Source organism: Acomys minous (assembly GCF_964271855.1).
Source record: "Acomys minous genome assembly, chromosome: 19".
Classification (NCBI taxonomy): Eukaryota; Metazoa; Chordata; class Mammalia; order Rodentia; family Muridae; genus Acomys; species Acomys minous.
In genome coordinates, this window is record NC_140499.1 from 59,435,269 (window position 1) to 59,566,617 (window position 131,349).

The following is a 131,349-nucleotide window of genomic DNA, read 5'->3' on the forward strand; positions in this document are numbered from 1 at the left end:
ATCTACAGAAAATCCCATCAAAACACTACAGAACACATTTTTCCCCCAACAGCCCATGGAACTTAATCTAAGACAGATCATATACTATGACACAAAGTTAGCTCCAAAAAACATACAGGGAAATTGAAATATTTCTATTATCCTATTATAATATAATCGACTAGAGCTAGAAATAAACAAGGGAGTCTATAGATATTCACAAATTAGTGGAAGATTAAACAATATGCTATTGGATGGACAATGAGAGATATTAAAAAAGAAATCTTTGAAACTCCTATGATTGAATTAAAATGAAGCTACAGCATGCCAGAATGTGTGTAATACAATCAAAGCAGTCTTTTCTTTTCTACAATCAACTTGTAATCATTTTTTATTTGGCTTATGTAAGGGGTTTTACATATCTAGTGCTAGCCATTAGCAGTCAATAATAGAAGAAAAAATGTTTTTTTTTAGGCTAAGGATTATTTCATACTTTAAAAGGTGCACTGAAAATTACATGCTAAGAGAAAAGACCACACTAAATAAGTATTTTGCATAAATCAAATAGGATTTTGTCGACACACGAACATGGACTGATGCTGCTTGTAAGTTGGATTTCAGTAGTTGGTAATCAAAGCAGTCTTGAGAGGAAAGTTAAAAAATAAGAATGGCCCAAAAAATGATAACTCAGTGCTATACCTTACAGCCTTGAACAAGCAAGAGAAGCAAAAAGCAGAAGTCATTAACTAACTAACATCAGAGCAGAACTTAATAAAATAGAAAAAAAAAAAAAAAGAAAGAAAAAGAAAAATCAATGAACACAGAGTGTGGTCTTAGCTGAGAAAACACTGCACACACGGGTCGGAAGAGCAGGGACCGAGCTGGAAGCATGCTCTCCGCTGGCAAGCTGGGGTCAGTCCTCAGAAGGACACAGAAGAAGATAACTTCGCCTTTTTGCCTGCTTTCCCACACCCTCACTGGCAGGGTCAGCTATCCTACTCCCGAGACATTCTTTCAGCAGCATTAGAACCAAATTCTTTGGGATGACAACACAGACGGAAGATGAGTAGCTCTCCAGGAATCCTCCAGGACGCCAGTGCCTAACTAGGCCTGCTGAGACAGCAGCCTTGTGGACTGAGCTACGACTGCGTTCTGGGTCTTTCCAGTGTGAGACAGACATTGTTGAGCTACCCAGATTGCATTTTTAAAGCTAGTTTACTAATATATCATATCATATCTATCTATCTATCTATCTATCTATCTATCTATCTATATTCTATCAGTCCTGCTCCTTTATAGGACCCCCTACTAATACGGCTAAGAAAAGCTTAGATCCTAGGGGCTAACTTACTACTGTTGTTTCACTAAACTGAAATGGCACAAAGCTGCCTTCCATACATTATGTGTATAACCACAGACAAACGTTGCCTTCAGTTCTAGTCTGAGAAACTTCTCTTTGAAATCAATGGCAGTGAATGCAGAGTCGTACAGTGCCTCAAAGGGCTGAGAATAAATAACAACCCTAACAGGACATTTCGACAACTGTGGTAAGCCTCAGAAACGTTCCAGAGAAAGGGGCGGAAAGAATGTAAGAGCTGAGAGATACGGAGAAGGACATGCTATGCCTCACCGAGACCATGACCTCACGGCATCTGTGGCAATCTGCACAAGACTGGACCATCAGTAATCAACCGTCTATTGGGGAGTGTCTCCAGGGGTCCTCTTTTGTGAATTATTAGCTGCTGATAGATTCAGGGGAACACATCAGTCACTGTAGTCAGTGGTGCAAACACACATACACACACACACACACACACACACACACACACACACACACACACACACAACCAGAGGAGTCTGTTTAGTGTTGCTTGATGTATATATTTGTTTTCAGGGTTGACCACTTGGTATGTGGTAATTCTTCCCCTCCCTGTGGTTGTTAACTCCTGGTAGCTCTTCTAGGGATGGGGGTCCCATAAGATTTCCCCTTCCCACACCATCACCTCTATATTTCCATTGGTGTTTTATCACTCAAAGCCCACTTCCTTAACTTCTAGCTCTTACAAGGTAACTCCAGTTCCAGGGGATCTGACGCCCTCTGCTGGTGGGCACAAGGCATATACATGGCACACATAAATACATACAGACGAAACACTGATGTCTACATAGAAAATATAAATAAATAAACCTTTAAAAATAAAAATTAAAAGACCAACAACTGGTAAGTGAGACCAAATGAAATGAAAGGTTTCTGTGCAGCAAAAGAAACCATAATTTGTGGAAGCTTATAGAAAACAACCACCTAAAGATGAGACATTGAACTAAACAGACAGTTCTCAAAAGAGCACTAAAGAGAAGAACACAAATGGCTTATCAATATGTTCTCATGTCTTAAAGGTCCTTAGCCATCACTGAAATGCTATTGAAAATGACCATGGCTCCATCTTAACCCAGTCAGAATAGCTGGGGTCATCAAGCAAACAAACAATAACAAACACTGGTGAGGAGGTGAAGAAAAAAGAACTCTTTGTTTCTGGAAACAGGGCTGTCCTGATCTGTAGACCAGGCTGGCCTTGAACTCAGAGATCCGCCTGCCTCTGCCTCCTGGTGCTAGGGTTAAAGGTGATGTCACCACAGGCAGCAAGAAAGGAGAACGCTCATCCTCTGTTGGCGGGGATGTAAGCAGTAGAGACATGATGGAAATCAGTATGGAGCTTTCTCAGAATCCAAGAGCCGAACTGACATATCACCCGGTTCTATCACTCCTGGCATTCACGTGAAAGATTTCTTATCCTATCCCAGAGCTACTTACACATTCATATCAAATGTTGCCTTATTCACAATATCAAGAAAATAAAATTAGCTTAAAAGTCCATGAACTGTTGGATAATGGAAATGTGGCAAGAAATATACAATGGAATTTTACTCAGCCATAAAAAAAAAAACATGAAAATTTCAGAAAAGGGGTTAGAAGTATATAATATATTAGGTAAGGTAACTCAGACTTAAAATAGCAAATATTGGGCTGGGGAGATGGCTCAGAGATAAAAAGCACTGTCTGTTCTTCCAGAGGTCCTGAGTTCAATTCTTAGCAACTACATGGTGGCTTATAGCCATCTATAATGAGATATGGTGCCCTCTTCTGGTGTGCAGGCACACATGCAGGCAGAACACTATGTAACAAATAAATGATGCAATATAAATAAATAATGTAATATTACATTATAATAATAAATATATAATTATATATGAGATATATAATAATAAATAATGTAATCTATAATAAATAAATCTGTTAAAAAACCCAAATATTCTCTCATATGCAAATTTTAGCTTCCAGATTATGTGTGTGTGTGTGTGTGTGTGTAACAGAATAAGCATACATCTCAGGAAAGTGGAAAGGGGCCCATGAGAAGGGGGAAAGTGTCCTTATCTGGAGAATATAGAAGAGCGCATGTGATATTAAAGACAACATTTCATATTTGGGCGGAAGATTTTAAGTATGTAGTGGGGTGGGGAGATTTGAAGGGGCTGCAACCAAAACTAATATTATATGAAAAAGTCATAAAGAAATATAACACGGAATAAGTCATCAGGAAATTGAAGTTCAAACAGAGGTACTCCATGTGAGTGAATAAGGCTGTTCTCAGAAGCCAAAGAATATTTAACAAAGGCTCCAGTCAGAGCCGGAGGTGGGCTATTCCTAAGCCTCCCCCCTAAACTGTACAGAGAACTTGGCATTACTGTGTTCTTGCCCACAGGCACAGGATAGGGAGAGCCTATCGCTGATGACACCTCATGCCTGCAGTAGTGGCACGTCCGTTATGGGGATAATCAATGTTTTATGTAAATCTAGTGGCTGGAGAGGTCACAGGACTTAGAGGAAGCCACTGTCATTGTTTTGCTAAGTGGACACGATGTGCTAGCTAACCACCTTCTAAATAACCATATTTGTGTTCACAGATTCCCACCAATGTTAACTTTGACCAAAGCATCTTCACGTCGCAGTGGCAGTTTCAGAGACTCATAAATAACTGGTGAAGTACTGAGAACAGGGCATTGTCCCAGGCTCAGAAATAATGAGACATCTGTGCCAGCTAACCCTCCCTCCCCAACAAGACTCAGGACTATCACCAAAGAAAGATCAGAAAGAATTTAAGGCCATAAGAAGAGGGGAAATGCTTTAAAAGTCGAGAATTAATAAACGCCTTTGAGTGACTCCTAAACATAAATTTTCTTTTCTTTCTTTTTTTCTTTTTTTTGGGGAGGGGGGTTGGTTTTTTCACGATAGGGTTTCCCTGTGTAGCCTTGGCTGTCCTAGACTCGCTTTGTAGACCAGGCTGGTCTTGAACTCACAGCAATCCACTTGCCTCTGCCTCCCGAGTGCTGGGATTATTAAAGGTGTGTGCGACCACCGCCCAGCCAAACATAAATTTTCTTAATCATCAGTTCCCCAGTCAAAAGACATAGGCTGGAGGGAGAGGGAGGGTGTGGAGCAGGAGATCCTGGGACTCAGCTAAGGGCTTAAGGGTTTTGTTTTTGTCTAGGGTGTGTGTGTGTATGTGTGTGATTTTATAGGTGGTTCAGGAGCGGCCAGGAAAAGCCAGTGATGTCTGAAGGAGCTAGAGATCCGGCCAGGAGCCATTAGCCTTGCTACCCTGAGCACCTCCCTAACACACACACACACACACACACACACACACACACACACACACACACACACACACACTCCTCACTGTCAGCACAGCTGCTGCCTCCTACACCAGCAACACAAGACAAACAGGGTTTCTTAGATGCAGTAAAGGGTTGTCAACTGATAAAGCCGCATCCCCCTAAACAGACAGAGCTGTGGTTTGTTGACACACATATGTTGGGTTCATATACGCACAAATTGGGCGCACAGAAGCTGACTCAGTCTCGTTCCCCTGGGTTCTTAGCTGACTGCTTTGCCCTTTGATTCAGAATTGCAGTTTGACCTTTGTGGAAAAGCACAAAGTCCCAGATCATGAACCACTGCTTGCAAGCCCGCCCCCTGGTGGCAGTGTCAGATTACAGCAACAACAGGGTGGAGGTGCACATTCTGAAGGATCGACCAAGATCCTTTGCATTCAGTGCCATATTGTATGATCCCTACTTGCAGGACAGGATTGAGTGGTCCCTGGGTGTGTGGGTGTGTGGTAGGTCTACACCTCACAGGACTTGCTGTATCACAGAGAATGCATCTTGCTTTGCACTGCAATTTGAAGGAGCATTGCCCACCAACGACTTCACTGTTAAGCAAGTAAGACATGAAGTATTCCTGTGAACAAGGTGGCCTGGCGTATGAGAAAGCCTTAGCTCAGGCCCTCAAAGAAGGAAGAATAGCGGGGCAGCTCTCAAGGCGCTTCACTCAGGGTCAACTGAAGGATGCACCAAACCTCATCTGCATGCCGAGCCTGGCCTGGTACAGCGAACAAGCCTCTCTAGGGACAGAGGTGGGAGTAGAGGGTAGGGTGTGTGCAGCTACCATTGAGGTCCATGGAGTAATAATAGGTCACATCCTCAAAAGCTCACCAAACTGCATTAACAAAGAACTCTTGGTTACTTCAGCTCCTCGGCCAGGCACAGACCAGCAAACAGTTCATTCCAAGCTAACCCCGGGCCACATACACCTGCCTTGCTGCCACCAGGAATTCAGTGACTCACAACCTCCTCCCGGGAACACACCCTCTTCCCAAGCTCCCTCTCCCAACCAGCCCTCAAAACACAACTGCGAACACCCCAAGGAGCAATGGCAGAGAATGCTGGAAGGCGATCACTCATATAAATGTGGAATCGAGAGACAGTGGAACAATGGATGTGCTTAAAACCCCCACACAGAGAAGTGGCCCTCACATCTGAGTAGAAAGTCTTGAATGAGAAGGGTTCAAGCAGAATTATGTTGCCTTTCTCCTTATGTCACAGAAAACATCCTTTATGCTAACTTGTCAGACTCTGTGAACACACTCACTTTTTTTTTTCTTTTTTGGCATTGATAAATCCTTTTCTTCATTTGATATTTTATCCGAGAGCATTCAGATACATTATTGATGTGGCTGCTTTTAGTAAATCCTATTAGGTTTGTAGCAGCTAGTCACATGTCCTGTTTGTAGTCTTTGTGAACCATTGCCTTTGTTTAAAAGGATGGGCTATTTTGAGTCTCTGTAAATGTACATTTTTGGTTTTGTGATAAAACACCAACACCAACACCAACACAGCAACAAAACTCTTCGAGTCTGTCCCTTGTGGCTTACCTTCTCCAATAAGTTGATGCTTCCTAAAGCTTCCATAACCTCCCCCAAGAGGGGCACAAAATACAGACCATGGCTTAAGCATGCAAGCCTATAGTGAACATTTCTCACACAAGCCACCACATTCCACTTCCTGGTCCCCATAGACTCATGACCACCAAATAATTCAAAATCTACTTAGTCCAACTTTTAAATTTCCCATCATCTTTCAGAGTTTCAACACTGATTTTAAGTCCAAAGTCTCTTTTGAAACTCAAAGCAATCTCTTCGCTCTGACCTTCTGTAAAACCAAAAATGCAAATCAAGTTATAGAAAGCAATCAAGGGCAATAGAAATACCTTTATTATTTTGGGGAGTCTCTTGGACCTTAGAGAACTTGAGTGTAAGTCCCTGTTCTTGAAGACGTCACATATCTAAGACACAGGAATTGGAGGAATTGGGTTGAAATTGGCCCTACAAGCCTTCTTCTCCCTGAAGACCAGCTCTGGAGTATTGGAAGGGGCATACAAGTTGCCAAGAGGAAAAAAAAAAAAAAAGCAACCAACAGTTCTAACTAGTAAAACAAAACCTATGAACCACAGCAATGCCAGCCTGGTAAGGTGTCTGCCATGACGCCATATTGGTGCTTGGGTAACTAACAGCTCTCTAGTTGGACTTAAGGCCTGATCAGTAGGCGGGAATTCATGCCGGGTACCACAAACCTAGTCAACCGCCTGTAGCTGGAGAGGTCACAGATCCCAGTGGAAAACTGACCATTGACATCTTCCAAAACCAATTAGTTGCTAACTGTAGTCCTATCCACAGAGAAGTGTAACTCTCACCCCTCATCAGAGAAGCTTCCCCTCCCCCCAGCTTATTACGGAGATCAGCAACTGGGAAAAGCGCAGGGACTAAGTGAACATGGGGTGCCCAGACCCAATTGATAAATCTACAATCCAACTCTTCCATCTAAGGCTCAGGGAACATTGAGGAAGAGGGGGTGTGGGTCACTTGCATTGGGCACCCATCTTTTCAGACCCCATATTTCTGCCTCCCCCCCACCCCCCGAGAATTTTGCTTCTCTTTCTTCTTCCTAGTCCATTCAGCCCTGGCTACTCAGCAGCTCCCTTCAGACTGCTCATGGAATTCCCCACCACAGAGAGCATCCTTTCTTTTCTTTTTCTAAACTTTTTATTGATTCTCCTCATCCCTCCATATCTGTGCTCCACCTAAACCTCCCCCCTAAAAAAGAAAAATATATATATAAATAAACAAACAAGCCATTTCACTGTGGGAGCTGCGGTGTGTCATGCTGTGTCACACAGTATACCCTTCTGCCCAAACAGCCTTACTCAGTGCAATGAGTCATTGGTCTGCCTCAAGGCCTCTGGCTTCTGCTACTCTGTCAATACTGGATCCTCTCAGACATCTTGTTGTTGCCCTGTGTCACAGGGGTCCTGGTGCTTTGGTTCTGTACAACTGGCCCCTTCACGTGCTTCAGCAATTCATACATGGGGTAGATCTTGGGGTGGCCCAACTCAAAGTCCTAAATCTGGGCCTGGGTGGCAGCTGAGTTAGTTAACCTGCCCACTCTTCTGCACCTGCACCCCTATGGCAGGTGAGGGGTAGGTCCAGCTTTCCCACACTCACGTCATTAGGGCCAGCTCTCCCACACCCATGCCACCAGGGCCAGCTCTCCAGCTATGGCGAGGGAAAGCCTGCCCTCCCAAGTATTGCTGCTAGTGAAGGGCAGGGACAGCTCTCCTGCTCTCATTTCCTCAGAGCTGGCTCACCCATGCCCATGTCTCTAGGGTCAGCTCAGACATCAACATAGCCCCAGGAGGCATCCCAGGAACCTCTGCATGGCCTTCGGTGGTAACACGGGCCACGGACATTGACACAGACCCTTGCTGCTTCAGGGCCATGGACCTAGATATGGTCCTTGGAGGCAGCATAGGCCAAATCCTCACCATAGCCTCAAGTGGCGGCCCAGGCTGTTCCTCACTACCCTCGTGTCTCCTGTTCTGTCTCTCTTCATTGTGCAAACATCCTTCTGCTTCTCTGTCATCTCTCCACCTCTTACTTGGTCATCTTAGTGGCATCCAGGCCATTGGGATGTACTCTGCCCTGCCTGTGCTGTGTGGCCATGGGCAGGGTCAACAGACAGCATTCTTGAACACATGAGATAATCTCAGTTTTCTGGGAAATTCTCCTAACACAGAGTCATAGTTAACATTTTACAGAACATCCAATTCCTTACTTTACTCACAAGAGAACTGACAGAGTGAACAAAAGTTCCAGGAAAAACTTGCATCTTTAGCTGAACTTTCTACCAGGTAATTAGGCGGTCAGAGCTTCAATGACGGTTGAGACGTTAAAAAGTTACAGGTGCAGAGCCTAATTACAACTTATCCTTGGCTATCTTTAGCTCTCTAAACAGCCCATTTTTGCCTACCTCTATACTGGACCTAGCATCCAGTGACTAACAAATTTTTAAAAATCTTTTTTGGAATGTATTAACTTAATACACCCTGGCTTTTGTCAATCAGAAGGCCAGGAATATCATCAGATGTACAAAGTCTATACTAGAGGATTTTCCACTTTGCTATAACCCAGCTACTTAATGTTTCCACCAGCGTATTTTTAAGTGCCCTGATTTATAACTTTCCTTATTCTGTTATTATTAAAAAAAAAAAAAGCTTCATTAAACCGTTGCCATGTTGGAACATGAGACTTTGGGTAATTTAAATCTGTGTCCTGTTAACTCTAAAACCACAGCTCTAATCTTAAAGGGGATAAGAGGTAGCTTATTCTAGAGCTATTTTGAGTGGCCATGGCCCGGTAACACAGCCTTGGGTTACCCACACTCCCTGTTCTAAGACGCAAGTGGTTTCATGCAGCTTTATAGTTTGCAGAACAAAGAAAGTCATAAAGGCAAGTTTAGAATTCATTGGTGGATTTTTTTATATGCCTCAGATGCTCTCTGGTGGCACTCCTAGCGTGTGGATTGGTAGAGGCTGGTGGTCTGCTAACGTAATAGACATCAAAGTATCTTTTTAAAAAAAATCTATTAGTCACAGGATGGTAATTTTGCACAGAGTTGGGCAAGGTATGGCTATTCCAGGAGCTAAAGCTAGCCCAAGATGAGGGACCTAGCCTCTGGACCTGCAACATTCCAACTCTCCACGTCACTGCAGTTAGTCAATCCCTGCAGCCCCAGGTTCTCCTGGAGAATTCTCCCTCACAGTTCTAAAGCCATGGCCACTCACCTGTGGCTCCAGAATGAACAATCTCGTATCTTCTTCAAAGTGAGAGTTGTGATGTTTGGCTTTTCGTTTGCTTTGACAACAATGAATGCTTAGATCACTAACCAGAGTGCACAACACAGGGATGTGCGTGTAACCGTACTGGGCAAGAATGAAGATGCTCTAAAGAGAAATCTGTGCCCTCCCTTTGTCTGGCAGACCAATAAAACAATGAGCACCACGAAGCTGGAGTTTCCAGTAGAGTCTCACGGTGGAAGGGAAAGGCTGGGGCTGGATCAGACAGTGTGTGTGCATGTGTGTGCATGTATGTGTATGTGTGTGTGCATGCGTCTGTATGTGTGTGTATGTGTGTACACGTGTATGTGTGTGTGTGTGTGTGTGTGTGTGTGTTACACTTGTTTGTCAGGAAGAGAGCTCATATGTTCTAACAACCTGTCAGATCACCTTGCAGGAGAGACTGGAGCCAAGACAAAGATGACGGCTGGGTGTACGCCTTGACCAGGACAGTGTAGCTATGTTTACCTCCTGCTGTTTACTTAAACCTAAACCTCATGTCAGGACCCAGGAAATGGACTTTAGGGCATCACTGGCTTTCTTTGTTCCTCTTTCTAATGTGATCACTTGATAATTTTTGTTTGTTTGTTTGTTTGTTTGTTTTTGAGACAGGGTTTCTCTGTGTCGCCTTGGCTGTCTTTGACTTGCTTTGTAGACCAAGCTGGCCTCGAACTCACAGAGATCTGCCTGCCTCTGCCTCCCTGAGTGCTGGGATTACAGGCGTGCATGACCACGCCTAGCATATAAGTCATTCACTACTTTTCACCATCACTTACCTGTTTGGCCTATTGAGGGCAGGTGGCTGCGCTTCCAGGGTGCAGGTCATGGCAGTGACAATCCCAGTAACGTGTAAACAGGAGGCCAGCGTTGCCTGCTGTACAGACCATGCGTGGATATGGATACACACGTCTCTCCATGGCCTGGGGGAGGGTTGGGGGAGGTGAGAGCGAGGAATGACTCTGCATGGGGCCAGTGGATATGATGGCCTCAGCCTCCCCTTTGACCCCCAATTTCTCCCAGAGCTACTCAGGGCACTTTGCAGTAGTGGAAGTAGGCAATTCTGTCATCTGTTATATGGATGTGGCCGCCACAGGAGGTACTAGCCCAGCACGCAAATCTGAATTCACTTGCCCTCCCATAAGTCCTTTGGGCTTTCGGGGAGAATACACTTCTGGCAAAGTGGCAGAGGGCAAGCACCCTCTGGAGAAGATTGCTTGTGTTTGGGATCTGTCACAGAGAAGCTTTGGAATGAGTGCCAGAGGTTTCTCTTATGAGCCCGGTAACAGCAGTCAGGGGCAGGTAGGAACCGATGAGGAGCCAGCGGGGAAAGACAGGGATGATCCGCTCTGGGCTGGCGTCAGGCAAGTGTCCCAGAATTCTGCTTCGTTTTAGTCATCCTTGCGTGTCTCCAGACTCCTCCCTGAACTCCAGCTCCCCAGCACAGAAAAGTGTGATGGGAAAGGAATTAGGTATGGATAAGTGAGAAGAAAAGACAAAGATTCAATGACCCGGAAACAAAAAGTGGGGGGCAATGAAAAAAAAGCACTTAAGAAGCAAAGTTAGGGAGAAGAACTTACGAGATGGTAGGACAGAGCTGTGGAGAAGACAGAGAGGCAGGGGCAAGGCAGCAGGAGATAGAGGCTGAGGAGTTCAAACATAGAAGTGGGGCAGAGCAAGAGGCAGGCAGCACCCCTCCGGGTCTGACACTAGCTAGCTGGGCTCCAGTGCACCACGCTGCACTCCAGCAGAAGTCTTTAAGGAAGGTAAAGCACCTGACTGTCTCCAAGATGGGTTCTCCAGACAGAAGGCAAATTGCTTGCTTCTTGCATAATGCACCAGGCATGCACGGCTATCTGTGCCCCCTCTGCGCGAGCCCTGCAGAGCACCACACCCAGGGGACCAGGGGAGCACTTTAAATTTAGTTTCTGGTGGCTCTCGACATCCCCCATCCCTTCATCCGATCCACACTAAATGTGTGAGCTGATTTCTCTCCCAGGAAAACACACCGGGCATGTGTTTCACTGGCTGCCTCTGTGTGGACTCTTTGGCCCTGCCTTTTTGCCATGTGAAAAAGCTGCCTTCCACTTCATTTCCCAGGTCCCTGTCCAGAAGGAGGCAACCTCCTCCCTTTGAATCTCCTACTCCGACTCTTTTGTTTTATTTTGTTTTGTTTTGTTTGAAACAGGGTTTCTCTCTGTAGACCAGGCTGGCCTCGAACTTGCTCTGTAGACCAGGCTGGCCTCGAACTCAGAGATCCACCTGCCTCTGCCTCCAGAGTGCTAGGATTAAAGGTGTGCGCCACCGCCATTCAGCTACTCCTACCCTGAATCTTAGTAGATGCAGTGGCTCTTGCTTCCAGCTAAGCCGGCGCTCCATTCCGACACCAGTTACTCAGTGCTTGCATCTATGTGGTGATCGCATGCAAGAGTGGGCACTGCTCTAGTGTTTGAGCCACGCATCCCCAAAGGAGAGAAGCCATAGTTTCCTGCTATACATACCCCCTCCCCAAAGCCAGCACAGTGTTACCAATATTTCCCCTGCATCCCTTCCAAGTCCTGTTCTTTCCTAAGATGTTGTTTAAGGGCAAGAAGAAGAAATTAAGCATCTTTGTGCAAAAAGAGGACTCAGAAGAGGAAAAAAGAGATGTGTGTGGAGCCCCAGCCTCTGCCTGCGGAGATGCCCAGCCTGATGGAGAAAACCACGCAAGTAAGCCATGATCCAGAGAGCGTGCTTGATGAACTAAAGATTTGGGGGTAGGGGAAGCCTCTCCAGAGCCGGAGAGATGGCTCAGTGGTTAAGGACACTAGTTGCTCTGGCAGAGGCCCTGGGTTCGATTCCCAGCACCCACACAGTAGTTCATAACCAGCCCTCACCCCAGCTCCAGGGTGATCTGATGCCCTTTTCTAACCTCTTTGGGCACCAAGCATACATGTGGTGCTTGGACAAGCATGCAGACAAAACACTCACACAATTAAGAGAAAATGAATAAATCTAATTTTTAAAAAAATGTTTAAACAATTCTCCGAGGATGACTGACTGGTTAGAATGTCTGTGACTATGGAGAATTGGAATGCTATAGGGCAAGAATCGAATTATCTTGCGCTGGTTTTAGCCCCCTTAATAGTTACCATCTGGTGACTCTTAGGCAAATCCTTTCTGAACTGAACAGACCCACTGGCTTTCACCCACGAGAAGACTAAGAAAGCCATCAGACCCTGAGCCCTGCAGCTTTGCTCTAACTCAAGTAGCCCAGGCTGCCTCAAATTTACTATGCAGCCAAGGGTGACCTTGAACTTTGATCTTTCTTCTTCTGTCTCTACACAGTTATGACACCCATGTCCAGAGAAACATTTGGGCAATGTGACCACACTGGAAGTGTGACAGGCCTGGCAGAAATGGAGAGGTTCTAAGGAAACACGTGTCCCTCAGTCTTACTGTCAGACTGTTGAAATAATGGACCTCAAAGAAATGGGAATTTTCCCAAGAACCTCATGACGAGAGAAGGAAAAAAAGCACCTTCAAGGGGGTGAACTAGGCAAAGATTGTACACAGTTCTAACAACTTAGAGGAGACAGAAGCCCAGGCAATGATGGGTCGAGTGCAGGCGAGACTCTTTAGACGTGTATATCCTTGTCTGTCTGTTTAAACTTTGATCTCACTTCAGGACCTTGAAAATGGATTTGGGGGGTTCCCTGGATTTCTTTATCCTACTCCCTTGTGGGGCTACATTAAACACATCTCTCTTCTCCTGCTTTCTACGTTTTAAAAGTTGGATTTTTTTTTTAAGTTAGCTTATTGAAGATGGGTGGCTGGCCCTGATTTGGACACAGGTTGGATCCCAACCCCCAAGTTCACTAATGGAAAAAGAACAAGGGATCTGTGGGGCCATGTGACTAGGGGTGCTGGTCTGGAGCGAGAGTGGGGCCAAGTGTCCAAACCCCCAAAATCTTATGTTGAGAGTGACAGGAATAGCACTAACTCCTTCTTGCTCTGGGCCTGCATGTCCAAGCTCACACGTCCCTGCACCCCCACCTCTGCCACCCTTGAGGAAGTCACTAGCCAGGTGGCCAGGTTTCAGGTTAAATTTCATCTGTCCTTGTCCTGTGAGGCCCTGGAATTCCTCTTCATGCAAATTAAGCCCTCCTAGCTCCTCAGCCCCAGCAAACAATGTGTACTCAGCCCAAAAACCCCTACGCATTCCCCAAGGTTTATATAGCCCTTGTTTGCCCTAAACAAAGAGAACTGTGTCACTGAAAACCATCTCCAGAGAAGGCTGTTTCTCCCATACTCAACCCCAACCACGGTCCTGCCTAACCCATCTGCCCTCCAGCTGAGCTTCATTCCTTCCAGTCCAGCCCAGTGCACGACGGTGTCTGGCTACTCGAAGGGGGGTGGGGGAGACAGACTTAGGGTGGCAAGATACAGTGACAACCCCCTATAGTCCATTAGGGGACTGACATGATGCATAGGTTTAAATAGAAAGTAAGAGGTACCCACGGCTGAGCTATCCTGCTAAGGTGTGGCTCTGCCCACCGTCTTGGCACCAGATCCTACTACAAAATGGCCTGATAAGTTGTCCGAATCGTGTCAAACTGCTCTGGCCTTTCCCATCTTTTAGCATAAGACCATGCCAGAAGTTTCTTTCTTTCTTTCCTTCTTTCTTTCTTTCTTTCCTTTTTTTTCTGTGTCCATTGTTTTATTAATCTGATAGTTGAACAGAAAGGTACAAGTCTTTTCTCCTGCCAGGAAGTTAAAGAATCAAAGCCCGGTAGAGGTATTTTATAGTGTCTGTGAGATAGATAGGAAAGATGAAGGTGAACGGAGAAATGTTTTTCAAGGAGGCAACACCCATTCATTCCAAATAGCTCAGGAAAAGTGAAAATTAGCATGCCTCGTGTGACAGGAATATCCAAGTGGTTCTAAAACCTAGGAAGAGGCTCCATCAGTGATGAGGTTGCAGAAAAGGAATTGAGTTCATGGAGGAACTCAATCAGCTAATTACTGTGCTTGATTTCATCCCAACCCTGACAGGGAACACAGCGAGTTCAGAAATGAGTGTCGTATCAGACTTGACTTTGGCGGATTCTTCCTGTCGTCACGGTCAGGTACGGAGTGGGCAGTGTCAAGGTGGAGGCAGAAAAATTAGATGAGATGTTTTGTGGTTAACATGGGAGAAGAAAGAAAGCTGGGTCAGGCAGACAGGAGGCAAAGAGAGAAACAGCCAGGGTGAAATTCAGCAAGGAGGCATGTGGTACACACAAGGACAGAGGAAGGGAAGAGAAAGGTCTGCCTTCCGAGGGTTTGCATTAAAGGCCACAGTTAAAGAGATTTTGGGGTAGAGACCCATGTTTCTGAGGTTCTGTGCAAAACGAAGTGAAAAAGTGGGTGTGTGGCTCAGAAAGAAACCACGCTAGGGGTAGAGGTTTTGGAATCATCCTTGCACACAAGGATAGACAAGACAACCCTCAAAAGAGTGGGGACAGAGAGAGAGCCCAGCATCAAACTGGCAGAACACCTATACTGAGGGCGGATAAGGGCAAAAGAGCCTATTCCTGGTGAGAACTGGCCGGAGAGGTGGAGGATGCTCCAAGGGGGTCAACAGAGGAAAAGAAGAGTGGTCTGAAGTGTCGGAAGCTGCAGGCAGAGCAAGAAGACTGGTCAGACAAGACCTGTAAAAGAACATCACCGCAACAGTGAGTGTCCGCTCGTCTTCCGAGTTGTCTGACACTGGCACACAACTCTGTAAATCGTAAAATGAAACGAAACGAAACCTGAAATGTGATGGTTCTTGCTCACTAGCGTGTGAATGGATCATATCTAACAGAATGCAATGGGTTAAGTGTCATGCAGATAAACTCATTCTTGTATTTGTAAATTTACCCACTTTGGAACTCCTATAGAAATGTGGTACTTTAGATTTTCCTTTGCATCAGTTGAAATATCTTACTGTAAAATTGTCCTTGGTTTCAGGTGATTAAATATAACTTGACGTGACTTCATTGTATGTTTATATAAAAGCTCTTATTTACGTTTTTTAAGGAAGGATCCTATAACAGAAGAAATAACGGAAAGGTCTCTATTATGTTTTGAAACTATGACAAAATCTGTTTGGTTGGCTCACGGGAACAGAAGGTAGAGCAGGGTATTGGGTGAATGAGCAAATCAGAACAATGGCTTTTAAGAAACATAGATGCGAAGGGTAAAGACAAAGTAGTTTCTAGATGGCATCATCTTGTGGGCAGAAGCAGAGGTTTGTGCTTCCTTTTAAGGGTGTGATCTTATTTAGCATGTTTTAGTAGCCCAAACTGTTAATGCTTTGATGAACTACACAGGCCATAAAACAAGGATATCTAGAAAGGGTCTGTGTCTGCAAAGATGGACTGACTGACTGACAGAACTGCAGTGATGTGGGAAGGTTGGAATGGTGCAGATCCAGAGCCTAATTATCTTGTCTTGGACCAGTTTCAGCCCTCTGTAGATCCATGGCTTGCTCACCTCTGAGTAGAACCTAACACCCCGTGACTAATGGGTAAAAACCTTTTGGGAATCTATTGATTTGGCAGACTGTTAGTTTCCACCAACCCCAAAACTAAGATTGTTGTCACATCACACCTCAGGCCATAGGAGAGATTTCCCCTTCATGAGGTAACTGCATCACTTACCTTGACTTATGTCTTCCTTTGTTCTCTTACTATAAAACTTTATGAACTGCTTCCATGTGGCAACACAGAACCTGGTGTTTTCCCATGGTGTGATTGCTCAAATTTGGCTCTAGAATAAATTACTTCTTATTCTCTTTAAGGTGATGGCTGTGGGTTTTCACTGAAAACATGATAGTGGCACTTGTGGAGGCAGGGGAGCAGCTGCTGAGGTGGTAGAGGAGGGGCATTTACCTTGGGCTAGTGGCCTTCTATGGACAAATAAGTCCTAATTTGAGTCTCCCCTGCCTCATCCCCTTCTTTTGAGACAGGATCTTACTATTTATCTCTGCCTGGCATGGGGCTCATTGTATAGACCAGGCTGGCCTTGAACACACACAGTTCCAGCCTCCTTCTAGTTCCTGCCCCTGCCTCCCAAGTGATGGGACTAGTCTTTAAATAAGAGCCACCTGCCTGCATTTCTCTTTTCTATGATGATCTTGAAGACTGAGAGGCAGAGTGTGTACTTAGTGGGTGTCACATGTCACAGCAGAAGGGCAGCATGGATGGAGGACCTCACAGTCAGAAGTCTACATGTTCGCTCTCGCTCTGGATACTGCAGATACAGAAGTCGTGTGATCGGGGCTGGAGTGCAGCTCACTCCAGAGTATGTGCTTAGCACATCTGAGGCTCCGAGCTCAGTCCTGCAGCTCCATCACCCCAAAAGTCATGTGTTCTAAGTAAAAATAAATGGCCCATAACATCTGAAATTGTAGGCCCATGAAAATCTAGTTCGTCACCATTCCAACACCAATAAAAGACGGCAGAATGGTTGGCTGCAGGTACAATGGTGTTTCCTTGGCCTGAGAATACTTCCGCTTTAGTGATGTCTGGGTCATAGTCAGCCGATAGCCCTATGCTTGAGTGTTTTCTCCTAGCTGTCCCATGGGGTGCAAGCAATGGAGGGCAGGAGAAGCTACTTAAAGGTCTGACCTCAGAAGCTCGGGATTCACAAAGTTACCTTGAATCACATACATGAAAGGGACTGAGCAACCGACCACACAAATCCTAGATTTATCCTTCCTAAGTGTCCTCAACCCTCAGGTCATCTCAGTGAATATCACAGAAAGCAAACACAAAACAAAACAACCACCCCACACAAACACACTGCCCCTCAAGTTTCAGGAGCTGTTCAAGGTCACTTGGCTGGTGAAGGGCGTTGATGCTAGAACCCAGAGAGAGCACAGATGTAGATTCTGGTAGCAGGAGGGTCAGTCATTGAGAGGCTGGAAGGCTATTTTTTAAAAATGGCAGGTTGGCTGGCACAGTCCATGCCACATCTGGGTACACTACAAAGAGCCCAAGTCACAATGGTCACATGGCCACAGCCAAGCACTAAACATGGGGGGGGGGCGGTGGTTGGGGAGGGTCCTCATGTTCATTTTCTAAAGAGTTTTGTCTGAGGTCCTGTGGTCATCGGTTACGTCCATGGAAAAGATGGCAACCAGGGTCACGGTGGTAAAAAGACCATCTGTGTCTGCTGAGAAGAGCCAGAAGACGGTCTATGAGTCCAGTGATGACAAAGGCAGAGAATCTGCCTGGCTTAGAAGTCAAAACCACAGCCACTGGGTAAAAATTGGGAGGAAGCAGATTCATGCTCGGATAGAAAGAAGAAACATCTTCCGGTTAATCTTGCCAAAATAATGGGAAACCCAATTTTTTTTTTAAAGGTGGCAATAGCTAGGTGACCTTGAACAACAACAACAACAACAACAACAACAACAACAACAAAATAGTGTTTCACACTTACACGTAGTAGGTGAAACCACATAAAACTACTGCTGTTGAACAATCTCTTTTGACCTATAAAAACAGTCTTGTTGGTTTTTGTTTTTTTTTTTTTTTTTTTTTTTTTTTTTTTTTTTTGAGACAGGGTTTCTCTGTGTAATAGCCCTGGTTGTCCTGGACTCACTTTGTACACCAGTCTGGCCTCAAACTCACAGAGATCCACCTGCCTCTGCCTCTCCCCAGTACTGGGATTACAGGCGTGAGTCACTAAAAACAGGCATTTTGAGTCAGGCGCACATAGAGAACAGTTTAGCAGCCTAGGACTCCTCTTTTTAAAGACCATCAAACTTAGATTCTATCGAGTCATAGTCTAGTTAATATCTGGGTACAGAACCGGAGCAGTTGATCTGACCTGCACTGGCTTTGAGTGCCTGTGACTATGGGGTATGCAAATGATTAACATCAGCTGCATTCTGGGAAGGGCACGCTCAGTAAGCAAAGGCTCATGGTATAATCCAAGCCTGTCAGTCAAACTAGAGCCCTACTCAAACCACGCCCATAGCAACCAAAGTCCTTCTTTTGAACTTCATAAAAGGAAAGCCCAAACAACAGTCAAGGCCCTCGACTGCCTCCGCTCACAAGTCTCACCGTCAGTCTTAAAGCTCGTTCTTTTCTAATCCTCTAATCACGTCTTCACTTTGAATGGAGCTTCCCTATTATTTTGGGACCTGTCTACCTTCATTTCACTTTTAATAAGATACCGAGAGTTTGGAAATGTCCAACCCGGACTCCAACCACTAAAACTGTTAGATCTTTCTATCGAGAAGAATTTTCAAAATCCCCACACTATCTTTTCTGCCTCACTGTTCTACCAGGAAATCTTACCACTTTTCTCACCGCTCCTCTGAGTTTCTATACTCATTCCTGCCTCGGGCTCTTGGCAACTGCTAGTGCCTTAGTCTGGGCTCATCTTCCCTCTAGATAAATGCGCAGCTTACCTTGCTTGTAAAAGACCTTATAGGCCTTTTCTGACCAAGCAGTGTATAACAGCCCACTCTCCTGTCTACCCTCTGTGCTTACAGCCTTTCATCTCCGTGTCCTTAGCACTTTCTTCCCTGGTGGCCATTTATTTATTGTCTATGCCAAGGGTCTGCAGCTTGTTCTTGGTGTTTCCCAAGGGTCTGAAATTGGGGCCAGTATATGGTAAACAGTTAATAAGTATTTGTAGCATGAGTGAAAGAAAGAATGGTTTATATCAATGAGGAAAACAAGACTGGGAAAGGCTAAAGGATTTCCCCAATGGCACAGGAACTGGAGAAACTGAGAGGAGCCCAAACATTCAGATTCTACACTCCATGCAAAGCCACACCTTGTCTCCTGATGATGGGCTTGATGCTGAGCCCACGAGTCTTCTCTCTGAGGTGCTTTTGCTTAATTGGATCAGATAGCCTCAGAGGTGCCCCGTGGGGCACCCCCCCCCCAGTTTAGGTGGTGCTGTGCAACATTGCTAAGTGTCTATTTTGGTGAGGGGATTCTAGGGATTTTGAGGAGAGCCAGGCTTGGGGCATCCTTTAGGCTCTAAGCATATAGTTCTGAGAAGGCAGCCTCTGCTAGGGATGTTGACAGGATGCTGTTTGAAAAGGTGCCTTCATCAGGGTGCCTTTTGGGGAAAGGGGGACATTAATCTGAGTCTCAATATAAGATCTGTGCCCAGGATGAGCCTGTACACACACACACACACACACACACACACACAGAGAGAGAGAGAGAGAGAGAGAGAGAGAGAGAGAGAGAGAGAGAGAGAGCACCAGGAGAGAGCAGGGTTTTGTGTCACAGGAGGGAGACAAGACAAAGCTCCCAGCCCACTTCCCACTGCTGCAGGTTCCGCTCTCCCCAGGAGGTCGCCTCTGCACAGCTAATTACAACGAATAAAGGAAATGGGAAAGTGAGTGCTAATGAACTGATTTTTTTTTTCTTTCTCTCTCTCTCTTTCCCCCAGGTGCTGTCTTTGCAGAGAACTGATCCTTTGGATTTAGAGCCCTGGGGCCTGGCAAGATAGGACCCATTAAGCCCAGCTGAACAAGCACATTCGACTATCAGGTCGTGGCTAGAAGAGCGTTTGCACTAGGCAGTGGGGTGTGTGGTATGGGATGATGCTACCTGTGAGGAATGCTACGGCATTACCAGTCCCAGACAGCCCACATTTGGACAGCATCCTGCAAGTTACAAAAGGCTTCTGTATGCCTCATCCCATCGAATGCTCACAGCGTTTCACGGATAAGGAAGGACAAGGTGGCCCTGAAAAGCGTGCGGCCCATCTGTCACATATCACCCAGTTACACACAGCACTGCTTAGCTTTTAACCTAGACCTCGTCCTGGAATTCATATCTCTTTTGTGAGCCCCTGGGCAATGACTGGCATTCCCTCCCCCAAAATCTCTCAGATAGCAGCAAAAATAGGCAGGAGCCTATTACACCTCGCTGTAGCCTGAAAAGACTTAGCACAAACCGAGGCTTCCGATCCTAAAACAAAGCAGTTTCAGTAGGGTAGAAACTATAAGCATCTATTTCACAGAGGAGAAGAGAAAGATGCAGAGATATAATTTTCCTGAGAAACAAATGGTGAGAAGCAGGATTTTAACACTCAGTTAATAAAGGTAGGATATGCTGGCTTATAGTAACGAATAACCACAGAACATCAGTATCCTGGAATCTAGGGCTTTGAGGGGTAGAGCTCTGTTCAGCACACACCAGGCCTTTGCTTTGACTTCCAGACAACTCCCAATTCAATATCTTAGCAAAAATGAAGATTAATTTCTCCCTCAATACCCACGTTTTATCATGAATTGACAAAGGGACTCTGCTTTACACAATGACTCAGGGGCCCAGGCAGAAACCACTGCAAAACTTACCACCCGGCACTGAAAGTGGCCACTTAGGAGCTCTTTGCCTTGGGAAAAAAAAAATCAAGTCCTAATTTAGCTCCACAAGATCTGTAGACCCAGGGCAAGGGCCGGCATCTCTGCCTCTACTTGTGTCTGCTGCGTCCCTTTACTTTTGTTCACCTGTTCACCTCCACACACAGGCATGCCAATCATCAAACGGTACCTGTCAAACCCATCTTGTCCCCTTCACCATCGAAAGACCAGAGACAAGCTATCTTAACCTTCCGGTTGCCTTGAATTCACAGCGGAAACCTGCACAGTGGAGCTCCCCCAAGCCCCATCAGAGGAGAGCAGCTATGGACAAATGACAATAAGGGTCTACACTGGAGCAGGAGTGGTCATTTTCTGCGAATCTGATTGATCCTTTCAAGTGGTGACATTGATCAGGACTTCCTTGGACCACCTTATAGAACTAGAGAGAAAATGACCATATTTTGATCAGGATTGCTTAATTAGCCATAATTCTTGCCTATCTACCTAGTTCCTCCCCTATTTAATTAACCTAAATCTCATATTACTACTTTGTAAATTTGTTCTTTTTTAAAAATTATTTATTTATTTATACAGTGCACATTAGATCACATTATATATGGCTGTGAGGCACCATGTGGTTGCTGGGAATTGAACTCAGGACCTCTGGAAGTGCAGTCAGTGCTTCTTAACTGCTGAGCCACCTCTCCAGCCCCAAATTTTGCTCTTCTTAACCAGGACACATTGATTAGGTCTCCTCTCCTTTATCAATACCCATATCTCCTAATGCTGCACTCACAGGAGTCGCTGAGCCTTACCCTGTTCAGACTGATGAAGCCTAGGTTTTCACCCTAGAAATTCTCACAACACAACTAAAGGGCTTCTGTCACAAGGGCAGGAGAAAAAAAAAACTGGAACAACGAAATATTTTGGTTTGGAAGTGACGCATCACTTCCATTTACAGCACACTGACCAAAAGTAATCAAGCCCGCGCTGTCCGTCAGTCGGGGACTGAGCAAGAGGACGCGTCCGTAAGCACTAGCCGTGGCTTTTCAGCGTGGCCTTGCCACCGTCAAGGCTCTTCATTGCCAACCTGTCCTTCACTCAGCTTGAGCCCTGCTTAGATTCCCCTAGGGACCGTGTTTCACAGTTTTGACCCTTCATTCTTCTCCTATCCCCAAATTTCTCCAGCATACACCAATCAACTCCACTGTTCTGGGTCATAGAATACTAATTATGTGGCACTCAGCACAATGCCGGTGCTCAGCACATGCCGGCGCTCAAGAGGCAGAGCCAGGAGGATTGGCCACAACTTCCAGGACATCTTGCTCTACGTTAGTGAGTTCCAGGCCATCTTGTACTGCAGAGTGTGACCATTTCAAAATAAATAGACAATGAAGATAATACAATAAAGGAGTGCATTGCCTCTGCCTCCAACCGCTCTCCATGTACTGAGTGCTGAGGCTTATCGAACATGGTAACATATGCCTTTAATGGCAGTGCTTGGGAGGAGGAGGAGGCCAGCTAGGACTACACAGTGAGACCCTGTCTCTTCTTGTTTGTCTGTTTTTTTGTTTTTGTTTTTTGAGACAGGGTCTCTCTGTGTAGCCCTGGCTGTCCTGGAACTAGCTTTGTAGACCAGGTTGGCCTTGAACCCAGAGACCCGCCTGCCTCTGCCTCTCATGTGCTGCGCCACACCTGGTGAGACCCAGTCTTAAAAACGAAACAAACAAATCAACGAAAACTCCCAAACGACAGCAACAACAAAAGGAAAGTGCTGTGTGTCAGACACAAAACCCTTATGATTAAATCAGAAAGTATAAATAAATGAGTGTAGATCAGGTTGAGGCTTCTCGAGGTTGAAAAAAAAAGTGATCGGTGAGTTAGGCAAGACTCTCTTTAGGGAGAGGCTTCTGTGATGGGCTCCCCAAATAAGTAAACGTTGGAAATGAGACGGGAGGGGGGCTAGGGGGGCCGTGGGGGGGGCAACAGTGGAGGTAGGGAAATGCGGAGCAAGCAAAGCATATTTTTGTTTGTTTTTGGACTGGGTTGAAGGGTGGTGTGAGGCGAACAAACGTGTGTGCGGTCTGATTCCTTGGGAGGATAATTTAAGGTGGTATCCTGGAGGACTTCGATGAGAAGATGCAGAAAGGCACTGTCTAAAGCTGGGTCGGGAGCGAGGTGTCCTGAGCAGGAAGACCTCACAGGGAGAGAGTGGCTTTTAAAGCTTCACAAGCCTCGATGGTAAAGGCCAGGCTTTTCCTATTTGCCCTCAAGCCTCAGGTAACTTCCATGAGGGGCGGGAGCCAGGATGGGGCATAATACACGGAAATAAGTACTGCGGGTATGGCCTTCTCGGGGTTCAGTAAGGGTTAGCCCTCTGGAGTGTCGGGTGGGATGCTGCCCTGCGCAGGGTTCAGATGAGCACACCGTAGGAAGCACCCTACCCAACACCACTTGGCTTAATCACTTGCGCCTCCACCTCTGTTGGCCTAGCTTTTCTTTTGGTCTTCCTTCCCTACCCACTTCTTTTGGCTTCTGGATCCAATCAAAGCCAGTGCTGCTTCTTTAAAAAACAAACAAATAAACAACAACAACAACAACAACAAAATAATAATAATAAAGAACCCCCCACCCCGCCCCAAACTGTGTCGGTTCAGCTTACCTGACTGTAGCCTCTAGATTCACCTGGCACCTGGGCCTCATTTCTTGGTGTCAAACTCCAGCCCCCGCCCCCGTGGCAGCTGCACTCTCTCCCTGGATAAATCTGCTGAGCTGTAATCTAGAACCTTTTGGAAATGGCTCGCACCTGCGTGCCCCCCTCCCTCTCAGCACCTGGTACCCAATGCCCGTAGGAGTCCACCACCTGAGCTGCAGCCCCAGCCCTTGCGTTCTCTCCTTTTTTTTCACTTCCCACATTCTGCTTCTAGCTGTGTTCTGTGTCCCTTGTATAGAAAAAGGCTCCCAGAACAGTCTTGACTTTTCTTGCTCATTAGCCAGACGAGGACAAGAAACCGTCGCATTTCTTTCATGGCTTTTACCGCTTCAAAATCACAATCTAAAAGCAATTCTGGAGGTCTTTAAACACTCCTGTGAGGTGAACAAAATGAACCCCAGCCCATCAGGTAGAGCGCGCGCGCTACTGCGCCCTGGGATCCTGCACTCTCCCTCACTACAAGCTCAAAAGGTCAGAGACCCTAAGACTGCTTTTCACCCAGCCCAGAAGCGTGCTGACGACTCCCAATCCCTTCCCTGCGAGATCTGTCCTGCAGATGCAGAGACTCCTGTTTCTTCATCTTCGCAATCAGACCTGGCTCTGAGCATTCGGATGCCACAAAAGCACAGAGCCCCTTTGTCCTAGAGCTGCCAGAACTGGCTTCAAGCTTCTCCAGTATTCACAGACTGGTGAATAAAATGCTTATCACATGGCCTGGAAGGGCAAATATATAGCTTTGGCAATCTCAAATCTTCAACCCCGCTGCCCACCAACCGGAACTGTTTCACACTAAACTCAACAGGCTTTTAAGGTAACTAAATTGCTCATGTATAAAATAACACAAACCATGATACTTTTTAAAACATTTATATTTATATATATATAAAATTAAATATATAATATATAGTGTGTTTGAGGCTAAAAATATAGTACACAATATTTTTTTTTAAAAAAAAGGAAAACAAATGTCAGAATAGGAGAAGGTGTGAAAGACACACAGATACACACTGCTAAAAATCTATGATGGTTTGTCCTAACAAAAATACTTTTTTTCTCTCTCTTAGTTGTCACCATGGATCCACTTATGAGGAGGATTTTGGTAGAGAAAATTCAACTGGCGTCAGAAATGCAGATAGCAATCCCAGGCATGACTGGGGTAGACAGTTTGACCGGGTGCCCTGTTAGAAGTGTAGGCTGCATGGCTTACTCGTTAAGGAGCCTACCTACTTGATTGTATAAACAAATTGAATCCTCCCCAGAGTCTTGGTGTTCCCAGGGGCGATGGACAGCTCCTGAACTCAATAGAAGATCCCAGCCACCAGTTCCCAAAGGCCAGTGGTCGGGGGCAGCAAACAGCTGAGCTGAGGTACAAAGACCAGGAAGAGGAGTTCTGTGCACACAAGAAGGATTACTACCGTTAAGAGCAGGTTTGCACCAGGACTTCCTAGCATGGCCTCTCTGTCTTCTGTGCAAGTTCCTTCCCTCTGGGGAAGGGCTTTGGCGTGCCCTCACAGTGACGCAGGAAAACTGAATGCAGGACCTTCCTCTCAAATCCATACCCTGCCAAGCCACATGCCTCAGACCGCTCCACTGGACCGCAGGTGGTGTCAGTGGGCAAGCTGTGGAAGGTTAGCCAGCACTGGTCAGAACACACTGTCCTTAGGGAAGGAGGGGGGAAAATCCCTGGGAGAAGGGGATGCTATGTTCCGGTGACAGTTCTATCGTCCTTTCACAAGAGGTCAATGCGTCGCCAACAGGAGCCTTGAGGTCTTTGCACCTCAGGGTTCTGTCACGAGCAATTCACCAGGCTCTGTAGGTGTAGAGCATGCCTGGGCTGATTCCACAAACACGAACCAGTAGGGAAACCAGGTGTTTCCAGCCTGCGGTGGCTTTGGGAGGTCATGTACGTCACCCATAGGGACAAAACTACTCACACAGGAGGAGGAGGAGGAGGCAGTGACTGTGCCAATGGACATCATGTGTCCTAACAAGGTCTTTGGCTTTAATGTGAGTTTCTGTAAATCCCAACTGCCTACTAAGATGTAGTGGGCCAAGGGTACAGGGGCCACCCAAGTCCACCTTAAGGAGCCCAGGACAGAGCACACGGGGCAAGGCACAGGTCAGCATGCTTTGTACTGCCCGGAATCATGTTCGGTGAGCTCATCTTCCATTCTAATCCAGACGCTTGTGAGCACTGAGCCCCGCTCCTATTCCTGGTTACTTTCCTTTCTCTCATAACAGGTTTGCATCATGCATGCTCTGTGGTTAGGCTTTGCGGGGACCCAGGACTCAGCAAGCAGGCTGGGCTCTCTATAAAGGGTTAAGAGCCACAAAAACCTTCTTGCTTGTGTAGTTTATGTAAAAACCACTAACCCCTTCTTCCCTCTACCAGCTTCCCCTTCAAGCGACAGGAAGGGGTCAGCTGCTGTCACTCCTGGGTTCTGATTCAAGACTGCTGGGCCCACACAGGCTTCACCTTGCTTGGTCAACAGGGAGAGCTGTCTTTGAGCCACATGGCTTTTCCTGAAGACCAACAAGCGGAAGGCAGCTTTCCCGTCTCCCCCCAGTCTGCAGCCACAGGAAAGGAAATGGAATTCTACCATGGTCACAGCAACCTCTTGAACCTAAGAGGAGAGCAACACCAAGAGCTCCACTGCACTCAGGTTTAAGGTGATGGACAAGACCAAGAAGTTGGTGGTAAAAGTTCCTTCTAGCAGGTGGTGCCTCCTCTCGAATGCTCACTGTTCCCGAGTCCTTACGAGAGACGGGCAATGCCAAAGTCTGCCTCCCCAGATGAACACAGACAACACAGACTAGCTCTAAACAAAGACCAGAAGATTGGAGTCATGAAAGCAAAGCGGTCAGGCCACGGTTACTCAGCAAATGGTAGAGGCAGGACGGGGTCCTGAATCTCCATCCTGGTTCCTTATTCCTTCAACTAAAGCGACAGTGCTTGGGGTGCTTAGAATCAACATGCTGGAAGACTCTAGCTTCAGAGGGGGAGAAACCCCCGTGTTTAAGGGACCTTCAGCGCCCCCGACAAGCAACTCCAATGCTCATTCAGTAGGGCCCAACTCTGATTCTGGTGGCAGAGTCTGAGCGGCAGGAGTCTGTCTCGGTTGCTGCTTCCTGTGCCTTGCATGGTGCTTGATACCCACAATTTTCCTGCAGGGCTTGACCTTAGTGATGCTCTTGTTTCCATAGGAGGGACCTACTACTCCAATCAGAGAGAAATGAGAGAATCAAGCCCAACCCCAAACGAGATGCTTATTTTAGGGGCCATTGCTGTTTAAAAGATGTCACCCTAATTAGACTTCAATAGCGTGTGGGCTACACCCATGGCTTCAGGTGTCAATGAAAATGAAAGCCTTCGTTAATTCACATTCGTAAGAACCTACATCGTAAACCTACACCCGCCTCACTGAACTCTCCTGAAAGGGCTCTGCAAGTGTGAGTCCTCTGAACTGGGATGCAGCTACAAGCAAGCCTGTCAGCGCTGTGAGGATGCACTGAGCAGAAGAGGAAGCAAGGGCTGTCTACCAGGCTGGAAATGGAGATAGCTGGGAATGTCACCCCGCAGGCCCATCTAGAAGGTTAGTGATGGACCGTGGCTGGCGAGCACATTAACTTGTTAAAGGAAACAGGACTAATGAATGGTGACCAATGAGAAGAGGCGAGGAGTATTCTGGGATTACCCCCCGCCCCTTTATGCCGGCCTCAGTGGGGAGGTGGACAGCAGACTCCTGATGGGCAGTCGGTTTCTTGGGAAGGTGAGGCTGAAACATGAGTTACAGATTCTCTTTGGTCAGAAGGTGGTAGGATGGGAAGCGGGACGGAATGTGTGTGTGCGTGTGTGTGTGTGTGTGTGTGTGCGTGTGTGGTCATGCGCGCACGCTGTGAGGGATGCGACATCACGGCCTATGGGATGCAATGCCTGCAGTGTTCTTCTGCACTAGGGTCTCCATCTAAGATTAGCAGGAATTTTCCTTTCGGGCCATTTCCAGGCCCCCTTTCCTTCACATCTCCCCCCTTATTTATCTCTCCTTGGATGCTAACACAGGACTCTCTGAAGCTCACAAGTTTGCCTGCTCCCCACACAGGGACAGCATCACAAACCTGACACTCAAGGCACTGAAAATGGAAGAAGGAATCTGATTGATGGGGGGTGGGGTGGGGTGGGGGATGGGGGGGTGGGGGTGGGGGATGGGGTGGGTGGGTGAGGCAGGGACAAAACCAAAACTCATCTGGATCAGGCTTCTACCATGCCAACTGCAAGGCAGTCTCTAGCCAGGGTGAGCGGTTCGGAGGCTTGGGACACGGCTTAACTCTTTCAGAATCCACAAGGGAGCAGGCCTCACCACCTGGACGTGTATATAAGAGATTCAAAGTGCGTAGAGACTCAGGGTGGTAATGCAAGGTGTTAGGAGCCTGGTGGAGGGCAGGGACCCCTTTCCTGTGCACAGGGACTTGTATATAGTGGGGGAAACCCCGACAGCTTCTCTCCCCAGGTGAGGTTTTTATTGCCTTTGAAAAATAGCCCCATGGAAAGTAAGTAGCCTCTACCCTACCCAACTCTCCAAGGTGCAAGAGTTAACACCAAGAAGTGGGGCAGGTAACTTGAAAGAAGGAAGCTTGTGTGGTTCCCACTAGCGTTGGATCTGAGAACTGCTGTGCTGTATACACTGGGCCCTGGCCAGTCAGCCAGGACATGGTCCTGACCAGTCTTTGTCCACATCCAGGACACACCTGGCTGATCCAGCACAAACCTGACCAGAAAGGGAACAGCGATACTGGTGATATTTGGAGCCCTCCTCACTCAGACGGATGACCACAGTAGCAGCCAGGGTGACTGGCTTTTTCTTTTTTCTTTTTTTTTGGACCCCCAACTACAATTTGAACTCATTGCCCCATCTGTAATCCCCTGAGGTGTGGGCTGGCTCCGCATCCCAGCTGCCTGGACTACAGCCACCTAGGCCAAAGACTGCCCGCCTCAGCGTATCTCCGCGACCACTTATGGGAGATGAAAGGAACAGGACAGAAAGGAAATGATAAAATACGCTCCTCTCCCCTCCTCTCTTCCCCTCACCCCAACCTCCACTTCCCTGTCCCCATGTTTGGGTCAGACAAGAACAAAGGTGAGAAAAGACATCCTCCTGAAGAGGAGGAAAGGGCAGGCCCGGGGGAGACTGGGGCATGCACAGAGCGCCATCCTTGGGATGGGGTGTTAACTGGGAGACCTGCTCCTGATTTGTGATGGCAGGAGGAGGAAGGCTGGGTCTAAGAAAGGAGCAATGAGCAATGTCCCTGAATGTCAGGGAAACCGCTGGGAAGCCTTCTCCTCTGCCCCGCAGAGACACCCCAGCCAGACTCCGGCCTCTCTACACGTGAGTCTGCATGCGCTGCTGGAATCGCTGGCCGTAGTCTGAGTGCTGGGAGGTGTAGGAGAATCGGGTGGCTGTGGCATACTTGCCGATAGGGTCATATGCTTCGTAGGGGGTCCTCTCCAGGCCGGAGGGCGGGGCCTGGGGGTAGCCTAGGCGGTAGGTTGGATACCCAGCTGCCCCTGGGAAGGGGTGGGAGTTGAACTTCTCATAGTTCTCGTAGGAAAGCTGGCTGGTTGTATCGGTGCCACCTGGAGCGGAAGGGCCAGAGGGGGTGGGCTCTGTGCCATAGTCAGAGGCAGGGGCCCGGCTGTAAGTATTGAGCTGGGCGTAGCCGCTGGAGTGGGAGAGGCGGGATGATGGGCGGCCATCAAAACGTGTTGGGCCAGCGGCACGGTAGTCAGCGTATAGCACCGCCCTGGAGGATGGGCGATCTTCGTGGGCACGTACGTTGTAATAACCATTGGTGGGATCCTGAGGGGGGCGGGCAACGAGAGAAGAGGATAAAAACGGGGGTTTCCTCCAGTGTAATAAGATCTGAAATGGTCTTCTGCCCGTGCCTGCCTGTGCCCACGCTCTCCTCCTGGTCCCGCCCCGCTTTGGTCTATCTGCGGTTCCTTCTGCAGACGTGTTGACCACTTCCTCCCTGGCTGGCCTCACCTCCCCGCGCAGACCCGCCCACCTGTCCCATCTCCCCGTGGCCTGTTTCAATCCCTTTTCTCACCTTCATCTCATACTCTTCCCGGGTATCGATGGTGTCACAGCGCAGGTCTTGCTTCAGATCCACGTCATCCTTAAACGACTAAAGGACAGGAGCGGGTATCAGGAGACAGACGCCGCTTTTACCCCGGTAACCGATTCCACGTTCAGAGGCCACCTGCTAAGGGAGGCTCTGGGGTTGGAGCGGACTTGTGTCTCACTGTGTTAGTTGAGGTAGGACACCAGAGACCTGGCTTTTAGCCATTAATTTTGTTGCTAGTGTGTAATATGACACCTTGAGTGTGTCACTGCTACTATTGGGCAGTGCTGCCTCATCTCAGCAATGAGGAGTCCGAACCAAAAATATCTACAGATTTTCCTTTATGTGAGGGAAGGGGGAGGGGTAAGGGAGTTGGGGGGGAGGGAGCTTTGCATATGTATGTGAGAGTGTATGTCAGTAAGTGTGCAAGGACAAGTGTGAGTGTGTTTCTTTGTGATCAGGTTGGTACATAGGAGTTGGGGAAACAGGAACAGGTCAAACTCACCGAGGAGGAAGAAGAGGTGACAGAAGATATTAAGAGCTGGTGGGACTGGCCTTAGGAATACGAAGAGCCTAGGCCAAGGAGACACGGTCCTTACCGAGTAGATGGCCTTCATGACCCGAGTTGCCGTGGAGATGCTGGCGGTGTCATCCTCCCGGTCAGAATGCATCGTGAGTGGCTCCCGATTCACCGTCTCCACCTTGATGTCCAGCTTCCTCAATGTCACATCCTTTCGACCTAGGACAGGGAGATGTGGCTGGGCCAGGAGCTTCTGAGTAGTCTCAGCCATGTTGGCTTCTAGCCCCACCCCCACCCCCCTAAGGTGACCTTGAAGGGTACGGTTGGGGGATGAAGGGTTTGCTGTGGCTGTGTAGCTAGCGCCTGTACTCACTGCCTTTGCGACGACGGTAGAGGAAGAACACTAAGGCGACAAAGAAGAAGATGACCAGGATGCCTGCACCAATGGTGGCCCCAGCAATGATGCCCACAGGTACCACCTCTATAGACGGGGGAGAGGAAAAGAGTAGGCGTGAGGATGGAGCTGTACAGGGACAGGAGGCTTGGCCACAAGATACTGTGGCAACTCTGGATTGTACACATAGCAAAGTTTTGCCTGAACTGGACCATGTTGGCCTCTAAGTCCAGGACACACTGGAGAAGATCTGGGCTGAGTTTGGATTGAAATCTGTGCTTTAGTTTAACCAGAGTTGATGTCAGGGCAGGTATCCAGCCCTGCCACCAGTCTCAGGGTCTTCTCTTCCTGTTTGGCCCACCTGTCCATGAGGCTTGGTCCGTCCCTCCTGAGCTTGGCTTTTGTCTGAAGTCAACTGTCTCCAAACTCCAAGCTGTGAGCTCTGCTCCTGCCTCCCCTACCACTGTCGTTGCCTGCAAAGCTATGTCTGCTCTATCTGCACTGGCCACCTGTGGCTCCATCGGTCCTTGGTGTCCCCGCTTTCTTTAGCTGAGAAGGTACCCAAGAATTCTCCCTTTGGCCTTTTCTCTCTTTCTGGAATCACTGGTTGGATCTGGATTCTGGTTACACATCTTCCCGTCTGAGAGCCTTCCTCTCCGAGCTCTCACTTCGCTCTTCTCTGTTGCCCACACCCACCCCGGGTGTCTTTAAACCCGAACTATAGCTTTCTCAGTGATTCTCCAAGGTTCTCCGTATCTCCCTTTTCAATGACTACTTCTCAAAAACAAACAAATGCTGTTTTTCCTTCATCAAACCTATCTGTCAAAGGCTAGATAACCTCCTCCATCTTGTGAAAGGTACCCAGGTACCCAGGTACCAAGGAGGCTGGAAGGGGTAGGGAACCTTTGAACTTTACAAATTTATCCCATTCGATCCTCTCAGTAACTCAGCGATGTAGGTAGTGTTAATCTGTTCCATATATATCATTTAATTTTTCCTCTGCCTGGATTCATTTGTTTCTTCTATATAAGCTCCTTCACTAAGATGAATGTTTCTTGTGGGCAGGGACGAGCTTCCATTCACACCTGCAACCCTTCCTTCAGACTCTGACGTAGAAGGGCGTTTCAAGGAACATTTACATAGTAAATTGATTAGCCGACCACTCAGGTCAGCTTCTGGCAGAGAGGCCAGAGGTGTGGGGGGGGGGTCATGGGGGGTCTTGCTTTGAAGCTTGCTATAGAAAGAGAAGATGGAACTCCAGGCTAGCCTGGGCAGTCAACATGGCTGACCTCGCTCTTCCAGCTGGATGATGGCCGTGCCTGGCCCAAAGCTATTCCAGGCAGTGCAGTTGTAGTGGGTCTGGAAGTCTGCCTCCATGACGTTATTGATGGTGAGCGTGGACAGCACGCCACTGCCTGAGTTAGTCCTTTCCACGGTGTAGCGCTCCAGGGTCCCCACCTCCAGGAAGTTCTCTTTCCATGCCCATGCCTGAGGTGGGGAAGGCAGGATGGAGGTGAGAGAAGGGCACGTGGAAGAAGCCAGTAACCCCTCCCGCCCCCCCCCCAAAGATATCCAATCCACTCTTAGGTAGCCTCACACCGGCAGATGTGTTGTCCCCAGGCCCCACACATCCACACCCTGAAACAACCCAAGTCACACCAGCTACCACAAATCCTTGGCACTGAACTCCTCCAGAATTTGTGGCTCCCACACAATGGGTATCAGATTTATCTAGAGACCCTAAAAGCTACAACCTTGAGGTTGGTTTATGTACCAGCTATGAATGAAATGGTGAGTTAGCATCACCAGTGGTCCCATGCTGTAAGTATGACATTGGGTGGCATTTTGTGATGTGGCGGCAGCTGAGCTAACAAGCCAATATTTGGATCCTGGACTGGGACTTGAGATCCCTGGGTTCTATTTCCTATACCTCTCACCCCAGAGCATCTCTGCGGCCATGCCTTCCCTCTCCGGGCCTCATTTTTTTCATCTCTGATGAAATGGCAGGTTCTGGCCACCCTGGGGCAATGCTCAGCCTTGTGATTCTAACTGCATACAAGTTTATCTTACCAGCTGTACCATTAATCAACCCACAGAAACCTGCCTGGCTCTCTGGAGATGCATCTCCCCGCTCTTAATTATGAGCAAGGAGTCAAGAGGAGTGCCCCCCCGCCCCCCCGAGGCGCTCCATCCCTGACCTCCCAGCTGAGGCAGTCCCAACTGTGTGCTCTCATGGCATAGGGGAGGCTAAGGAAGAGAGGCAGCTGAATGCTGGCTCTCTTCCAGGGCTCAGGCCTCCCAGGAGCCAGACGGTCTTCTGCCCAGGCAGCTGTGGTAATGAAGTACCCCTGGGCAGCCCTGGAGTTAGCCAAATGGTCATTAAATGTGATGAGGGCTTTGATGGTTAGTGGCCACAGGAGGAATTAATTGTTTATGGTATAGGGGAGAAGAGAAAAGAATGAAGACTGGCCAGGAGCTGGTGGGAGGAAGGCAGGGAAGAAGGGAGAACTGATGAGGAGGGAGGGAGGGAGGGAGAGAGGGAGGGGCAGGCTGATGGAAGAAGAGGAAAAGGAGGCATAAAGAAAAGACTGGGGCCTGGCTTGGTGGCGCATGCCTTTAATCCCAGCACTTGGAAGGCAGAGGCAGGCGGATGGCTGTGAGTTCGAGACCAGCCTGGTCTACAGAGTGAGTCTAGGACAGCCAAGGCTACACAGAGAAACCCTGTCTCAGAAAAAAAGAGAAAAGACTGAGAGGGTGGAAGATGATGGGAGAGCGAGGAAGGAGTGAGAGGGAGCCTGCATCACCTGATCCAAGGACTACTACTAGGTTCTTTTGTTTGTTTGCTTGCATTTCTTTTTCCTGTAGCCTTAGCTGTCCTAGACTCGATTTGCAGACCAGGCTGGCCTTAAACTCACAAAGATCGGCCTGCCTCTGCCCTCCGAGTGCTGGGATTAAAGACCTGCACCTGGTGTTTGTTTTTCTTTTTCTTTTTGTTTTGTTTTGTTTTGAGACAAAGTTTCTCTATGTAGCCCTGGCTGTCCTGGACTCGATTTGCAGACCAGGCTGGCCTTGAACTCACAGAGATCTGCCTGCCTCTGCCTTCCGAGTGCTGGGATTAAAGGCCTATGCCTCCATACTCGATGTTTATTTTTCAAGATGGGGTTTGTCTGTGTAGTTCTGGCTGTCCCAGAACTTGCTTTGTAGACCAGGCTGGCCTTGAACTCACAGAGATCCATTTGCTGGGATCAAAGACATGTGTCATCACTTGCCTGGCCCTCACAACCACTGCTCTCATGACTTTAAATAGGGATATGGCCTCCTCTTCACGGATGAGGACCTGGGGTTCAAACTACTAATCTGTTCAGCATCACACAAGTAAGGAACAGGTAAAATGATACAGAAACTAATAAAAGTCAGGAAAGGGGTGGGGAGGCCGAAGATGCAAGCCAGAAGAGGCACGGAGAAGATGGGCTGCCTGTCAGAGCCAACCCAGCACTCACAATTCGGTCTGGAGGCGGGGTACTCCCGATGAAGCACTCCACCTTGCCACCGTCCCCTCTCACGGCAAACTGCACCGCTTCGCTGGAGATAATAGGGGGCCCTGTAAGAAGGAAGACACCATCAGGCCGATCGGAAGCTTCTGGAAGTGCTTGTCCGCCGGGACTCATCCACTCAGGGCACTCACCATTTACATAAAGTGGTACCTCTCGCTCAGCCACTCCGATTCGAGGCACGATGGCCCGACAGGTATAGGTGCCAGCATCAGCCTGGGTCACTGACTTCAGCAGCAGCTGATTGCTGTTACTCAGGACCTGGGCAGAGAGATTAGCCTCGCGTGGGGAGCCAGGAAGCCTGGGCCCCTGGGTCGGTGAGGGCCCCGCATTGGAGGCGTGGGAAAGAAAGCATGAAGGGCCACACGTGAATTCCCAGAAGGTAAACAGGTTCCTGAGTCTGGTTGATCCACACCCCCGCCCCTCTCCCCAGACTCTTAAGCAAGCTAGCAATAAGGGCACCACTGTACAAGACTACACAGATTATGGCTACAGTCCTTTCTGATGATCTGTTCCTGTGCTTTCATTACTAAGCCATGTAAGACTATTTATCCTGAAATTCCCCTTTTCAATTCTGGCTCAGCCTGTCTAATGCTGGTCTTCAGAGCTGTGCAGTTCAACTTCCTTCGCCAGATTCCCTACCTCCCCCGTGCACCATTAACGCACTAAGTCTTTCACTACGGCAGCAGCAACAGCAACACCTGTTCCCCTCATCCTCCTCACCCCAAGTTCTGTGCAAAAGTCGAGTAAGAAGGGGCACGGCTGATTGCAAGTGTTCTCTCCCCCCTCCCAGATCCCGAGAGACCCTGGAAATGTTGCAGGTTTGATTTGGGAAAAAGAACCCTGACCCGTCCCACTGCCTTCGCTGCACCCCGAGGTTCCTGTCCCTTCCTCCCAGCACTCAGAACAGGCAGCGAGAGCTTTACCATGTTAGAGTCCTTCTTGGTCCAGGTGAGGGTGAGGGGGGGATTGCCAACCCAGACACAGGTGAGGGTCACATCAGATCCAATGTCTGTGGTTGTAGGCTTTGGGTCAACTACAATCCGGGGGGCAACTGAAGGAGGGAGAAGTGGCCGGTCAGAGCCTCAAAGCTCCCGAGGGTCATCCACTCCGATCCGCCCTCTTTCTCCTCGCCCCCTAGCTCCCATGCTTGCTTCCATCTACCAGGTTAGCGGAGCTTTGCCTTCCCGGCACCCAAGGACCTTGGAAGGCCCCTGCTCTCTGTCCCCTGCCTCTGCCCTTCCAGCTTACTCACAGTGAACATTCACCAATGTGCTGACATTCGTGCTCCCCACTTTGTTGTGAACCTCGCAGGACACGGGCTCCGTGAAGAAGGAATAATCGACGTTTGTCTCATATCGGCTCTCGTGGGCATCTTCAATCAAGAAGCCCCCCTTGGCCCACCTGGAAGGGCAAAGCAGCATAGGTGTGAGATCAGAACTTCAGACTCTCTCAACTGTATTCAGGGACACTGGCCTCTCCAGCATCCCTCCCACGCCCCGCCGCCACCGCCACCACAGTCTCAGGGGGCCTCTCCATTTGTCACTTGTATAGCACTCCCAGACCCCGACCCTTTCACCTGTAGCCCAGGATCTCAGGGTTGGCTGTGGCCTGGCATGTAAAGATGACCCGTTCTCCCTCCTGTACTGTCTGAGGTTCAATGGACAGAGTCACGGTAGGAGGGTCTGCAAAGTAGGGGATAGGAAGTCAGGGTCTTTTCTTTCTCCCCCCCACCCCCCGCCCCGAGTTTCTCTCTTTCCCTTCGTAACACATATACCACTTTGAAGTGAGAGTCCAAGTTTTCAAAATATTAGCCTCCCCTTTTCTTTACAGCCTTTTTTTCTGGAGGAGGCTCAGGCCAAGAATGATAGCAAAGGAATACATTTATCCAAATGGGTGTAATGACCAAATATGGCCACTAGGTGCCAGTGTGGGTTAGTTTGGCTTATTGATTGATAAAGGGAGTAGGGTAAGGGCATCCCTGACTAGGAGAGATGCATGGAGCATCTTCCCAGGAAAGCATACTCTACATGCTAGATGCTCTCATGCCATAACTACTTTAATGCTCACAACTCAAATAAGCAGATATAATGCTACACTCAATGCTCCATCTACCAATCATTCCTGACCATGAGTCAAGTTTGAGTCAAATCAGGAAATGAGGGGAGCGTCGGTCCTGGGCCTCTAGGATCCTTGTTCTGTGCTCCCACAGCCGCCTATGATCATGTACCCTACCCAATACTACACTCACGGTGTACATCGAGCTCAATGGACGTCTCCTTGCCGTTGGGGATGGCCTCATTCGTGCTCCGACAGGTGAATACACGGCCGATGTCCAGGTCTGTGGGGTGAATGAGCAGTTGGCTGATTGTAGTCTCCCTTTTCCCATCCTTCAGCAGTTCCTGGGGGATGGGAGAAGACAGAGTCAAGGCTGAAAGCCAACTCCTCTGCTCTCAGAGGAACCCACAGAAGGATGGACCTATATATATATATATATATATATATATATATATATATATATATATATATATCACAGCTCCGTCCCTGTAACAACCTGCTCTATTTTTAAGTGGTTGGCTATTTTAAAAAGCTTTCTATGGTTTACAGAAACATCAAGCAGAAAGGTAGTTACCTCTTTACCACAACTCCTCTCATTGTTACATCTGAAGAAAGTGTGGAAATCTTTTTTTTTTAAATAATTTATTTTAATTTTATGTGCACTGGTGTTTTGCCTGCCTGTATGTTGGTGTGAAGATGTCAGATTTTGGACTTACAGACCATTGTGAGCTGCCATGTGGGTGCTGGGAATTGAACCCGGGTCCTCTGGAAGAGTAGTCAGTGCTCTAACCAGACCCAAGTGTAGAAATCTTATTATTACATACTCTTATCTTAGGGTGAACTGAAATCTATGGTGCACACGAGCTTTCGCTCCTTGTAGTACAATTTTCTGTTCTGTGCAACTGAACCTTATTCCTGGAGTTCTCTAAGCCCATAGTAGGATCTTCGTCTTCTAGAAGGACTTCCTAGGCCTGCCCAGGCCTCTGGCCTCTCTCCTGCCTGACAGGTAGATACCACTTACAGTTAGACCAGCTTACATTTGGCCCTAGGCATCGCGTGTGTCCCAGTGGTGGCTCTAAGCTCCTCAAGTGCAGAGACAGATTCAACAGCTCAAACACTTATTGGCTCGGTGACGCCCCAAGCCATCTTCTGTATGGCCACCTACCGGAAGACCCCACACTACGAACAAGAGTAAGGCCTCTCATCCAGGCAGCCAGGCATGCATGTTAGGGGACGACAACAGCATCCAACTGAGGCAAAACACAGCCTTCAGCGAATGAGCAAAGGAGAGGAGCAAAGGAGGTTGGTACCAACAAACCAACCTGTTTGGCTACCGAGATATTTCTAAAGCACGTAGCCGCCGTGTGCATGCCCCACCCCCCACCCCGGCCCCAACACGAGGAGAAAAATGATAGTTTTTTATGGTAAAGAAGTTAGGCCCCATTGGGGTCAAATAACCATTAATCAGATGATGGCACGGAGGCCAAGAGGAAGAGATTTGCCCAAGGCCACGGAGGTCACTAAGAGCTGAAGCCAGAATCCAAGCTCTTCATCCTCACACGGTGGGCACCCAGGTGGGCACTTTCTCGCCCCACTGGGAAGTGTCTCTCGAGGTGCCCAGCCCAGGGCTGGGTGCACAAACATGCTGCCCACCGCTGGCAGAACGCGCCTCACGTGTAAGACCCGGATCCCGCTGCCATCAGCTGTGCCGGGTGATTCTGGGTACGTGACTTAAAGGTCTTTCGCTATCATGCCTTCCCCATGCGAGAACGTGCACAGAACCCCGGCTTCTGCAGCCAGTCAGCCGTGCTGAAGGGAGAGGGTAAAAGGCATCAACGGTGCAGTCGGACTCGGGTGCAGAAAGCCTACTCTGCTGCCTGCTCCCTTGGGGCCCAGCAGACACTCTACTTCTCCGGCCATTCATTTCCTCCTTTGTATGTTGTTGGAAGCAACGCCTACCTTATGGGACTCTTCCGAGGTTTAAGAGAAACTGCCCATAAAGTGTTGACCATACCTAGTACCTAGCATACAGGAAGAACTTAGGGAAATTTCCCAGTGATCCTGGAAGTCCATGTGTCTTCTCTGGGCCTCAGTCTTCACAAGTGTATGAGGTCAGACACACCCCCTTTGGGAAAGAAAGGGGAGATAACACGGAGCTGGGCCTAAGAGGGAGGGCCAGAGGAGCAGGCAGCTTCTCACCGTGCTAGCCACAGCTCCCTCCTGCTGGGTCCCATCCCGGAACCAAATGATGGTAGCAGCAGGCTTGGCATTAAATGCTCGGCATGTGAGGTTGTGGGGGGTGCCTGCCTGTAGCAGAATCACAGGGCCCCCATCAATCCTTGTGTCCTCTGGAGGAACTGGAAGGAAGAAGAAAACAAAATCAGCTGAGGATGTAGCTAACTGTGCTCCCCCCACCCCCTGCCCCATGACAGGGAGGTGTCCTTCCGTCGGCATCTGCTCCTCTCCGCAGGGCAATGCTACCCATTACAGTCCCTGTGCACAGTGCTCACACGGAGGCTTCACCCAAGGGCCTCAGCCCACAGGCTGTCTCAGCTTGCCCGGTCACTCTCTCGCAGCGCCTATTATGGTCTGGGACCGTACTCATCACTGCTGCTCAAGGATGCTTACTTCAGACAGAGGGCTATCACAAGGACATGAGCACAGATCACACCCTCGGGAAGGAACGGTGTCTCCGCCTCAGGATTCCTTACGGCTATCCCCTTCCACCTGCTCCTCTGCCTGGAACAGCCCGATGCACAACTCTATCCACTACACCTTCGGCAGGTTATTTTCTCCATAGCAGCTAAGACTGTGCCGGCCTCCTGCTCAAACGCCTCCAGAGGCTACAGCTGCCTATAGCATCAATTCCAGGCCCTCAGCTTCCTGTTTCAGGGTCCTCAAGCCATGCCCTGCAGACCCTTACCTCCTCACTTTGCTGCTGCCTCCTGGGGGAAGTGGGGTGCAGGGGGCATGCCCTCTCTCAGAACTGCTGTTACCACCCTGGTCAAACCCGGGGTGATGCAGAAAGCTTCAAGTTTCCACTGCAGCAGTCTCAGCTTGGACTCCTGTCTGCCCTGTGGGTACTGCTGGTAATTGTCTCCTGCCTTAACCCCTTTGGAAAAGCAAGTTCAGGTCTCACTGGCATTCAAAAACAGTCTCCACTGCCCAATGCATGGCAAAATCAGGCCATTGCTATGTCCTTAAGGAACTGAGTTGGCTGTACATGTGGTTTTAAGAAATATGAATACGACTTCTTTTCTTATACCACAGCCATAGGCTTCTAAATGATAAGTAAGGTGAGCCAGATCTTCTATTCTCCAAGGCCTAAGTTCCCTGAGGACAGGGTTTTGTTTTGTTGTTGGTTTTTTAAAAAGTATTTGTTTGTTTATTCCCTTACTTATTTTGAGACAAAGACTCACTATGTGGCCTAGGCTGACACTGAATCCACGATGCTCCTGCCTTCACTCTCCAAGGGCTGGAATTACAGGTTTGTGACATTGTATCTGTTTCTTCCTATTAACTCTCACACTAGCCGTGGTTAGCTAACTTTAGATTTTGATCCTAACTTAGGTCTACTTGATGCTCAATAGCCAGAAGTGAGCAAGGATTTTTTGTTTTCTTCTTTCTGAGAAAGTCAAGCCAAGGGAGATGGAGAGGAAACTTCTAGAGGAGAGCCTTGAGGGAGACCTTGGGAGGTCCACGCAGCTGGAGGCAGACAGGGCTGTCCTGGTGTGGGTGAAACGCAGGGCTCTGCGCTGGAGGTGCAGTTGCTGACACAGCTTTCTGTTCAATTTGTACACGTGGAGTGGCCGAGTGGAGAAGGCATGGGATTTAGATCAATGCCCTTCAAATCCTGGTACCTTCCCTTTACCGTCACGTGGTCTTAGTGGAGGCCCTAAAGGCACCGAGTCTGTTTCTCCCTCGGAGACCTAGCATTGTCCCCTCACTCAGGGAGGCACTGCACACTGAGTGTAGCGTGCAGGGACCTGTGATGTGTAAACCGTGCTACCCTTACTCTGATGAGATGGCTCTGGGGCTTCTGCGCAGCTAATTATTCTCTCCAGCTCCTTCTTCCTCCTCATCCTTGCTCCCTCGTACACACAACTCCAGTGATGGACGCAGGGTTGTGGGTAGAAGTGTGCGGGGGGGGGGCTCCCCCAGTCTGCCTGGCTCTCCACAATTGTACCTCCCTACCACATTCATAAACTGAGCCCCTATATGCCCAGAGACATTGGGTCCCTGCCGTAAAAAGAGCAAAGCATTTCCTCCCTCTGGTCCTTCTGCCCTTGCCATGTTTTCTCTCCCCTTCTCTCAGGCAAAGACCATCTGTCACCTCCTTCACCAACCCACATCTCTCTAGAATTTCTCAAGGTCTTTGACGCCAACTATCAGTTGTAAACCGTAAGCCAATTAGCCATAATTTCTACCATTTACCCAGTGTTTGCTAAGGCTCTCTGTGCATATGACTTCATTTAACCCTTATCCCAAAATATTAAATCAGAAAAAAAGAAAGAAAGAAAGAAAGAAAGGCAAGCAGGTAGGAAGGAAGGAAGGGAAGGAAGAAGAAGCAGGCCAGGCAGATAGCATTATGGCACATTACCATGCCAGAGAGAAAACCCCTGCCCAGGGGTCGGGACCTTTTCAGGGTCACAGTATGAAAAAAGGCCAAGGCATAACCTGAACCCAGGACTTGTGATTCCCAGCTGCCTAGAACTCTTTCTGTTGCTACGAGTTCCCCACACTCCCCCTCCCCCAAAAAGAATGGAATCTGGTACAAAAACTCACTTAGCTCAGCTCCTCTCTCCTTTCTCTCCACTTCAATAACTTCATGTCGGAGGGAGGGCAAAGATGAGAAGAGGAGGTCAGAGGAAAGAGAGAGGGACGGAGTCAATTAAAGCAGGAAGGAAGGCTCCCAGGCAGAAGGGGCGGAGCCGGAGTGAGGAGGCACAAGACAGACAGAGGCGGGAGACCACTAAGCTGTGGGGATGTAAACCCTGAAGACTGGCCACAGCTGGCTTCCCTTTTGTTCTGTGTGGAGGGTAGTCCTCCCGTTACTCAGATGGCCCAAGGCTTGCCATGGTGACATCTACTCTGTCCCCTTGTGGGCGCTGCTGCTGGGAGCTTAACTTCCAAAAGACAAGCCTTCAGACTACCATAGTTGCAAACAGACTCCCTGGGTCCAGCCCTGCCCCACCCCCACCCCCACCCCGACCCCTCCTCGGCTTATTTCTTCTGTCTCTGTCCCCTGTTCCATGATGTTCTGAGGAGAGGAGCATGCTGAGGGAAGGAGCAGCCAGGCCGGCTGGGCTAAAAGGGTAAAGTCAGGGAGTGCAGAAAGATGGAGGGGAACAGGGAAAGCTCCCCAAACAAACCTGACTGCAACATAAACCAGGAAAAGTGTAGAGAGCCCCGCTCGACATCTTTTAGTTTTGGTTTTTTTGTTTGTTTGTTTTTTGTTTTTTTTCAAGACAAGGTCTCTCTGTGTAGCCTTGGCTGTCCTGGGCTCACTTTGAAGACCAGGCTGGACTCAAACTCACAGCGATATACCTGCCTCTGCCTCCCGAGTGCTGGGATTAAAGACGTGCGCCACCACGCCCGGCTTGACAGTTATATTTCACAAGGAAGGTCTGGGTCCTTAGTGTGATCTGGGCAGAGGTTGGAGTCAAGGATAATACCCAGTAAAGGTGAGCATAGCACAGCCTCCTTGTGCTTTTAGGGGTTTTTATTATGTTTATTTTATGTGCTTTTGACTCCATGTATGTCTGTATGAGGGTATCCAGTCCCCTGAAACTGGAGTTACAAACTGTCATGAGCCAACATATGGGTGCTGGGAATTGAACCTGGGTCTTTTGGAGGAGCGGTCAGTGCTCTTAACCACTAAGCCATCCCTTCAGCTTGCTTTCAGGGTTTGTTATTTGTTTGTTTGTTTGAGACAGGATTTCTCTGTGTATCCCTGACTGTCCTGGAACTTGCTTTTAGTTATTTTAAAAGCATAATTTGTAGTGTGTGTGTGTGTGTGTGTGTGTGTGTGTGTGTGTATGTGTGTATGTACATATTTGCTTATACGTGTACCACATTACGTGCATGTGCCCACAAAAGCCAGAAGGAGGCACTGGAATCCCCTGGAACTAGAGTGACCAGTGGGTTGTAAACCAATGTGAGTGCCAGGTACTGACCCCAGATCTTCTGCAAACATAGCAAGCATAGCATCATCTAACCACTGAGCCATCTTAGTCTCATGTAAGGAGTTGTTGAGAGAAAAAAGCAGGGAGAGTGGAGACAGTAGGGGGAGAGGTGGGGCTAGGAACAGAGGAAAAGGTTGTGAAGAGGGAAGGGGAGAGGGGAGAAACAGAGCTTGGGGGTCATTACTGAGCACGGTGAGTTTGGCTCGCCGAGAGCGCAGGGCAGCCTCCGTGGCCTGGCACTCATAGGAAGCGTCATCAGAGAGCTCCGCATCTGTGATCTCCAAGTTGTATTGCCCAGCATCCGCAGAACCCACGACCCGGTACCGTGGCCAGGCTGCAGGGACAGAGAGGGGAAGACTAGAGTAAGGCCCAGTCTTGAGGCCTGGACCACCCTGTCCTCCACCCAGATCTCCCCGAAGTAGAACCCACATCCATTCCAGGCCGTTTCCTCCTTTTGCTCCTGGGCACCATGGGCAGGTGAGACTGTGAAGTACCAGACACAGACTCCGTAGTGTCGGGACCATAAGCAAGAGGGGATAACGAGGAATAAAGAGAGAGAGAGAGAGAGAGAGAGAGGGAGAGAGGGAGAGAGACAGACACACAGACACACAGACATAGATAGACAGAGGAGCAGATGAAATCTCCAAAGCAGTTTCTTGGCAAATGACTCTAATAATACTAGCAAAAGAAGAGGGAAGAAAAGAAAAAGAAAAGACAGCCAGTGAGGAGAGTGGAGAGAAAGGAGTATGTGCACACTGATAAGTATAGGGCACCTCTGCACTTACTTACTGGGGCACCTCCATGTGGCTACTTAGTGGGGCACCTCCATGTGGCTACTTACTGGGGCACCTCCATGTGGCTACTTACTGGGGCACCTCCATGTGGCTCACCAGGCCTCATGCCCACTCACCATGAAAGGAGAGTGAGCAAGGTTTGCTGGCTTCTCAAAGGAGAACCCAAACAAATTTACTTCTTTTCAAAGACTTAGGGCGCCTCTCTGTATCCATTGTGCCTTGTTTCCAGGCTCCCGCTAACTAACTCCCACCCGAATCCCGACCACCCCCCCTCCCAGTGGCTACGGATGCCTCTGACTGCATACCAATCGACCTCAATCTTTTTCATTTTCTCTCTCATCAACAACATATCCATCAAATCCATCTCTTTCCTTTATGGATCGTGCTGTGCAGATCTCCTCAACCAAGACCCCCAGCAAATAATCTCAGCACCCTCAAAAATAATAAGGCCAGAAATACTCACTCCCCAGCCCACTCACAGCATTAGAGTGCGTCCCGGCTCACAACATTATCCTCGAAAGCACATGCTGACCCTGGGTGCAAAAGCCAAGGGTGCACTTTTAAGGCAGACAGGCGGTGGCTGTTAAACCTGCTTCACGAATGGGCTAACTAAGGCAAAGAGAGCAAAGCAAAAGTGGCTCTCCTCAACCCAGTGAGTGGGCGAGTGGCCGGGGTGTGACGGGAGGTAGGTATCTCGACTCTTTACCCTCTCTGTCAAGAAGTGTTCCCAAGGGTCTCTGCGTTTGCTTTGGAATTCAGAAGGTTAGTGTTTTTGTCGCTGACTGAATCTTTAGGCTTTCTTCAGCACTGACTACATAGCCTGTACTTTAGAAATGGTCATTTGTTGTTGTTGTTGTTGTTGTTATTGTTATTATTATTAATTAAGAAAGTGCTTAGGCTGATGGCCTCTAAGCAGGCATGGACTGACTAAATGGGGGGGTGGGGTGGAGAAGGCATGAAACACTCAAGAGGCAGGAGAGAAAGGGAGAAATGCTGTAATTATAATTTTAAACATTAAAAAGAGAGAGAAGAAAGAAAGAAAGAAAGAAAGAAAGAAAGAAAGAAAGAAAGAAAGAAAGGTCAGACAGTACCTGAGGCACCATCTATGTAGGATGGGGGCAGGCTCTGCTAGCCCTTGCTAGCCCAGCTCCTCCTTCTGGACCTGTCTGCAGCACCCCGTGGGGTCTCCCTGACTCTGTCTAAAGCTCTCAAGGCAAAGGCCTGTTTCTCTAGCTCTCCCAGGCTGCTCACTGCCTTCCTTGAGCCAATCTGCAATCTGGAGTTGCAAGGTAATAAATAAACAAACAAACAAACAAACAAACAAATAAATAAATAAATGACAGAGCTCAGAAGTCAAGAACAGGACAGGGGAAGCATGGGTAGCGAACCCAGGCATCTAGGCTGAGAGTAGTGGACTGGATTTCCGCTCGCTGGAGGGTGGAGCAGCCACACACACACACCTCGTTTGTCCCTGCTTTGCTGGGGGGATCAAACTCAAGGCCTTGCCCACGACAGCACACACTCTGACAGATGTACAGTCCCAGCCCATCACTCACCTTTGAGGCCCTGGCCCATACCCAGAGCCAGTCCATCCTTGGTCCATTGTACAATCCCAGAGTAGTTGAGGAGCACACACGGGAGGACGGCCCGCTGTCCAGCCACCACGGTCTGATCAGACGGCTCCTGGCTGAAGCGAGTCTGAGTCCCGGGCAAAGCCAAAGCTAGCGGTGGGTGGGTAAGAACACAAGTGAGGGGGGGCTCCACCCAGGGCCCTATCCTGTGCCGTGCCTTCCCCCTAAGATGCCACACACTCCCTTCGTCCCTTTCAGGACCCCAGGTATAGGTCGAGGGTTCTGGAGGGCTTAGCAATCACAGAAATGGTTTGGCAATACCTAAAGGTCTTCGGATTTGGACCCAGTTTTGAACGTCGAAGTCCAGGAAGCTGTACTCACTCAAGGACCACCCACCGAGTTAACAGCAGAGCTGGGGGTCAGAGTTCAAGCCCTAGGTGATTATCTACAACCTCTTGTGCACCTGCCGCCTCCTCCTAGACACTCAGGGTCACAGGTGACAGGATCATAACACCGGTGACTGTTTTAGGCTACAGTCCCCTTCTCCCCATGCAGTGTGGGCCGACGGATGTCCAGCCTCACCAGGTACAGCGTGTCTACTTGTGCGCGCAGACGGTTCCAAGGTGAGACCATGCACAAAGCTAAATAGCCTGGTACACGCTTCTCCGAACACTGGCCCTGTTCCACGTGTTTACCCTTGACCCAAGGGCTGGGGCCCAGGGATGTAGACGCCGCTACATCTGCGTGCACGCAGCCTCCCGCATCATGGGAGCTGAGACAGTGTGGGACTCTGTTCTGTTCTCCCTCTGGCTCCAGGAGCTACACATGGCTGCCTGGCTGGCAGCTTGGCCGGGAGCATTTGATTAGAGAACTGCAGAGTAATTGCCTTTAATTGTGGAGCCTAAATGGGGTAGGGAATTGGATTGCGGATTTCTTCTCTCTTGCTTCCACCAACAGGCTTGCTACATCTCTGCCTGGCCCCGGTGGGGGGGGGGGAGGGCGGCGCAGGCCTGCATGCACACTGTGCAGCATGATGTGGGCATTAGCTTCCTACTCTGGGCTCCAGGGAAGGAGAGAGAGTGATGAGAGGCCAGCGAAGGGTTAAGTTGGAGGCTTCCTTGCCACACACCGCTCCACTAGGTCACACCAGGCTAGGTCACACCAGGCGATCAAAATAAGCTCTCTTCAAAGCTTAGATTCCTTGTTCACCTTTCCCAGCAGCTCCCTGAGTCTATAGAGGCCACAACCCCCTAATCCAACTCCTTCTAAACCCAGCTTCCCCATTCACCCCTTCCCCATTGTGGGGACCCTTCTTTCACCCGTTGTAGAACCCCTGCCCCACTTCTCAGTCCAAGATCAAACCCAGGCCACTCCACAGAGCAACGCCCCATCCCCCGAGATCCTAGTCAACTCCTTTCTTTTCTCCTCTTCTTTCCAAATGTGCTCCCACATTCTCCTCTCAGGAAAACCCCCTCTAGGCCCGATTTCATAGCCCCCTCGGCAAGCACAGCTTGTCCCGCCGGCTGCCACCGAGCCTTGCTGTGGCAGCTCTAGTCACAGGATTTCCTGTCCGGAGCTGTCAGCTTCTGCCCATGTTTTTGTCACCAGGAGGTGGAAGGCAGCTTGCGGGTGGAAGTGTTTGCCCTGTCTGTCCCTAGGATGCAAGCCCTCTCTTCTTTCTGGGTCTCTCCTGGAGTCTGGTGGTCAGAATATGGCGCAGGAAGTAGGCTTTGCCCTGGGTTAAATGTGACAATGCAGGGCCAGGAAGTTAGAAAAAGGGTTCCTTTTTTTTTCTTTGTTAAGTGGCTCCTCGACTCTGCAGACCTGATTCCGCATGCATCTCTTTCTAAAGAAAAAGATAAGGCTCACCCACAGTTCCAGAGAAAAGGACAACAGGTGTTGAGATCCAGGAGGAAGGATTGGTCAGGTGAACGGATAGTGTTATTAATTCAAGCATTTAAGCTCATTATTATTCAAATTTATTCAAATCCTTGCAGGGTTCTCTAGTACTGCTAGGTGTTACAAACTCTGTGCTCCTGTTTCTCTTTCTCAAGGCTCCTCAGGCGTTAAGTCAAGGGCTGTGAGGAGGGGTGGGTGGGTGGGGGATTGAGGGGGGGGTTGGGGGGTTCTGGAAGGGAGGGGGTGGAGAGGTGGGCTGTGAACTTGGATCAGAGTCTGGATTGCTATCCACAGCTTTTCTACATGAAGCCCAAGTGATGGTCTCCAGAGAGCAGTGGGCAGCTGGCTGCAATGAGAGGGCAATGACCCTGCAGTGGGTGGTGATGGGATTTACCTGGAGTCAGGGCACACGGATCGCACTTCCTTATCTGGTCCTGCACTGGCTCACGGTAAGATAACAAGTCTGGACTAGCTTGCCAAAGACCCTTTCTGCTCAAACACTAGGAGGAGCAGCTAGGAGAAGACTAAGGTTTCCACGGTCCTGTCCCTCTGCAACTCTTTCTAACTGCGTGGCCCTGGGCAAGTTATCCCCCAAACTGCATTTTTTTTTTCTAGACAGGGTTCTCCATGTAGCCTTGGCTGTCCTGGACTCACTTTGTAGACCAGGCTGGCCTCGAACTCACAAAGAGTGAGGCCTCTGCCTCCCAAGTGCTGGGATTACAGTGTGTGCCATGGTGCCCGGCTCAAATTGCACTTTCTTACATGGGAGTGATACGTCTGCCTCCTGAGCTTCTGTGACACCAAATGTGGTGGGGTTGGGTGCCGGCCTATCAACGTCTTTTGCACATACCTGCTAAAGAGCTGTGGCCGTTATGTGGCCCCGTGCAGTCAGACAACAAGGGGTGCACATTGGGGACACTTTCAGGAACCCAAGAAAGAGTGACAGAAGGGTGGTGTCTGCTTTTCTGGGAATTTTGAAGTAAAATCATTTTTGATTTAGCCCTAGTGGAAGCAATTAAACCTAAAAACAGAATGGAGGCAATGACCAGCAGAGTCTAATGACGAAGGAAATGTGGGGGGTGAGGGTTTGGGGATTGTGCGGTGGGGGGGGGGGCAGAGTCTCAGAATTTGAATCTTTGGAAAGACCACTTTCTGCACCAAAGTCACAAGCAGTATTTGTGTCCCCAAACAGCTCTGCAGCCAAGACAGCATATGAGAGAGGCCAGATGTGGGGCGGGGTCCTTAAGTCAACTCATGAGTATGAAAAATGTTGAGTCTGGTCTAAGCTCTATTCTCTAGACTCTTTATGAGCCAGGCATGGGCTACCCTCATGTCCTCACACAGGTCTCTCATTCTTTGGGATTCAAGTAGTCACCTCTCATGACTTACTGGCACTACATAGACTTTTTTTTTTTCTGCCATTGAAAGGACCATGCCATCCTGGCCACTTATGTCAGCACAGCCCAGGGTCAACTTTTTGAGTCTGGGCTGTGCTATTCACAGCTCTAAGCCACACCACTTGGCACAGGGCCACACTGCCAGGCGCACAAGGGTGATCTAAGTAAGTCTGTTAGTGGATGGAATCTAAGGAGCAAAACCAAGTCTAAACTTATGAAAATTCTTCCGGAAAAGGCAGGACACTGTTCCCCTCCCTCCCCTGGCCATGTGCTGCCACCAACCCCCGACCCCCAATCCAAGTAGGATGAAACAGGTGAGGTGTGGCTGGAACAGTGTGCTCTCTCCTGTGGGAGGAAGGACTCTGAAAAATGGGATGCGAAGCAGAGCCGGGAAAGAAAAGGAGACAGTCTACAAGGTTGTGATGCAGATGATGGGAGAAGTGGGCCGTGGAGGAGAAAGCCTTGGGAAGTTTGTCAGCAGGAAGGGTAGAGGTGCCCTAAAAGTGGTGGCAAGTCTCTTAGTGTCAATAACCTAGAACATGTGGCCTAGCTAGTGGCACACCTCCGAGGTCCTTGGACCTGAGCTACCAGCTACACTTAGTGGCACCTGCTCAGAACTGAGAGGGAAATCACATTCCCATCCATATGTCTAGGCTCGTGCACATGCTGTCATCCATGTCCAGGAACAGAACCCAGTACAGCAATGCAGAGAACGAACCAGAAACCGCCTGGCCACAGACAGGTGAGCTAGTAGCAATCAACAGCCTCATGCTTCCAATGGTGTTTTAATGTAAATCCCACTTTGTTCCTGCTCCCTCCCAATCTTCAGACTCCATTACAGATGAGGCAAAGCAGCCACAATGAAGACAGATCAACACACATACATACACACACACACACACACACACACACACACACACACACACACACACAAATATGCACAAGTACACACACATGCATACTCACACTTATGCACGCAGACACATTGGCACACATTCACACACAGACACACGCACATACACTCACAGACACACACTCACACAGACATACTCAGACAATACACATAGTCATGTACGCACACATACATGCACACATATACATGCACGCAGACACACACTCACAGCACACACATACACACACATTTGCACAGACACATGCGCACACACTTAGACACACAGGCAACACATACTTATGCATGCATACAGACACTCACACACACTCACAGCACACACACATACATACACACTCACACACAGACACATACATTCACATCCACAGACACAGCACCCACTCATATACACACACACTCACACTCATGTGTACACACAGGCACACACTTGAGGGGACATTAATAGAAGTACCAAGACAAGCACTGAGAAACAGCCAAAAACAGGCTTTATACAAAGGCAGAGGAGCCAAGGAGTGAGGAAGGACCCTTAAGACAAAGATGTCTGTCGAGTCATAAAGAGGCCAGGGTAGAAAGGAAGAGAGGACAGCTACACAGGTCAGGTCGGTGCAGCAGCCTTTCTTCAGAATGAGTTACCTAGTAAGCACCCACTGTCTGAGCAACCTTTTCCCTCCTGCCTCCACAGGGATTACAGAGGCTCAGCTCAGTTTCTCCCTCAGGGCAACAGTGAACAGGGCAAATAAAGTAATAGAGGCAGGGGAGCCAAGGGACCCTAAGCAGAACTTGGGAGTGTGGCAAACGCTGCCCACTCTCCTAAAGAGGGTGGGAGCTAGAGACCCCCATCCCAGCCCCTGCCACTGTCCCTCTGCCTCAGTCCCAGGCCGCCATTAACCCTTAGGGCCCCTCCCTCTGGACACAAAGCTTGTGTAGCCTCCTTCCCTTGTTCCCTCCCACCCACAGCGTTGTCTGGGCTTCTGGGTAGAGCACATACCCCAACCTGCCGTGGATTAAAAATTACTCATGTGTGTTTTGTCTCCCTCCTCTCCTGGGAGCCTCTGAGAACAGAGGCTTTGATTTACCATTTTTGTTCATTCAGCTTCAGCAATGCTCCATAATAATAAATACCTCCAATTATAAAGTGCTGATTGCGTGCCACACTGATGTCTTACAGACATTGTTCCCAGCATTATAATCTGCTACACAGTGGTAGTTATTACCTGCATTTTAAAGAAAGGCGAATTAAGAGTCTGGCAGAAATGAGATACAGGCAGGCTTCTCGGGCCCCGTTGTCGCCACTCTTGGCATTCTGTCACATTCTAGGAATATCCAATCTTGTAAACGAATTGGATTTAGGGCCTCGGCCTGAGAAAGAGCTACTGGACGCCCTAAGTCCAGTTCATCTGCCATTTCTGACCTCTACTTTACAGCTTAGACCTTTTATGTCCACCCTGTTTACCTCATGGATGGGCAGCGGTACTCAGACCCGGGATGTAGCCCCCTCAACCTGCATGGTACTCTCAACACAGGAGAAGCTTGACGTGAGTGCGGGAAGGAAACAGTGAGTGGTACCCAAGGGCAGACTATCTCCTGAGCCCAGCGCTTTGTTTCACTGACAAACAAAATACCAGTCTTTAAGCCACCAACGGCCACTAGCAGGGTTGGGGGTGGGGGTGTCTGTACATGACTTGCTACAGTCCTCAGACCCACGGGTACTGTTTTGCCAAGCTTGAGGACGCCAAAGCCCAAGAACACTGAGGTAGTTACAGCTCATAGTAAGAACCCACAGCTCAGTGATGCCAAGAAGCTTCCCTCAGCCACACAAATGCTAAAGCTGGGACGCAGCAAAGCCCAGCGAGAAACCAAGTTCTCCCTGCAATGCCATCCCGGTAACTTGGCTGCTGTCTTCTCCTGGGGACCTCCTCTGCCAGACACGGATCCCCAGGCCTCTACACCCCCTCTTGAGGCTACTCCCTTATCTAATGCATTCTTTCTCCTTCCTCGTGACCCATGTCTGTCTGTCCTTCCAGCCCCTTTCTCCATTATCATTAGAGCACTGGGGGCCAGGGCCAGGCCGGTCTTTGTGTATGAACAAATTTCCAATCCCCTTTTCTGCTGAGCCTAGCAAGGACAAAGAGGTCAAATCTCTTTTTGTTGTTGCTTTTTCCACCCCCTGGCATTGAACCCAAGTACTCATGCATGCTCGGAAAAGCTCTACCACTGAACTATACCCCTAGCCCTCAAACCCTATTTTTTTTTTTTGAAGGACAAGTCGGAATTGGCCCCTAAATCTATGATTTGATGGACGTGTTTATAACGTCTCAGTGATAAACTCCTTATGGTCACACATAGACAGAAACAAGCAAGCACGTGTGCTCGCTTTCCTGTCCACGTGAACTCCCCGTCTGCACCCCTTGCATGTGAGTACACATCTGTCTGTGCCCATGGGCACCAGTCTGCTCTGAGTTCTGGAGCACGTGCCCTGGTGGTCATGTTCCCAAAGCCTAGCCTGGCAGGACCAGAACCAGAGAGGGGGGCGGGGCGGAGTGGCAAGCACATGGGAGCCACAGAGCTAAGCAGCAGGAGAGAGAGATGGAGGCTGAGCCCTGTCTCCCTGGATTTATCAAAGAGCAATAATGAACCCCCTGGGCCGAAGCAGTGCCCGGGCTCAGCACTCCAGACCACGCTGCCGTTCAGAGGAAAGCCTTTGATTCACACTGACAGCTTTCAGATGGAACTAAATCTCTCCACTCTACTATCCCTCCCTCTCCTCATCCTGACGGGACTTCCTTCCCCACCCAAGCCATTCACTCAGGCCAAGCTCCGCAGAGCCTCTCACAGTGCATTCTCTCAAGAAAAGAGGATTTCAAGTCTCTGGGATGGGCCAGCGAAGAAGGAAGGCGAGAAGAAAGAGATGTGTACTTGTGATGGAGAAGGAGGAAGGCACACTGACGAAGCTGAGGCAGGTCAGAGCGAGGTCAGAGTGAGGACAGATAAGGGAAAAGAGCAGAAAGCCTAGCCGGGCACCCTGAGGCAGACCCACAGCCTGGAAGTTCTAGGAAAGAGGCTCTGTGTCCACTAGGCTGGCTGAGAGGGCAGGAAGATTCTGGGTGTGTTTTTTTCTGCTCTGTGTTGAGCCCCGCCCAGTGTCCTAAAATGTTAAGATGGATGTGAGTGTCTGGAAGAGCTATGGCCTCCTCTTCTGACAGACGAGGGCTTCATGTTGGGAGTCAGAGAACTTACAGCCAGGTGCTGTGTGTAGACAGTGCCTAGCCCAAATTACAGGCCACACCCCCAGGCTCACGTCCAAATACTCAGGACTATTGAAACCTCTACCATTCTGCCCGCAGCGTCCCCCAGTGCCACCTCCCACTCCGAGAAGCCTTAAATGCCCTCTTTACCACCTTCCTCCTTTCAAGCCCCCTCTCTTTCACCACAACCGAAACTCCGAATCCACAACCGAATCAAAGGCTTTCCTCTGAAAGGCAGCATGGTCTGGAGTGCTGAGTTTCGGTTGGCCACCGAACTCCAATGTCCATCTCCAAAACTGGGGATGGAGAGAACAGCCAAAGGGAACTTTTTCCAGGCACCAGATGGGATTTTTGCAAATGGCCACAGCCTGGCCTGTTTCCATGCATTGGAGCGGACTACAGAGGCTGGCTGGTATTTGCTGTCATGGGAAAGGAGGCTCATGGGTCTGGCTGGGCCATTGGGATCAGTCTCCCTAAGAGACAGGAAGAGAGCCCTGAAAGACAAGGGGCAGGGATGGGGATGGGGAGGATGGGCTCCACACACAGGGAGAGGCAGAAAACCCACGGACCAGAACTCGAAGACTAGTGTGGGTGGATCTGGTCTTGGCTTCGTCACCAAACTGGTGTAACTGTGGGGAAGACACCCACTGTTCTAGGCAACAGCTTCTTTAGGTGTAACAGGAAGGGCTGAGTAATTTGCCTGTGGGAGCCTCCTGACTCTGAGGTCTAAGAGTCTACCATCCCCCCCGGCCCCTCCCCCTTTTGTTTGCCTATAGCTTAGCTAAACCTTGAGGATAAGCCCAGGCACCTTTTGACTACAGGAAGCCTGTGTGCCTGGGCCTATCCTAGTGTTAACCAGCACAGCAGACTGTAGGGGACAGCTGTGGGTTTGTGACAAACAGGATGGTGACAGAGAAGACCCAAGTGGGGTACCCTGCCTAGGAAGCAGAGGCATTCCTTGCTTTCCTCTGTGAGGAAGTCCCATTGAGTTCTCACGTCCCTTCCAACAGGGAATCAATAGAAAGAGAGAAAAGGCAAGCATGGGGCTGTGAGGCCATTTGCCAATCTGGGCCAACTCACAGGGACACTGCTCTTCAAAATAAAAGAGGCTGTCAGTCCCACCTGTCCCATTTTGGCTTCCAGCCCCTAGATACCTGGGCCAGACCTCATCTGACAGCTCTATGCAAATCTGGCCTGGCATGGGGCCATGACAATGCTTTATAGAAAGTAGGAGGATGCTACGGAGAGCCAAGTAGGGTTGGTGTAGCAAGTACGACAGGCAGAAGCAGAAAGAGGATGGCAGGGTTCAGCATGTGGTTCTGTCAAAAACAAAAACAGTCCTGAATTTCCATTTGGCTCCAGTGGGCAAGGGAAGGGAGGGATGGGGAAAAGGCGGGTGGTGAGCAACAACGACCCAGCTCAGACAGGAGTCGGGCAAAGAAGAGAGCAGAAGGGAGAAGAGGGGGAAACTAGAACAAAGATGGAGAAAGCAAGAACTGAGGGAAGGTAGGCAGGGAAGGCAGGCGGGGCTGGAATGGCCAACTAGGGCTGTAGATCGGTAGAGTCTTGCATAGAATACATGAACGCCCAGGGCTAGATTCCCAGCACCACAGAAAACCTGGCATGGTGGGACATGTCCTTACTCCTAGAATTTGAGAGGAAGAGCGACCAGGGTCTCAAGGCCAGCATCAGCTATGTAACAAGTCTGAGCTACATGAGGAAAAACAACAATAACAACAACGAAACCCAAAACCCCCAAAAAACAAGAAAAAAAAAAAAAAGGAAAAAACATCAGGTAAGGAAAGAGGAATGGAGCTACAGTGACACCATGTTACAAAAGAGGGGAGGAAAAAGAACATAAAGGACAGAAAAGGGCAAGAGAGAAAAATAAACCGGAAATAGAACCCTGAACACGCACAGCCCCAGGGGTGGATCCAAAAATAAAAAGCCCAGGTCCCTGAGGCCATCTACTAGAAAAATAAAATGAAAAAGAAAGAAAAAATAAAAAATAAAAAGGAAGAACAGTGGCCTGAAGGTTAGGACTGGAAAGGGCATCGGTACAATCCAACCCAAACCACTTTATTTTGAAGAAAAAAACTGAGGAGGTGGGAACCACCAGACACGGTGTGGGGGGGGGGGGGGAAGGGAAATCTCCAAACCCCCTGTGGTTTAAGGAGCTAGCCTCCCAGTTATAGAGTCCCCTTCCTAGAGCTGGGAAGGTCACAGTTTGTGCTTGTCCCCACACTACTAGGACCGCAAGATGAGGATGGAGAACATCGTTGGAAGCACTCAGTCACAGAAAATAAGGACAGCTGACAGACTGAGGAATACGAAGAAAGCTTCAGGAACAGAGTACGGAAGACTACTGGACAGAAGCCGAGAGGAGAATAAAGAGAGGCAGAGAGGCCCCGCAAGGCTGAAGCTGGATGGAGACTGCGCCAGGGCATGTGGCATGGGGAGATGGGAGCCAAAGACGAAGACAGACAGAGGCAGGAAGGCAGACCTCTGCGGGGGAGGGGCAGTGAGTCCAGGCTCACCACCCCTTGTCCTCATCTGAGGGTTTTGATGTTTTAGGTCAAAGAAAAGGAGTGACTTTTTTTTTTTCTTTTTTGAGAATTGGAGGGACTTTTGAGAGGAGTATACCAGGGGAGGAGGATGAGAGAGAGAGAGAGAGAGAGAGAGAGAGAGAGAAGAAGAAGAAGAAGAAGAAGAAGGAGGAGGAGGAGGAGGAGGAGGAGGAGGAGGAGGAGGAGGAGGAGGAGGAAAGGAGAGAGGGAGGGATGGAGGGGGAGGGGGGAGGGGGAGAGGGAGAGGTGGGCCATATTTGAGGCGGTCCAGTGCGTCTATCAGAGTCTAACCCTGGCTCCCTCCCACAAAGGTGCACAGGAGGCTCTAAGCCTCACTCTCTAGTCATTTATACCTCATTTCCCGCGCTCCCGCCCCTGCCTTGGTACACACATAACTTCCCAGGTTCGAACCCCATGGTCCCTCTTCCATGGAAGCTGTTTCCTCCGGCACATGGGCTCACCAAAGAAAGGCTGGCTCTGCCCTGAAAGCCATCCTCTTAGTTACTGCTGCTCTACAAACTTTTCGCCTAAGCAGAGTCAGAAGGGCTGGAAAAAATGTAGGCTAGGTAGGTCTCTCCATGGAAATTTTCCAGAACTCTTACTAATATTCTCCAGAAAAAAAAAAAAAACAGTCAGTTTAGAGACCCAGAAAGGTCTAGACATCAATAAGAAGTTTTTTTTTTTCCTTTTCTTAGGCACTGAGAAAGCCAGAAGGAAGGCCAGGTCTTGGGACACCAGGCTAGCATTACTGAGAATACGTCTCTGCCTCTGAGTCGAATGAAATTTATTACATTCCCACTCTTTGACCCCCTACCTCCCAGCAGATCCAGGGTAAATATTAATCTCCTGGAATCTGCAATCCATCACTACAGATGCCCTTTGCAAGTGTCTCTGGACCTTTTTAGAGCAGCGGTTCTCAACCTGTTGGCCACAACTATCGACAAACACATATTTCTCATGGTCTTCTTAGGGATCCCCAGCCATAAATTTTATTTTTTGTTGCTACTTCACAACTGTAATTTTTCTCCTGGGCAGCGTCTCAGTTTCCAAGATCTGTGAAAATATGTGTTTCCCGATGGCTGCAACCCACAGGTTGAGGACCGCTATTTTAGAGGGACTATCTGAGTCTATGAGCAGGCTCAACCAATAGAGAGAGCAGATACAATCTTATTCCTTTTCTGAAAATACTAGCCTTGCATATATCATAGGTTCTCCATAAACGCTTATTCAGTTATCATCACTAATGCTTATATCAATCGAATATACATTTACTCATGTTAGCACGTATTTATTGAGTGCCTACTATGTACCAGGCACTGACCTGGACTCTGGATGGAAAGCCAAACTTGGTGGATTTTCCCTCACACGCCAGATATCCCTGAGAATCCAGGCACCATATCGTAAAGGAGCAGAACGGAGAAAAGCATCCTGGGATACAGGAAGAGCTGCTGGACATGTACACTGGACTCTGAGGGAGGTGCAGGAGTAGCAGTGAACAAGCCAGGAGCAAAGTGTCCTCAGAAGACGGAAGTCATGGAGAGCGGCGAGCGATCGGGAAAGCATATCAGTTCAGGATGCGAGAAGTAGTTTAGCCTGGCTGCTGTGTCCTAGAGGACACATGTCCTTAGAATGGGCATGATAGAGAATGGGGAAGTTGTCCTTACTGTCACATGCTGCCCAGGTAGCTGGAGGAGGTGATAGGCAGCAGAGGGCTGGAAACTTCCACCAGCGCTAAACCAATGGGGAAGAGATGGGAGCATGGGCGTGGCTACTTTACAAGCCTGTAAGCATGGCTGTGAGGCTCCTAGAGCTTTAACAGTGCTCCCCGCGTGAGTACCCTAGAGGATATTTACTGACTGGATACATCAATCTAATTCTTTACGTGTCTGACACGGTCCTCCTTTGGGGCGAGGCCCATACTTGCTAGGCCTACTAGGTGAAGCTGTAGACCCCTTCTGTAGCTGTAGAGTTTGAACTGAGATGGCTCTGTCTGGCACTCAGTAGAAGTTCAGAAGTGCTCATATACTGATAAGAACGGCGTCACACTTTGAAGAAGAGGACCTCAGCAGCCCAAGGACGGGGGAGTCGGGTGGGCGTTTCAGACAAAGGGGACAGCATGAGCCAAGACAGGGAGCTAGGAGCGCAGTAGACAGTTGGGGACGCTCAGGATTTGGGCATGTAAAATAACTGAAATCAAGACCAGGCGTCTTTAAATATTAAATACTTTCTCCTTCTCAGTATTTATTCTCTAAACACTTCTGTGCTATTAAAGAAAATGGAGGAAGGAAGGAAGGAAGGAAGAAAGGAAGGAACGAAGGAACGAAGGAAGAAAGGAAGGAAGGAAGGGGTCCAGATTCAGAGCTATGTGCCAACACAGTAAGGTTTGGACCAGGCTTGAGAAGACTCAGAAGAGACAAGGCTGTGTGTGTGTGTGTTGTTAGTGGGGTGTCCTGGTCTAGGTAAGCACATATTACTGCACGTGCATGCACGTGCGCGCGCGCACGCACACGCACACACACACACACACACACACACACACACACACACACACACACACACCACTGAAATATCTTCACCAAAAGGGAAAACATGGAACCTTCTCCCTAAAACCAAGGCATCGTAGGCTTTTCCAATTAATCTCCATTAAAAAGATTTCCCACAAAGGCACTTCCAGAAGCCCCAAGCTGAGGCTATCTGGATCAATCTTGTGTAAAGTGAAAGCAGGGCCAACCGGCTGTGGAATTGATTCATCTAACTGTTCATTCTACACATATAAGAGGCATGGAATGTTAATTTGCTGCAGGGAGCTGAGGGAGCCCGGAGTGGGGGCTTTAAAACCCACCGTTGTAGAACAGGGCCCCAGTAGGACAACATTCGAGAGGCGGCAGCCCACACAGCGGGGAGAAGGCTCAGAGGCAGGCTGATGCCCCCAAGCAGGGAGCCACATGGGGAGCCTTTTGTATTTCTTCCTTTGCTTGTTTCAGTTTGCTTGTTAAATGGGACACACATGTCCCAAGGGCAAAGGTGAACCAAACCGGCTAAAGTAACTCCTCTTGCTACATGACAAGGACATGCCAAGAACCAGTTATGGATACATGGCAAGAGTCCACGGAGGCACCAATCTGAGACTGCATGGATCCTAAACCCGGAATTTCAACAAGCTTCTACTTCATAGAAGGTCTCGGGTACAAACGAGCCTGGTGGGGCCCATGGCTGAGAAGTAGACCCAGGCAGAGGAGCATCCTCCAGGAAGCAGCCTACTTCTTCCTGCACATCTGTGCTCTGCATCACTGATACTGATTCTTTCCGTGTGTGTGTGTGTGTGTGTGTGTGTGTGTGTGTGTGTGATTACTTGATAACTCTCTGTTGTCCCAGGGAAGGGGAGATCTCTTCTTCCTTCCTTCACACCCTCAGAGTCTGTGGCCCCTGAAATAACCTAGTGATTTTTTATTTAGCTGCCCCATCCTCCATGTTGAGAGGTTTCTTCAATTGCCTGTGACAGCCATCTCACAACAAATTTAGCACCATGTTTCCTGGGTAAGCCAATATTCCCTTTGAACTATGGGTAGGTGGGGGGAGGGGGGCGGGAAGCGTGGGTGCAGGGTGCTGTGCATTCCAGCAAACAGCCTGTGTTTTCCTTGACAGCAGAGTCAATCAGGCTTCCAGTCCTTGAAGGATGAGTAGACGGATTAAATACATGGGAGGTGACATTCTCACAGGATCACAGGATGGTTCTGAGAACAAAGGAAAGGCTAAGGAGAAGGCTGAGGGAGAGAGAAGCCTCTGACCCAGGCTCCCAGTGGGTGGATCGCAGAGTTCTGTGAAATGGAAGGTAGAAACAGTTTGTGCTTTACTCAGAGAGTTCTGGAACAAACCTCCTTTCTCCTGAAATATTGGTATTTCACCCACCCACTTTCCCACAATGAACTAGAGTCATACAGGCTTGCCACTATTGAGAATAAAAGAACTACTTCTCTGCCTTGAGGCCCCGCGCTAGCATCTCTTCTCACCTGCATCCCTTAGAAGGGATGGGTCCGTGCAGAGCTACCTGCTCCTGGCTGGATGCACAACTCCTCGAGGACTCTGCCTTAAATAACTGATGAAGGAGATGGTAGGACATTTCCCCAGGACAGAGGCAGTGACTATGGGTGAGGTGGGAGTATACAGAGCAGAGGCAGAGTGAAACAGCAGAGACAGGGACTTGTTCTTAGGTCTTGAGAAACAGAAGAAGGGGGAAACTAGGGGAGACCAGCCCCCCCCCCCAACCGGTATGGTGAAAAATAAAAACTAAATAAAGACAGAAGGAGCCTGTCTGTGCATAAGGAAGTAGGATTGCAAGAGTTGGGACTCCAAGGGGCAGTGGTGTAAAGGAAGCAAGGAGGGAATATGCGGCAAATGGGTCATCCTAGAGACTCTAAGAAGATTAAAAATAAGAGGTAAGGGTCAGAGGGACTCCACCACAACCGGAGGAGGCGGGTATGCAGACACCCTGCTGGGGGGGGGGGCGAGCAGAGGAGGAGAGGAGAAGAGGAAAGGGCTGGTAGCTAGGAGGGATAACAGATGGTCACTGTCATTAAAAGGATTTCAGTAAGTCCTGCAAGCCTTAGGCAGCACGGACAAGCTTGAGTAAGCTCTGGGAGAAAGGAATTAAGCAGAGCTCTGGAAGAAGGGACTTACGCAGAAGACACCTTGACGCCACCGTTGTGGCTACACACGCCTGCTTCAGTCTCTTCCCCCTCAGCCAACCTCAACCCAGCACTAAGGCATCTTGAACCAACCGCAGCCATCGGCCTACCACCAAATCTTAAACAGAATATGTTTGTCTTGAAGGCAACACATCTCAAGTCACGCCCCACTCCCCCGCCCCTGCGCCAAGAACAGCTTGAGTGGTCCAGAGATGCTTACTGAATCAGTGAATTCCCAAGGCACACATCCCCATTCCAACAAGTAACCCCGCCATGAAGACGAGCCCCCTCTTTCCTGTCTCAGTGCCCTCCCTGAACAGCAGCCAACCCCAGATTCCAGATATATCTTACTGTTCTCTCTAATGTTACTTCAACTAATCCCACCCCATATTTTTTCCTCCCCGCCCCCGCCACATCCCCTGGATGGGTACTCTAAAGTCACAGAGGTCATTAAATGCGAAGACAAACAGGAGGTGTCAGCTGAACCTGGAGGCCACATCACCTTGGAGATGCAGGCCTCTAGAATCTCAGGCTAATGCAGGCAGTCCACTCTTCCAGTGACTTGGTTCTCAAAACTGGGAGTGAAGAGAGCTCTGGGGAATCTGTTACAAGGTTGCCAGGCTCAGGACAAAGGAATCTGATGTTGAGCCCACAGCAATGAGAGTGCAGTAGACAAAGGGAAGCAAGTTGGAACAGTTGACTTGGCAGAACCTGACGTCTTCAGCCTCTAACTCCTCTCCAGCCCTGCGCCTTCCAGGGTTGCCAACAGGAAGGCTGTGGTGAGGAGAACGCCCTACAGGGAGCCTCTTCCCACATGATCAAGCCTGATTCTGGAGCAGGCTCCTTCCTCTGGTCGCCAGCAAAGCTCACCACAGCTCAGGAGCTGCAGCCACGGTGCCTGGGAAAGGAGGTAAATATTACGCCATGCTCTTGCCACAGCCAAAACTGAGTCCTGGGATTCATGATAGATGAAGGTTTGGGTCCTTAGCTCATGGGATGGGATGATGGAGCTAACTGTAGTTCTTTCTCTAGGGGATGAGGCACCCGTTCCCAGATGTCAGCTGGAGCGTTTAGGAGAGATGTCTTCCTAACCAAGATTTCTGGGAAACTGAAAAAAAAAAATCACTTCTGGCTTCCAAGGGTGGTTTTGCTAACATGCACCATGTGCATACAGTGCCCAAGGAGGCCAGAAGAGCATATCCGATTCCCTGAGACTATGTTAAGTACAATTGTTAGGCAACATGTGGGTGCTGGGACTAGAACCTTGGTCCTCTGGAAGAGCAACCAGTAGTCTTAACCACTGAGCCATCTCTCCAGCTCCCAATTGTTTCTTGATCTAAATTGCTTTGAGCCCAGAGCATCTGCACTCAGTTCTGAGTCTGGAAGCCAGCAGGATCAAAAACCAAGTCAGGAGCTCCAGCCCTTGGGTGGGACCTATAGTCCCTGGCCAGCTATCAATGCCCGTGAAGAACGCTTGGAAGGGGGGCTGGTGGGGGGGCGTTAACAGGTGCTTCTGCTCTTAGCTAGTGGCTTCTAGGCATTTCTCAGTGACAGAAGTGGGCCTTGGAAGCCTAGGGTGGGACAGGAAGGGAAGAGAGTGGGGAAAGAGAAAGTTCGGGGGCGGGGGGAGAAATGAAGGGTTTTTAATAACTGGTCAGCTATGGTGTCACCTGAAAAGTATGAGAATGAAAGCAACCTACTGGGAAACCTTGCTAAAGGGTCCTCCTGGGAGGTGAAAGGAGTCCATAGGGTTGAGGGCAGGAAAAAGTATCCGTACCTCAGGCACTACAAAGCCTGGAGTCAGCAAGCAAACATGTACAGAGCCTTAGGTCTGACTTGCTACCACAAGTCTGTGCCAGACACAGATGCCACAACCGTAGCTAAAGACATGCAGCACTCCATGAGGAAGTCCATGAGAACAGCCAAAACATTCCTCCTGGAAAAACACCTCCCCAACCTGCCCTGTGAACCAATCAGCTGGAAAGCAATCACACACTTATCAAAGACTTCTCTTTATCCGGTAACTCACAGAGGAGCTGTCTGAAATAGCCGGGTCACCACAAAACGTCGGCGTAATCCCCCAGTGACTAGCCGCCTTGAGGGCACCGATGTCCTGAGATGCTGAACTGCTATTCCAAAGGCAGGGCTCCTAGAAACCCAGGCTGCCTACCGATTAATATGATTGTACTTACAAACAAACATGGGCCTGGGGGTGGGGACACTATTTCAAAGAGGGCAGTATGGGAGACGGGCACTGTCACAGGTGGAGCAGCTGTCATTTAGAAGAAGCAAGGGGGGAAATTGGAGTAAGCATGCTTTACTTTCCTAGGCCTTCTTGATTTTCCAGTTCACCGTGGGGTTTCTCTGGCCTTTGGACAGATGATGAGAAAGGACCCAGGAAGGGTGGTGGCCGAGAGAGGTTCTAGATGTCAGGTCACACAGGCTACAGGCTTAGGGGCCCTGAGCAGCACCACATGAACGTGGAAGTATCTTTTCTGTGTTCGTAGATATTAGCTGATTCCACTGGGAGTCCACAACCCACTGGGAGCATCTCCTGACTCTCCCCCCCCTCCCCACAAACAAAGGGGAGTGGGAGCAGCATCGTCAGCTGCCACAGTGCCGGAGGCAGGAGCCTCATACCCTTGTTTCATCAACTTTGAGATTGCAAAGGCTGTAGGCTCTTCCATACCTAGACCCTGGCTACCATGGCCACTTAACGGGGGTTCGATGAGTAGATGAGGAATTGTTGGCATCTTCCAGGAGAAGATAAATTAAGGAGAGTACAGGTTTGAAAGAAGGCGGGGGGCGGGGGAAGAGAGGCCATATTTCATATTCTAGCAGAAGGCCAAAATTTAATGATCTCCTCACTGTTTTATAAGGAGAAACCGAGGCACCAAATCTAGGCCTGTGTCTGAGGTGAAGAGTCAGTGCCCAGCCCCCCAGCCCCTAGCCTAGCTGGGCAGCTCAGCCAGCTGCTCAGGGAGGTATAAAGTACCATCTAAGCATGGTGCATTATACACACTTTAGAAATCGTATTTCACAGCTGCCCGCCTGGAGCTGGAAGATGAATTCCTCCTCCTGCTCTCTGGCGGGAGAATTATCCTTGGAGCCAAACACGGCAGCAATGATATGTGAGTGGGGGCCAAGACGGAGTAGGGCCAGGGTGGAGGAAGCATCTTCAAGGATCGGTCCTGGGTGCCTGAGCAAGGCAGCCAACTTGATCTATCTTGCTCTGCCATCTGGTACGGTGATCAGCTCCCAGAAATGCAGCCTCCCCACTCTACTGAACACCTCCCCGAGTGCAGACCCCATCCGTGCCGGCAAGGAAAAGATAGAGAAGATAAGAGATCGTACAGCCTGGCAAGAGGCACAAGTACCCAAGATCTGCCATTCCTATTGCAATGGCTTGTTAGAGAAAGATGTGTAGGAGAAGGGTTGAGCCAGGTAGGGAAGGGGTACCCTGGAAGGAAACGGGTGGCCTCCAGACAAGCCCAGAAAGGCACAGGGGGGAGGTGATGACAGACATACAGTGGCTGGGCCCATCCGCCTGGAAGGAGAGAAATAGAAAGGACTGGGGGGTGGGGGTGGGGAGGGGGGAGTGTAACCCTGGAGAGTAAAAGAGAGGAAGCAGGCATGAGCTATCTCCTGTCCTCGGCGGAAGAAGCCAGAGCGACGGGCGTTGGGATAAGGTGTCAAGGAAAGCTTGGTGCTTGTTCTCGCATAGGCAACCAGAAGGCTTCAGTAGTAGATACGGAACTCAGAAGTAGACACACCACATTTAAGACCCCCCCCCCCCGAGCCCAGGTCTTCTCTGAGAGCGCTGAGCTCCTATTCCTGAGCTCCGCGGGCATTTGCAGGCAGCTTGTAATTAGGCATAGGGAACAGATGAACCAATTTTTCAATTAAAACCTTATCTACAGGGTGCACAGATAATAAAGGTGGGTATGTTTGATTCCTTTCTTAGCCAACCTTCAATATTTGCAGTGCCTGGAAGGAGACGCAGGGAGGGTGCCTAGGCAGCCCTGGAAACATAAATTCTGCTCATAATTACATGACTTTCGATACCACAAGAGGCCAATAAAGTGGTTTTGAGGCACACAAATTACTGGCATGCTGGCCTTCCCCAGATGGTGCCTAGACAGTGGTCTAGGGAGGGTATGCTGCCCAAAACTCTGAGGTGAGGAACAGCTTTACCAAGGACAGAGCTCTCTCCTGCTCTTTGCTGGCATCGCTCTGTTAGGCAACCCCACATCTCTGGCAGAGCTGCAAAAGCAATCAGATATATCTCTTCTATAATGAAGCAGAAGGGACCTCAGGGGACCAAGGAGCTTCAAATAGCTGTAAGGACAGCAAATGTCGGGGGTTGTGGGAACTTAGGAGCGCCCCCCACCCTTCTCTGGTTTGGTGCTCTTCCTAGCTCCTACCTTCTCTAAGTGGGCCTGTCCAGGTTAGGCATCCAAGAAGCGGTTTCCGCTTTCCTGCTTTTTGAGGGTGGCCAAGAGTTGTAAGCAAATGCTCAGACTCTCTGGGTTTCAGTGTCATCCAGGGATGATGGGTAAACCCAAAAATGGGCGGCGGAAAAGCCCCCACAAAGGACCCTGAAAAAGCCAGTGCCCAGGAAAAGAACCCTGCTGTGATATGCACCTGTAACCACCCCCGCCACACACACACACACACACACACACACACACACACACACACACACACACACGGGAGTAGCCTTGCCAAAAGGAGTAAGGCCATCTCTGTTGACACCTGTAACCGCCCCCGCCACACACACACACACACACACACACACACACACACACACACACACACACGGGAGTAGCCTTGCCAAAAGGAGAAAAGGAGTAAGGCCATCTCTGTTGAGCTCACTGCTCTTTTTAACGTCCCAGCACAGTCTCCCTGCAGGAGCAGATAGCTGATAAAATAGCCATTTGCCGAATAAAGAGAACTGATGAAGGCAGAGGAATTCCAAGGAAAAGCCAGTGGGGCAGACTTTAGTAAAGAGTGTGTGTGGGCGGGGGAAGTGTCTGCTGGGGATTAAGGGCTCATCCCAGTGGTTGAGTACTTGCCTAGCATGCACAAAACCCTGAGTTCATCCCCAGTGCGTACCTCAAAAACAACAACAAAAATTTCACCAGAACCAGAAGACCTCTATTGGGCACCTTGCCAGGAAGTAGGCGTGTGGGCCAGCAATGCTCCCAACTCTACTTCCTTGTCTGTAAAGCGCATGGCCTGGACAGATCTTGAAAACACTCAGATGTTGGGATACCTTGGAAGCCAGAGAGAAGCACTGAAAACCACTCTAAATATTATGACCAGTCCTTAAGCACGTGAGTGGCAAGGTGGGGGGCAGTGGGAATACTGCCCTGACCTCTGTCTGAGGTGGGGAGCGGCTGTAACCAATACAGTTTTAGCGTGTTCCCCCACGGCTTGGCATGTGCTTAAGACAATCAAAACGTGAATAATAATGTGCTAATAATGGCGATGCTTATGTAAATATCCACAGGAAACTCCTTCGTGAGAAATCTTGTTCATAAGTTCTGTGAGCTGTTGTCAAATGTAATCAACTCTTCAACTTGGCCCTACCCTCGCCTTCATTTTAACCTAGCTGACCACTCTCTCCAGCCCTTCTGGCTGTGAAATCTAAGCAGGCGTTCTAATGCACGCTGTTCTTCCTCTGGGGCCACTGCATGCAGTTTATGGCCAGCGCTGTGGAGATACAGGGTGAGTAAGGCATAGCCTCCAGGTATTAATAACAATACAGCTCAGGCTGAGAATCAGCTCCCGCTTGCAGGACAGAAAGTAGTTTTGTTTTGGCTGCCATTGTTTCTGAGATGGAGCTTCACTATGTAGCCCAGTCCCAGCCTTACACTCCCAGTGATCCTCCTGCCTCAGCCTTCTGATGGCTGGGATGACAGACATGGACCACCACACATGCGAAGATATTATTAATTTTAATGGTGACAAAATAGAAAAGAATAAAGAGTTGGGCACAATGGCACACACACGTAATACCGCCACTCAGAAAGCAGAGGCAGAAGGTAAGGCCAGCCTTAGCTACACAGAGTTGAAGACCAGGGCTGGACAGACAGCTCAGTGGGTAAGAGCACTCTTGGTAAAGGATGCTGGTTCCCAGTACCTACAGGGTGGCTCACAACTGTCTATAACTGCAGCTTCAGAGGATCTAATGCCCTCCTCTGACTTCTATGGCCCCATGCACACATGTAGTGCACATACATACACATAAAACAAAATAGATTTTAAAATTAAAAAAAAAGTTTGAGGCCACTTTGTATTACATAAGACTCAGTCTCAAAATAATAATGATGTTATTAAAAATGATGTTTAAAAAAGAGGTAAGGGTGAACCTGAGATTTTGCGAAGGACAGGATTTTGATCCTTGAACTGGCAGACACAATACAGTATGTATCTTCTGACATGGAGGAAGGTGGGGGCAGCAAGTGTGTTGCTTTCTGAAGAACAGTGAAGTGCAGGTGGAGCATACCTTTAATCCCAGCACTAGGAAAACAGAGACAGGCAGATCTCTAGGAGGTCAAAGCCAGACTGCTCTACAGAGCAAGCTCCAAGACAGCCAGGGCTACACAGAGAAACACTGTCTGGAACAAACAAACAAACACCGAAAACAACAACAAAGTAAAAATGAATTACTACTGTGAGACAGGGTGTGTGTGGATGTACATGGTGAATGAGTGTGTGTGTGTGTGTGTGTGTGTGTGTGTGTGTGTGTGTACATGCGCACATGCGCACATGTCCAGCACTGTTACAACGTGGAGACAAGCAGTGGACCACCACATCTCCCCCTCTCAGGGATGCAGACTTTCACATATAAATACAGAATGGGTTCTGGTGAAAGTATGAAAGGCTGGCAGAGAGGGGGAACATCCCCAGTCAAAGATTGGAAATGTGAGAGGTGCTCACAAAGCACACAAATGATTGGGGCGGGGACAGTCACCCCCACTCCAAGCAAAAGCTCCATGTAAGCAAATGGAAGGATATACCGTGGACTGAGGCACCTGCAAGTGGTTCTGCTGCACTTAGGAGGCAGGGGCAAGGTGTGGGGCAGAGGAGCTAGTGTGATCAGATCACAGGGACGCTCATGCTGGGTGTGAGTTTGGACTTTTATCACAGGGGTTAAAAGAGATAAACCGGTATAGTGGGGAAAAGGGCAGGCACAGCACAGAATAGCCATACTGCATTGGCTGCATACACTGGAGGAAAACTGTAAGACAGTGGACACATAAACGTGGAAGGCACATGGAACACAGCAGTCCTCAGGGTCTAGGGGCTGGAGGAGTGTGGAATCTGAGAGGACAGGGTCAGGCCTCTATAGTTTGCATGAGCAGACACAGACTTTTACAAGAATCCTGGTGTGGTGGGGGGCAGGCAGGGGTCTGTGGTGTGTGGGTGGCCTGGTGGCCACCTAAGGACTTCATCCTGCCCTTGATGGGGGAGGGGAAGAGGTTCTATTAAGTTGCTTGTTCATATCCTTTCCCAGGAAAAGAGTGAACAAGAAGAGAGGATGGATTAAGGAAAGAGAGAGAGAGAACAGAGGAAGCAAGCAGATGTCAGAACAGGCATGGCTCCTCCAGTCCTGCTGCTGTGGTCGGGTCTTAGCTATTGGCAGGGCTGAGTTATAGGAGTTTAAAGGGATGATGTATAGTAATGAAGAAGCTACTGTTTCTCTTTCATTAATATCCGCTTTACAATCTATAGATATTTGTGATGTGACCTTGGGCCATGATAAACAACGGCCAACAGTCTGTTTATTGATGGCGAGAGCTGCAAGAGGGAGATCCAAGGCGGGAGCAAGGATCAGACAAGAGAAAGGGGAGGAAGCTCTTCCAGAGGCAGAGGCAGGCCTGAAGACCCGAGGATGGCCTCCTGTGAGGGCGAGGGCGGCCTGCTGTGAGGGCGGCCTCTCTGCCTCAGGGACCTTCATCTCCTACCTACCACATCAGCGGACTGGATAGGTCAAGAAGTGATCTGGAGCCACAGGGAACAACAGGTGTTCCTTCGCCCCTGATAAAGTCTGTGCTAGAGCCACATATGGCGCTACTGACCTGTGAAGAATTACCTGGAGAGTAGAAGCAAGAGAATCATGAATTCAAAGTCACTTTCTGACAGGCTTTGAGTTCAAGGCCAGCCTGGGCTTCATGAGATTTAATATCTGACCACAATAGTGCAGAACTGTGAAACTTCGCATTTGACAAAACCTGCTAATCTAATCTGAGCTGTTTACTGTACAAAAAATAAATAAATAAATAAATAATAAATAAATAAATACATCAGGGGCTGAAAGAGAAGACAAGAATCTCCTGAAGTCTCAAGTCACAGAATCACTTAATGGCAAAACCAGAATGAGGTGTAAGTACTAGAATGCCGCTCAAGTGTCATCCCCATGCCAACCACGCCACTCAGTCCTGTTGTGTAAAAGATCCTCATGAAGCACGCGATGCGGGAGCTCTCCAGGACTCAGCTTCCACCCGCCTCTCCTGGTGCGGAATTTGGCTTTAAACCCGAAGAGCTGCCAACCCCTTGATCCTCCGGAGACGCTCGCCATCGCTCGGACTCAGTCAGTAAAGGTGGTGGCACTGTCTGTAACGGCCCTCCCCCACTCCCTTACCAAGGGGCCATGACTTTTGTGATGTGAGATGACCCTCAGCCCCATTTCCTTAATATCTCTGTCCAAAGACCCTACTACCTCTTCACCCTCCCTCATTTACACCTGAGACTTATCCATGACTACCTCTGGATGGGTATCGCTGATACCCTTCCAAAACAGGCTCCAATTTTTTAAAAAACTATTTATTTATTTATTTATTTATTTATTTATTTATTATGTATACAAAGTTCTGCCTGTATGTGTGCCTGCTGATGGCATTATAGATGGTTGTGAGCCACCATGTGGTTGCTGGGAATTGAACTCAGGACCTTCGGAAGAGCAGGCGGGGTGCTCTTAACCTCTGAGCCATCTCCCCAGCCCATAGGCTCCAATTCTAAACCACCATCTCCACCCTCAATGCGGTGGGGGAAACCCTTCCCACCGCTCCCCAGGACCGTTGCAATGCATTATCAGTGGCTCCCCACCTCCAGCTTGCACCTCTTAAATCCATTCCCCACGCAGCAGTGGCCAGAGTGATCTAAAGTGCAAGCCCGGTGACATCACTGCCCTCTATGAAGTCCTTCCTACAGTGGTTCTCCACAGACTCCAGAAGAATCTGTAGGTCTTACCCAAGGCTATTGCTGTTTACCGCTTCAGCATCCTCGTCTACACTTTCCAGGGTCCACTTCTTCATATCTTTGGGGTATCTCAACTTGTCAGGGTCCTGGCCACGCTGGGAGCATCCTACTCCAGAACCCACCCCTTGGGATGCTCCCTGCCCTACCCTCCTTGTTCATTTCTGTTTATCTTGCAAGATGCAGTTCTGGCTTGGTGCCTGGGAGCCTTCCTAACACTCAGCCTGGGCCAAGGCCACGACGGAGTTCCTAGGGGGTCGTGTGTGTGTCATTACTCCGCAAAACCTTGGCGTGCTCTTGGAGGACAAGGGTGTTAACTCACCTTTCTATATAGTCATGCTATCCATGGACTGGACTCTCTCTCAAGTAGCATTTGCAGAATTAAGCTGAACATCAAAGTTAGCTTCCTGCTCCCTTTCCAGCATCCAAATGTCTTATCCATTTTGACTTCTTGCCTGCTAGTCCAAGGTTTTCCTTCCTAAACACAGCCCAAAAGCCTCCTCTGCAGGAAGCCTTCCCTGAGAAGCCCCACCAGACTGCTCCTTTTGGAATCCCCCAGCTCAACTGTGTTATGTCCCCTTAATATGCCTACCTTGCCTCTCTCTATTCTCTGAGAAGGGAGACTGACCCCAAAAGACTGTGCTGCCTAGGATCCCTCCAACACACTGAAATGCTTCCTCCTCTTGGTCCCTAGCATAGTCACTTCCAACCCTTGCGCCTGGAGAGCAAGGACAGGCCTTCACTCTTACAGCAGCACTCAGAATAGAGAGTCACTGCGAAAGGATTAACGTGTGGTTGTTCAGGAGCCTGCCTCGAGTTGCCAAATTGAACATTTTGTTAATTCTTGTGCGGGCACCAAGGTACACCGTTTTCATCTCCTCTGGGGTTGTTCTGTCTCATTTCCCTGTGCCCCTCTTTGATGTCCTGTGATTCCAGAGAGAGAGCTGTGAATTCACTGATGGTAGGACATAGGTCTCCTTCTCCCCTCATACGTTCAGCAGGGTTGAGGCGCAGAGCAGTCAGGCTGAACACCGGCTGTCCTGTCTGAGCTCGTTTCCTTTTCCACCCCGAGAGAGGCAGCAGAGTGAGGCGCTCCGGCTCCATGCAGCAGCCCGCTGGGCATCAACCTGGGGCGACGCGCTTGCTTTGTAGATCGAAGACAAGGCCAGTGTCAAGTGATGAGCAACTCGCACTGTCCCTCCTGCTTTCTGCTTCTTTCCTCCATCCTCCTACACGTCTCACAACACACCTGAGAAACCCAAGTCCAGAATCCCTGGAGCGCTGGATTCAGGAACCTGCGTTCCAGAGAATCTTCTCACAATAAGAAAAACGAGGCATGTTCAGGAGGTAGGACAGGGTTTGGGTAGGGGAGCAGCACGCAAAAAGGTCCCCGGCAGAGGACAGAAAATGGCTTGCTTAGAGAAGGTTTAAGGGAACAAAGCTGGAGGACAGAGGCACAAGGCAAGAGGTGTTGCCCATGGTACCCAAACCATGACCCAGTCGAAAGGCAGAAGACAACAGACTGGCTTTGACAGAGCCGCAAGCGCACTGCAAGTGATGGTACACCACCACCAATCGTCTGTCAGACACCATGTTTATGAAGGTTGTACCTACATAGCCTAGCCTCCCAGAAAACTAGATGGGACTTGCCTGAGGTGGGCCTCCTTTATCAGACAGTGGAATACCCTTAGCCAGGAGCTTTGCCAGTGATCATATGAGCCACAGGACACCTTACCCCTCCAAATCCTTGCTCCCCATCCCAGCCAGGCTTTCCACCCCACATCACACCTCTTGTCTGAGCTCCTCCCCACTATCTGAAAAGGTACTGTGCATTCTGTCAGCAGACCTCTGTCTGCATTGGTGCCTCGGCCAGTGCTGGTTCCACCGTGGGCACTGAGTGCGGATTAACCAAACGAGAAAACGGGAATTCGGCGCGTGCTGTAGTCCTTCTTTCTGCAGCTTCTAAACATCAATCCTAGTTTTTCCTCTGGGGTCACATAAAGTGAATCTAATTCCCTTCCACACGATAGTCCTTTAAGCATGTGAGGAAAGTTATGACATCCCCCCCGAGTCTCCTTTACTTCTGACCAAATATCCTTCATTTCCAACACGCCGCTGCTCCCGCAGGCATCTTCCTGTAAACGACGCTGCATCGTCTCCACTCTCGACCCCAGCCTGCCACCGCAGAATCCCTAACCTCTGTTCTCCTCCATAGCAAAAGCACTGTGGCAGAACTGGGCACACAATCCCAGCATCCTCAAAAAAAACTAATCATGCCTGAACGTTTCTCTCTGAGGTCAGTAGGGGTAGAGTTCCTCTTCGCAAAACTAGCCTCACGTTAGGCCTCCTCTTATTGGGTGGAGGCATACTTATTTACCTATTTTTCCATGCTAAGAATTGTTAGAATTGGACTCAGAGATTTGCACAGGCCAGGAACATGTGCTTGCGTGCATGCGTGTGTGTGTGTGTGTGTGTGTGTGTGTGTGTGTGTGTGTGTGCGCGCGCGTGCGCTTGTATAACATATATATTCCTAAGTACGACCTGTTTAGTCTTGTATAGTGTTACTTGTATGTTTTTAGGGCTGACCATTTGGTATCGGACAAATACCCCGGGGAAGGCTATCCCTCCCCACCTTGGCATCCATTAGTTGCCTACAATTCTGTGTATAGAGTTGAGGCCTGTTCACATTAGCATGCCAATCATCATTGTCCTCGGTCAGCTCATGTTTAGGGGGGTCATGTTGGTGAGACTTTATGGGTGTAGCTTCTGGTATTCCCGGGAGACGCAATCTCACGGCAAACTCTCTGGTCCTCCGGCTCTTACAGTCTCACCAACCCCTCCTCCATAACTATGCCTGAGCCTTCGATTTCTGCAGTGGTGATGTGGGGGTGTCCATTGGGCCTGGGCCCCACAACTCTTCATTTTGATTGGTGGTGAGTTTCTGTGACCGTCTCTGTTACAACGCGTTTCCTTGATAAGGAGCGAGGGCTCCACTGCACTGTGTGTGTTCCCAGGGTTTTGCTTTGGGCCTGTCTCCTCCTGTTGTTACTCATCTAATCACATGGCCTACATGTGCATTTGCACATATCTGTGTACCTACATGTGCATTTGCACATATCTGTGTACATCCATGCGCAGTTGCGGGCGGAGGCCCGAGGTCAACATCGGGTATCTTTCTCTGTTGCTCTTCTGCCTTATTTTTTTTTTTTACATGGGGGGCTCTCTCACCGAATCTGCAACTTACATATTCACAGGATTAGCTGGCTGGCAAAACCCAAGGACCCTCCTGTCTTTCCCTCCCCAGCGCTAGGTAGGATTGCAAGTGTGCACTGCCACACTTGCCCTTTTACATGGGAACCAAGGACCTGAAACTCTGACGTCATGTTAGCGTGGCGAGCCATTTCACAGACTGAGCCATCTCCCCAGCTTTTAGTCCCACGGTTTGAAACATCATTTCTTCTGAAGTCCTATCTCAGCTTAGACCTCCCCTTCAAGATCCAGTTAACTGCCTGTTAAACATCTCCACGTGAGTGTCTAGTTGGCATCTCACACTTTTGTCCAAAACTAAGGTCCTGGGCTGGAGATTTAGTTCAGTAGCAGCGCTGCGTGCTCAGCATGTGAAGAGCCCTGGATCTCACACCCAGCCCCCAAAAGCGACCATGAGCCCCTGACCTTGTACTGTCAGGACATACCGACTTCACCCCCTCTAGGACTTAAGGCAAACCTTAGCACCCGACCCCTCTTTCTTACCTTGAATCCAAACTACCAGTCAAGATAGCGAGTTCTAAGTTCAAAGTAACCCTAGAGATGGGTGCTGCAGTGCTGGCCACCATTTTGTGCCTCAATAATTAGAGTAGTGTTATGAATCCTTGCCCCTTCCTTCCTAGGTCTGCTCGTAACACAGCAGCCAGAGTAATGCTGTTCAAACAGAAATTCTAACACAGCACGTCTCGCTCCACCTGTCCCCTCCCCTGACCCACAGATGGCTCAGAGGAGAGCCCAGGTGCTTGCCTGGCCTTTATCCTAGTTCCTGGGACAGAATTTCTCAGCTCTCAGGGCTTCAAATGACGGGAGCAGTTTTGTTACTCATGCTAGAGCGACAGCGGGTTGTTGTTTTGGTTTTTGCTTGTTTGAGACAGGGTCTCACGTGGTCCAAAATGGTGTGAACCGCTATATAGCTAAGGAGACCACTGAACTCCTAACCCTTCTCCATTTGCTCCTTGGGTGTTGGGATTACAGGAATATGCCACTGTGGCCAGCTCCACACTGGGCTTGTGGTGTGGGGAGTGGGTCGATGACTAAGCTGGGAAGATGTCCGCCTGATCAGGCAGGTAGGAAGGTTTGAGGATGTGAAATCCAAGTCAACACCCCCGGACACTCGGGGTCCTGGCAGCTTCCAGGTTAGTGAACACGACGTGACTTATGAAGAATGTTAATCTTGGTTCCTCAAGCAGAGGACACAGAAGCGCCATTCGGACCCTTCTCAGAACTCCACCCGCAGGTCTCTGTGTTGTGAATTCTGCACCGGCTCGGGGTGGTAGTGTCGGAAATGAGCCATGGCTCTGAAGACTTCGTGGCGTGCACATTGCACTCCCCCCTCCCCCCATTACATCAGTCACTAGTTCTTTCCCTCAGCTGACAACATCCACTTTAGCTTTTCCTCAACTACACCGGGCACGGTCCTGCCGCAGGACCCATGCACTTGCTGTTCTCAGTGTGCCTGTTTCCTTTGGATCTCTTCGGAGGTATTATCCTCTAAATAAGTCCTCCAGCCTGTGGGAATCTTATACGTCTTATATGTCTTGCTACATCCTAGGGGCCCCTTCTAATTGCTTTATTTTTCTCCATAACCCTTACCATTCCCCCAACGTACTCATCTTGTAATTATTAATTTATCTTCTAGGTCTTTCCTTTACAGATCCAAGAGGCAAACATTTTCTTTTGCCATCTTAGTTATCATGGTCAACACAGCACATAGAAAATATACCTAGAAATGTGAAAACACTAAGTGGCTAGATCAGACTGTTAAAGCTCACCTTCTGTCCTCCGGTAAGAAGTTGTATTGGGCGGTGGGGGCTGGAGAGATAGCTCAGTGGTTAAGAGCACCACCTGCTCTTCCAAAGGTCCTGAGTTCAATTCCCAGCAACCACATGGTGGCTCACAACCATCTATAATGTAACCTGATGCCCTCTTCTGGTCTGCAGGTATCCAAGCAGATAACATTGTATACATAATAATAAATAAATCTTAAAAAAAAAAAAGATGTTGTATTGGTCTACTTCTCAGTCAAGTGAGTGTCTAAAAAGGGTGGAAGCTCTCTCTAGATGTGGACGTCACACAATGCCTGAAACCTCCGCCCTCCCCAGGGAGGACTTCACAAGAGGCTCAGCCTTGGTCTGGAGGTGGGCAGACGTGGGTTTCCCTTCTGCCCTGAGACTCTTGAGTAGCTGCCTTTACACTATGCCTCCAAAGCATGGAACTTAAGAATCACAGACGTGGCTCATGCGCACACAGGGAAGGACCATGTCCTCCACGCTGCTCACTGCCTAAAGTCTAGATACAGCACCGCCCCCGCCATCCAGTTCAAATCTTCTGAATGAATGTTTTAGGTGGCTGTCCCAGTGAATCCTAATATCCACTATGAAGGTATGCATCATCAATGCCATGGTACTGATGGAAATGCGGAGGTGAAGAGAAATTAAACAATTTATGTTTCACAACACTATTGGGATGGAAAGACAGGATTAAATACAGGGTCTTCCTGCCTCAGAGAGCATGAGCATGCTGAAGTGTTGCCTCAAAGCTTCACTACATACAAATAAAGTTAACTTCCGTGAGCCTCAGTTCTCCTTTCCGTCTATAAAATATGGCTGTAAAGACTGGATGAGCCACAGTATACGAAGTACTTAGCCATATATGTTTTATGCAAATGAAGCTATTAGTAATAATCATGATTATAAAATTGACAGGAACTTCCACTAGCTCTTTTATCATCAACACCATGGCTCTCAGAGCACATGAAGAGAGCACACAGTAAGCTCTCCCCTGGAGGAAAGGAGCACATGGTGTGCCCACAGGAAAAGCCACAGCCCAACCTGCCACGAGTCCTCCCAGACACCCATGCCTTGAGGGAGCAGGAGGCTCAGCCTGCGCTGCTGGTCTTCAGTCCTGTGTTGGCACTCACCCCACCGTGCTCCCCAGGCCTCTCCACGGGCCAGCCGCGTTTTCTGCTCTGCTTCCCCATCTCCTCTGAGCAGTGACCCAGGAAAGCAGAGACTTTCTCCACCTCCGTGGAGCTCAGTAGTCAGTCTCAGGGAAGGTGATCCAGAGAAAAGGTCCCCAAGCTGCCCCAGGCTTCCCTAAGCTACAGCATTCCCAGACACAGAGCCCTTTATCCCTGAAAGGGAGCAGCCAGGCAGAAAGACAAAGGCCATATCTGATTCCAACAGGGTGAAGACCACAAGCTGGGGTAGGGAAGCTTGCAGAAGGGGCCAAGAAAAGGGCTGTGTGGGGGGGGACTGGAGGAGGAGAAGAGGCGGGGAGGGCATCAGCATTCTTATTCTTCTCCCTTCATGGAGGGGGGGGGGCGGAGGGTGCGGGTTAGGGGGGGATAAGAGAAGTCTCACAATCATGTCACAATTCACATTTCTTTTTGTTGTTGTTGTTTTGTTTTGTTTTTCAAGGCAGGGTTTCTCTGTGTAGCCTTGGCTGTCCTGGACTCACTTGGATTCATTTGGTAGACCAGGCTGGCCTCGAACTCACAGTGATCCACCTGCCTCTGCTGTGATTAAAGGCATGCGCCACCACGCCCCACTCACAATTCACATTTCCAAGACTCTTTTCCTGTAGTCCCTTTCCCCAGATAATCCCCATGTGGCTCTGACAGCCCAGTTGGGTACACTTCCTAGAGGCGGATGCTGGGTTGATATAGTCCCTTAAGATGACACCCAGGCCTTTACAGACCGAAGACAGAGAGTCACGAAGAGGGGCAAGGAGCAAAGCAGGCTGCCTGCACAGGAGTCACTCGGCTGCTATCCATACACATCCTTACCTACAGGGCAGGAAAACTGTACCAGCTTCCAGCAGCAAAGACTTTAGTGTATGCAGTGAACAGATAGCCTGGCCCTTAGTAGGGATTCAGTGAACAGTGCAGAAGATAATGGGGATTGTCAAGGGGAATCCCATCCCATAATCTCACCAATCCCATAATCCTACCTGTCCTGCTTCACACGAGGAAACTGAAGCCACACCTAATGGAGTGAAGGCATGGGACTGCTCGTGGGCCCAGGTGCAAGATTCTAAATCGTGTCCTACCTGCCTTCCCCAGGGGAAGGGTCACAGGTCACTGTCACAAACTCCTGGTGGCCTGGACTGCCCTGGTTCTGAGGGTCATGGAGAGGTGGTCTTCGCTTTCTCTGCCATCACCCGGCGCTTCCTTTAACATCACATCCTGGCAGTGCCGGGACCCGACCGTTGCAGTAGACCTCGGCTCATCTATGCCTTCGAATGAGTACAAGCTGCAGCCATGACCTGCCAGCCTCTAAGGCCCTGGTCTGCTTTTCCTGCTCTCCATCTCCTCGCTTTTTGCCTCTGCCAGGCTTGCTTGCCGTCCTTCGTTGCTCTGTCAGGCCATTTTACATCTGTCCCCACTGTCAGGCACAGTGAGAGCCCGGTTCTTCCTCTATCTATTCCTGAAGGCTGAACTCAGAAACTGGCTTACAGAAAGGCCTCGGTACATTTGGTTAAAGCAAGCAAACAAGTGAGTGAGTGAGTGGGTGGGTGAGTGAATGAACTGGAGTGTGACATCACTCCCCGAGACCTGGGCAAGACTAGCAGGGGAAGAGTCCCGAGGGAAGGCGTACCAGAGAGACCCAGTCCTCCCACACTCCCCACAGGAGAACCTCCTGTGCATCAACTGTCGCCTTTCTTGGAGCTCTGCACATGAACAGTCGTGAGGAGATGGCACGGTTGCCAAAAAAACAGAAACCAAACACATCAAAACAAACCAAAAACAAACCATAACAACACTACCCACAAGTGACAAATACAGTCCTCTCTCAAGAGCGAGACAGACTCCATGCTTTACCTCTGGGACCTCCCTCGGAGCTCAGTACACTAACATATGTAGCAACCTCCAGGCCATCTGGAAAGAATGCCCTGAAAGAGGCGATTCATATCTCACAGGGCCAGACAGTTTTTATATCCTAGGCATATTTACACACGGAGTGAGGAGCAGAGGGAAACAAATGTGCTAAGCCATAGGGTCCCCTCTAGACAGTGGCTTCAGGGACCACGGGGCAACCAAGGGAGCAGCCCAGTTTAAAGACTGGATATGAAAGCGCAGTAGGAATCTGAGCACATTGCAGCCCAGAGACCCACTTGTGATGGGTCCCCAGACCCCTGCCTCAGCTTGCCGGGCTCCCGCGTGCCACCTCATCTCACCTGTCCCTTGCCACTCTCGTGTCTTCTGACCCCAGTCACAAGTCAATGAGACTGTTTCCTCCGCTGGCCAAGTGGTGGGAACGAAGGGCAGTAAAGAGAGCAAATAGCACATGCTGTGCATCCAGCAGTTTTACCGCTGGCAATTTGATATAGAAAATGATCTGAGAACAAATGCTGGAGGGTCATAAAAGTAAAAGGATTTCCATTTTACTCTCTCAAAGACAGTTCCAAAGAAACCTAGATGCAGGCATTGTCAGCAGAGCCCAAGCATTTATGATGCAAGACCAGGCAGCCCGAGCCTGGGCAAGGAGACGAAGCCTCAGCGTTAGAAGGGATGGCAGAGGCCACCTTGTCTACTCTGCCTTCACAATCAGAAGTCCCCACCCCAGCATGTCCAACATGTGGCCTCTCTTCCAGAACCTGGTGGTAGGGCTTGCTCCCTCATGAAGCATCACTTCCTTTTTTTTTTTTTTTGCCAGCTCTGATATTAAAAAGCAGGTTTTTTTTTTATGGTCAATGGGATGCTGCTACTCCATCTCAGGCTAGGCATTGGAGCTAGAGAATATTCGTTAAGGACCTACTATGTTTTGTGGTTCTAGAGCCGGTACAAACAGCTAAGGGCCCATATCCTTAATGTTCCTCCCACATGACCTAGGATTTTCTTCTGCCCAGACCCATTGGAATACTGCTTATGGTGTCTTCAGCATGTGAGAGAACTGAGGGGCCAGATCAGTTTGTTCTCTAATGACATACCAAGAAGCACCCTTAAAAGAAGAAGACAAAGTATAAAGGAATCTGGAGACGACAGCCCTTCATGTTACCATCTTGAATGCACACCCCAACATTTATCCCCACTTACAGGTTTGTGTTCCCTTCCTGTCTGTCCTCTGCCCACACCCACTGCCTGTATCTGACCCCTCCAGATGCTGGAGGACCGGAACCTTTCTGCCTCCATTCAGCTGAGCGTCAGGGACAACAAGGACATGGGGGACCGTAGTGAAAGATGCCACATAAACACAACTGGAACAGAACGCCAAGTGGATGGACACGCAGGATGCAGGTCACACACGAAAGAACGGACAAGGTCTCTAGCAGGCCTGCCTCCGTCGGCCAGGAAGAAATGGCTACTCTCCTCCTTCGGCAGCTAGGCAGATAGATGGCAAGTCTAAGGAGAGGGATGGTAGGCACAGAGCCAAACCCTAATTCAGCTAGAGCTGCCACCAGCCGCTGGCATGACAGTCCTGCTCTGGCTCTGGCTGACTGTAGAATTGATTCCTGGTCGGGGAGAGGGTTCAAGTGGCAAGGGTCTACTGTAAAGCACGAGGGTGTTCCTCTGGTCCCTCGGGCGAGATCTGGGGAAAGAGATCAGATGCCCGGAACACTGGAGATGAGCCAGCAGCTACCCGAGAACTCCAAAGGGAAGCCATCTGATGGGGAGCGTGGTGTGGTCCAGCAGAGGGTACTGGTCCCTGGAAGAAGGCTACATCCAGAGCTTAGAAAGAGAGTTGAGACACGGTGGCTGACAACAGTGAAAACCATGCTCATTTGTCATATAAATGTATAGCAGGCATTTTGCTAACTACTTCATGAACATAAATCTATATCGTGTTTACAGAGGCGAGGTGGTTAGCCCCTTTCACATATAGAGGATCATGGTGGCTCATGCCTATAGTCCCAGGATGCAAAAAGAACTGCTCTAAGTTTAAGCCAGCCTGGGCAATATAGAGTGAGACCCTGTGTCAAATCACACACACACACACACACACACACACACACACACACACACACACACACACACAGAATTCAAGGGGTTAATTAGAGAGATGAGGCAGCGTGGTCAAGACTCAATACCAGCAGCCACTCTCCGAGTCACCAAATGGGATAGGCAGGCCCCATAGCCAAGAGATGCATGGGGTCCCCAAGAACACAGCTAAAGCATAACCTTAGCACAGAACCCATTGTAGTTTAAGGTAGACCTACCAAGGTGCCTCAGCCATAAAAGTCACAAAGCCCTTGAGCTGGATACCCTCACTCCCATCTCATGCCCTTTTTGGTCTCTCCTAAGGCATCTTTCTTCTTTAGACAGCCTGATCTCCACCCCAAATCATCTTCTCTTTGCCCTTCAAAGCCAGGGAATAGGAAAGCTCTCAGCTGTCGAGATACCTTGCTTATCAACCAGCCCACCTTCTTGTTTTAAAACAGAAGACCTTAGCCCTCCATAGGTTGACCAAGGTTGTGCCAGTCTCTCTGGCCAGCAGAACTGACGCGTCCACCAAATCCCTCTTGCTAGGGACTGTGCCTCATCCTAGACAACGCATACCACCCATGAACCCACAGGTTCCCTTCCATGGAGCCTGTTCGTTCCTTCTTGTAGACCCTGTCCAATCTGGAGAGCTCCAGGAACCCACCCTGACTCCTCTCACTCACCTTCCCCTTCACCATTCATAAATGCGGGACGCCCAGCACACTGCTTTCCGTTACCTGAGCATCAAGCATGCCTCTTGTGCCAGCCTGTAAATGAGCTTTGTGTTCTTCCTCCTAGAGCAGCTCCGTAAACCTACACTGTCTGCTCTGTAGTAGCCATCTAAAGAAGCTGCACTAGAAAATATGTCCAAAGCAATGAATGAGTGAACGAATGGATGAACAGTTTGTAATTCTTCACTCAGATTCTATGCTCCATGAGGTCCCTTTTGCATTCTAGTGTGTGTAGAATTCTTGTTCTTTGACTTGTAAAGTCAAGACTCAAGGTTCCTCTTACAGTGAAAAAAGACAAACAAGCTATTAGGCTTCTGGATTGTCCCTAGACTCCCTTGGTCTGACCATTGCTTTAAGGAATTTTGGCTGGCTGTATCCGTGAGGATTTTAGGTTAACTGGAAACTTAGCCAGTGAATAAATCTACCCCTTGGCTCTGTGTCGTCCTGCAGGATGCCTTGGCTTCCTAAATGTCTCTTTAAGGGGCAAGAACATAACCTTCTAAATTCCTGGGATATGAACAAGATCTACATGGCGTGTGATCCCAGCATTTTAGAGGCTGAGACAGGAAGATAACCTCAAGTTCAAGGCCAGCCTGGGGTTCACAGTGAGCTCCAGGATAGCTCAGTCTACACGGTGAAACCCAGCCTAAAAAAATAAAACAAACCACTGGAGAGATGGCTCAGAGGTTAAGGGCACTGACTGCTCCTCCAGAGGTCCTGAGTTCAATTCCCAGCAACCACATGGTGGCTCACAAACATCTATAATGTGATCTGGTGCCCTCTCCTGGCCTGCAGGAGTATGTGCAGCCAGAGCACTGTATACATAATAAATAAAGTAAAACAAATGAATAAAACAAGCCACCTAAGTATCCACCTAGTAGGATTAGGGGCATGGTCTCCATCTAGCAGTGACATGCTCTAGCTCCTCCATCATGAAGACTATGTGACAACCTAAGACATTGTGGTAAAGGGAGCCAGACTAGAGACAGGGGCCCAAGTTTGGGTTTCAGATATACCCTCATTTCTGTAGACCTTAGTACTCACCCAGAAAATAGGGTCATTAATTCCTATTTAACAGACCTCTGTGTCAATTAAAGTAAATTGGTCAACAGTAAATAGAATGTTCCACAGGGCCTGCTGCTGAGAACAGAGAAGGAACTCATAACTTCATTCTCTGCTCCTTGACTTCGCTCCTTTCTCCCTATTGATCCATGCCCCCACTCCCCCCCAATACCCTTCCCCCTCCCCCACCCCCGCTGCTTTGGTTTCCATTGTAGGGCAGGCTCTTACTTCAGTTCAGACCCCTTCCCTCCACTGGTGGAAGAAAATGCCAGAGACAATGGCAGGATTGTCTGGACTGTCTGAAACTTGGCTGTGAAGCCATGTGTGCAGGTGTGACCATAGCAGTGTGTACAGGTGCGTGTGTGCACGCGCGCGCGCGCATACCCACACACATACACACACACACACACACTGTTCTTCCTTCCTGAAGCACACTGCCTCAGGCTCAGTCCTGAGGGGGCTACTCTCAACAGGTTCCTTCTCAGAGAGAACAGAAACTGCCAAATGGTAAGTAATTGACCCATTAGGAGGATGCTAAGAGCTGCCCAGACAGGAGACAATGGCAGGCAGCTGCTAAAAGTTCCTGCTTCAAGTCTAAGGGTCTGCAGGATGCCTTGGCTTCCTAAATGTCTCTTTAAGGGGCAAGAACATGACCCTCTAAATTCCTGGGATATGAACAAGATCTACATGCCGTGTGATCCCAGCATTTTAGAGGCTGAGACAGGAAGATGACCTCAAGTTCAAGGCCAGCCTGGGGTTCACAGTGAGCTCCAGGATAGCTCACAGACACAAAACCAAGAAAGTAAAGTGAAAAAGAGGGAAAAGTAAAAGTAATTTTTTAAAAAGCAGAAATAAGTAGAAGTACACACACATAAACACCATACATACAAAGACATATACAAACTACATACATACATATATATATATATATACATACATACATACATATATACAACACACATATATACTCACATATCACACACACACACACACACACACACACACACACACACACACACACACACACACACGGCTCCTGGGGATTTGAACCTGGGTCCTGTGGAAGAGTAGCCAGTGCTCTTAACCATTCTCTAGTCTGCTTTGACCTTCTTTTTTTTAATGAAAGAAAACAAATCCCTTTATATGTGGCAGATGGAAAACAAATGTATGATTTTCTAGCATCTCTGGGTAGGCCCAAGCCTATAAAAAGCACGCCTGCTTTACCTGTCTATAACATAGATCATCCACAAAGACCTCCTCTTCTTCCACACCAAGCATACAGAAACAGCAAGAAATCACAACGGCTTACGTCGATGAACAGCTAAGCGCTCACAAATCACTTTCGCATCCATTTTAACTTTTGAGCCATAAAAACCTCAGTCCTAGGAAGCCGAATCTCAGAGATGCTCAGTGAATTCCCAGGGTTCTCACTAGCACTCAGAGACCCTAAGTCAGAACCCACACGGGGTTGCCCCCAATAGTTTGCATCTGAAATGTCCCCAGGGGCCCGTGTGTTTGGAAATGTTCTCCCTGGTTTGCATGACTATTGAGAAGGTGGTGTGACCTTTAGGAGATGGGACCTACTGGAAGAAAGCTGGGCTACTGGGTGGGGATGCTGGGCGGAGATGCTGGGTGGGGATGCTGGGCAGAGATGCTGGGCAGAGATGCTGGGCTGGGATGCTGGGCGGAGATGCTGGGTGGGGATGCTGGGCGGAGATGCTGGGCAGGGATGCTGGGCCGGGATGCTGGGATTCTAGGCTCCCCTCTCTGCTTTATCTGCTTCCTGCTCTATGATGTGCAAGCCTCTCTGCTATATGCTCCTGCTACCAGAGACTGCCTCGCCATGAGCCCATATATATATATAATCATAAATATTTTGTTACAGCAATGAAAAACTGACACTATTGATACATTCTTTTCCTGTCAGATCACACTGGAAGGTAAAAGAACTCAGTAAACGATGAAGACACTGGAGAACAACTTTTCAATCTGAAGCACTGCTTATGGTCCAATTATAAACTTCTGGAATATGCAGAGGCAGGCGGATCGCTGTGAGTTCGAGGCCAGCCTGGTCTACAAAGTGAGTCCAGGACAGCCAAGGCTACACAGAGAAACCCTGTCTTGAAAAACCAAAAAAACAAAACAAAACAAAACAAAACAAAAAAAACAAAACAAACAAAACAAAAACAAAAACAAAAAAAAACCTTCTGGAATATGAAGGATGCCAAGTGCTTGGATGGGTGTAAGAGTAAAGTGGGAATTGTGACGTGGCGGGGACTTCAGCCCAGCAGTACAACACTTGGTGAGTCTGCATGCAGCCCTAGCTTCAGTGCCCAGTGCTGAAGACCAAATCAAACCAGCGCCAAAGGAACGAAGAGCGCGTCCACCTCGGAGCAAGGACTCAGTGGTGTGTAGTGGCGAGTGCAGAGGCAGAACTCAAGAGAAGGAGCGAACAGCTTCCTGATGGGATGAGCTTCAGGGAAAGGACCAGTGGGCAAAGCAGATAGCAACACCCCAAAGCTCCTGCAGGGGGCCCAGAACTGCAAGCTGCCCCCCTCAGAGTGAAGGAGGTGGAGCTGGAGACATGCTCAGCTGTTAGGAGTGCTTACTACTCTTGCAGAGGACTGCAGTTCGCTTCCTAGTGCCCGTGTCGGAGAGTGGCCTCAGCTCCATGGGATCCAAGGCCCTCTCCTGGCATCCTGCATGCACATGCTCAAACAGACACACAGAAATAAAAACAAAATAAATCTTTACCCAAAAAAGTAAAGAAAAAAGTGTATCTCCATGCATGTATTCAAACTCTACTGTATGACAGATAGGGGCATATATACCCTCTACCTGGCACAACCCCCATGGTCTAACTCATCACTGGTCCCCTACATCTCATGGCCCTACTAGCCTCTTTATCAGAGAAACAAGAATCCTTGCTCCAGCCTTGCGTGGTGGCGCACGCCTTTAATCCCAGCACTCGGGAGGCAGAAGCAGGTGGATCACTGAGTTCAAGGCCAGCCTGGTCTACAAAGTGAGTCCAGGACAGCCAACTATATGCCTAACACTTAATTTTTGTTGTCCTGTCTCCTGTTCATGCATTTTGTATGTGCGTGTATATGGTATATATTGTATGTGGTGTGCATTGAGTTCATGTGTAGTAAGTATGTGGTATATGTGTGATGTGGGTATGGTGTGTTCAAAGGGTTCACATGGTGTTTGCTGTGTATGTGTGTGTGTTGGGGGCGGGGGTGTCTTGTTTTTGTGGACCAGGCTGGCCTTGAACTCATGCAATCTTTCAGCCTCAGCCAACAGCCTTAGAATTACAGGTATATGCCAACACACCTGGCTCATTTGCACGTTTATCAGGACTTTTCAGTTTAGTTTTAATATTATTTATTTCTGTGTGTGTGTGTGCAGACACCTGCCACAGAGCACATGTAGACAGAAGACACCTTTTTCAGGAGTTGGTTCTCTCCCTCTGTTATGTGGGTGAGTTCTAGGGAGGAAACTCCAGTAATGAGACTTGCTAATAAGTGCCGTTTACCTACCGAGCTGTCTCACTGTCAGCACAGTCTTTCCCTCAGTGTTTTTTTTTTTTGTTTTTTGTTTTTTTTGCCTTCAATGGACAAGGGATGATCAGTATTACAAGTTTACAAAGATTCCAGAACTCACCCACCATTCAGACTCACTGTTCAGGTGCCCCTCCCTCTTGCTACACACCTGCGAGACATGCACCCACTTCTGATGAGAAAACTAGTGGTTCTGGGAGACTCGACAGCTCATCCACAAGGAAAGGTGACCATAGCGCATGCGCATGTGATTGAATTTGGTGTCTCCTGATTGGCATATAGACCCTGTGCCCTATAAGGTACCCAGGAAGTACCACTGGTAAACCCACGCCACCGTCAGTTACAAATAAAAGAACAGGAATCCTAACACTCAAAACCTCAAGGACGTTTGTGTGTATATGTGTCTATATGGTGGACAGGAGGAATAAAGGGATAAAGGGAAGGGACCAGGGAGGTAAAGGAAGCGGAAGCACAGAGGTATCTGCCTGGAAAAAAACGGGGCTGGAAACAAAGGGGCGCTTCCTCCTTCTCACTCAACATTAGGGAAGACATCCCGCCACCTGTTTCCCATTACAGCCTTCAATTCCCTCTTCATTCAGGGGACCTGAAGCACAGAGCCGGCCTGCTGATTGATTTAAGTTTAATTCATTTGTGTAATATCCCTGTTCAGAGCAATGTCTAATTAACACTTTTGTGGGGGGGGGGGGAGGGAATAAAACCTCCCGTATTCATTAATGAATGGGGGAAGGGAGGAGAAGCTCTCTCCCAGGCAGTGAGCTCGAGTCTACAGGCCTGTGTGCTGGCTCGATCTTAGAGATGTCTTAATGAGACATGTCTTCATAATAGGATTATTGCTCCCTTTGGACTGGAAGCAGCAAACGGGGCTGAGCTCGGCTAGGGGGATGGATCGCCAGGACTACATGAGTCAGCAGCACTCACACCCACGGCTGGGGGCGGGGCGGGGGGGGGGGAACCTCGATTCCAGAGGCCTCATCCTGGGAAGGGAACCATAGCTAGCAAGGCTCTCACTCTCAAGAAAAGCCCAAGTATGGATCCACTTCTGTCTGGGTTCCTCAGCCTCCCCAGGCCTTGCAGAGAGAAATAATCTCATAGATATGTTTATGACTTCACAAATTGTTAACATGATGCCTTATAAAACATTAGTTTTCGAGTTTCGGTGGGGGTGGGGGGCGAACAAACGAACGAAGGAACGAACAACAACACTGTTTAGCAGGCAAAGACTCAGAGAAACCGAGAAACTCACCCAAAGTCACAAAGATAAGGTAAGCAAGGACTGACTGCGGAGCCCACATCGTCTGACTCAGAAGCCTGGGCTTCTGGGGGAGCAGGCTTGATTGGCAGGTCATTAGATATGTGCTGTGGTTCTCCTGAGACATTCCTAAAGCCCTGCTGGGGATGAATGCAAAACAGGCATTAGGGTGTGAACTTCAGCTCCGAGAGAGAGAGGAAACATCTAAAATTATATGTTAGCGTCTAGGGCTGGAGAGGTGGCCCAGCGGTTAAGAGTACATACCGCTCTGACCGAGGACCTGAGGTCGGATCCCAGCACCCATGTCAGGCAGCTCACAACTGCCTACGGCTGCAGCTGCAGGGAATCTGATGCCTTCCTTTGGCCTTTGCAGGCGCCTGCATTCACACACACATACCTACGCACAGACACACACAAGCATGCATAGCTTCTAAAAAAAATACATTTTAAAATATTATAAAAATATAGCTACAAATTGTATTATCAAATCATAGTAAGAGTTTGAGGCGAGGGTGGAGAGTGGCGCACAGCACTCAAAGGACTGTCGAAGGAATCTCTGCCCTGCTATAGGATTCTGCAATCTGGGATCCATCATCCACCATGCCTTCTAGGGTGAAATGTGGAATTCATACAGGAAGTGGGGGGTAATGACAGGAGGAGTTGGGAACACTCAGTGTTCATCTGAGTGACCTTAGGGGACCTACTTATCCTGCCCAGGTTTCCGTTTAAAGAAGAAAAATTATGAACCACGCATCGCCCGACACACAAGGATTTCTTGAGGTCGAATATGCATGAAGGATCAGGAACATCGGCCTAACGACAGTGAAAAGGAGCCATTTTCACAGCTCATCATTCTACGTTCTAAAACGTTCCCACCGTGTGCATTAGCTCCCAAAAATATAAATTGAAATTTCACAAGACTACTTTAAGCCCTCAGGGTATACATTTTACACATATAATCTCACTGACTTCTCCGGGCAGTCCTGTGTGGTAGAGATAATTTTCTCAATTGCACATAAGGCAACTGAGGCCCGGCAAACCCAGATAAGTCAGCTGGTGGCAGATATGTGACTAAACATTCGGTCGTCTAGGATTAAAACTCTTATCTTTCTGATTTCAGAGCTGCAATCTCATACTTCCTCTTTTCCCTACATTAATTATAGATGCTTATTCTATATTAAAAGCTCAGTGTTGAGAGATGAAATTGGAGTATATTGAAGAATAAATTTCACTATATTGCTATGAGTGGTGGGGGGGAGGCTGAAACTTTCACATCATTATCTAAATGTAGGATTTCCATAACTACTTGCCTTACAACCAATTCAGTTGTCTATTGGCTGCACGGAGAAAATTATTTAAAAATTCTATATATATAAAATAAAAATTTATATATATACACACATACATATATATTCTTAAATGTGCATTTTTTGTATGTATACCCATGAGGAGGATGGTGGCAGATTTTTTTTTATATATAGAAAAAGGAAGAGGAAATTAGAATGGCTATTGAATGCTATCCCGTGGTCTGGCAACATGGAGACCCACGTAGGCAACTTGCCTTACACGGCCTTGAAAATATGTCAGATTCTTCCTTGAATTCTGTTGCCTACTGTCCTATATGGCCAATCTGTGTCAATGCCTCTGGCTTGGACTATAGTTCAAGGCAGGCAAGGGTGGACCATGTCCACACTATGCCAAACACAGCTCCGTGTCTGGTAGAGGCTGGTATAGATAACCACACAACAGCAAAGATCATTTTAATTTAAAGGAAAACAAAACCTAAAGTTTCAGCAGACAGTGTCCCGCGGTAACACACACACCAATGCCTGGAGGTCAGGGTCTGCAGCCTGGCCTCTCTGTCATGAGTGTACCTGCTGGGAGACGGAGGTGACATCTACTTGTGGAATTGTAGTGAAAACCACACATAGAACGGTGAACTTCTTACTAAAGAGAAAATTGTTATGTACCAACAAAAAGGACAATGGGTGCTAAGGTACAGGTTACTGTTATAGCGCTTGCCTAGTGTGCAGAAGCCCTTGGATTTGATGTCCAGACAAAAATAAAATGGAGAAAAATAAACTTATAAAATCATGAGCGAACAAACCCCTCAAATACTGTAATCCCGAAGCTTCCAACAGGAAAATGCTTTCTAGACTCTGCATCCCCAGCATCAGAAAGTGCTTTGTTCCCATGGTCCCCACAAAGCCTGGCACATCAGAAAATATGAGAGAGAGAGAGAGAGAGAGAGAGAGAGAGAGAGAGAGAGAGAGAGAGACCTAAAGTTTGCTGCACTCAGCTTTGGGAGCAACTGAAAAAGAAAGGAAAAGCCCTAAATTCCATCCAATTTGCATCAACTCCTCTCTGGTCATTCTGGAAGGGACACTTGACATAGCTCCGCTTAAATAGCAGACGAGTTAGCAAATTATCATGCACTTCACTCTGAGGACCCAGTTGGCCAGGAGACCTTGAACAGGCAGACAAAGCCAATCAGGTCCCTGCTCACCTGGGGTTCTATGGCCTATGGGTTCTATAGAAAGTGAAGGTCAAGGGTCAGTGACAGAGAAACATGGAGCAGACAGAACAGTTTATCTGGCATGTTACAAGCCCAGTGGCAGAAGGGAGCAGGCCCCATCCTGGGGACCAGGGAGTACATATTTGAGATGGGAGTAAGAGAAATAATATTAGCCCTCCTGAGAATGTAACGGGGAGAGAGCAGTGCTGGTCTGGTTCTTCCCTGAAGTTTCTAGACTACTCCCTGAGGCTTGCCCACCCTGTCCCAAAGACTGAAATCCTATTTATTAACCTACCTTAAAGGTGAGGCGCCCTCCAGACATTCTAATATGACCTGGTTTCTGCTGCTCAGAGCCTCCTGGTCATGCTACCCACACAGCAATTCAGCATCCCCTGCCTTGCTCTGAGACCTACTATGCACCAGTCTTCTAGCCTGCTCTGCTCCTCCACAGCTGTATACTTTTTGAAAGCAAACAAACAAACAACCAGCACAGGCTCTAGCCTCTGATTCTAAACCCACTGTCCTGTCACATCCTATCTGTGACTTTGGATAAGTGGCTTAACCTCTTGTGTAAAATAATGGGGCCAATTAAAAACAAACAAACAAACCTCCCCAAATCACTTGATATCAGTTGGGAAGGTACCAATGCATGGTTTGCACACGAGGAACTAACAGACAATTATAACCAACTTTATCTGACTTGAAAGTCCGTGTTCTGTCCAAATTTGGTCTCGCCTCTTCACATATCTCAAAAGCATGCTGGCTTCCATCTCTCACAGACTTGCACACGCCTCACAGAACAGTGTCTCCAAACCACCGTTCCGTACTTCATAGGCCCCACAGAGCATCAGCCAGAGACCCCGAGCAGGAAGGAGAACGCTTTAGTGGTCAGGAGGTCGGCATCTCCACCGCCTATTGGCTGTGCGAGAAGCAGCAGTACAGAGGGGACTGCAAAAGAAAACTTTGACTGCAGCGATTTCTCACATGGCCTCTGGCCTCCTTACGGCTAGGACTCACCCGAGAGTCAGGGCTACAAGCAAATCAGTGCGCCATTGTGTCACAGCAGCTAGGCTAAGTCCAAGTCCTAAGAGTCACAGCCTTCACAGTTAGCAACAGACCCTGCCCTGCCCTACCCCGTCCTCGTGCCAAGCCACTTCCTGCTGCCCTTCTGCCTGGTCCAGCACTGCTTTGAGTCTCAAGCCCTCCTCTTGCTCAGGAGGGTGGAGGCATGGCAGAGAGCAGAGCAGGCCTGAATGTTTCTCTTGCCTTCCATTTTCCTTGCTCCTTTCCTCTCCCGTCCCAAACTTTCCAGGCCTTCTTTTCCCTCCCTCAGGGCTCTCTGGTTTCCTGGTTCCTCTGCCCTCCTAGCTGTATTCCTCTAACCCTGCCGCCCCCCCTCCCCTCCCCCATCACTTCCACCTCTTTTCTCCAGAGCTTCCTGTTCGGAGCCCTCTCCATCCCCTCCTCCAGTTTGCTGCTCTTCTTCTTAGCTGAAACCCTAGCTAGCTCTACTGCCAGCTTCCTTTCCTTGCTTCGGCAGTCTTGTTTGGCCCCCCCCCTTTTTCAGCTCCGCCCAGTCAGCTCTCCTTCACCCCGTGCTGTTCTTTCTTCCACTTTCTCTTCCTTCCTGCATCCTCCCTCCCTGCTTTTAGCCACCCTCATGGTTAACCACCCCACCTTCTCATCCGCCACCTCGCTAAAGAGAGGTTATTCACGCACAGTTCTATCTTGGTGAGCGAGCTTGGGAAGCCTCCAAGAGGACATGGTTAGCCTTAGTGCCGCCTAAGTGCCACTTGCTGGCACTGAACAGGAAGCCCAGTGACAATTTAAAGTTTGTGGAGTTAGAACCAAGGCAAAGCCCCATCCAGAACGCTGTCACCACACAGAGGCAGCACCCAGGGCTTTGTATAGAGTCACCAGAGGTCAGCTCGGTGACCTAGGCTGCCACATCTGCTGTTAAGGAAGTCTAAAAGGAGGACCCTGTTGGCGTGGCTTCTTCATTTTTGGGCAAGAAATTCCAACTTTTGAGACTCTTAGCCTCATTTTGCTACCTCTGGTTTTAATCCTGAGGCCAGAGGAGCTGAAGAGGGAGGACATCTGACCTCTTTCTCCCAGCCTTCTTTGGTTCTCCTCTGGAAACTTCCACTCTCCTGTATGGTTTTCTATAGCTGGAGCTGGAGACCCTGCCACAGTCACCCTCGGGAGCTCCAGCATGACTTACTCGCCGTGGGGGTCCCCTTGTCTCTACTCTCCCCCCCTTTTACTTCCAAGTTCCATTTTTCTAAGATGGTGCTAAAGGAAGGGGTATCATTCCTAGCAATGTAACTTGAGCATCTCCCTTCCATTTTCTACAACTTTAACTCCTTTCAGGCAGGGCATGGTGGGGCACGCCTTTAATCCCAGTACTCAGGAGGCAGAGGCAGGCAGATCTCCGTGAGTTCAAGGCCAGCCTGGTCTACCAAGAGAGTCCAGGACAGCCAAGGCTACACAGAGAAACCCTGTCTCGAAAAACCAAAAAAAGGAAAAGAAAAAAGGACAAAGAAAAAAAGAAACTCCTTTCAATTGATCTAACCATAAATCTGGAAGAGCTCTAAGGAATAATTTAACTCCATCTTTATTTATATACTTTGCTCAATCTCACTGAAAGAGAATGCCGCCCCCCCCCCCCCATAGGCTAGCAAGTCTGAATAATTGGTTCCCAATTGGTGGGACTGTTTGCGAAGGATTAGGAGGTGTGGCCTTGTTAAAGGAGGTGTGCGTTGCGGGGGTAGTAGCCTTTCAAAAAACTCTTGCCAGTCCCAATGTTCCCTTCTCTGCCTCCCTCCTTTGTGGATCAAGATGTGAGCTCTCAGCTGCTGCTCCAGACGCCTGTCTCTTTGCCTTCACGCCACCACCACAGTCACTAGAAGCCCAGTCAAACTCCTTTTTTTTTCATATAAGCAGCCTTGGTCAGGGTATTTTGTCACAGCAATATAAAAGTAACTAATACAGTCCACAGAGAGTAAGTATCTAAGGCCAATGAGAAAAGACATCCAAGTCTCCAAGTCTCCTGATTCTCTCTCCCTCTCTCTCTCTCTCCATATATATAAATATATGTGTGTGTTTATGTGTGTGTGTATACACATACATGTGTGTATATAGATAGATATAGATATATATCCCTCTATATATATACATATATATATATCCATATACATATATATGTATATATGTGTGTATAGATAGATAGATATAGATATAGATATCCCTCCCTCCTTCTCTCTCTCTCTCTCTCTCTCTCTCTCTCTCTCTCTCTCTCTCTCTCCCGCTAAGCTGCCTACTAGTCAAAAAAGAGACAACTGATGGCCCTGTATAGTAGACAAGGGATTCTCCTTATTATGCCTCCGTCCCTCCTCTGTTTTAAAGTGCCTTTCAATGTATTCAGTCTCTTTGCTGCATTTGATATGAATGTTGTTGATCTTAAACAAAAACTTATTTAGCTGTGAGCTCCTGGGAAGCTAATAAGCACATTGTATTCATCTCTGTTTCCTCAGCACCTGACTATACCTGGCACCCTGCAAGTGCCTGCCAGATTGACAGTAAAATGGAAACATATTGTTGATATCCAAAACAACAGATTTGCATCAACAGGAGAGTAAAGGAGGTTCTTTCTGGAAACAAAATGGCAAAATATAGCACAGTCCATGGAGAGCCAGCATTCCCTCACATTCCCCAGCATCTCAAAGGACAGTTAGTCTACAGAAGGAATGGCTGAGAAACCTAACTTGTGCTGCTGCCCTTTCTAAGGGTCAAAGGAAAATGGCCTTCCAAGCCAGGGTTTCTGCATCTGGGTGGAGCACTTCATGGCTGCGGGCCAAGCCAAAGAGAACTTCAGAAGACACCTGAGAACCCTGGAACCCTATCATTGTGGGGGCCCCACTGGAACCCTATCATTGTGGGGGCCCCACTCCCACTCTCTGCCACTCCCATCCGGCTTCAAGATCTGCCCTTGCATGAGCGCCACACTAAGCATACACAGATCAGGGATCCTGGGAAGGAGCAGGCCGGAAGTGAGGTAGGCCCACATCACTGCAGCAGCAGCCCTGTAGACACCCTCACACAAGGCAAAGGAGAGTGATGGGATGCAGAGGATGGGTAGGAGAGCAGAGGCCCAGCAGAACCTGCCTGAGCACTTGGCCCTCAGCCTCCCTTCCATCCAGTTACTGTACTGTCTCAGTCCATCCAAGATGGTATGGCAGTTTACTTTTTTTTTTTCCTGGACATTCGATATGGGTGATAAGGAAGGATCTAAGGCAAGTCCTGACTTTTAGGAGGTGGCGCATCTGCAGCAGGGATGCGAGGGTGTGCTAAGGGGCCAAAGATAGCAGGGAGGGCTAGGAATGTAGCTCAGTGGGTAGAGTGCTTGTCTGGTGTGTAAGAAGCCCTGGGTTCTGTCCTCAGTACCTCAGAGCTGGGTGTGGTGGTGCAGGTCTGCAACACCAGCTCTCAGAAGGCAGAAGCAGGACAGAAATTCAGGTTATTCTTGACTACATAAGTGAGTTTGAGGCCAAGGATACACAAGATCCTAAGAGAAACACACACACACACACACACACACACACACACACACATACACACACACACATACACACACACACACACACACACATACACACACACACACACACACACACACACACACACACACACATACCAAAACAAAACAGTGGTGGCACTTAGCTCTAGCAGAAAGAACCTTGGCTGGACTGGCAGTCGGGAGTCAGGTCTTCCAGGCCAGCTGGGTCAGAGTAAGCTGTGTGCTTTGAACGAGTGGCATTCCTTTTCTGGTCTTTGGTTTCCTAACTCAGGGACCAGGTCACCTCTAAGGTCCTTCCAGAAGTGACATCCTGGAACAGGGCAGGTTTCTGCTATGACATTCCTTTCCTCTGGGTAGCTATAAAGATTTCCCTCCATCCTTGTAGCTTCATCTAAGGGGAGGGAAATGGCCCTTCTATAATCTCCTCTGTTGTTGCCTTCCTCCCTCCAGGTGTCTATTGATTGGAATGTAGCCTCCAGAGCTGCAGTTAAGTTGATTCCCTGTCCAAGACCATAAGAGAAGCTGCCCACTAAGAATCCAGGTGCGTGAGTCTTTCCCAAGCCTCACCCCTCGGCTCCAGCCACTCACACACCTGGAGTGCATTTCTTTCCTCTCCTGGGACCCAAAACTGTTGGCTCCTCTGAGCCTTGCTGGGAATTTATTTAACCTTGTACAGGAAACCTACACAAACCAGCACCATCCCCACCATAGCCGATCCTATTTCCTGTCTTTCGGGTGTTTAGCACCTAGAGTCACATTATATGCGCGCGCGCGCGCGCGCGCGCGTGTGTGTGTGTGTGTGTGTGTGTGTGTGTGTGTGTGCGAGCGCGTTCGAACGCAGGCATAGCAATTTATATGTAAGCATATCTATCTTTATCTATAAGATATAACAATGGGCATTCTTCTGAAAGCTGCAGGTCAACAGCGAGTTAAGGAAAGCCCCACAGAGTCCCTTCCACACCTGCCATGCTATGGAATCCCTAGGGCCCGGGTGGCCGTCTCCAGGAAGGGGGGGGCTAGAGGACAGTGAAAACATACGAACGTAGCTTCTTGTGGCAAGCAAATGGTACTCAGTCAAAAGTCAGGTGTATGAATGTCTCTTTCCACTCACAGGCTTACACGCCCAAGTTTAAAAGAACTTCAGCTGTTAATGATCACCACGCCAGCTCACACCTTTAATTCCAGCCCTGGGGGGGGGGGGGGGAGCAGAGGCACTCAGGTCTCTGTGAGTTTAAGGCCAGCCTGGTCGACATAGCAAGGTCCAAGCTAGACCTTGTCTTAAAAAAAGAAAGAAAGAAAGAAAGAAAGAAAGAAAGAAAGAAAAAGAAAAGAAAAAAAGGGGAAAGAAAAAGTCTTTGCCTAGCCCAACTTTGTCATGTTAGGAGTTCTGGAAGCCCAAGGAGATTAAATTTTCACAAAGTCACACAGTTTATTAAGAGGAGACTCAGAAAGAAAATGAAGGTGCACAGATGCATGAAACACCGCACCCACACTCTGCCTGCTCAAACCAGGCGAATGAAGCGGCCATGTAGATAGAGTTAATGTGGAACAGGAGGGTGGCTTCTGCCCTCTCAGTGCACCCGGGGTCTTGGTCACCCTGAGATGGGGACACGGCAGTCAGTCTGAAGACCAAAAAGATCTCATATTCTCATTCCTAAACTGAACCCTGGGACGCGGCATTTTTGACTCATGATTGAGGCTTTGGTTAAGAAGCTTCCGCGGTGCCAGCCCACACTGGTCATTTTTAGGCCAATGCGGAGGCTGAGTCCTCAATTCTATACGCTCAGCCCAGGTTCTAGAATGTACAGTAACAGGAAGAATCAGGGTGGATACAGGCCGTCCTTGGCTGCTTCCTCCTCAGACGCCACAGCCCTGTCATCAGCCGGAATGAAACCCACATCTCAGTCATCTACCGTCCACCACGCCATATGGGCAGGGGTGTGCGCGGCTCTGAGGTCAGTTCTGATTGGCGCTGGAACCCATGGTGATAAATTTTTAGCAGTAACTATTATGTTCAGGGAAAGAAAATCACACACACACACACACACACACACACACACACACACACACACTTTCATCTTCTCAGAGTACATGTTACATGAAAGTGTGAAGGGCTGAGCTGAAAAAGAGACCAGACTGTGTGCGCGCACATTGAACGTCCATTATAGAGATCTGTCAAATGGGTAATCCAACCCCCAAAGACTGGGACATTCGCTCAACAGGGTTCCTATTCTTTCCAAAATTGTGTGTGCGTGTGTGTGTGCGTGCGTGTGCGTGTGCGTGTGTGTGTGTACTTATTGTGTTGCGGTCACTCTATGAGGTTAATGACATAACCAACCAAGTCACATTCTGTCTCCTAAAGAACGAGGGGGTGGGGTAGTGGGGGGGGGTAGCGGCGCGGGGGGGGGGGGGGGAATAGCTTATTCTAGTTCAGCAGGGGCAGAATCTACCCAAGTACAAGCAGTTGCTCTGGAAGCCCAAGGGGATGCCACAGTTATTTTTTTGGGAGCGGAGAAAGCTCCCTGGAGGGCTCACAAGATGCATCTGGATGGCAGACGACGGCTCCAGGAGGTCTGGAGTGCCCTGGCCAGGACACCCAGGGGTGACAAGCAAGCAGCCCCCAATACTCTGGTGATTTAGGAGGAGTCCCACGCAAGTGAGGCAAAGCAAAGCAGGGGGGGCGGGGCGGGGAGAGCGCCCCTCGAGCCTGCTCTGCGTAGCCCCATCCTTATCTCTGTCTTTCAAGGGGCTCTGAGTGAGACTCTTCTCAAGCCAGTTTCTTTCCACTCACTGAGAGCTAGAGAAAGAGAAAAAAAATCACCCTGGGAACAAATTCCTGTCCACAACAGTCTATTTTCAACTTCAAAATTACTCAATTCAGCACTAATTTTTCCGGGATCCCCACATCTGGGACTTTTTCTTCGGGAGGATTGTTGCAGTTGGGGCTTTTGTTCTAGGCGGCAGCCCCTCTAACCCCCTTTTAATCGCGCCTGTTCTAAAACAAAGAGGAAAAAAAGCAGGACGGGAGGCAGTTCCCTCGGCCTCTTACCCTAGCTCTGCGGTTAACACTCAGCAATGATCCTACAAGCCTGGAATCTGAGGAATTTCCTGCCCGGTGCTCCCTGGAAGAGCTGAGAGAGACCCAGCAATTAGGCCTCCAGTTTCCATTCCTGCCTCCACCGCAGTCAGCGGACTGAGTGAAAAGCGGGTGGAGGTGCCGAGAGGAGAGGACAGCAGGGACGTCTGGGCCCATGGTCATTAGCCCCCCCAACCCCCCCGCCCCCCCCCCCATACACACATCTTATCCTTTGCCGGCCTGAGAGAGTGGGAACGGTACAGGACATAAAAAGTTGTAAGCCTTCCCGAAGCCCACTCGTTTTTCCTGCAGCTGTACCTGTGTTTTTCTCCCCCCAACACCTCCATCCTGCTCACCCCACCCTCTCCAGGCTATTGTCATCCGCCCTGAGCCCACGTTCTCATCGTGTGTTGATTCCTCTGATCCATGCCTGGACAGTGCCGGTTCCAGCGAGTGGGTCACAGGACTGCCCCAGGCAGGGGATTTCTCAGAGGCCGGGTAGAGGCTAAGGACCTCTATATTTTGCTCCAAGCCAGAGACAAGAGAGGCAGGAACAGGAGAGCCGTTCCTTCCCAAGGTGTCTGAGTGAACCCTAGCTACCGCGGGGGCTGCAGCAGCAGCTGCGGAGCCAAGTTCTCCTCTCAATAGGTTTTGTTCTGGCTAAAATCAGTTCATATGCTCTCGTGACGTATCATTTTGGTGGCTGGATTCCAGGTACTGGGGCAAAAGCAGCCTGGGATTTAAAAACTTGCCACAAATAGTTCCCAAACTGGCCAAGCCATGCCCTTAGCGGGGCCTGCAGGGAGCACAGCATCTGTGTGGCCTCCTGCTGCACAGACACACACACACACACACACACACACACACACACACACACACACACACACACACACACCACAACTTTCCCCTCTGGACTCTAGAGATCCCTGCAGTCCAGGGGCCTGCTGGGAGCACTTCCTCATTCTGGCTGTCTCATTTTTTTTCTCTCACCAACGGGTCACTATGTCTCTCTAGCTTACCTGGAACTCACTGGATCCTCCTGCCTCAGCCGCTCAAGGGTTGGGTGTGAACCAGGCCTGGCTGATTGTCTCATTCTTGATAACCTTCCACGATCTTCCACGTAACCCCTCTACTGTCTCTCTTGGCCAGTCACAGGACTTCTCTGTGTTTCCGTCTGCCCAAAGTCTTAGAAGTGCTACCAGTAGGAAGCCGCCTCAAGCCCTTCCCTCCCTGCCTTCAGAACAATTCCCGTCTTAGTTCACAGCACCAATGGGTGGCTTCTCTTCCCCTCGCCGCAAGGCTGGGAAGACAGTCAGTGCGCAAGGCCTCCATCCCCTGGAATTTATGGAGACTCTTGACTATGCTCATGCAGTAAGGGGATTAAAATGGCAGCTTCCTGCTTCCTTTCCCTTCGCTTCCCTTCCCACCCAGTCTCTGCTCTCAACACACTCTACCAGCCTCAGAGGAACTAGACTCCGAAATCTTCCACTACTTCGATGGGACTAGAGTCACTCATCTACAAATTTCCTCCAAGTCAAGACATTTGCCTTTTACGGGCCAATTGCCAGTTCCCCCACCCCTACCCTGCCCTCACATTCCCTTCAAACAAAGCTTTCCTGTCAGGTTTGACCCTGGTGGAGATTCTTAAATGGAATCTTTTTTTTTTCCCCTTTCCCCTTCCTCTCTTAATTCTGAAGGGTCTTTTGTCTTGTAAGTCAAACAGCTCAGACTGAGAGGGCTGGTCCTCTCTCTCTCTCTCTCTCTCTCTCTCTCTCTCTCTCTCTCCCTCCCTCCCTCCCTCTCTCTCTCTCAAGCAACTGGGAAAGAATTTGGGGAGGGGCACTAGAGGAGGTGGGCACAGGCCTGGCAAATTCAAGGCCAGCCTGGCAATATATGAAATCCTCCCTCTAAAAATAAAAACAAATTTTAAAAAAGTATGGGGTTGGGGGCAGTGAAGGGGCCAATTATGAATATATTTTCTTCCTCAAAAAAAAAAAACTATGTAAGTAAAAAAAAGAGGAAGACCTTGAAAAATGTGAAAGGAAAAGAAGATCCTGAAAGATCAGGGGAGCAAAAGGAGGAATGGAAAACAAGGGGGGAGGGGTGGTCTGCAGACTCCTGAGCAAAGGAGAGACAAGATGCCCTAGTGACAAGTGTCCTTTGAGCAGCTTCTCCAGAAAAGAGCTAGATCCCCACCCAGGAAAGCTGGCAGGCCTAGCTCCACCCGAGGACCTCACATGCACATCACTCACTGTGATGAGTGGATGCGGGATTCTACAATACAAGGCTCCACAGACCTTTGTTACCTCCAGCCCCAGGAGGAAACAAGTGATTGGTGGGAAACCAGCAAAGAAAGAAACAAGAACAAGAGAGGAGAGAGCCAGTCTCTCTCGAGTTGAGAAACAGGTGTGTCAGAGGCAGCTCTCCTTACCCTGCCTCCTCTGTCTTCCTGAGACATGGTTTGTTCTCTCCCTGTCTGGCCAGGCAAAACAAAATCAGTGAAATGCTGCCAGTTCTCAGTGACACTGAAGATGATTATCCATGGGGGGAAAAAAATCTTAATCCTGGGCAAGCTTTTGCATCCAGAATGTTTAAATATGAGCAAGGAATTAGAAGCTTGCTTAAATAGCATCCAAATCAATTTTTTAAGAACGCAAACAAGCCTGGTTAACATCCTTATACCAACATGGTGAATTCTACAGTGAGTGTGGAAAAGATTAAAGAAATCGGGTTAGCGGGTGTTAACATGTTGAGGTGCTCTCCTTCTGTGCAGTCCAGGGGGTTAACTGCAGGCGACCTTTAATCTGAGGAGCTCTCTGGAGTCTCTGGTCCACCTTGACGGAGCCTCTAATGGAAGGCTAGAGATGATTCCTATTATTTGTTTCCATGAAACAGTAGTTGGCATTTTCTCTGCTTTCTTACTACTGGCCAAGCGGCTACACTGTATTATACAGCTTAACTCATTTAATTAGTTTATTTGCTCCATAAAAGATTTGAGGTAACATAAATAGACACATCTGGTCAGTAAGATAAAAAATAAACCTAAGGGAACAAAGAGAAATGGGGATAGTGATGATTTGGGGGGGGAAACTTAGGTTGCAGTGTGTGTGTGTGTGTGTGTGTGTGTGTGTGTGTGTGTGTGTGTGTGTGTGTGTGTAAGAGAGAAAAGATACTGAGGGCCTCATCAGAGATGTACTGGTAGGGTCAGCTCTAGATTTTAAGCAGCAAATACAAAGAACAAAAATTCAAAAAACTCTCTGACGTAATTTACACATTTGAAAATATTTTATGTGTCTGCCTATTTATGTGTCTGCCTGTGTGCCTGTGAACTGCATGCGTGAATGGCGCCTTCAGGGGTCAGAAGCCATCAGATCCCCAGGAACTGGAGTTACAGGCGCTTGGTTGGTTGTGAGGCTCTAGGTGGGTGCTGGGGACTGAACCAAGGTCCTCTGGAAGAGCAGCCAGGGCTCTTACTGACAAGCAGCTTCTTAAGGCCCCATTTAGAAACTGGGCAGGAGGCGGGGGCAGGGTGGCACACATAAAGACTAACCAGAAGGTCTAGTGCAGAACTGTCATTGATGGAGCCTCAGGAAAAGAGGCTCACGTGGTAGAGCCATCTCCTGGGCAGCATTCTTCAGTGCACACTACAGGCACAGTGCCAAAGGCTCAGCTCAGTCAGGGCAAAAACTATTTGGTCTTGGTTGACAACTCACTGCCCTGGTGCCTGGCTCTCTAAGGATAAAACCCAGAGGATTTCCAGGAATGGAGCGGAAGTGAGCAGTCGCAGAGGCGGGTTAGATGTGGCATTAGACATAGAGAGCCCCAACGATGCCTCCAGGCATAAGTGTTGCCCCTTTGGACCTTTGAAGGGACAAGGAGATGGCCCTGCCATCCAAAGGCTGAGGCAGGCTTTCCCTTCAGGAAGATTTTCTTTTCTTCATTTTCTACCTTGTTCTGAGGAGCCGGGACTACAGGAGGGGCAAAGGACCAGACAGGCATGTCTGTGGCTGGCATTCCTGGCTGCCTCTTTGAAGTTTTCTTGGTGAGTGAGGGATGGGGAAAGAATGGAAGGCGCTAGGCAGAAATAGGCCAGATCTTAGGCCAGTCCCCTGACACAGGCAGGACTAAAGAACCCGCAGTGTGTTACTTAATTATCTGTAAATGGTTTTTGTTCCTGTCTTTAAACATTTACCTCTATTGAATCATCTTCCTCCTTCCACCTCCCCCCTTTACAAGCTATCTCCTTTTCTTTGCTGTTGCTATGGCAACAACTCCAGGCATATAACTGCTCTCGGATTTTAAATAAAAGTTGAGACCTCTCCTCTCTCTCTCTCTCTCTCTCTCTCTCTCTCTCTCTCTCTCTCTCTCTCTGCCTCCCTCCCCCCTCTTTTTCCTCCCTTTCTAGGGATGAGGTTTGTCTCTCATTTCCTCTTCTCTTCACCTTCCTGGCTGCCTTTCCCACTCTTTATCCAGTCCTGTCACCTCTGCTTTCCACCAGCCTCCCGTCTAAGCCCTCTTCTGTAATCTTTGGGCTTCCAAACTGATCTTAACCTCCTGGCAGCCATGATAGGGGAAAAGGTCGAAAAAATATGGGCATATCTGGGGAAAGCAGGAGAGCTGCTGACAGCCGGGGACCTGAGGCAGGGTCATCCTGTGATCTCTGGGGACCGCACCCACCCTTCCTCTCTGGACCTCAAATCCTCCGGCAGATATGGGCAGCAGGCTCCTTACGTCGCCGACCACCATCAGCTTTGCGCAGGGAAGGAAAAGCCACCTGTGCAGAACTGGAGGAGGCAGGGGTTTTCCAGGATGTGGTGGCCGCTGCTGAGAAGGGTGGAGGGCTATGGTAGAGCCTGCAGCTCCGTGTTTTTATTCTGTTTGTATCCTGGGGGGGGGGGGGGGATAGGTGAATGAAATCTTAGCTTTCAAACTGTACTCTTATGGTGCCCAGGGCCTGGGAGATGGTTCAGCAGATATTTTAGGAACAGGAGGGAGGGTGTCAGGTAAGAAGGCAAGATGAAGGCAAACATCTGAGACTCTTATCGGCCATCCCCAGAAGTCAGTGTTTGCCTGGATGTGTAAAGCAAGGACATGGTAGATCTTCCAACAGTTCTTCAGGGAACCCGAGCCTCAGCCCTGAGATGCCACATGGCCCCGTGCTTGTCACCTTCCTAATCCAAACCTCGGACAGAAACATAAATCACGGCTTAAACAGGAAGCTTACCATTTCCAAAAGAGACGAGAGGATGAGACATTTCCTCACCATTATCATTAACTTAAAATCTCTCAGTCTTATGAAATATTGATCAAGGATATATGTGCGAAAGGGAGGGAAAGACATGTGGCAATTTTGGAAAGCCTGCAGCAGGGAGGTCAGGCTTTTCTCCTTCCAGCTTCTTGCCATGCGAGCTCAGTGGTCCTGGGTGGGGCAACTTCACAAGGCACTTCTGGAAGCATCTGAAGGATCATTTTCTGTTGCACCTAGTGAAGGGGTGGCCACTGGCTTTCGGTGAGTAGAAGGCAATGCAGAGAAGGCCCCCATCAGGGGTCAGCTATCTATACCTACTGACGTTCTGAGCCCCAGTTTCTTTGCCCTTAAATCCATATTGTATACTTAACACTTATCTGTGAGTGCTGATGTCAGGCACCGGGGTGTAAAATACAAGACCAAGACAAAGAAGGACTGTGTCACCTATAATTCTCTGAAGCTTTTGTTTTGTTTTGTTTTCAAACCAGGGTTCTCTGTGTAACCTTGGCTGGCCTGGACTTCCTTTGTAGACCAGGCTGGCCTCACAGCGATCCACCTGCCTCTGCCTCTTGAGTGCTGGGATTAAAGGCGTGCGCCACCACACCTGGTTTGTCACCTATATGTTCTACTCTCGGGGTGGGGGCTAGGGTAGCAATGAGCTCTTGCTCTAGCTGGGAAAGGTTCATAGAACCCGGTCTCCTGGTCCTCTCTCATTCCGCACCATTAAATATTAAGATCCAAGAAAACAGTAAGACTGACATAGACAAAATCATCTCAGAGGCTGCCCTGGGATTATCAATGTAGTCTCAACTGTCACCCTGAGCTGGTGGCGCGGTCACACTGGAAGGAGTTCTGGATTTGACTCCAAATTTCATGTTCCTCTCTTTTCCGGAAATAAAGGAAGGGCATGTTCACTCTGGATCATAAGCAATACCTGGCAAGCTCCTCGTTTGCCACTGGGCAACCTCAGGCCCTGAGAGAGCGAGCAGCTTTGCCCAGGCGGACGAGTTGAGGAGATGCTAATCTGGGCAAGCTGAGCAACTCTGGGCAATGAGGGGGAGAAGCTACTCAGAAGAGGGGAAAAAAGATGAGGCGAAGGACCAAGGACCCAAGAGTCAAAATTTTAGGAAGTGGAAGAAGGGATGGAAGTGGGGGGGGAAGGGGGGACACAGCTGGTGACTATGAATATGTAAGGAGCTGTTTTCAGATGAAAAAAGTGAACTAGACAACTTGATGCTGGGGGGGGGGTGTGATGAGGGGGCAGGGGGGAGGGTGGTAACCTGTGAAAGGAAAGAAGATAATGAACAGAGAAAAGGGGCTAAGAAGAGCTGCCTGCTGCCTGGCGACTAGACCTCACATGGGCATCACTGTGGGCCTGGCTGCAAGATTTCCTGACTCACTCCATCACCTAAACAGTCACCCTCCCTAGTGGAGAAGATTCTGGAATTCCATCCTCCTCATCCTCCCACTACACCCCCCCCCCATCCCTCCTTCTCCCACACTTCCTCCATCCTGCCTCCAACCACCAGTGTAATGTCCAAGCTTGTTTGTTGTTAACTGGCTGATCCTGAGGACATTTAGGAAAACACGCCCCCCCCACACACACACACTCCTTGGGTCTCTACTGTCTCTTTACCTCTCCCACAGGCTGTCCTTTAGGGATAGCTGGGGTCCCTTGCACCTTCCCTTCCTACCATATCAGGCTCCACTCAGCCCCTTAAACACTTTACTAGCTCTATTTTTCCCAACGAAGAAAAGCTACAGCTGATGAAAGAGCCTGGAGTTTGCTGTTTGTTCTGTTTTTGTTTTGAACAACACATAATCCTGGGCCTCAGGGAACTTGCAACTTTGCTGGAAAACTTAAAGGTCAATGCTTTAAAACTGAGACTAGCGAGCCTGTAAACTGAGACGGATGGGAGGGCTTCTGAGGAAGGGATCTCTGGAGAAGGGAAAACTCCATGCTGGGGACAGATGCCAGGTCCTGGGGGTGGGGGTGGGGTGGAGAGCGAGCAAGAATAAGAAGCCTTCCATCAGGAAAGTTTTAGTCTTTCTTTAGAGCCCCACAACCTGGAGGTAGATGGCCTCGGTTTTTGTTTCTTCCCCTCCCCCACAGCTCAGCTCTGGTTGCCCTCTGAGATGATTAAAACCAAAAGAATTTCAGTGTCTGGAATTCACTTTTCACCACGATGCCATTTGCTTCCTTTTTCTCTCCTGCAGTTTTTCCTCTTGGGAGAGCTGTTTGCTTCACTCCTTTCTTCTGGCTCTGAGACGATTCCCAGTATACACCAATTAACTTTGTTTTCATTTTGGGGGTGTGGGGGGGGCGCTGAAGGGACAGGGGGTTTGGATGTCTCAGGCAAAGGGGAAAGAGGAAGGATGGGTGGAGGGACCTTGATCTTGCTGGTTAAAATTCCCAGAAAAAGAAAAGAGGCGAAACAGCTTTCAGAGAAAGAAATCTGCCAAATGTTTATATTCCCACAAGACTGCAAAACCTTTTCATAGACCAAAGCTAAAGTTCAGAGGAAAGCCAGAGCATGCTTCTTCAGGGAGAAAATTTTTATCAACATGAATACATAAGCACTCACAGAGCCTTCTTGGGGTCCCCACATCCCACACAGGCCAGGCTATTGCCTCACCCCCGCACCCCCCAACCCCCGGCAATGTGTAGCAGGATGTGCAGTAATAAGTATGTCTATGTATCTGTTATTTGTGGTGGGGACTGTATGAGTGTGGGAATATGTACGGGTGTGTGTGGTGTGTGTAGGTATGAATGCACGTGTGCACGTGCACAGGGGTTGGGGAGTCCCTTCACATCTTACCCCAAGCCCATGCCAGATCTAAAAATGTATTAACATATCTTCTGCCCCTCTGGGTCCTGAGCAAAAGCTGTGCCTCCTGGCTCTCTAGCTGGCTTTCTGAGAGAGGCCTTTCTGACAGTGGCTCACAAGATAAAACAGAAGATCCAGGGCCGGTCTTTGACAAACTCCCACTGGACAGCAGTTGGAAAACCGTGTGTCCCTAAAGTGTCTTAGAGAATAAATGACCTTCTCGTTTTATGCTAGGAAAGGCCAAGTCACTAAGGCCATTCCATTAGGAGCACAGTGGGGCTAAAACCCTCCTCTGTAGTCACAGTTCAGTGCTATTTCCACAGTTCCTCCAAATGTAACTTTCCTTGTTCTAGTGCCCAGGAAAGAAGGAGCCGCAAGCCTTCTCCAGCTCAGTAAGATAAACCTTTTGCTATACAGGAGCCTAATGCTTGAAGCTAATGATGCCCTTACACTCTGAGTGGGAGGCAGCCCCCAAAGAAACAGCTTGATTTGTGGAGAGAAAAGGGAAACTTCAATGGGATCAGTAACCTAGCTGTCAGGGCTCTGCGTACTGGGAGTGCTGCAGAGGCACCCTATTGATCCCACCCTCCACCTAGGAAATGGAGAAGGTCCTCTCTCACCAGCTTTATTAAAATAAAAATAAAAATAAAATGGAGGAGCTGGAGAGATGATGGCTCAGGGGGTAAGAACATTGTCAATTCTTCCAGTGGTCCTGAGTTCAATTCCCAGCAACCACGTGGTGGCTCACAACCATCTATACTAGAGTCTGATGCCCTCTTCTGGTATGCAGATGTGCATGCAAATAGAGCACTCATACATAAAATAAATAAATAAAAATGTTGGGGCTGGAGAGATGGCGCAATGGTTAAGAGCGCCGCCTGCTCTTCCAAAGGTCCTAAGATCAATTCCCAGCAACCACATGGTGGCTCACAACCATCTGTAATGTGATCTGATGCCCTCTTCTGGCCTGCAGGTGTACATACAGGCAGAGCACTGTATACATAATAATTTAAAAATAAGTCTTTTAAAATAAAATAAAATGGAACCAGCCTTCCTGCCCTTTGCCAGGCACGGGCTAGCTGCATTCAGCCCTGGTGACAACTGTGGGAGAAACAGTAGCTGTCATTCACAACCATGCCAGAGGCTCGCTCATTTATATGTTAAACAAAACAGCCTCACATTGTCCATGATTCTCATTTACCAAAAAGGAAACTGAGATTTGGAGAGGTCTTAATGCCGGCTAGTGGCAATGTAGTAGAAAGCATGCATGTCCTGGAGCCAAGCCCAGGTTGGTGGAGAAGGATCCTCGTGGTAGAGCCCATCGTCTGCTTCTGGATCTGTGAAGCCCAGGCCACATTGGTTTTCAGGGTTTCTTTTGGTTTCCTTTTTTTTTTTCTTTAGATACACTCACAAATAAATAAAACATCACACACCAAAATTAACCAGACCCAAAGTCTACACAATTTAACGAACTTCTACTGTTAGAATTAGCCTTTGAAGCAGAAGCTGTGGGGATCTGATATGTTTTAGGGACTTATCCACCACCAGCCCACCAGCCCCCCCCCCAAATGCACAACAGCATTAGGACAAAAAAAAAACAATTAACATTATATTCCCTTTCATAATTCATGCCCATTACCTGCACTGACGTCTTTCTCAACCTTTTATATTTAGCCTTTCTTGTTCTCTTTTCTTCAGTTACCTACAGGAGTATTTGTATGTATGTATGTATATGTGTGTATGTTATTATGTGTGTGTGTGTGTATGTTATTATGTGTGTGTATGTATTGTGTATCTATGTATGTATGTATGTGTGTGTATATATATGCAATTGTGTGGCTTCACTTAGATATTACAGATTCTAAGTCCCTCCATTCTCCTGCAAAGTTTTTGACTTCATTTTTCCTTGAAGCTGAGTAGTATCTTATTTTTTATAAGTATCAAACTTCCATTGCCTGTTCATCTGTTAATGGACAGCTAGGTTGGTTGAAATTCTCTGCTATAGTGAATAAAGCAGCCGTAAGCATGAGATGAGGGCCAGGTAGGGAACACACTCCATCAGAGGTTTGTGTCCCAGCCCAGTTCCATGTTGGAGTCACTACGACAGACACGCCATCTGAATGTGTACCCTTTATTTATCTCCAAGTAAAAAGTGCAAGGAAGGGCTGGAGAGATGGCTCAGCAGTTAAGAGCACTGACTGCTCTTCCAGAGGACCCTGGTTCAATTCCCACCAATCATATGGTAGCTCACAACTGTCTGCAACTCCAAGATCTGATACCCCCAGACATACATGCAGGCAAAACACCAATGCACACAAAATTTAAAAAATTAAAAAAAAGAAGTGCAAGGAAAACCTGGTGGTCAAGCAATGGCCTTAGGCCTGGAGGCCGCAGTTGGCGCAGCGCCTCCCCTTTCTCTTGCCTATGTCTAACCATGTGGGTCAGAACTGGACTTAACCTGATGTAGTGAGGGCCAGGTACTCATTCTTCCTGAACTCAGCAGATCCCAGTCAAGACTCTCCTCATCTCTACAATGAGGGTAGTAAACATTTTGTGACCCGCAGGACACAGCTCCCAAGTGAAGGCGATGGGAGAAGGAATGGGCTGTCTTACCCTCCCTCTGGTCACACTATTGGATGGCCACATTCCCATCGCTTCAACCCCCAGGGCGAGTCCTGCTCCTTCCAACAGAGAAAGGTTCTCACCTCTGGGCCCCCAATCACAGCCATGGTGCCACCATCTCAGCTGTCCCCCACTTTTCAGGGAGAGTACACTTCACTCAGACTCCTCAGTAGTCGCCCCTCCCCCCCTCGCCCCTGCATGCTTTGTGGTAATGCACATCTTATCTTCTGCTGTGACCCACAGCAAATGAAGGGACCTACAACACAGATCTCTCAGTACAGAAAGACTATCTCTAGAGCCTTCCCTATCTGCCCACTGGCAGGGCCCTGGTCCTGTGTCCTCCTCACCAGTCCACATGGCCCTCTTGCGGGGCCCCTTCCCTTTGCTCACCGGTCTCGCTCGCTGCCACCTCCCCCCACCTTCCTCTAGCATGTGTCTATCTGCTCTCCCCTCTCTTCCTCTTCCTTCCCGTCCCCTCCATGTTGCTGCTGCAGGCTTGGAGCAGGAGGTTATGAAAATGAGCTTCGTGCCCAGGAGACTGTAATTATCTGCTAAGTGTGAAAGCCAGAGTGATTAATTAAGAGATAATAAAAAGAAAAGGAGGGTGAGAGGGGGGCCTCGTCACTTCGCTTTGATGATAGAACCTGAGGTGAGCCAAGCAATTAGGGGGATCTTTATCGGGAGTTAGCTGTAATCCACAAATTATTAAGCACCAAATGCTTCGGGAGAGCCATGCATTCTTGCCTAGTGACAGACAGAGGACAGCAGGATTAAGAGAGCTGAGAACACCCATCCAGGGACAGGGAGAGCCAGCGACTGGGGCTAGCAGTGTTGCTGGAGGTCGCCACAGAGCAGGCTACCCTCACAGTCCGAAGCCTGGGATTCTAAGCCCATGGCTGGCCTGCCTGCCTACCCTTGAAAAGAGGACCGCCAGCTTGCCCATAGCTCACTGTGCTCCTCTTCACCAGAGGCCCAGCCCTTCCTCTTGAAGGACTGACTGACATCCAGTCCCATTCTTAAAGGAGCAAGGGTTGCTTTACCGCACACATCTGTGGAAAAGTACACATCACACAGGCTGCAGGTATAACTGCCGCAGGGGCCACAGCTGACATAGCACAGTGGCCAGGTCTCAGGGCTTCTAACCACACGCCCCTAATGAGGCAGAACTCCCTGGGGCCTCATGTTTCTCCTGCCAAACTCCCTTCACCTCCCTCACAAGTCTAGCCCTCCTGTCTCCTTCCCAGCTGGCTCCACTCTCCCCTGTTGGACTTTCCCTTAGGGCCTCCTAGGCCCATCTTCCTAACTGACCACGACCCAGTCCAGTATCTCGTTCAGTCTTCCTTTCACATGCCCAACAGACATTCTCTCTGGCGCATCAGCATCATATGAGATCCACCAAGGCCAAGTTGGGCTAGGGACACTCCTTATTTGAGGAGGCCTGAAGTAAAAAAACAAAACAAAACAAAACGAAAACAATGGGGTCTGACCATGAATGGGCCCCGCCCCCACCTCACCTCCACCCTTCTTTTCCTAATAACCAAGCTACCTACACACACACACACACACACACACACACACACACACACACTTGCGTTCCTTTCTCAGCCTGGCCAGTCACAGAGGGAGATGAAGAGTCCCCTCAGGCTATATCTACAGTGGGTGGGAGGGTGCTAGAGCCTCATTCTCCCAGCCCTGGACAAAGACCCTGCAGGGTGACAGCCTCAGGCGGACTTGTAAAGAGAACTTCTTGGTTGCCCTATAAAGTCTGGGAGAGTGTTTACCTCTGACCTCTCAGGCCTTGCTCCTCAATAAAAGGAGCAAGAAATGAACTGTATGGAAAAATTAGAGAGAGTGCAGTTACAACCTCTAATTAGAGTTCCCGAGCAGGAGGAGGAAAGGCTTAAGTTAGACACAAAGAACTTCCCATTTGCTAGGGATTGTCAGAAGGAAAGAGCCAACAACGCTCATCAAATTCCTTACTATTCAAAACAGGGCCGAACACTGACTTCCGAATTCTCGTCAGTAGGCGTCTTGGGAGCCTGAGGATGGGTGTGCATAGAGGATCGATGCTGGTTTGCATTCTTAACCTCAAGTTCTTTCTCTCAAGCCAGATCCGATTGACCTCACCCATCCTTGTGTCTTGCAAACTCCCTAGGCTGATGCTGCCGGTTACCTTTGACTTGCAGAGAGTTGCATGAACACCAGTTTTCTGAGGTACATGAAGAAGCAAGAGAATCCGTGGGGTGCCTCCTCTATAGAGCCAGTGGGAGGCTGGACACACCTATAATCCCAGCACTCAGGAGGCAGAGGCAGGTGGATCTCTGAGTTCGAGGCCAGCCTGGTCTACAAAGCAAGTTCCAGGTCAGCCAGGGCTACACAGAGAGAGACCCTGTCTCAAAAACAAACAAACAAGCAAAGCCAGTGGGAGAAGGCCGGTAGGTTAGGTGTCTCTTATGTCATGTAAGAGCGAGACACTGATGGTTCCCACTGCTCCCAGGTAAGCCGGAGCCTCTTCCTTCTCAACCTCACGTCTTGCTCATGACCCAATTTTTAAACCAAAGCCGGTTAAGGGTCGAGGTTCTCGGTAGAAGCTCTGTCAAATTGTCTCTCCTAAACCTTCCAGGATGAATCATGAGAACTTTTTTTTTTTTTAATGAGTGGAAATGACAGCTCAGGCATGGGAGAGTTTCCAGCAACACACAGGCTGGGACTTTCAACTCTGTAGCAGGAAGCGAGGGAAGACTTAGCCAGGAGGTGGGGCTGGAGTTGGGCAGGTGGCTGGGAGGAGGCCCGATGGGTCAGCCTAGGGGGCTAGAAGGAAGCCCCCACGTCTGCTTCTCCACAGCTAGCACCTCAATGCCTTTGAGTAGGCGGCCCATCAAACTGTTTTAAAAAGCAAGCTCGGCTAATGAATTCTGTTCTCTCTTGGTTCTGGTTAGAAGGCAGACAAAAGCATCCGCTCACACCTCGACATCACCGGTCCCTCAGACAGGCAGCACCAACATCACCTGGGGAGTCTGGTGTCAACACAAAATCTGTGTTTTCACCAGGTCCTTCAAAGCTGAAGACTACTTTTTTTTTTTTTGTCGGAACACAATGAGCTGATGCTTCTAGAGGGATGGGGTTCGAAGTAACAATCCCGGGGAGTCCTTGGCTCCTTCCTCCAGGAGCAGGGGTGCAATCAGGGGCTACCCAGAGCCAGGCCATCTTGCTGCCCAGCACGCCAGCAGCCAGCACAGCCTCAGGCAGAGCCAGCGTGACAGGCGTTCCCTCCCCTGTGCCCTCAGCTTCACACATCCACCAGGAAAGCCAGACTCCCAGCATGCTTCTCATACTTGTCTTATGTCCTGTGCGTGTTTACATATGCGTCTCCCACACCGGGCTGAAAGCCTCAAGGACAAGGACTAAATCTCACTTTTTATCCCCCAGGCGTACAACAACAACAACAACAAAACCAGCTAAGGCTTTTTTTTTTCTAGGGTTCTTCCTTGCAGTGACTCTCTCCGGGCGTCGTGTGCCTAGAAGTATTCAGATAACAAGTCTCCGTTTTGAAAATGAAGACACGATGGCTTACAAATGATGGAAGGACACTCAGTCTCCAGACACAGAGCACAGGCTGAATTCTAAAACAGGGTGCCCCCCCCCAACCCCCAGAGCACCCAACCCCAGGGGTCCCCCATCCCTGAAACCTCAGAGTACAAAGTGCAGGAGTCGCCACTACACTGGTCGCCTCCCTTGGCAGCACTAACACAAGACTCCGTTTGGCTTGATCATTGCTGCTCCTCTCTCATTCTCCCGTTTCCCTCCTCAGATCTGCTTTGCACTGTGAATCCTGAAGACTCAAGCACTGTGCATTATTAATATGGCTTAGTAAGTACCAGACACTTCTGCTTCATCCATCATTTCATTCAATCTCCACAGTCACCCTGGGAGGCAGGGACCGCCATCTGCACTTCGCAGCCGAGGAAGGCAAGGCTCTAAGGCGCACCACGTGGGGGCACCTCTGGCAAAAAAAAAAAAAAAAAAAAAAAAAAAAAGCCTGATACTCCTATAGTCCCTTGGTTAGGAGGTCCTAGGGGACTCAGGGGTACGTGTCTCTAGAGAGTAAGGTATGCTACACCATGCCAGGAGTGATTGTGGAAACGTGTGCAAAACCCCTCAGAGGCAGATGCTACCGGCTTCTCCACGCTCTGCGTAAATGGAGCGCAGCAGCGGTCCGGACGGTCCAAAAGTCATCTCAGCTCGCCTTGGCCGTGCATTGTAATAACTTACCATTTACACAGTAAGATTTTCCTCCCTAGTTATCTCTGACTCATACCAACATTAAAATGAAGTTGCATTCTCACTCCACTCACTGACCAGGTGAGGGAGGTGTCCCCCAGGTGAGCGTCAGCAGAGAGGTGCCATCAGTCCAGCATCGGCCACCAAGGAAGTGATGCCGACGCGAGGGCTGCTCACTTCTGTAAGCGTAGCCACAGCGAGTGGGAGAGGGAGAAAGGGCTCTGGGCACGCCCATCCCACAATACTCAAGTCAAGCCTGGCAGCTGTCCTGAAGGAGTTGGAGCAGAACTGAGGCACAGAACAGTGGGTAAAGGTCCTGGGGCTGGGGATTAGAGCAAAGGAACCTCACTGTCTAGGCAGGAAGCCCTCAGCTGCCTAAACGTGAAGATGAAGGGAACCTCACATTTTCTAAGAGCTCCCACCAGCCAGCATGCCCAGCCCTGGGTTTCTGATGCTTGGAAAATGCCTTCTCCTGCTCCCCTCTGTTTTCACTCCCTCTAGCCCATCTCTTCCTCCCCTACAACAAGCTCCCAGTTAAATAAACAGAATGGGAAGAAACCATTGAAAGTGCCTCACGGTGAGGCAACTTAATGGAGCACACAGACCCCCCCCCATCCGCCCCTCCCCTGGGGTTGTGCATGGAGAATTCAGGGAGGGGGTGGGGGGGGGAACAATAATAAAAACTTGGCTCTAAGCTGATTAGGAGGAGAAAGTTAATTTAGAAATCAGCTCTGCTGGGCAGGGCTGGAGGCTGGGGAGAGGAGAGTGGATGTAAGAGGTTGGGAGGCTTGAGGGAAAGGGTTATTTTATGTAAACTGCCTTTGTTCTTAGAAATCAAAAATCCTTAGGCAGCACCGAAGGCTCAGTCCTGGGGAGCCCTTGGCTCCTTTCTTCTGGAGCAGGGGTAGAATCAAGAGCTATCCAGAGCCAGGCCACCTTGCTGCCCACCATGCCAGCAGCCAGCACAGCCTCAGGCAGAGCCAGCGTGACAGGCGTTCCCTCCCCTGTGCCCTCAGCTTCACACATCCACCAGGAAAGCCAGACTCCCCGCGTGCTTCTCATACTTGTCTTATGTCCTGTGCGTGTTTACATATGCGTCTCCCACACCGGGCTGAGAGCCTCAAGGACAAGGACCGAATCTCACCTTTTATCCCCCAGACCTACAACAACAGCAACAACAACAACAACAACAACAACAAAACCAGCTAAGGCTTGTTCATAGGCTTCCTCCCTCTCCTCCCAGGGCCCCTCAGCAGAGGTTCACCACTGAAACCCTGGAGCTCACCTCCTTGCCGAGGCCCTGAGAAATTCTAAGTGAGAAATTCTAAGAAACTCCGTCCCTAAGTAAAGAGAGCTGAGGCCACTGGCCAGCAGAGAAGCCTAAGGCTCATCGTGAACATGTCAACAGGCTATTTCTCTCAACCCTCCATAGTATAGACTACACCCAGGCTCCGAGCGGACAAATGACAAGTGGTTCAAGCTCATTCAGCTCCAGGCGTCTGGGTAAGGAGGTGCCCCCCTCTTCCCTACTTCAGCTGAACCCTGCTTCCAGGCAGCTTTATCATGCCAAAGGACTCTCCTAGAAACCCTCCGCTTTCCAGTCTCCAAGCTCAGGTCACAGATTGGGGACTTCCAGCAATGCTCCCGCAATGGTTCCTGTTCACTTCTGCCTAGCCAAATTGATTTTTTATTTCATTTGCACACTTTATTTTATTACTTTTTTATTTCACCAGTGGGGTGTCGAGGCGCCATAGTGGCTCTACCAGGTTAAGAGTTTAGAGAAAGGAAAGGTTTCATGGAGAATGACACAGGGACCATGATTTGTTTTTCACACTCTTTAAAAAAAAAAAAAGAAAGAAAAATCAGAAGACCCAAGACTCAAGAAGCAGAGGCAGAAGTTTCAAGAATGTGCAGCGTACATGAGCTACAAAGTGAGGTACATCAAAAGAAGAATGAACCCCAGAATTAGCTGGTTCCCCACTTCCTGCGGGGCTGCCTTTGAACCTTCTAAGCCTTTGGGAGCTTTGGAAGCAGTCTCAGCTTGAGGTCACCCTATCCAGATCTCCCCAGACTATATCCTCAGTGTCCCTCACTCTAAAGTCTTCCTGCCTGCCTGACACCCACACCTTGACACCCCACAGGTGGGCCGGTGGGGATGCTTTTTCTCAGCCTGCTACACCTGGGGACACCCACCCCTAACTCTAAGACCATTTCTCCCAGGGAGCCCATAGCAAAGTCCTCTCAACAGAACCTTCCAGTTCTGGCCTTTACACCACGATAGCAGCTCCTTAATATCAACACACACACACACACACACACACACACACACACACACACACATGCATACATACATGTGAGTGCGCATGCATGCGCACATGCACAGACACACATGCATCTAGGGTCAGTGTGTCATTGTGTGCTTGGGGGTTTTAGTTTCTTGGAAAGAAGGAGCTGAATACTGTTCTTTTATTATTCTATATAATCTGTACCCATTTTCCAAGTAATTATACCAGATTTTCGAAAAACTTAGTTGTCCCCATTTTGTGGAAGAAACTGAGGCCCATAGGTTGAATAACTTCATATAAAAGTTAAAGACCCTTAAGAGTAGGGGTAGTGGGCCGGGCGTGGTGGCGCACGCCTTTAATCTCAGCACTCGGGAGGCAGAGGCAGGTGGATCACTGTGAGTTCGAGGCCAGCCTGGTCCACAAAGCTAGTCCAGGACAGCCAAGTCTACGCAGAGAAACTCTGTCTGAAAACAACAACAACAACAAAAAAGAGTAGAGATAGTATCTCATTTATCTGCAACATACAGTCTGTCCACGAGCTGGGACCGGTAGGGGTAGGGTTCTTTTTTTTTTTTCTTATTAATTTATTCTTGTTACATCTCGATGGTTATCCCATCCCTTGTATCCTCCCATTCTTCCCTCCCTCCCATTTTCCCCTTACTCCCCTCCCCTATGACTGTTCCTGAGGGGGATTTCCTCCCCCTGTATATGCTCATAGGGTATCAAGTCTCTTCTTGGTAGCCTGCTATCCTTCCTCTGAGTGCCACCAGGTCTCCCCCTCCAGGGGTAGGGTTCTATTTGTAGTGCCGAAAGCTGAGCTCCGCCCGGGGCTTGCACATTAGCGCGTGCTCTACCATTAAGCTTCACACCAATCCCATAATGATGTTTGGGGTCAGTGAGAAAACACCTATATCCCAGGAAGCACAAGATTTCATCACCTAGGGGTAGAACTGTACTGTGTGCAAATCCACATTGTGATGGTGACACAGAAGAGGAAAGTGCCTGACGAGACATCTCTCTGAAGGCAGCACCACCACTATTCCACCCATGACCGTACAGTTTTGACCACTAAGCCATCCATCCATGACTGAACATTTCTGCTGAGGAAAGGAATTAATTCTGCACCCCTCCCCGCCTCCCATCCTCCAGTTAGGATATACTCCTCATATTGCCTCAGAAGGAAATGCAGGCCAGAGAGAACAAGCAATCCTGTCCTAAAGAAGAATTTATTATTCTTAAGCCAAGTTAGGGAGCTGGGGAAAGAGATAACACACACAGACCAGCTTCTTGAAATAGCCCTGCTGGGCCTTGCGTTCTGCGGAGACTCAGAATTCTACTATCCCTTTTCTGACTCAAAAATCCACGCCCCCCCCCCCCCAGCATTCTGGGAGACTCTGACAGCACCTTCCCAGGGCTCAGACTCAGAGCAAAGCAGCAGTATTATCTCCCAGAAAACTAATGGCAAATGGCATTTGCCAGAGATTTCTAGCCCAGATTTAAGACCTTCCATCTTGAAGAGGGCGGCTGGCTGCAAGGCCCATTTATTTCAATACCATCCCAATTTTGTTGAATGGGTTTGAGAAGGGGCAGAGACGGATGAGCGCTGCAGTCCCCAGGGACGAGCGAGGTTAATAAAAAGTTGCTGAAGAAATCAAACGTATAGGAAAGGGGAAACCGGGAGCGCCTTGCACATGGGAGAAGCTGGTAGACACAGAGAGAGAATAGACTAGAAAGAGAAATGATTTTCAGAGGCACCGAGAAGCGGCAGAAGCTCTCTCGTCCTGGGTGCCGTGAGAACACAAGTTCACACAGTCTGAAAACCAAGTATGGAGCGGGGCATGAAAGCTGGGCACGCACGGATGGCGGGCCAGAGTCAGAGAGCAGAGAATCTCAAGGGTGGCTGCAGCTCCCCCAGCCTGTCAGAGGGGGCGCCCTTCAAGACTCGGCAGCTGCAAGGAAAAGAGACGGGAATGGGAAGTCCAGGAGAGTCGCGGGCTTTTCTGTCCAGATAAGCCTGGGGAAGAAGAGTGTATGCACATGTAACCCGGGGGCAGCATCTACAGGCTTGTGTGTGGCAATACTACCCAAGAGGCAACTGTGTGTGGAGTGTCTTCCTGGGACCCATTCCCATCTACCACGCCAATGTCGCTGCTTGTTTGTTGTCCTGACTCTGTCGGGCACGGGCTATATGCTTCTGGACAATTTGTTCAACCTATCTAGGTTAGGCCCCCGCTCGTCTATCCATAGACTGGAATAAGCAGCACCACTACTATTATACGCAACACACGAGGGGGCGTGACGTCTTCTCCATCCTGAGAGCCAATGCTGCATCAAGACCCCTAGGATTCTCTACTCTCCCTGGTCTCCCATTTCAAGATCAAGAACACAGCAACCTCTTTCTCCTCCTCCAGTGAACCCCCGCCGCAAGCCCCCCCCCTCCATGCCTTTTCCAGGTCAAAACCTCCTCTGAGAGACTGCCAAATTGACTGGCCTGGAGCCCCCGGGAAGAGCTGAAAAGCATATGGGAGGCAGGATGGTGCAGCTCCGTCAGATGCTCACGGAGTAGCTTGCTTCCCTGCCTTCTGGAGGGAAACATCGCCCTGAGACTGGGGAGACTAAGGACCATGCCTTTAAGTCACTCCCTCCACTTCAGCCCTCACCCCTTGCACAAGCCACCTAAACTTCCCCGGAACTCCATTTTCTCCTCTACTAAATGGAAAAATAACAATGATCCTGCCTAGATCACATGATAATCTATCAAATGTTATGGCACATGTGACAGCTACTAAAATCTGAAAGCACTGCATAGTGTTACAAAGCTAGAAGACAGATAGGGAAGGTGGGAGGGGGTGGCTAGGTTTATAGCTCAGTGATAAAGCACTTGCCTAGCCCTGGGCTTGACTCCATCATACAACGGGCCCCCGCATCCCCCCCCACCCCCACCCCAACATTCCTGAGAAACATAGGAGGAAAGAGAATGGAGCAACGCAAACCTCTTTTCGACAAGGATTAATATTTTGCCCCTCGCCTCTGTACGCTGATATCAACTCCAGGTAATTATGGGTGGCCTAGCATTTCTAGCTGAGAGACTCTGGATAATTTTGCAGCCTAGCTCAGAGGACTGTTTGTATGGAACAAGACAGCAGGCCTAGGCCCTCCTCCTGTCTAATAGAGGTTGCCAACACAGATAAGCTTCGCGGTGACATAAAAGGGCTTGGATCAGGGTGTTAACACTCCGGAGATAGCCCTCGGTGGCTTGTTTAACCTCTCAATTTTGGTTTTCTTATCTATGAAATGGCAGGGACATCAATTGTGAAAAGCACACAGCAGGAACTCGGCAAACGGGAATGCTGATATCTTGGTATGTTGCTGACCTCCCAGGATCCCTTTCAGGACCTTAGGTCAGGCAGATCCCTAGGGAACCAGCTGAAAAGCAAAGCCGAGCACATCCAGGTGAGCTGAGTCAAGCAGGACACCTAAGCTCTCAGCCTCTACTGTGCCACAACCTGGCGCTGGTTTGGAGACTAACAGTGAGAGTACAGGTCAGGTCGTGCCCAGCCTCCTCTCAATGCACCAGCCTTTGCATGACTCTAAGACTCTACAGAGTCAGCCTGAAGGGGACAAGGAAAGGTATAAACCCATGCTTAGAAAGGCTAGGTTTCAGCCAAGCGGTGGTGGCGCACACCTTTAAAATCCCAGCACTCAGGAGGCAGAGGCGGGCGGATCACTGTGAGTTCAAAGCTAGCCTGGTCTACAAAGTCTACGAGTCCAGGACAGCCAAGGCTACACAGACAAATAACTAGTGTGTTGCCATATCATAAAGAAAGAGGGCCCAAACTGTAGGGCAGAATCTTAAAATAAAAGACTGCTTTAAAAGTTTAAGTGCTGGGCTAGACAGAGAAACCCTGTCTCTGGGAGGAAAAAAAAGTTTAAATGCTGTTATCACCTTGATGAAACAATTCCTTTCTCCCCACTTACTCTACCAATGGATGGGGGTGGGGAGGATCAGATCCTGTCTCAGCTCCGCATCAGGTCCCGCGAAGGAGACTATGGAGTCAACTGGTTCCTATCACTGCCTACCCTTCCATATCAAAACCTCAGTTTCCCATGTAGGACAAAGAGACTCAGTTACCCAGCTCATCTCAGGGGACTGTTGTGCAGCTTTAAGGTAATATGCACTTCAAGCTATTAAATGCTCACTAAATGGTGTGTGTTATTTCTCACACTGAAACACCCCACCCTCTCATTTTTTATCAAAGCTCAAACTTTTGTGGTCTGCCCTCCCCTCACATCCTATCTGCAGACCTTTTTCTGAGGGCACCAAGCAAGGGGAAAGCTGAACTGTGTCTCTTAGGTCTACCCCACCCAGGCTCTCTCTCTCTGACTGAGCCAGAGGAGTTGGAACTGGGAAACAAAGAGGAAAAGAAGAAGAGGGAAAGCAGGAGGGGCAGTCATCTCAACATCTGTCCACCTCTGTTCAGATGCAACAGCCCCTGAGCACTTCTGTGCCTGACACCATTCCTGCTCTTTCCAGAGATGACTGTATGTTATGAATCCGTGGATTAACATACACGTCACCATACCCACTTTACATACGAGCAAACTGAGGCACTCACAGAGCACACAACCTCTTCAGAATACCAACATGGGTGAGCTGAATGCAAGTCTCTGGTTTCGCCTATTTATTTATGTGTGTGTGTGTGTGTTTACTGGAGACTCATAATTCGCCTTGACTGGCCTGACACTTGGTATATGTAGTCCAAGCTGGCTTTGAACTCACATTCCCTGCCTCACTCAGGCTCTAGAACACCAGGGCATATACCAGGCATACCAGACTGAGACTGTGACGTCATCGCCATTTAATATGACCTCTCTCCTGCACTGCAGCTCACTCATCAGTCAGATATTAAGGGGCATTGACTATATGCACAGCACTGTGGCCCATATTGTAGGATAAGAGAGAAGTGAAGGCTGGGGGTCCAAGGGATCTCAAAGGAGGTTTCCTCAGAGCGCAGCTCTCCGCAAGCATGGGGTAAGCAGGCAGCTTCGTCAACCTACCCCACTGGAAAGGCGAAGTGGGGCCAGCAAGCCACCAGTGGTAACAAGAAGCAAAGGTTGGAAGAGCCTTAAGGCATCTCCTTCCTGCCCTGCCTGGTGCTGCAGATGCATGCCTGTGGCGCCCAGCACTTGCTGCATGCCTCTCTCCCCTTAAGTTCGAGGAGAAGTCTGCAGGCGGATCCAGTCAGAGGCAGGGGGAGACCGGAGCGCTTGCTTTCTGCCCACTTCCCCTACCTCTACCCCAGCTCAAATACCCAGCTTTGGCAGAAGTAGGGCATTCAGAGTGTGTGGAGAGCATGTGTGGGCAGAACACTGTAGAATCCAGGCTCACTGTTCTGCGCCAGGATATAGCTGTGCACAGGGAGCTAAATGCTGGAAACATAGGAGGCCCTTGGGCCTCTTTGTTTTACCCCCTTAGTCTCCTTGGAGCAAAGGCAGAACAGACAGGAGGAGCTTGGGGTGGTGGGGGTGCCAGCCGAACAGGTTTTCCTCCTACAGCCAGAGCCACCAGCCTCTGGAGGCAGCTCCCATTGGAGCTATCCTGTCATCCCACATTGCTCTGATTAACTACAATCCTTCCTTTCAATTTCTCCTCCCTGAGACGAGGGAGGGAGAAAAATCTCCTAGAAAATGAATAAATATTTCAATTTTTCTGTGCAATCAGTCTGGGGAGCGAGGGCATGATGGCCGCGGCAGCGGGGTGTGGGGGGTGTTGGGGGGGGAGATAATGGTTTTCATTTAGATAAGATACAGAAAATTATTTAGTAAAATATGAAGACAGATGAAGCCATTGAAAGTCTTTAAAATGCAATTTTTTTTTTTTTATTCCTCAGCTAGGCTGAATTTCGCCTTCCTAGCTCTTGTCTGGTCTCAGGTCTGTTGCTCCTCTGAGCACCTTCTCCTCTCCCTCTCTTCCCCTGTCACCCCCACCCCCTCCACCTTCACCTCAGTGCCAGCCACACTGTGCACTCTCTCCCAGCCTCAGGCTCAGCTTGTCAGTGTCCCCAGGTTTCCCCTCGCTCCCCTAAGGGTCTCCTCGCCAACGCTTTGCTGGGTGTCCCCTGAAGACTAGGTAGTGATTTCCTCTCCCTCCTGACTCCTCTCTCCCTTTGCTTTCCTCCCCCCCAATCACCCCCAAATACTGCACCCTTTTGCAGTTCCTGCTCTCACCTCTGATAAGAGTCAAGAGGCTGGGTTTCTCTAGCCTAGCCACACCCACCCACAAAGATGGACAGTACGGGGCAAGCATCCCCGCCCCCACCTCCCCCTTCCCGACCTTCTATCAGTCCAGATTCAAGCTACACATCTCTCCTGTTTGCTAACTGCAGCCTCTGTTTCTTACCGCTCTTTCTATTCTGCTGGAATATGAGGGCTGCAATAGAGGAGGCTCCTGACACACATCAGAGCCGATGCAGCTGCCCTCCCCCTCCGTGCTCTACCCATCCCCACCCCACCCCCCACTCTCCAGCAACCTGGCTGAACAAAGTCAGAACTTACTTACCTTCCCAACTTTCAGCCCAAGTGGCCAACCCTGAGGCCAGGCCTTCTTCCGCCCACCCCCCGTCCCCTCCCTCACCCCCACCACTTCTGCTCTCAAACCATGTATATGTGCCTTCCCAAGTTCTAAGGGGTCCTGGCGCTCCAGTGAAGAGGGTGAATCAAGACCCCTAAACTAGCCAGGATTTGCCTCAGAGCTAGCAAAGTAAGGAGGAGTCCAGTGAAACACCCCATCCCCCTACACACACACACACACACACACACACACACACACACACACACACCAATGGAGAGACCACCTCCTCCATTTTGAAGACTGTACATCTCTGTAGGCGCCTGCCTATAAGAATGTCTGGCCAAGTTTCTTTGTTTGCTCCATGGCGGGGGTATGTGGAAGCAATTCTGTGTTAGTGGATGCTATGTCCTTTAAATGTGGCATACATGCATCCACAGTGTAAGTTTGATGCTGAGGTATATGATGATTAGGCAAGTGTGTGTTGGCTTGGAAGAGGAATCCTCCTCCTTCAGAGGTGTCAGTCAACGTCTTTGTGTATGTGTCTGTCTCTGTGTGGGGGATGTTTGTAGGGATGGCTCCATAGGTGAGTAGACTGTCTCAGTGTCTCCCGTTAGAAGATATTTGTGTGTCAGTTTTCGTGTTCCAGTTCGGTGGAGAAGCTCGACAGTGTTAAATCTCCCCTGGAGTCAGTCTCAGGAGGCAAGACTCCGTTCCCGGAGATCCTCAGGCCTGGCTGGGTTTGGACCCTTGTGGGTTCCTTCATGTGCACCCAGCCCAATGTACCTGAATAACCTCATCTCTCTTCCTCTGCTTACTTCCAGCTCTGCCATGCCCCTTCCAAAGGAGCCTCAGATAGCTGCACTTTCCTGACGCGAAGTGAGTGCCTGGTCTAGTCAACTCCCCTTCTCCTGATGAACCCAAACAGCCCGGGGATCTGGACTTCTCTCTCTCTCACCTCCAGGGTAGGGGAGTGGGGGGTGGGGGGGGGGGGAGGACGGCGAATTCAGCCTCCCTTTGAGGGGCAGCCCCAAGCAGTTTGCAGCGGCACTTCAGATGAAGGTGACTCTAGGCTGGATTCGGGTAGCAGGATCCCTCAGCCTCATCTTTGGGAGCCTGCGTCCGCGCTTTCCTCGCACTCCACCTCCCAAATCTGAAATCCTACCGCCTCCCAGCCTTTCTCTTGGCCAGGACCCAGGAGTCCGGCCCTCGGCCCAGGACGTGGAGGGAGGAGGGGAGTACTGCCAGGGACCGGAGGAGAGACTTTGAGCACTCGGGTCCCTTTTCTGCTCGGATCTCGGCTTTCGCGACCTAAGTTCTCCGTTCTCCCGCGCAACCCGAGGAAGCAAGTTGGGCCGCTTCACCAAGAACTCCTCGGGTGTTCTCCGGGTGACTCCGCGCCCCTTTCCATGGCTCCCCAGCCCGTGGCTGGGGCTTACCTTGTGAGAAAGTGTCGGAGAGAGTGAAGATCCAGATGAGGAGGCTCAGCATGCTGTCCGCCCGCCGCTGGGCCCGAGTCGGCGCGAGCCGGGCCGCCGCTGGCTCGCTCTCTCCTCCCTCCCGCGCTTGCACACAAGGCGCACACTCGCTAGTCTCTCTCGCCGCGGGCTCGCTCCCCTGGCCCCTCCTCTCGTCCCGCGCCCCCTAATAATTTCTGCCCTCCAGCTTTATCTCTCGGGGCCTCTCTCAACCTCCGCGCCGCTCGCTCTCTCTCTCCCTCTCTTCCCTCCCCGCCTCCCTCCCTCTTCCTGACGTCTGCTCTCCCTCCGACGGCGCCTCCCTCCACTGCCCTCCCCTGGTCCCCCAACGCGCGCGCACACACTCTCTTCACTCGCTGGAACCGAGATGGGAGGAGAGCAAAGAGAAAAGAATTGAGGGCAGAGGCAAGGGGTGGGGAGAACGCTGCGTCGCAGGCTCTGGAGCAAGGACCACTGGGCCCTGGCCCACCCGCGCCCGGGGCCGAGACCTACTTTTGCCCCCAATGGTGTAACTGAGCCGGCCATGGGGTGGCAGCCAGGGCTGAGGATGAGCCTCCACCAATTTAGGTGACTGTGTTAGGAGGGGTGTGCTTGTATGTGTCTGGGGGAGGGAGAGTGTTGTAAAATATTTAAATCTCTTTTTCGTTTTAATCTCACATCCCCAAAATCTAACCCAAGATGCCTAAATTAAGAATGCTCAATTAAGTAGAGAATGTTGGAGGGGGAGACGCTCTCCCCGCCTACAAATCTCAGAAATCTTGAATCTGCCTCTTCTGAGGGTTTCAGCCAGCCACGTTGAGGCCGGCCTTAGCGCCGGAGTCCGTAGCAGCCACGAAGAGGCGCAGTTAACTCTTCCTTTGTTCATCCCAGACACCTATCTACCCAGAGGCAAAGCCAAACAAGTCGATGGCTTTCTCTTGTGCCTCCCCGAAGGCTTGCCACAGAGGTCAGCCACACACCGTCTCTGAGCACTCAGGAGCTTGAGGCGCAACTGGGGTGGAGAAACCCGAGAACCAACCGAAGTGGAAAGGCGTTCAGGAGGGTGCTCCTGTCTAGAGCCCCAGTGTACCGCCCATCTCCTCCCCGAGTCTCTAAATAAACCCTTGTGCTCACGGGGCTGCTGAGACTGACTAAAGTCTGGACCCCAGGGCACGAGTATGGGGAAAATAATAGAAAAGTCACAGGAATTGCACAACTTTCCAGTTATGCTGATCTTGAGAGGTCTCCACCTCTTCCTTCTCAGATTCTAGATCCTCTGAGTCCCTAAAAGCTTGTGGCCAAGATAGCTTGATCTTGAGGCTCAAAACTAAGGCACACAGCTCTAGTGCCCTCTGCTGATATGAGACAGCCACGGTTCCTCAAAAAATAAAAATAAAAAAAATCTTGACAATTAGGCTGACACACACACAGCTAGAGGACACAGAAACACAGTCAAAAAAAAGCAAAACAAAACACTCCAAAGCATAAGCTCATATTCAAAAACATAACACGCAAGTACTCAGAGTTAAAAATACTTACAAGCATAGGCAAAAACCACAATTTAAAAACAGGGATATCTAGTTCAGAGACCAAGAATGCCACCCCAAACACAGACACAGGCCCATACAAGCACATGCACTTGGGCATGCTAGAGTTTTTAATTTATTCATTCATTCATCAGTCGTTCAATAAATATTTCCTTTGTGCTTGATATGGTCCAGCCACAAAACATGGCTTTCAGAATAGGATAACATACATACATACATATATACATACATACATACATGCATACATACATACACACCCAGGTGTAGTGGTTTGTGTCTCATGCTAGCTTAGGAAACAAAGGTGAAGAATTGCCTGGGCATCGTGGCACACAACTTCTTCTTGTTGTTGCTTTTTGTTGTTTGTTTTTTGAGACAGTGTTTCTCTGTGTAGCCTTAGCTGTCCTGGACTCGCTTTGTAGACCAGGCTGGCCTCGAACTCACAGTGATCCACCTGCCTCTGCCTTTCTGAGTTCTGGGAGTGTGCACAACTTTAGTCCTAGCACTTGGGAAGTAGAGGCAGGCCTATCTCTGTGAATGGAGGCTGGCCTGGTCTACATAGGGGGCTCCAGAACAGCCAGGGCTTAAATGGAAGCCTGTCTTAAAACAAAGCCAAACAAACCCAAACAAGCAAAAAAACAAAAACAAAAACAAAAAAAAACAAAACCAGAATTGTAAGTTCAAGGAGAACCCAGGAAATCAGCCTAAATAATGAAAGCCTGTCACAGAAAAAACACACATGATGTACACAAGTTCCTCCCTTCCATAGTTTCACTGCAGTGGGAGGTTCACAAAAATAAAAGTTATCATGTACTAGGTTATGTTAAATGTTATGGGTGGTAAAAACAAAATAAAAGAATAAAGAAGGAAGAAAAGGGAGCTTTTCTTACAAATGGTCAAGGAAATCTGTCCTCCTAGTGTAATGTTTAAGATTCATCTCTGCAAGCATCTAAGGACAGATCATAGCTAATTATGACAGGCACAAAGTTCCTCCAGGGAATTCTTGGAGTGAAACAACCTTTCCCGTTTTCGTTGAATGAGTGCATAGGAGGAAGGGACCCTGAAACAGTGAGAAAAGAAAAAGCCAAAGAGCCCCTGCCTATGCCTTAGCTTGCCTTGTTCTTTCCCTGTAAACACAAATCTTCACCACCTCAGGCCTGAGAGACTTTCTCTGCTCTCCAGATTCCTCCTACAAGTTCCTCAGCATCCCAGGTCCTAAAGCCCCTTTGCCTAGCAGTTCCCAACACCAGATGTGCTGGAGTCTCCTGATGGATTTTTCTAGAACAGGTCTGAGGCCTAGTCCTGAAAGACTGGATTGTTCTGTCGTGTCACTCAAGCGTCATTAGTGTCAAATACACCCCCATGTGACTTGAGTGAACAACGTGAGTAAACACTGTGGAACTGAGCAAACTCTGGCTTTCTAGGCTCCCAACGCCCCGTGCACCCCCAGCACACATCTGCTCGCTTCTCTCTGCTAACACACCTGTTACTCATCTTGTTTCACCGCCCCAGCTTTGCTCTATTTTCACTGCTCTTAACACCAACGCTCACAGTTCCATCTCATCGGGTTAACTGAGTCTCTTGGAGTCTCATCACATGACTTTCATCAAAAGAGGCATCCTGGGGCTGAGTCTTCCAATATCAAGAGGTACCAGGGCTTGGCCGCCACTGGAGAGCAGCAGCCATGGCCCTATGCTACCCCATGGCTGGGGGCCTCAACAAGGGCCATAAGGTGACGAAGAATGTCACAGCCGGTGCCGTGGGCGCCTGACCAAGCACACCAAGTTAGCGTGGGACATGACCCGGGAGGTGTGCAGGCATAGGAAAGACAGGCTAAGGTCTTGGGTTTCCACCCTTGACAGTAGTCCCCAACCTTCTTCCCGCTGCAACTCTTTAACACAGTTCCTCGTGTTGTGCTGACCCCTCCCCCAACCACAAAACTAGTTCATTGCCGCTTTATAACCGTAACTTTGTTACTGTCATGAATTCTAATGTAACTATCTGATATCCAGGCTATCTGATGTGCGACCCTGGTGCAAGGGGACTTGAAAGCCACAGGTTGAGAATCACTAATGGACCTGGGGTCTCTCTGGGTGATGGCGTCTCCGAGGTCATCTTGGCCTTTCATCCTTTTTTTTTATCATTCTCGGCCAAGCTAAGCCTGCAGCCCAGAGTGTGGGAGACACAGCCTCTCTCCGAACTCCTCCAAGCAGAGGCAGCTGTCTCACTGTGTCTGGTATCTCTGGTAGCTGCACGAATCCTCCCAGGTGTTAGGCCTTCAGTTTCCTGATGCTCTAACAGCCTGTTTGCTCATCTTTTTTATTTTAAGGTGTCGGCTTTTGATGTCGACAACAAGAAGGGTGCAGGAGCCACCGATGGACTTAATGGCACAAGGGAGAGACTCCAGTCTCCGCTGTGAGGGAAACATGACAAGCAAAAGAATGAAGCGTCCATTGGTGCGCCCTGCACCATTTCTCAGTGGCCAAGGAGCTTCAAGTCCAGGCACACCTGGCCTCTCTGTAAAGGGTACCTGGTCGTGCAAAAGGAACAGGAATAGAAACTCTGTGCACACAAATGCCTGCGTCCTCATCTTGTATTTGTCTGCTGTGCTTGACATTTATTTTGTTGTTGTTGTTTTGTTTTATTTTTCGAGACAGAGTTTCTCTGTGTAGCCTTGGCTGTCCTGGACTCATTTTGTAGACCAGGCTGGCCTCGAACTCACAGTGATCCACCTGCCTCTGCCTCCCCAGTGCTGGGATTAAAGGAGTGCCTCCACCACCGCCACGGTGCTTGACATTTTGCCAGGGACTAGGGTCCTGGCAGTTGAAATGGTATCTGCCCTCTATATGTGTGCAAAGCATTCACTCTGTGTATGCCCGTCTTTCTAGCTCATTGAGACGTAAAGGTGTCCGGAGGAAGTTCAGCTCGAGCTGGGCATCCTAGGCAACAGTTCAGTCAGTGCACAGCCATCCTCACTCAGCCTGCTGAGGAAATCAGGGACCGTGGGTGGAGGTTGGGTGTCAAAGGCTAAGAGAGGAAACAGCATGGGTCCAGGAGAAAACAAAAGGCCAGGCCCTATGTCGATTTGATTTGAACGTGAAATGCCTAGGAGATCAGTGACTTACGTAGACCTTTTCAGATACACTTAGATCACGGATTCTAATGAATGATTTGGCAGAGAGTAGAGCTATGTGTTAAAGTAATTTCATTCTCCTGAATTGTCCTAACTGCCTCCTTCTGCTAACCTAGGCCTAGGCCTGGAAGCTTCTAGCCTCCGTACAATCTAGTCTAGGCCTAGAATGTTCTCAGCCTCTGAGACTCACTGCTGAACAAACCCACCCCTTCCAGCTCTCTCTGAGCTCCTGGCTGGCTGGTTCAACTCAGCTTTTCTGGCTCAAACTCCTCTCCAAGATGGCTGATTCAATCTGGCTTCTCTCAGTTTCTCACTGAATTGTTCTGCTTGGCCTCAAACTAACTGTAGCAATCGACGCTAATCATCTGGTTCCTTCTCATTCTCCGGCTCATTCTGTCTTTACCTTTCTGTAGCTTGTTCTGTCTTCATCCCCTCTCTGTAAAAACTCTCCTGGTAAAACTGCCTCTGAATTCAACGAACTGAACTCAACTTCACTGCACTCCCTCTCAACTCCCTGACTCAAGGGAACTGCCTGAACGGCACTCAATAAAACTCAGAGATCTGCAAGCCTCTGTCTCCTGAATGCTGGTATTCAAAGCCATTTTTTCCACCACGCCTGGCCCAAAACTTTTCTTTACCTGAAACTTGCTGTATACCAGGCTGGCTTTGAATGTAGAGATCTGCTAAAAGATCTCCCTGTCTCCTGGGATTAAAGTCTATATTCCAGCTGGATCACACAGACCTAGAAGGTCTTTGTATGTGATCTCTTGCCAGGGCAGCCATGTTCTGAATTAAAATTCCTCTGCAAGTATAGAAAGTGGAGAGCCTGGCTCAAGAAAGTAGGTCACTGGGGGGGGGGGTCCTTGGAGCATAAGACTCTGGCCCATTCCTGCTAAGGATCTATGTTCCCTACCTACTGTGATATGAGCTGTGATTCTTGGGAGATATCTGCCTTGCCAGCACCGTTGATTGAAACATTGGAAATCACCAGCCAAATGAATCCTTTCCCCTTAAGTTGCTGCTATCAGGTATTGCGTCACAGTAACAATAAAACAAAAACATTGCAAAGGGGTCACCTACTGTGTGGAAAGACTGAAATATCTGGGAAGAGATGGTGTGTGAATGGATTGAAACTACTTCAGCGTTTAGAAGATGACACGGCTAAGACACACTCCCCGTGTGCACGGGGATTGCCTGTGAACAACTGTCCTCCAGTTCACACCACTTGTTTTAGTGCTTTATATTTCAGCCCCACACAGGAAGACAATTTGTGTGAAATGGACCAGTTAACTCCTAGTAGGTGTAATAAGGATTTCACTGTCTAAGCTTCTAGGAATTAGAAGCTCCGCTTCCAGTAATTGGTCCATTGAGAAGACTCGCTACGAGAGACAACGGGTTCAGGGACCCCAGACAGAGGAGCTGTGGGAGGAGTGGAAATGTATACAGAAGTGGGAGGACGTAGATAGTAAGATGAATTAATGACTCAAACACAGGGCCTCAAAATAGTATGAGACTTCAGTCCTTCTCCCATGAGATGGCGAACTGGTCGGCCAAAAGCCACACAGCAAGTTAAAGCGAAGCTAGCGCGGGAACCCAGGACTCAGCTCAGGGTCTGACCATGATCTTGGTATCTCCCACTTTCCCACCTCTACATCCAGGTGTTATTCCAAATATTTTATCAGCAGAAATAGTCCTTAAGCACAAACAACTTAGACTCCTATATGACTTTACTTTAACAGGTCTATGGAAATTGGAGAATCAGGTTGTGGGGAGTAAGAAACACTAGGAAGGTTCCTCCTCTTCCTCTTCCTCTTCCTCTTCCTCCTCCTCCTCCCTTTCCTCCCCCTCCTCCTCCTCCCTCTCTTCTTTGTTTTTCAAGACAGGGTTTCTCTGTGTAGCCCTGGCTGTCCTGGAACTGGCTCTCTAGACCAAACTAGCCTCTGCCTCCTTCACCTTCTTTTGGTCTTAGTTTTCATTATATTTTATTTTTCCTTACAATCACTTTAAATGCATTGCTTTTCTTTATTTATTTTTATCAAAAGTTCATACAATGTATTGTGATCAGTTTCCCCTCCCCTATCTCTTCCCCGATCTTCCCACCTTCTCACCATCCAACTCCACACCTTCCTCTCTTGAGAAAACAAGTAGGCAAAAGAACCCAACCAGGACTTAAAACAACAAGAACAAAACAAGAGCAACCACAAAAAAGCCACAAGAAATACACGCAGGCAGGCACACACATTATAAAACCACAAAGTCAGAACCTATAATATACAAACAAAAGACCAGTGAGTTGTTTTTTTTTAATGTCCATACAAAGCAACATGGGACAAAAAAAATCTACAGAAATAGTATTGTTTATTTTGGGTTGGCCTCCTGCTACTGGGCATGGGTCTTACCCTTAAATGTGGTTATATACCTAATAAGACTCCATTTGCAAAACCATTTTCCTTTGCCAGTGGGTATCAATTACAAATAATTTTTTGGTTACAGATGGGAGCACGTGTCCACTTCCCTTCTCAATGCCGGGACACTGGCTTGAATCTGTGCTGAACTTGTTCGTGTTGCCACAGTCACTGTGAGTTCATAGGTGCACCAGTCCTGATGTGTCTGGATGACACTGCTTCCTTGTGTCATCCATCTTTTCTGGCTCTTACAATCTTTTGGCTTCCTCTTCTGCATGCTTCCATGAGCCCTCAGGCAATGAATTTGATGAAGACATCCCATTCAGAGCTGGGTGCTCCAAAGCTTCTCACTCTCTGCACATTGCACAGGTGCAAATCTTTGTATTGGTTCCCAGCCACTGCAAGAGGAAGCTTCTTTGAAGGTAGCTGAAAGAGACACTGATCTATGGTATAGAAGACTATTTTTAGGAGTCGTTTTATCACTGTCTTCCTTTAGCAGAACAATATTACTTGGGTTTTCCCTCGGCCCAAGTACTACCTAGTGTCAGGTTTTTGGCCTATCTTCAGATCCAACTTGTTACTCTTTGTTTTTTAATTGGGGAATTGGAACCGTTAATATTGAGTGTTACCAATGAGTAGTGTTTGTTGATTCCCATTTATTTTGTTGTGGTGGTATGGGTTTCCTCAACCTCTTTTGGTTTACGGTTCTAGGATTATTTATTCCTTGTGTTTTCTTGGGTGAATGTAACCTCTTCTGGTTGAAGTTTTTATTCTAGTGCCTTCTCTAGAGACAGATTTCTAGCTAGTCCCTGCTTAAATTAGATTTTATCATAGGGTGTTTTTCTTTCTTTGTCTGTTGTGACCAAGTTTCTGTTGAGTATAGTTGAGTATAGTGGTACCTTGGAGCGTCTGGAATATCTGTCCAGGGTCTTCTGGATTTAGGCTCTCCATTGACAAATTGGGTTTTATTCTAATAGCTGTCTTTATATGTTACTTAGTCTTTTTCTCTTACAGCTTTTAGTAGTCTTAATCTGTTCTGTTCACGTAGTGTTTTGATTATTATGTGATGTAGGGTGTGTCTTTCCTGGTACTTTCCGTTTGGTGTTACATATGCTTCTTGTACCTGATAGGAACCTTCTTCTTTGGGTTAGGGATATTTTCTTCTATGATTTTGTTGGAAGTGTTTTCTGTGCCTTTGGCCTGGGATTCTTCTCCTTCCTCTGTTCTTATTATCTATAGATTTGGTCTTTTCATGGTGTCCAAGATTTCTAGATATTTTGTACCTAGAATTTTTTAGATTTAATATTTTCTTTAACTGAGGAATTTATTTCTTCTACCTCATCTTCTGTGCCCACGGTTCTCTTCTGTGTCTTGTACTCTGTTGGGGAGGCTTACTTCTAAGTTTCTACCCTACATTTTTTTCATTTCTAGTTTTATCTCAGTTTGGGTTTTCTTTGGTGATCCTATTTCTACTTTCATGTCTTAAACTGCTTTCTTTATTTCATTCCACTCACTGTGTTTTCATAGACTTCATTAACAGACTCATCCATGTGCTTTTTCAGCTCCCTGAACATATTCACAATTCCTTGTCTTGTGCTCTTAGTTAGAATGCATTTCCCAAGGCCTATTGAGGTAGAGTTGCTGGGTCCTGTTGGCAGCTCGTGTCTTGGCGGTTGATGTCTGTGGATTTGCTCTAGTGTCTAGGCATCTGGGGTGAGGAGGATGAAGGTGATGACAGGTGTTGATGTGTTATCTTGTCTTTGTTGGGTGTGTTCCTTTCCTTGGCTTCTGTTGCCCTCTTTGGATGTTAGGAAAGTGTGGTGGCCATGGCTTCCCTGGTATGGAAGGCTTCTACACACTGGTGGTTGGCAGAGAAGAGTTGAGGTGGGATAGGAGAAAATAGTGAGAGAGGCTTCAGGAAAGAGCTAAGAGGAGCCTGTCCACACCTAATGTCCTAGATGTGGGGTACTCAGGGAGCTGGGTAGGTGATGGAAAGAGAGGACCCTGAAAATAGGTTGCAGTAAGGCAAAAAGTTGTCTGGAGTCAGAGTCGAACGGCTTAAGGGTATCCTGGGTCTGAGTTGGAGTCTCCAGTGGATGGAGTTGAGGTAGTAGAAGGGGGCAACTATGTGCAGGATGTTACCAGACTTAGGCAAGCAGGCCGGCACAGAGCTGCGTACGAGACAGGGGAGGCTGTAGTGGTGAGCAGGAAGGACAGTGAAACCCTCCTGTCTCAATACAGATCCAGTGTGGCCACTGGAGGTCCCAGGTAGGAAGTCTTTCTAGGTATTGGCAACTGGCACAGAGGGATGGGTATGGGCCAGAAGGGAGGCCTGAGAGTGTCCCCAGGAAGGAAGGAAGTTGGGTCTGCTGCAATTTTTCCCTGCAGAGTCTCTGCAGAGCAGTACTAGTTTTTAAAATCCTGCCCAAGAATATAGACTCTTGGCTCTCAGCTTTCTTCGGCGTTTTCTTTGAAGACCTAAACCCACACATCATTAGATCCATTTGCATCGGGATTGGGTTTCATTGTTGTGGTTTACATTTTCATCTGAGGTGGAGTGGAGATTGAGGAGGTAGCTCGGATTGTTGCCTGAAATAGTACAAAGCACACTGAATTCCGTGGTAGATTTACCAGTGAAATTGAATAAGGTTTGTATGAATGGAAAACAAAAGGATTAGGCTTACTAGGAAAACAAACATTTTATGTACTGTCTCATTTGGAGTTCCTAGATTCTGTAATTCACTTAAAATTCTATGTAGATGCCTCTGCATACAGTATATACAGGTATGAAGTTGTTGTTTAGCTTAGAAAACAATTTCAAGTGGGCTAAGTAGATGGGGAAAACAAAACTGCAAAACTTTAAAAAAATTAATAGATAAATAAAATACAGTATATACAAAGATGTATACATGTTAGCATCCTCCAGCCACAGTTATAAGAAAAATCATTGTCTAAAACCACAACCCTTAATGACGACACCCCAATTATTACAACCTCCTTAAATAGAGGCTTGCTGATGATTATGGTAAAGGTTAATTAAATATTCAATTTGTTTCACCCTTTCATCCACCTATTCATCTCCCAACCCTGTATTTTAAAAGCTTCCTTCATGCCAACCTTGAGATAGAAAGAGAAATTTCCTTGTACTCCAGGAACTCAGAGTCCATGGCAAAGACAGCAAAGGGGTACAACAAAGCTGGGGATGGAGAGACAGAAGGAAAAATGTCCACGTTTTAAG

At 49.0% G+C, this 131,349-nt stretch overlaps 1 protein-coding gene across 7 annotated transcripts; it reads right to left on the minus strand.

The window, feature by feature from the left end:
- Positions 1-24,455: 24,455 nt before the first annotated feature.
- On the minus strand, positions 24,456-121,315 carry KIRREL1 (kirre like nephrin family adhesion molecule 1). 7 transcript variants are annotated; one of them, XM_084768408.1, is made up of 16 exons: positions 121,012-121,315; positions 85,568-85,710; positions 44,783-44,947; positions 42,617-42,766; positions 38,447-38,604; positions 36,441-36,591; positions 35,769-35,874; positions 35,445-35,593; positions 35,116-35,243; positions 34,324-34,498; positions 34,139-34,239; positions 31,928-32,126; positions 30,618-30,725; positions 30,324-30,463; positions 29,710-29,787; positions 24,456-29,459 (listed from the first exon to the last, which is right to left on the minus strand). In XM_084768408.1, exons 2-16 carry the CDS (start codon positions 85,698-85,700, stop codon positions 28,983-28,985), a joined length of 2,418 nt encoding a protein of 805 aa, XP_084624534.1. In that variant the 5' UTR covers positions 85,701-85,710; positions 121,012-121,315; the 3' UTR covers positions 24,456-28,982. The 7 variants fall into 7 exon arrangements, with proteins under 7 accessions (XP_084624534.1, XP_084624533.1, XP_084624531.1 ...); XM_084768407.1 differs by having other exon boundaries at positions 85,568-85,713; XM_084768405.1 differs by lacking the exon at positions 121,012-121,315 and adding an exon at positions 96,760-96,896.
- Between the last annotated feature and the right edge of the window lie 10,034 nt (positions 121,316-131,349).

What these genes read in the sequence shown, in the direction of transcription:
- KIRREL1 (XM_084768405.1), bottom strand. Translation starts at nt 96,833, where the DNA reads ATGAGACAATCAGCCAGGCCTGGTTCACACCCAACCCTTGAGCGGCTG. An exon ending in CCTGAGATCCTGGGCTACAG is followed by an intron (nt 35,594 to 35,768) that starts GTGAAAGGGTCG and finishes TTGCCCTTCCAG; the next exon opens with GTGGGCCAAGGGGGGCTTCT. An exon ending in CATCCAGCTGGAAGAGCGAG is followed by an intron (nt 30,726 to 31,927) that starts GTCAGCCATGTT and finishes CCCCGTCTATAG; the next exon opens with AGGTGGTACCTGTGGGCATC.